At 40.2% G+C, this 121,764-nt stretch overlaps 4 protein-coding genes, 4 long non-coding RNA genes and 2 pseudogenes across 27 annotated transcripts; 4 read left to right on the top strand and 6 right to left on the bottom strand.

Moving 5' to 3' along the window:
* Nucleotides 1-7,291: 7,291 nt before the first annotated feature.
* On the bottom strand, nucleotides 7,292-13,813 carry LOC110769971 (Pentatricopeptide repeat (PPR) superfamily protein). Its single transcript, XM_021974036.2, has 6 exons — nucleotides 13,650-13,813; nucleotides 11,599-11,691; nucleotides 11,272-11,388; nucleotides 8,197-10,392; nucleotides 7,724-8,030; nucleotides 7,292-7,609 (listed from the first exon to the last, which is right to left on the bottom strand). The coding sequence occupies exon 4, from the start codon at nucleotides 10,337-10,339 to the stop codon at nucleotides 8,435-8,437; it is 1,905 nt and encodes a 634-aa protein (XP_021829728.1). The 5' UTR covers nucleotides 10,340-10,392; nucleotides 11,272-11,388; nucleotides 11,599-11,691; nucleotides 13,650-13,813; the 3' UTR covers nucleotides 7,292-7,609; nucleotides 7,724-8,030; nucleotides 8,197-8,434.
* Nucleotides 13,814-18,616: 4,803 nt separating this feature from the next.
* Nucleotides 18,617-20,019, top strand: PSRP5 (plastid-specific 50S ribosomal protein 5). Its single transcript, XM_021974042.2, has 2 exons — nucleotides 18,617-18,794; nucleotides 19,464-20,019. The coding sequence occupies exons 1-2, from the start codon at nucleotides 18,689-18,691 to the stop codon at nucleotides 19,814-19,816; spliced, it is 459 nt and encodes a 152-aa protein (XP_021829734.2). The 5' UTR covers nucleotides 18,617-18,688; the 3' UTR covers nucleotides 19,817-20,019.
* Nucleotides 20,020-38,301: 18,282 nt separating this feature from the next.
* Nucleotides 38,302-40,694, bottom strand: LOC148296531 (uncharacterized). 2 transcript variants are annotated; one of them, XR_015833592.1, is made up of 2 exons: nucleotides 39,676-40,694; nucleotides 38,302-39,195 (listed from the first exon to the last, which is right to left on the bottom strand). It is a non-coding gene; the product is annotated as an uncharacterized LOC148296531 (long non-coding RNA). The 2 variants fall into 2 exon arrangements; XR_015833593.1 differs by having other exon boundaries at nucleotides 39,738-40,694.
* Nucleotides 40,695-49,800: 9,106 nt separating this feature from the next.
* On the bottom strand, nucleotides 49,801-50,353 carry LOC110754418 (SKP1-like protein 1A pseudogene; annotated as a pseudogene).
* Nucleotides 50,354-52,076: 1,723 nt separating this feature from the next.
* Nucleotides 52,077-60,432, bottom strand: LOC110754417 (uncharacterized). Of its 3 annotated transcripts, XM_021955474.2 has the most exons (12): nucleotides 60,015-60,432; nucleotides 58,708-58,967; nucleotides 57,518-57,722; nucleotides 57,162-57,252; nucleotides 56,881-57,026; nucleotides 55,973-56,216; nucleotides 55,056-55,160; nucleotides 54,735-54,917; nucleotides 54,206-54,416; nucleotides 53,030-53,522; nucleotides 52,515-52,594; nucleotides 52,077-52,387 (listed from the first exon to the last, which is right to left on the bottom strand). In XM_021955474.2, the coding sequence occupies exons 2-11, from the start codon at nucleotides 58,931-58,933 to the stop codon at nucleotides 52,522-52,524; spliced, it is 1,977 nt and encodes a 658-aa protein (XP_021811166.1). In that variant the 5' UTR covers nucleotides 58,934-58,967; nucleotides 60,015-60,432; the 3' UTR covers nucleotides 52,077-52,387; nucleotides 52,515-52,521. The 3 variants fall into 3 exon arrangements, with proteins under 3 accessions (XP_021811166.1, XP_088104583.1, XP_088104584.1); XM_088248457.1 differs by lacking the exon at nucleotides 60,015-60,432 and having other exon boundaries at nucleotides 58,708-59,038; XM_088248458.1 differs by lacking the exons at nucleotides 58,708-58,967; nucleotides 60,015-60,432 and having other exon boundaries at nucleotides 57,162-57,259; nucleotides 57,518-57,561.
* Nucleotides 60,433-64,202: 3,770 nt separating this feature from the next.
* LOC110754421 (uncharacterized) lies at nucleotides 64,203-66,704 on the top strand. Its single transcript, XM_021955478.2, has 2 exons — nucleotides 64,203-64,415; nucleotides 65,228-66,704. Exons 1-2 carry the CDS (start codon nucleotides 64,277-64,279, stop codon nucleotides 66,424-66,426), a joined length of 1,338 nt encoding a protein of 445 aa, XP_021811170.1. The 5' UTR covers nucleotides 64,203-64,276; the 3' UTR covers nucleotides 66,427-66,704.
* Nucleotides 65,202-67,681, bottom strand: LOC110754422 (uncharacterized). 9 transcript variants are annotated; one of them, XR_015834099.1, is made up of 3 exons: nucleotides 67,339-67,648; nucleotides 65,481-67,216; nucleotides 65,202-65,341 (listed from the first exon to the last, which is right to left on the bottom strand). It is a non-coding gene; the product is annotated as an uncharacterized LOC110754422 (long non-coding RNA). The 9 variants fall into 9 exon arrangements; XR_015834100.1 differs by lacking the exon at nucleotides 65,202-65,341 and having other exon boundaries at nucleotides 65,345-66,479; nucleotides 66,577-67,216; nucleotides 67,339-67,670; XR_015834103.1 differs by lacking the exon at nucleotides 65,202-65,341 and having other exon boundaries at nucleotides 65,345-66,479; nucleotides 66,577-66,667; nucleotides 67,339-67,661.
* A 15,019-nt stretch (nucleotides 67,682-82,700) lies between these two features.
* LOC110745418 (uncharacterized) lies at nucleotides 82,701-87,570 on the top strand. 2 transcript variants are annotated; one of them, XR_015834029.1, is made up of 5 exons: nucleotides 82,701-82,950; nucleotides 85,285-85,415; nucleotides 85,599-86,726; nucleotides 86,859-87,019; nucleotides 87,387-87,570. It is a non-coding gene; the product is annotated as an uncharacterized LOC110745418 (long non-coding RNA). The 2 variants fall into 2 exon arrangements; XR_015834028.1 differs by having other exon boundaries at nucleotides 82,701-85,415.
* Nucleotides 87,571-89,083: 1,513 nt separating this feature from the next.
* On the bottom strand, nucleotides 89,084-95,330 carry LOC148296530 (uncharacterized; annotated as a pseudogene).
* Nucleotides 91,437-94,235, top strand: LOC110754420 (uncharacterized). Of its 8 annotated transcripts, none has more exons than XR_015833949.1 (4): nucleotides 91,437-91,892; nucleotides 92,129-92,412; nucleotides 92,522-93,566; nucleotides 93,925-94,235. It is a non-coding gene; the product is annotated as an uncharacterized LOC110754420 (long non-coding RNA). The 8 variants fall into 8 exon arrangements; XR_002526292.2 differs by having other exon boundaries at nucleotides 91,437-91,980; XR_015833950.1 differs by having other exon boundaries at nucleotides 91,437-92,412; nucleotides 92,522-93,366; nucleotides 93,436-93,566.
* Nucleotides 95,331-121,764: the final 26,434 nt, after the last annotated feature.

Here is a 121,764-nt window from a genome sequence, read left to right as displayed (position 1 = left end):
AAGATTCTTCCACAGAGTGATTGCCCATGTGTGGCTTGTTCACAAGGAAAGTTGGTTATTAAACCATCAATGGTAAAAGTTGTTGGTGAATCTCCCATGTTTTTACATCGGATTCAAGGAGATATTTGTGGACCTATTCACCCACCATGTGGACCTTTTCGTTATTTTATGGTATTAATAGATGCATCTTCCAAATGGTCACATGTTTGCTTACTTTCTACAAGGTCTAATGCTTTTGCAAAACTACTTGCTCAAATAATTAAATTAAGGGCACATTTTCCTGATTATCCTATTAAAACTATTCGTCTTGATAATGCTGGTGAATTTACATCTCAAGCCTTTGATGATTATTGCATGTCAATTGGTATTAATGTTGAACACCCTGTTGCACACACTCATACTCAAAATGGTTTAGCAGAAAATTTTATCAAACGCCTTCAAATGATTGCTAGACCCCTAATTTTTAGATCACAATTACCCCCTTCGATCTGGGGACATGCTATATTACATGCTGCATCTTTAGTTCGCATTCGTCCAAGCTCTATTCATCAATACTTTCCATTGCAACTTGTTTTTGGACAACAACCTAATATTTCTCATTTAAAGATTTTTGGTTGTGCTGTTTATGTCCTAATTTCTCCACCACAACGAACTAAAATGGGTCACCAACGACGTCTTGGCATTTACATTGGATTTGATTCTCCATCCATCATTAGATATCTTGAACCCTCAACGGGTGACATGTTCTTGGCACGATTTGCAGATTGCCACTTTAATGAGACAGTTTTCCCGCCGTTGGGGGAGAAAAAGTACCGATTCCAGAAGAACGGCGTGAAATTACATGGAATGTACCATCACTATCTCATCTTGATCCACATACAAATCAAAGTGAACATGAAGTTCAAAGGATCATTCATTTGCAAAACATTGCAAATCAATTACCGGACGCATTTACTGATACAAAGAAAGTGATAAAGTCTTATATACCGGCCGTAAATACTCCCTCAAGGATTGATATCCCTGAAGGACAACATGATAACACATCAAAGGCACGCCTGAAGCGTGGGCGTCCTGTGGGTGCTAAAGATAAAAATCCCCGAAAGAGAAAGACACTAGTGCATATTCCAGAAGAATATAAAATCATAAAAGGTACTCCTGAAGAGACAATAACTGATCAGTTTAAGGTTGATAAAAACACTGCCCCTGTAGCGGCATATGCACCCGAAGATACACATGATGAGATTAGTTTAAATTACATGAGTACAGGAGAAAGCTGGAATAGAAAGGAAGTGATTATAGATAATATATTTGCTTACAAAGTTGCAATAGATATTGCAAAAGACAATGAGGATCCTGAACCAAAAACGGTTGATGAATGTCGACATAGAAAAGATTGGCCAAAATGGAAAGATGCTATACAAGCAGAGTTAGATTCATTGGAAAACCGTAAAGTATTTGGACCAGTAGTCCGAACACCTGAAGGCATAAAACCTGTTGGACACAAATGGGTGTTTGTACGAAAACGAAATGAGAAAAATGAGATTGTGAGATACAAAGCACGCCTTGTAGCACAAGGTTTCTCACAGAAACCCGGGGTTGATTATAATGAAACATATTCCCCCGTGATAGACGCAATTACATTGCGCTACTTGATTAGCCTGGTTGTCACAGGAAAGCTTGATATGCGACTTATGGATGTTGTTACAGCATATTTATACGGATCACTTGATACTGATATTTATATGACAATCCCCGAAGGTTTTAAAAATCCTGTAACAAATATTCCAAAGCAATGTGGTTTGTATTTGATCAAATTACAACGGTCCTTGTATGGACTAAAGCAATCAGGGAGAATATGGTACAACCACCTTAGCGAATACCTCTTACAAGAAGGGTATATAAACAATCCTATTTGTCCGTGTGTCCTTATCAAAAGGACGGAAAATGGATTTGCTATTATTGCAGTTTATGTGGATGATTTAAATCTTGTAGGGACCCCTGAAGAGCTTACAAAAACTGCTGCATATCTAACAAAAGAATTTGAAATGAAAAATCTTGGGAAGACGAAATTTTGCCTTGGCTTGCAAATAGAGCATTTGTCAAATGGAATATTTATCCATCAATCAACATATACAGAAAAATTGTTGAAACGATTCTACATGGAAAAGGCTCATCCATTGAGTAGCCCTATGGTTGTTCGATCACTTGATATAAAGAAAGATATTTTTCGCCCAAGAGAAGATAATGAAGAGCGTCTTGGTCCAGAGGTACCATACCTTAGTGCAATTGGAGCTTTAATGTATCTAGCAAATTGTACACGACCTGATATTGCCTTCTCAGTAAATCTGTTAGCAAGACATAGCTCTGCACCAACAAAAAGGCACTGGAAAGGTATCAAACATATATTGAGATACCTTCGTGGAACAACCGACATGGGTTTATATTATTCAGAGAAATCAAAACCACAAATAGTCGGTTATGCAGATGCTGGTTATCTTTCTGATCCACATCATGGCAAATCTCAAACTGGTTATGTATTCACTTGTGGTGGCGCTGCCATATCATGGAGATCCATAAAGCAAACTCTAGTCGCCACTTCTTCGAACCATTCCGAAATATTAGCACTACATGAAGCAAGTCGTGAATGCATATGGTTGAGGAATATGACTCAACATATACTAGAAACGTGTGGATTGTCTTCAAATAAAAATACTCCAACAACAATATATGAAGACAATGCAGCTTGTATTACACAAATCAAGAATGGTTACATCAAGGGTGACAGAACTAAACACATTTCACCAAAGTTCTTCCACACCCATGAGCTTCAGAAAAGTGGTGAAATACATATCCAACAAATACAATCAAGCGACAACTTTGCAGATTTGTTCACTAAAGCATTACCAACTACAAGGTTCAGAAAGATGGTTCACGATATTGGGATGCGTAAACTCGCAAATCTTTTGCCAGCATCAGGGGGAGCGTGTGAGTCATAAAGATATCCACACACTGTACTCTTTTTCCTTCGTCCAGGTTTTTATCCCACTGGGTTTTTCCTGGCAAGGTTTTAATGAGGCAGTGTCACACGTTCGTCTGTGTTATATGGAACATAACACAAAATTATATGTAACACATGATTATGTACTCTTTTTCCCTTCGACCAGTTTTTATCCCACTGGGTTTTGCTGGCAAGGTTTTTAACGAGGCATATTTCATGCATGGTGGACATCCAAGGGGGAGTGTTATAAACTATATGTAATGGATGCCCACCATGGATTAGTATACCTAATGTATGTCACATCGTATCCAACTATACCTACCATATGACTCACCCTCCCAATTACTCACTATATTATATTTGTAATAGTCTATTCTAGCTGCCTATAAATAGGCACTCAATGAAGATGAAAGATACGAGCTTAAGAAGAGAAATTCCATAGTTACTCTCTTCCTCTTCAATTCTCTCTTAACTCTCTTAGTTTTATATTACCTACCTAAAATTAAACATTTAGCTTTTTTTAATTTTAAATTGATTAAAATATGAATAAAATATTAAAAAACCAACTAAAAATTAAAACACATCATCTCTCTCTCTCTCCCTCTGGGTTCTACGGGTTGCGGATGGGGGGTGGGTTCTGGGTTCGTTTGGGGGGGGGGGGGGGGGGGGAGTCATGGGGGAATCGGGGGAGAAGAAATTGCCGAAGGGGGTGGGGCGCTGGTTTGGGTCAGTGGGAATCGCGGGAGAAGAAATCGCTGGGGTGGGAGAAGAAATCGGGGGAAGGGGGTCTGGATGGTTGCGGGCTGGGGTTCGGGGTTCGGGGTTCGGGGGGTGTTGTGGGTGAAAAACAGAAAGGAGGAGGGGTCTGCGGGGGTGGGGGATGGCGAAATCGTGGGGAGGTGAAATGGGTGGATGGCGGTTTGGGGGTTGGGGTGAGGGAATAATCAGGTTCAAAACCAAACTTGAACAACTTTGCCAAGACAGATAAGCTACCGCCCTTTTGGCCCAGATGACAAAAACAGTTAATCATAATGTTCATACAAACGTTAGGAATAATTGGCAACAAATCCATTTGTTTGCACAAAGAGATGGCATCACAATAATGTTTCAATTTCGCAATTTGACTCAATATTTGATTGAAACCCACAATTGAAGGCAGAGGACACGTTTGAGGCTGGAGGATCAAACCCCCAGAATCTGAAACTTGGATGGAGGGCGGAGCCACAGTGGGGTTGCACGATCTCTTGGAAGCCATAAAAATAGGCTTGGAGGTCCCTCGAGTAGCTGGTGCGACCTCTGTGCTCCACGAATTGGCTGAAGGAGAAGCCTGTGCGCGCAGCACAGCGCGCCTGCCTTTATTTTTTAAAAGCAACCTAGGCAAAACGACATCGTTTTGGGTCAAGGAAATTTTTTTAAATTACCTGGCCAAAACGACGTCGTTTTGGGCCAGGTCTAAAAAGAGAAAGGGTTATCTGCTGAATTGCCCCCTGAACTTGTACATAACTCTCAATTTACCCCATGACCTTTTTTTTTAGTGAATTAAGGAGTCGAATTAAATTTTATTATCAATGTTCCCCCCACCGTCAAAATTCGAACATTTCATCCATTAATCCGTCCATTTGACTCACGTTGACTCTTTTTTTAGGGTTTTTTAGGGGTTTTTTTTTCAGCGCCTTTTTTTTTGGAAAACAATTGAAGAAAAAAAGGAAAATTGAAAAAAAAGAAAGAAAAAAAGAAAAAAGATCCTGAGAGCCCAGCCCCCACCCCTCGATTTCTTTCTCCCCTCAATTCTCCCATGACCACCCCTTGCCCCTACCACCCCTCCCCCACAAACCCAGAAATCCAAGCCAGCAACCACAAACCCAGCAATGTCAAACCCAACCCCACCTCCGATTCTTCCAGGCTCAACCTCATCTACAACCACCGCAATCTCTGACTGCTCTGCCTAATCCCAAGCTTCGATCGCCACCCCAACCTCCAGCGCCTTCCTCAACCACATCTTGGAAAATCTCCACAACGGCCTCTCTGAGCGCCGCTCCTGGTTGGAGCTCTTTCGCCAAGCCCCGATCACCAAGATGAGTTTGCTGATGAGAATATTAATTCAAACATAAACATATTTCACAAACCAGATGGGGCTTCCTCAGCATAAAAGTATAAAGCAAGTGGAGATGGTGGGTCCTAACTTGCTTGGTCCCCATATGATCTTCCCATGTTTTGTTTTGTTGATGGCGAGTGAGTGGTTTGTGGTTTGTTGTTTGCAGAATTCTTATAGTGCAGAATACTATATAGGATGTTAATTTGTCAACTACCAGGTATTCTTGTTGTTGGCGCGGGGGGAGGGGGGTGTGAAAAAACAGAACGGATTTGTGGTTTGTGGTTGCTAGTTGGGATTTCTGGGTTTGTGGGGGAGAGGTGAAAAACCAGATTTGGGTTTCTGGTTGCTGGCTGGGGTTTTTAGGTTTGTGAGGGAGGGGTGAAAAACCAAAAGGGGTTTCTGGGTTTGTGGTTACTGGCTAGGATTTTTGGGTTTGTAAGGGAGGAGTGGTAGAGGTAAGGGGTGGTCATGGGAGAATTGAGGGGAGAAAGAAATCGAGAGGTGAGGGGTGGGTTGCTGGGTTCTCAGGATTTTTTTCTTTAGTGTCTTTTTCTTTTTTTCTTCAATTTTCCTCTTTTTCTTCAACTTTTTTTCCAAAAAAAAGGCGCTAAATGACCAAAATAACCCTCAAAAGAGAGTCAACATAAGTCAAATGGACGGATTAATGGATGAAATGTTCGAATTTTGACGGTGGGGGAACATTGATAATAAAATTTCATTCGAGCCCTTAATTCGCTAAAAAAAAAGGTCAGGGTGTAAATTGAGAGTTATGTACAAGTTCAGGGGTTAATTCAACAGATTACCCAAAGAGAAAACAACTCGTTTTGGCCAGGTCTAAAAAACACAAAACAACAAATGCCCATCTTATCCTTCTATCTTATCCAACACCAATACTTCCATCTAAAACCCCCCCAATTTGTTTTTTGTTATACTTTTGTTGTTGTTAATTGATATTGTTATATTTTTGTTGTTGATAAATAATGTGTTGATAAATATTTTTTTAATTGATATTGTTATATTTTTCTTTGTTCGTTCTTTTCGTTCTTCTTTTTTAAAAATAAATAAATAAATAAATAACTGGGTCGAGGTGGAAAGCCAAAAAACATGGGTGCTGGAAACAAGGGATGAGATCTCAACATGCTTTCGTTATTCAAGGACGCTATCTGATGCTTTCTTTACCATTTAAACCAGGATATCCTTCAATCTGAAAACAAAAGCAAATTAGAGAGAAAACATAAGCAGAAATCAATCAAAAATGGAGTTCCCTTTGATTCCTTAAGCCTCAACATATTTGAATTCATCCCTTGCTCCTTCTTCAAACCAAGAAACAACACATGAAAATGTTGTGTTTCCACACCCCAATTTTCAGACCGGTTCTACCTCTGTGCAAGCTGCAAATATGCACAATGAAATCCCAGCAAATATGCATAAAGTCTTCAAAAACCCTTCTTCGTTCGGGTATAGAGGGTTTTTAGGGTAGGTTGGGGTTGATGCTAGAGTATTAGTGTGGGTGTTTGTCTGTAATTTTTTTGACAAAAATTTATTATTAGTTTTACATTAGTTTTAAATAATTAGATAGGAAACGATTCATTTGTCCTAAAAAATGCACAGTTTATCTTTAAAAAAATTCGATATTTTTACACTATGACCTTGTGACCCGAGAGTTCTGGATCTGCCAGGTGGGGTTTTTATTTTATTTATTTATAGTTTTATAAATGTTTAATTTTATGTAGGTGATGTTTTTATTTTTTTGTATAAAATTATAAATTTACCCTTAATTTGGATTGGAATTTGAAAAAATTAACGGTAAGCTCTCAATTGGCGATTTTTAAACAATTAAATTCCTTAATTTACCGAAATTTTTTATTAAGAAGCTAAATTGACAATATGGACATAATTCAAGAGGCAAAACCGCAGAAAACCCGAAATTTCAGAATAGTTAAAAAGACTCATGCGGTAGTGGACCTCAAAAACGATAAAATAATCTCCGACAAGTGTTAATTACATTCTGCATCCTGAAGTATGTACCAAATTTCATAATACACCCTAGTATATAAAATATTACAATGCTAACTTAAAGTTTGTAATTAATTTCAAATACGGCCCGAATGTTAACTCATTCGTTCATTTTGATAAAGTGGTGCACGAGGGCAAAGTTTGTGTATGGCAAATAAAAAATAATGAAAACAAAAAATTGGAAAAGAAAAGAATAGTTTTTTTTCTTTCTATTTTTTCATTCGAGGGAATATATATGCATTGCATTACCACTTCTGTCTGTTGCATGTCACACCCTCTAAGTTGTTCAACGCATCTTCTAATGCATGTGTTTGAAAATACAATTAGAACACATTAGTCAGAAGAAATGAATCATAATCAGTCATGCTATTCAAAAACATCAACAAAAAATTAATGTCAGTTCCTTGTCTCTCCTGTTTCTTCCTACTAACCTTTGTGCGCCTTGCTAGGTGTGGCAAATTCCACTCTGCTCAATACATTTCATAGGATTCATTTCCAACCTGCATTCAACCGAAAGAAACTTCCTCAGTCGGAGAAATGTTTGATATGGATGATAACTTCAAAAAAACTTATTCAGTCAATTTTAAGAGCAATTGGGTTTAAAGATCCCCGACCTGTGTAACGTAAACTGTCAAGCAAAAATGCACTACAAAGCCCAAATTGTACGCTTAACAGAAGCAAGAGCTGAACATGATCAAAGCAATTCTGGTGTATGATGTTCCAGAATCTATTTGAGGACTCATAATCCCACCAGCTCAAAAAGCTTCAAAACTATCACAAGTGTCTGCCGACTGGTTTGAAAGTAGGAGATGCTTTTTTGCATTTTCTGGCATTCCTACTTTGTATATTTGTTCCCTTACATCAGCACTGATTCCAGTGACCTCCATGGTAACCACCTCTTTTTCCCCACTCCCCATTACCCTGCAGCCAAAAAAGAAACAATGATAAATTATTTCAAATTCATTGATTTCCTTAAGCTACTTTTGCCATCGTGACAAACATATAAATCCACCAAATTACCTTTAGAAACCCATGAAATGATAACAGAGAAAGATATCCACAGGCATTATATCTTATGAGTCATTACCTAGTTCTTTTCTCAGTTTTGGAGCCCATCAAGTTTAGCACGTGCCAAATGCAAGTTTGGAACAGCCATCAGATAAATCAGCAATCTTGTCATTGGCCAATCCCAGTTTTCTTTCAAAATAAGCAAGCAGGAATTTCCAGATCTTGATAAAGGCAAGCCACTGTTAAGCTACCACTAAGTTAAGAATTGTGGCTTTAAACATTAATTTCAACAAAGTGCCATCAACCCTGGCATGTATTTAATTCTCGATAATACAGTGTACCAAGTTATTTACATCCAATATACTTTTGCCCTTCAACCATACAGTCTCTTGACTTAAACAAAAAAGCAACGAGTTCCATGTAAAATAATCTGGAATGATACCCTTCTCTACCATTTGCAAAACAAGTCTCAAAGCTTTCTGAAAATCCCCCATATGGCAAAGAGCGGCCACCAAAGGACTATAACTTCTAGCATCGGGTGAACAACCTCTCCCAACCATGTCTTCCAGGAGCTTCAGTGCACTACCAACTTTTCCTTGCTCGCAAAACCCACTTATCAGAGAATTAAATGTCAACGCAAGAGGAAAGTAACCATGAGCAATCATCTCACTCAATAGCTCAAAGGCTTCACGAATACACCCTTCTTGGCAATATCTATGGATTAGACAGTCATAAATAAAAACACTTGGAACTCCCCTTTCCATAATTATCTGATTATAAACCCTCTTGGCATTCTCTGTGGCGCCCTCCTCACAGAAACCTAAAATTCTCAAGCTTCTTTCAACAGCTCTAGGAAATAGTTTCCCCATATTGGTTAGAAACTCAAGTGCTTCGTCCAAACGATGTTCCTTATACAGGCCATATAACACACTATTATAAGGAGAAATTTGGCCTAGGGAACCACCTTTTCTTTCATTCATTAATTCCAAAATTTCAAACCCTTCTTTCGTCCTTCCTCCTGAACACAAATATCTAATTAATGTATCATACGTAACAAAATTCCAGTTGATGCCATCTGTTTTCATATCATTAAACAGATCAAGCGCCATATCCAACATCCCAGACTCACAAAAACCAGAGATCAATACATTGTAAGTATCAACATTTGGAAGGCATCCCTTTCTCTCCATCTCCTTCACAATGCGAAGACCGAGTTTCGCTTTCCCTAATCTACAGAAACCCTTAATTAAGGTGTTATAAGCTACAACATCCACCAATCCTCCCTTGCTCTCCACTCTCTCTATAACCTTGACAGCCTCCATTACACGGCCATCACTGCAAAGAATTTCCAACACCTTAGTTACAGTGACAACATCAGGCACAAACCCCAAACCAAAGCACTTCTCTAGCAAAACAAGAGCTTGCACTAAATTCTCTTCTCCACAATAACCAGATATCAAAACATTAAAAGTCACATCATTGGGCGCTTCCATCTCATTCATCAAGCTTCTCGCTCTCCCAACTTTCTTGTTCTTGCAAAGTGCATGAAGCAACGTGTTATAGACCACAGTATTTGGGGTAATTCCCCGAGACTTCATTGCTTGCAAAAGCTTAAAACCATCACCAATTCGATTCGTCAAGCAAAGTCCTTTCATCAAGATACCGAAAGTATAGTCATCGCCTTGAACGCCACTTTCCATCATCTTCTTCCTATAAAACTCCCTAGCTATATCTATATCTTCCTTCACAAGAACATCAAGTATGGAATTGAATACCTTCAAAGAAGGCATTTTTTCATACTTGTAAATCAAGTCAAGCACGTTGATCACTTGTTTTACCATGTGGGCACGGCCGAGACCTCGAATGATGGTGACAAAGATGTCTTCATCTGGGGGTTGCCCAATTGAGGTTGGCATTTCGTCGAGCAATTGGTGAACAGTGTCAAAGCAGTGGAATGTGCACAGCTTGTGGATGAGAGCACGGTAAGTGGAGGGAGAGTGGATGAAGTTGGGGAGTTTGGAGGCCCATTTGAAGGTTTGGAGGGCTTGGGATGCTGATTTTTGGTCTAATAGAAGATGGGCTATGTGCTTATGGGATGGAGTTGCAATGGATGATGATGATGCCGACGATGACGACAATGAAGAAGATGTCGATGACATGGTTCTAAGAAAACGTCTGAAACACAAAATTGGAAGCTTCAAAGGATTATAAATTGCTGGCATTGGACATCCACTTGTGTTGCTTTTGAAGGAGTTTGTTACCCTTGCTCTGTTTTCTGCACATCAAACAATACACAATAGCCTAAACTCAATTAAAACAACTCTGGGTTGAAATGTGACAATTAACAGAAGATTAGGAGAATCCTAAATATTATTGTGGAATGTGAATTCCACAAACACTTTGAGATATCTCTTTTGACCCAAAACAGAAAAAGAGTTCTCCAGGACTCAGGCCAAAACTGTTTCTTTTTTTTTTTTTCTTTTTTTTTTTGTTGTTGTTGTGAAGAAGCACAAATTTATCAAGAAGAAGAAAATTACAAAGGTTGGGGGTGGGCCAGAAGTGATACTGAAAATAACTGTTAAACTACAAAACAACACTGCAATGAAACACAGCTGCCCTCCCATCTAAATAAATATCAGAAAAAAAAAAGATCCTTGAATTCTGCCATCCACTCCAGGTGCCATATAATCTTCGAGGCATATATTTTGTGTGTGTACATATTTACATATACATACACACAATTGATCACCGAACATGAACCTGGCATTATGGCTGTGTGTGTACAAAGGGCCCCAATAACGAGAAATAGAAAGAAAAAAAAATTACAAATTTTAAAAGTAACAACAAAAACCCTATGGAAAACTTAAACTCCAATTTCCATCTTTTCTACCTTTTTGTTCAGCTACCAAACAGAGCATATCACATAATCTTCAACAAAAACAAAGAGAGACAAAATTAAGCGCATAAAGACTACTTTCCAAGTAGTACTTTGTAACTAAATGTCTCTAATTCTCCAATTTGGGCAATATTTCCCTTGGAAAGAGAATGTAGCAAGTAAAACTGCATCGAAGCACTCCACAACAACATATAGGACCTGTTCAACAAAATTACTGACAGACACAGAGAAAGAAGCAAGAAATGATTAGAGCTGTACCTGGAGAGGTTGAGAGAGCAACAGAGAATCAGCAGGAGAGGTTGCAGGTGAAGAAGGGACGGGTGAGGCAAAGGCTGCGGCGGCTTCGGAAGGAGACTAGCACAAATTATTTGAAATCTGCTTAGAATCCAAAACATGAAAGAGTCCAAATTATTTTAATATATATTTACAACAGAAGAACAAAAATAAATAAAAGAAATGGAGTGAAAGATCAATTCTAAATTTCCAATGTCCATCCTCCAAAACAAAATCAAGAGTAAGCAACAAGCATACTCCTTGAGCTTCTCAGCAAAGAACATCCAAATATAGGAGATTTTATTACTTTACCATTCAGAAATCTTCCCAAATTTCACCACCAAGGGCATCCACTTCGTGTACAAGTTGCGATTTTGCCGGTCCACCTACTGCTGTGTTGCAAGGCTGCATTGAACACTTTTCATTAAGAAGGGCTTTAAATTATCTGGGTCATGACTCTAAAGACCTAAGCCATTTTGCATAAAGTAATGAGATCACACCTCTATTTGTTACGGTGCGTATAAGAGAGAGACAGAGAGACAGAGAGACAGAGACAGAGACAGAGACACAGGTACATATAATATCAAATCTAAAGCTGAAGAGTTGCATAATAAATAAGTTGGAATGCTACCTCACAATTTGTGTGATAGACAAAAGTATTCTAAATATTTCAACTCATTAGGTGAACTTTCTATCACACCCAGGAAAAAAATTGGTGAACTTTCTAGCTGTAAATGATAAAATTGTACTGATGTTCCTTTTAGCAGAATTATGAGTTAAGAATCCAAAATGAAAATTGGTTATTACATATCTAATTTTGAGAAATACAATAAAAGTACTAAATAAAACAGCAAAATTAAGAGGTTATCAAGAAAAAGCCAGAGTTAAACCTGCCATGCAATCCTATAAATCTTCAGTGTCAGTATAAGAGTTTTTGCCCCTAAACGAGCAGATGCTATTAGTTTGTAGCTTAATGAAAGATATGTTATCCTGATTCATTGAGATACAATAGCTCGCAATATATAAATATTCCGATTCATTGAAAGATAAAATAGCTCATAATATATAAATAGTTAGAAGTTAGATCAGATGAAGATAGATAAGAAAGGTTGGTAGATTGGAAAGGAAAAAAATAAAGACAACAAGATACTAGGTAATAATATGATCAACTCTCCTTTCAATTTTATTATGGAAAAGCATATGTTCAATTACTTCAAAAAGTCCAGAACAAATAAATAGAGGCATAACAAAGACTGCTCACACACATAAAAATTCCTGAAAACCATATGTTCCCAAACCACTTCATGCTGTTTGTTTAAAACATCCTACTGCTTATTTGTTGAACTTAATGGGAAGGCTTACTGGTACTGCACTGAGGCTTAAGGAGAAAAGTTAGCAAAATTTCAAATTGGCTCAAATGATAACCAGAATCCTTCCTCTAATTTTCATCACATCACTCTTCCTGTTTTCAACAAATTTGTTACGGTCCACACTATAATCCTTCCATCGCAACGAAGGAAGTTCCTGATTCGTGGTCTGCAGCAGGATTGTGATGACATCACCAACTTGTCTGGATTATGCAGTCCAAGCTGCCCCAAATTAACACACTACAAAGAAACAATACAGATTATCCTAACTGCAATTAACACACAGCTGCCCTCCCATCTAAATAAATATCAGAAAAGGAAAGATCCATGAATTCTGCCATAACTGAAGCACAAAGAGCTGCCCCAAATTTCATAAATGTATGTGTATTTACATCTCTACAACGTAATGGAGGTCTCGTCGTACACATTCCACTGTGCAATTGATCACTGAATATGAACCCGGCATTATAGTCCTGTCTGTACCCTTACATATAATCCAAGAAAACATCAACACTAGAGGAAAGATCCAAACTTATATAAGCAGCACATCATTCCAGTCCAGCAGACCGAGGACTTGAAAGCTATAGTAGTGCTATCTGGATAACCTATAAGAATAAGATTCAAGGCGTTCATGACAAGTAAGCATATTTTTCTGCTTTACAAAGGTCCCCAATAACGAGAAATAGAAAAAATATACAAATTTAAAAATAATAATAATAAGAACCCTTTGGAGAACTTAAACTCCACTTTCCACTCTTTCCTACCTTTTTGTTCAGCAACCAAACAGAGCATATCACACAATCTTCAACGAAACCAAATTCATGAAGGCGCTATACTTTGCAACTGCATGTCACTAATTCTACAACTTGGACAATATTCCCATTGGAAAGAGAATGTAGCATGTAAAAGAAAACACTCCACAACAACACATATGACCTGTTCGACAAAATTCCTGACAGACATTGAGAAAGAAGCGATAAATGATTAGAGCTGTACCTGGAGAGGTTGAGGCGGCAACGGAGAATCGGCGGGAGAGGTAGATGCAGAAAATCTAGAAAAGCAAATATGAGAAGGATTGAGGTGTGGGTAAGAGCCATGGACGGATTCTTTCTGTTACTGCCGTTATGAATTCTCAAATCTTTGCCAATAAAGCCCATAAAGCCAATAAATTTATATTTTTTTTGGGGTTTTAGTTATAAAGTTGCCCGAATTTTGACCCGATTCGTATTTTGATCTTTCAATTTCTAAAATCGTTCCTGTGGTCCTTCAACTTCACTTTCGTTAGGACAAATGGTCCTACCGTCAATTTTGTTATCTTTTCTGTTAAATAGAGGGGCAAAATAGTATTTTTCATATATATTTTTTAAATTTTCACCTTTTAAATATTCCCCTCACCCAACAAATAAAAATAAAAAACTAAAAACTGAAAAACCTTCTTCCTATCCTCACCACATTAGCCATTACTCCTCTTTCGGCCATGTTGTTTGACTGAAGATAGGAAGAAAGTTTTTAAGTTTTTAGTTTTTTATTTTTATTTTTTAGCTGCAAAGAATATTCATAAGGTGAAAATTTAAAAAAAAAAATACATTTAACAGAAAAAAAAAGTTAACAAAATTGATGGCATGACCATTTGTCCTAATGAAACAGAAGTTGAAGGACCACGTGAAAGATTTTGGAAATTAAGGGACCAAAATGCGAATTAGGTCAAAGTTCAGGGACCATTAGACTTAAAAATTCTCAAAAAGCTTAGGGTACTTTTGGTATCCTACTTGGATCCAATTTTATAAAACTCAAAACCAGAGTCTAAGTCTAAAGCCACAAAAGCCCATTTGCTTGGCCCATTTTTCAAAACATAAACTCAAAAGTAAGATTTTACAGTTTTTTTTTTCTCTCTCTCTCTCTTGTATGGCACCTGATCCGTTTGTCTTCAAGTTCAAGCAACATCGTTATATGGATGTGTCGAAGATTTGGGCAATCTTCAGGCTAGGTGTTGTTGGTGCCGTGTTCGAAGCCAGTTGATGATTCTAGGTCAACGTCGTCAACTCCGTCAAGTTTTCCTTCGTCCGTTACCTCCCTATCCCGACTTGACCCGGCCCAAAATTGATTAATCTTTTTTCATGTTTTCAGTTTCTAGGGTTTCTGCCTCATAAAATTTTCCTTTTCCTTTGTTAATTTAAATTTCAGAATCTAGGGTTTCTGATTTTTTTTTTTTTCGATTTTTTTAAATATTAAAAATAATTTGGAGTTTAATACGAAATAAGTTTTTAGATCTTAAAATCATTATTTGATGTTTTTTTTTTTTTAATCATAGTTTTTAGTAGGGTACCAAACATGGCCCTTAGAGCACCTCCACCTCAAAAGGCAAGGCAAGGTTGGACACTATTCACATGAATAGTGGCAGCCTTGCCTTTTTTGGTTCCACCCTAAAGGGCAAGGGCAAGGGCAAACACTATTCACTTTACTTTATTTTCTATTTTTTTTTTTTATACTTAACCATTAATTTTGATAAGCTTTTCATATAATATTTTCGATTCCCACGTGTCACTATTTATTATAAAATTCTCACCTAAAATTTCAGATAACATTTTTGGATAAAATTTTCAAATTAAATTTTCGGATAAGAGTTTTGGTTGCTACGTGTCCATCAAATTTCAAATAAGATTTTCGGATGAGATTCTCGGTTGCCACGTGTCTTATTTCAGATCAGATTTTCGAATATTTATTAAAAAAAATTATAATCTCATATTTCAGATAAGATTTTCACCATCTAAAATTGCACCACGCGTCCCATGTCAGATAAGATTTTTAGATATTTATTAAAAAATTATAATCTCAAATTTCAGAAGTATGATATTTGCGAATGGGATTTGTAATTACGACATATACTTCGTTCATAAGTATGATGTCGTTGGGGTTTTGGGTCTTCTTCCTGAGCAAAAACTTACAGCTGCCTTGCGGATGCTTGCTTATGGGGCATCTGTAGAGCAGGTGGATGAGATTGCGCGGATGGGAAAATCAACTATCCTAGAGTGCTTGGTGAGATTTTGTGATGCAGTAGAAAATCTTTACAAGAATGAGTACCTTCGCAAACCTACGGCTAAGGACCTCCGAAGGCTTGTACAAAAAGATGAGGCTCGAGGTGTCCCAGGAATGATTGGAAGCATCGATTACATACACTGACAGTGGAAGAATTGCCCAATTACTTGGGAAGGAGATTATGGGAATCGAAATGGCCAAAAAAGTATAATTCTGGAGGTCGTAGCTTCATTCGACACTTGGGTTTGGCATGCCTTCTTCGGAGTTGCCGGATCTCATAATAACCTCAATGTGCTTGGTCAATCCTCGATGTTCAACAATATATTGCTAGGTCATTCCCCCCATATCACGTACCGAATCAACAATACCGTATAGTCGGGTGCATACAACCTCTCTGACGGAATTTATCCTAGGTGGATGACATTCGTGAAAACAATTCTGAATCCCCAATCTGAGAAGGAAAAAAGTTTTGCTGTCTTTCAAGAAGGTTATAGGAAAGGTGTGGAAAGGTGTTTCGGTATCTTGCAAGCTCATTGAGCAATTATTAAGGGTGCTGCTTGGATGCTTGATGAGGAGGTGTTGCGAAGCATTATAATGACTTGCATCATCCTCCATAACATGATTGTGGAGGATGAGTATGATTATGATGCTCCAGAGGTGTTCGAACCCAATCCCATGAACACGGCGTTGACAAGAATTTATGAAAGGCCGATGGGACCAAATGGACAACCAATGGAGCATGAACTGTTAATTCAGGATGGTCGATACAACAACCCCATGATTGATCGTTATCAAGAAATGCAATCTTCATATGTTCATGAGAGATGTCAAGTTGACTTGATCGAGCACTTGTGGGAGATGAAAGGCAATCACAGTGGATGAAGTCAAGATTAATGCTTTGTTTTGAATTATGCTTTGTTTTTAATTATGTTTTATGTTTTGTGTGGTGTGTTTGGAATTATGCTTTGTTTTTAATTATGCTTTGTTTTGTGTGTTGTTTGCAATAAATTAAGGTTTTTTTTACTTAAACTTTGTTTCGATGAGCAAATGTTTTTAATAAATAGTCATATTATTTAATGCTTTCTTTATTGAATAAAAGGGAAATAATACAACAAATTAATATATATGGCAAATCTTTCAATACAACCTAATAATTTTGATCATTTAACCAATCCGTATTGCTAAGTTCATCGTCATGGAAAAGTTTTCTTCTCATCAGATCCCTTCATTTTAGCTTCAAATAGGACTTTGTTTCAGGAGAAATATGGCTCGTATCCATGGCCATGATTTTCATCTCTCCGTCCTCCATGTCTTGTTCTTGTGCATGCTGCCTTTGAATTACAAATGCTTCATGTCGTGCCTTGTCCAGTTCTTCTCTTTTCAAGTCTCTCTCAATTCTCAGTGCGTTGTTCTTAGCAATTTGCTCCAAAAATTGTGCACATTAATTGTTCGAAGTGCTCCCTCTCTTGGCCTTTGCCGCCTTTCTCCCAATAGGTCTCGTCGCACGTGGGAGTGTTGAGTCTTGATCCATTAGGGAGTCCAATGGCGAATCGTGGAGCGGCGTCTCATTTAACACAACCGTCGGACCAGTGGAAATAATTTTGAATCTCGAACAATTCTTCACAACTTCCCAACATTGGTGACTCATGAAACTTTTTTTGCCTTGCCCCATGGCACTGAACCACATTTGTGCTTGTATGATCTATGAAAAACAAGTTGGAAATGTAAGAAAATGTAAACAAATTGGAAATGCAAGAAAAAAAAATTGAATATGCAAGAAAATATAAACATGCAAGAAAAAAAAAGAGAATATGCCAGAAAATATAAACATATTGGAAATGCAAGAAAAAGAAATTGAATACGCAAGGAAAAAAAAAGTTACATTAAATTGAATAAAATCACATTTCTAAATATTTTACCTCATCAACAAGATTTGACCACTTCGAATGTTGTCCCTCGCTTTTGCTAATGCATTTCTCCATTTCCCTAACTCTTTATTCAAAATTTTCCACCTACTAGCCAAGGCCATTTCCGTCTGAGGCGAACCCGATCTTTCACAAAATTCTCCATAAATTTTTCTCCACATATGAGAGAACTTAATCTCATTGCCCGTTACAGGGCAATGACTAACTTTCACCAAACACTCACACAACACAATATCTTCCTAAGTTGTCCACGCACCTCCGGCTTCGACAGAAGTGGCCATTTGTTTTTTTGATACAAATGGAAAGTAGTAGAAAAATGCGAGTGGAAAGTAAAAAATATTATAAGGAGAAGAGTTTGTATGAAGATTTGGTGTGGAAAGTGAATCAAATTATTAGGTATTTATAGGGAAAAAATCCAGAATTTTTTGGTAGTTTTTTTTTTAAAAATTTGAATTTGTTTGCAAAATTTTTAGCCAAAAAAATCAAGGCTGTCGGATTTCTAGAAAAAATTCAATCGGAGCGTTTAGGAAGCGCCAAATGACGTATTTCCGTTAGGCCCTGTTAGAGGAGAGAGACTTACCTGCACCGGGGATAGGGCTACAGTCCTATCCCCCTCCAATCGCAGCCCGCCACTTGTCTATTTTCTGACAAAATTGGACACGTGGCGGGCTGCGATTGGAGGGGGATAGGACTGTAGCCCTATCCCCGGTGCAGGCAAGTTTTTTTCCTGTTAGAGATGACGTCACACTGACGTCAGAGAGCGGAAGTCAAAATTTGGGCTCTTGGGGGCCTATTGCCAGGGCAGGGCCCTAGCCCTGCACATGCTCTTACTTCCCTCCCTAACTTTTTATTTTTTGAAAAAAGTTCATTGCCCACTAGCAATTTGAGAACCTAATGAATCCGAAGTACGGGTCAGATGGGCCTTATTTTGAAATCTAATCCTAACCGTTAGTTTAAAACCAACGGCCAGGATTATAAGCTTCATCGGCTTATCCAAAAGGCCAAAACCCGAACATTTAACCAACCAAAACTCTCAGTCTTGAGAGACTACGAAGAGAGAGAGAGAGCACGAAAATGGGTCTTCTTCTCTACTCCAATCCTCTGCCTCTCACCACCGCTTCCTCTCGTTCTTCTTCTCCATTTCCAACATCATCATCTTCAACAGCTGCAACTGCAATCTGTAAGCTCTGTCTCTCTTCTCTCTCTCTCTCTCTCTCTCTCTCTCTCTCTCTCTCTCCCAAATTGTTTTCTCCATTTACTTTTAAGACATTGTTGGTTCAATTGTTGGAAGGTCTATATATACCAAGTGTAATTTGAAAACAGTAAGAATGCAATTGAACATAAGAACTTTGTTGGGTTATGTGTATTTTGGGTAGAAGAACAAACCTTCATTGCATAGGAGGCTTGGGACTTGATGCTCTTCTTTAGTATCTGTGGCTTTGCATTTTTCAGTTGTGTATTATTATCTTTACTTCAAAATTTTCCTTTAACTTCCCCAAATGACAAAACTTAATTGGCTGTTTTTGGTTGGTTTCTATGTTTCTTGGTGTGCCTTATCTACTACTTACTCAACACTCGTTCAGGTTTTCCCTCAAACACTTGGCATGCGCCCATTCTTCTTCCTATGCTTTTCTAATCTTATTTCCTGTCCCTTTCGCCTTCTACACTTCAACTTTCCTCTGCATTTGGGTTTTGCTAATCTTATTTTCTTTCTTCTTATTTGTAAACTATTCTATTATGTAAATGTGCTCGCTCCCTTGTTGCTCCTGTTTCGTAATTTGCCAATGTTGCATCTCATTCAGCTCATATTCATATGATAATTGTATTTTTTTTTTCCTTTGGTCTTCAGTTTCCAGGTTGCACTTGAAACCCACTGATGCACATCCAAAATCTTTCAGTGGAGTTCACCTTCGTATGCCCGCTGTCAAAAGGTTTGCATCAGTAGTTGTTAAGGCTTCCTCTGACATTGATGGCACCGGTCCAACAGAAAGTAGTGAGTCAGTTTCAGATACCAAGAAAGAGGTAGTACCTGTTGACAAGCTTCCCTCGGAGTCAAAGCTGCAAGAGAGGCTAGAGCAGAAGGCAAAGATGCAACTGGCGAAGAAAATAAGACTTCGGAGGAAAAGACTTGTTCGTAAGCGGAAGCTGAGGAAGAAAGGCCGATGGCCTCCTTCAAAGATGAAGAAGTTAAAGAATGTCTGACCTTTACCTCAAGCTTTCTTGCAGGTTTAGTTCTGACACTTTTTGCTTCTCAGGTCATTTCATTTCGTTATTGTAAGATCAAATGTATCATCATATGGTGTATTTTGTTTGTTTGAATCTTGATGATTTCAATGAGAACACCATTGTCCAATTGATCTGAATTAGAATTATAGATGGCAAAAGTGCGTACCTTTTTAGATTCACATATGCGAGCAATTTAGTTGATTTATGCAATCACTTCATCTGGTATTCTTGTGGTTTTAGATTTTTGTTTCCAACATGTAAGCTATGTTAGATGAATAATAAATAGTGATAGTTCAAGATCATCTGCTGTCATAAACTCTTCCAAGGTTGGATGAACCCGGAAAAGCCAGTAAGGCAGGATTAACTGTAGTCTGTTGTTAACCCTTCTTGTTACATTAGTGAGGAACTAGTCTGTAAGTTTGTTACAAGTAATTAATTAGTTCGTCGAAAGAGTTGGTCAGCTAACAGATGAGCAGTTTTATAACTGATTTATCATTATGTCAATGAGGAAAATTCAGTTCAGTTTAGAAAATTTCTTTTGTCAATTCAATAGCAATCTCGCAGTTGAGTAATTTTGTGTCCAAGCCACTGCCTCAAGCCAAGCTTCAATAGGTACACAGTTCAAGCAGTCTTGTGTTTTCTTACATTTTCATGAAGATTCCTGTGTTTTCTTGAGGAAAATTCATAATATGCATTCGAGCATGGTAGAGTAGCATTCTAGCTTTAATGACGCCTGTGAATCAACTAAAATGGTGAGCACCATGAAATTTCAGCTTGTCGGAAATCGGATTCTGATCAAACTCACAGGAAAACTGGAAACCACTTCCACAGGATATGTGGTGTAATTCGTAGCACCAGAAAGACATGCATTCATTGGGCTAATGCTTAAACTCGGTTCAACATGGATAAATAAATTTATTGACCAGCGCCAATAAAAATAAATTTAGATAAATTCATTTGCATACTTCCTCATTCCCTCATTCCCTCATTCCCACATTCTCATTGCATTGTTTTGACTCACGACTCCCCGGTGCATTTCTATCTAATTTGTGTTTTCATAGTCTATAAATTATAGGCCATCTTCCTTTTAAACTTAATATGAGAAAATTATCAACTCTTACATAGATTCCTTCCTTTATCTCTCTATAGAAATTTATCTATGTATGATCTTTTTGATAGTGTATCTATTTTTTAAAACTTTAGTCTCTTTTGGCAGTTATAATTTGCAGTCCTCAAGATTTATGCTCGTGTCTAGGTATTCTTTCTTCTTAATTTCAAAAACAGCTAAAGGTTTTAAAGAGCTTTTAGATTTAGGGTTTATGTCATGAATGTTCCTGAACTTTCAAAAGGTCATCATTTGAGTTCACAAACTTTCAAAGCAATCACTGTGATCCTTAATTATTTGGTCCACACATCAGTTTGTCCCTTTCGTTTGCATTCAGTCAAAATCTTCGTTCAAATTGGTCACATGATAGCACGTGACCAACTTTGAAAGAGAATAATTAGTACAACATGGATTGGTTTCTTTAATTAGGGATGCAATGATATAGGTTTTTACATAGATAGGAGCTCAAACTTTCCTTGTGTTTCTTTTCAAATTTTGTTTCCTCTCAAAAAAGTTTTTATTGGCACATGAGATGATTGTTGTGTAGATACAGCTGCACCAAAATGGATTCAGTTGCATCCTCAACTTGTGATACTCGCAAGTGCACGAGCCGTTCGGTAGTATAGCGTATGTAAGTGCGAGGTCAATCCCACGAGGATTGGTGATTGAATGATTCAATTCATTTTCCCTACACAAAACAGAAATGAAAAAGAAAGGAAATAAATAAAACAAGGAAGAAAGAAATAACTAACTCAAGCAAATAAGTTCCCAAGTTCAATTAGATTAATGGATTGGTTCTAGCTAAAGTATGATTAAGCCATGGTGTGTGGTCATAACCTTGTGTTCCTAATTCCCTAATTTGATCATTTGTTGTCTAACCTAAAATTAAGCATTAGGAACCCATTAAGCATAGAAGAACAATTTAAACAACCAAGCATGTATCTAATCCCTGTTGTCGAATGTCCATACATACTCTTCCTATTCATAGTTCAATTCGAATTAAAGCATGGTGTATACTCTTAATTCAAACCAAGATAGCTAACATGCAAGCCTAAATGGTGATCAATCATTCAAACTAGCATATTAACTTATAAGCATAATGAATAAGAACATGAACCATAATTGAAACTTGGAAACTAATCAAACTTGAAACTAAAGAAAAGAATTTACACAGTGAAAAATAAATTACAACTAAGAAGCAAAAGAAAAGCTAGAATTGAGAACTAGAAAGCAAAATTAAGAGAATTTGAGGGAGAGAAGGGAAGGGAGCTCTAGAGAAGTGTTTGAGAGCTCCCCCCCTTGGGGTGTGTTTACAAGCTTAGAGAACATCCCTATTTATAGGCCTAGGGGAAGTGAAAATCTGAATTTGATATGGCTAATGCATACAACACTTGTATTAGAAAATATGAATTGGTTGATGCACTTGTATTAGAAAATCTGAATTGGTTGATGCACTTCACCAATAAATCCCACCAGCAGCCCTATCTCATCTTCATGTCGCCATGACCAAGCTTCCAACTAGCTACAATAGCTCATGCCTAGCTCACCATGACCAAGCTTCCAACCAGAAACAATAGCTCATCCTGAGGTCAGCATGACCAGCAACTTCAAGGGCTTACAAATTGGGCTTCACTTAAGCAAATGACGACTTTAAGATGTCCATTGTGAAGTTCAGAATGTGTCTGATCCAACCACACAAGTATTGGCCCATTCCAAGCTCGGATGAAGAAGTTAAGGCCAAAACAAATTGTTAACTCGTTTTGCTCGCTGACAAAAATCCATCCTGAGCATGGGTCTGTGTTTGCTAGGTAACGGACTCCAGATTTATCCAATGAGGCTGATATTTGTATATGTAATAGTACACACCCATTGGAACAACTTTCATGAAGGATGCTGCCTCATCCGAGCTGTGTAGGTTGCTGAAACAAAGCTTGCAATATGACCTACGGAACTGGACTGGCAGGGGGCTGTAGCCAAAAATGAGTTTGTCTTTAAGCTCTTCTTCCCTTCATCCAAATTAGGCCTTAACATGCTTGAATTGCATGAATTATGCTCTCATGCTCCTTTGGCCTACAAAACACACAAAGGGAGGCAAATAACTCAAAATTATAGGAAACTAAGCAAAAGAAGTAAGTAAATTTGGGCATGTATATGTATGAAATTATGAGCTTAACAGCTTGGTCAAATACTCTTTGATGGAATCAAATGCCTTTTGGTGAACTTCTTCCCATCGAAATTTCTCCTCATCCTTGAGTTTTAGCAAAGATGAAAAAGCCTCAACTTTCCCGGTGGAATTAGCTATAAACCTCCGGAGGAAGTTTACTTGGCCTAAGACAACGATGAGAAAAAGGAGCAAGTAGTGTACTACCTAAGCCGAATTTTAACGGACACCGAGAGAAAGTATTGGGGGTGGTGAGAATTCACCAAACCCGGGTGCCTTTTGGAAATAGAGAATTGGTTGGGTGTAAAGAATAGAAGTCGGCCGGGGTGAGAGGCTTGAGATGCGGCCCAGGGTGTGGAAAAAATACGGCCGATTTTCTACTTGGTTGGGAGAGCACGGCCGGGACTATTGTGAAATGCGGCCGGGTGTTGTTAGGATATGGCTGAAGGCTAAAAGGTGGCTGGGCTTTTGAAAGTTGGTGGCTGAGACTTGGGGTTTGGAGGGTCCAAATTTTGGTCTGTTTGCGGCCGAGATTTTAGAGTTGATGCTTCTGCAAGTGTGTGGCTGGAGGGTTTTTGTTTAAACCCTCCTTGTCCTATTTTATTATATATTATAAGCATATATAAATAAATGAATATGCATGAGTGGTGGCTGGAAAGTTTTAAGCCCTCCATGTCATGTTTCATGATAATATATTTATTTATATATATAAATGGGTGGGTGTATGCATGAATACGGCCAAAGCTTGGAGTTCTTTGGAATTGATGTGGCCAAAAGGTTTTTGTAAAGCAAATTGCAAAGGTGCGGTGGGGCACAGTTGGAATTACTAGGATATCTCGGCGGGATTTTGTAGAAGTTGGGCGGGATTTTGTAGAAGTTGCGGCCGGATTTTTTGGTTTGGAGCAAACACAGTTTTGGAGAATGGCGGCCGGGGTATTTGGTTCCTTTGCAAACCGGGCTGAAAGGGTTTTGAGTTGGGAATTAATTGACTTATTTTATGTATATATATATAAAGTGAATGAACGTGTGGAGGTGGGATAATTCACCCAGGCACCTTGGAGAAATCGGCCGGGCTAGGAGCTGAAAAAATGCGGCCGGGTTCTTGGGCAAATGTGTGGCGGCCGAGTCTTTTAGTTTGGAATATTAGAATTGTTGTGGCTGGAGGGTTTTTGCTTGAGCCCTCCCTATCCTACTTCATGATAGTATAATATGTATATGAATATAAATAAGGGAATGAAGACATGCGGCCAGATTGGAAAGCTTGAGCCTTCCTCATCCTTATGCTATTATATATATATAATGAATAGTGAAAGCATTCAAAGTTGGATGTTTGGCCGAAAGTTTCTTTGTCTTTGTCTTGCTTTTATATATATATATATACATATATATATATATATATCAGTTATTCTCTTATCCGGATGTCCGCACGTTATTATCGTGCGGATCCTATTGTAAACAGGCAAGAAAACAGAGAGAGGTAGTACAAAATACACTGCGTCCGAACGATAATAATGTGCGGACATCCGGATAAGAGAATAACTGTATATATATATATATATATGTATGTATGTAATGGAGGAACTTGCTTTCCAGGATTTGACAAACAAATGGCTATAGAATAATAGTAATATATTACTTTGATAATATAATTATTCATGTGGGAGGCATCCACTCATCGTTTGGGCGGAAATTAGTAAGACTACTGTCCATCATGCGGCCGACAAGTTTCACCCATTTGTAATCCTTGTCCTAAGATTTTCTGATTAGTCTCTCTTTTTAAGAGGATCTAAAGTTTCTGATTTTTGTGATCTCTTAATTCACTTTTATTTTTATTTTTTGGTACAAAAAGAGAATTCCTTTGCCAACAGGTTCTCAACCAAGGTTAGAATTTCCAAATATTTGGAGAATTCATCATGCGGCCGATATCAAATATTTGGAGTTCACATGCCACTTAATGTTCCAAAGCTCAGCCTACGAAACTAAGTTCAGAAGTTCCAGCAGATGTTTTCCAGCAGATGTTTTTAGCAGATGTTTTCTAGCAGATGTTTTCTAGTAGATGTTTTCAGCAGATGTTTTCCTACAAGTGGCGGAGTTTAAAGACAGGAAAGCATTAACATTGGGAGGATTTCCAAGACATCGGGTAGTTCGTGCCTAGAGCTCCGGAAAGCATTAATATTGGGAAGATTTCCAAGACATCGGGTAGTTCGCGCCTAGAGCTCCGGAAGGCACTAACATCGGGAGGATTTTCAAGACAGAGTTAGTTGTATGGCCAAACCCATGAGCTGAGGAAAGCTCTATAAATAGGTCATCAGAAGAAGAGAGAAGGACCTCCGACTCAACACACAAAATCTATCTTTTTATCCTGTACTTTTCAATTCATAGTCTAGGATTTTATCTTTCAAGCTTTTCAGATTATCCAAGTTCTTCGTTTTCCTAGTGTAAGCTTACTTTCTTGCAATTTAATTTCAATTGTCTTTACATTCGAATTTAATTCAAGTCTTTATCGCTTTAATCTATTTTATCGCATTTACATTTCTGTCATTTCGTTTATCGCACTTACATTTCTGTCATTTCTTTTATTGCATTTACGTTCATTACGCTTATCACAAAAATCCTAAAAATAGTCATACAAAGTTCAATCATCCTTGACCTCAAGGAAGAAAAAGAACCTAGGCCAAGAGGAGGTTCCTTGCTTGGCCGATCAATCGTTTGATTAAAAGTCAGAAGCGCAAACACACTCACACGATCTTTCCATCCAAGGCTTGGTGGTGGCACGCCTACGCATCTCAAGAGAAGAAGGACCAAAAAACTCCTTCAATCGGCCTACACGGCCGAAAAAAGGGAAACATAATTTGGCACGCCCAGTGGGACTACACTATATGAGCGACCGAAAGGAATGGCAACATTCCTACCAGCCGATGAACTACAACGGCTATGATTCTTATGGCTCGAGTAACCAATCCATCGGCCAACATGGTGACCACAACCACTCTGGCCAATATAATTTTACCCATCAAGGTGGGCTTAACAATCAATATGACTCAAGTAGTCAATTTGGTAGCCAATATGATAGGCACAACTATGTTGGCGGATTTTGTGGCCAATATGGTGGGCACAACTATATTGGCGGATATGATCTTATGAGCCAAAATGGTTCGAATAATCAAAATGGCTTTGGTGGCCAAACTAATCAAGTGGCATGGGAGCAATACACTTACCCAGATGGCCAAAATAATCCGGACAATATCTATGATCAACTTAATTATTATTCCCACCAAGCAAATCATCCAATTGACTTTGGTGGCCAACATAATCTTAAGATGAGTGAGATGCCATCTAGTGGCCATACCCACATGGTGGAAGAATATATAAATGAGATGACATCTAATATGGAAGTTGTATTAAAAGAGTTTGTACAAACTTCCAACGAACTTCTCGTCCAAGGTTTACATAGGATTTCATCTCAACTTAGCCAACGAGCCGAGGGGCAAACCCTCAACCCTAACCTTATTTCTCAATCACAGGAGGAAAATCCTGATATGGTTGCAATTAGGCCACCCGTTCCACCTACTCCTCTATGGAAAAATGAGGTTTGTAGAGAACGTGAGGGTGAGAAAGAGGTGGGCGAGATGACTTTAAAATCAAATATTCAAGGCGACCTTCCTATTGAGAATCTGACATTGGTTGAGGAAAATGAGTCCACCCAAGGGGATGAGACCCAAAAGGTGGTCACCAATGATATGTGCAATATGGTCCAACCCAAGGCAACCATCTTAGGATGTAATGGCCTACGATCTAGTGAAGAAGAAGGTCGGAGCACGACTCAAGATGCAAAAATAATAGACATGATTGTAGGAGAAAAACTCAACATTGTGATACCACAATTGCAAGTGGTCAAGTTTATTGAGCCCCAGCCAAAGGCCAAGATTGGCCGACCAAATGGACTTGGGGGGCATGACAGGTCAGCCAAAGTGATGGCCAGAAGTCATCCGGGTAGTTCTAGTCATCCTAGTATTTCAACCCATTGCCAACAAAATGGCACGATCCAAGTCAAGAACAAGATGGGCTCCAAGTTTGGAGTAAAACATGGTTGGCCACCGCCATGGTATCCGGAGCATTTTGATCAAGAGGAATTTCCGCGAGGATTCAAAGTTCTGGATTTTGCATTATTTTCAGGAGATGGACTCCAGTCGACCGTGGAGCATATTGGTCGATTCACTGCCCAATGTGCCGAAATCGGACATCGCGAGGTCTTGAAATTAAGGCTATTCCCGAGCACCCTCACGGGGGCTGCTTTTTCATGGTATGTCAAACTTCCTCAGAACTCTGTTCCAAATTGGCAGATCATGGAGCAAATCTTTCTCGAACAATTTTATCGGCCGAAGCCAGATGTGTCAACGACCGACTTGGCCAAGATGCGCCAAGAACCAAATGAGTCAGTCCAAGAACACTTGGGGAAATTCAGAGAAGCAAGGGCTAGATGTACGGTCAACATGCCTGACCATGAATTTGCAAAGTTGGCTCAAGGTGGGTTATTGCTCGATCTTCGGAAGAAGTTCGAGGGTATTGAATTTCACGATATTTATGATCTCCTACTTCGGGTGGATCGATATGAAGCTCTTTTAAAGGTGGAACAACAAAAGAATCGGCCGACAAATCGACCGACTTTCTATAGAGATCTACCAAAACCTTCCACACCTAGAACCATGGCTGTCCATGCGGTGGATGTCGAAGATGTGGATTCAAAGGAGGCAGAGGAGGAAATCTTCCTAGAAGAAGAAGAAGAATCGACCGGGGTAAACTTGGCTGAAATTGTTGCCAGTGAACCACGCGTATGCAAGGCTTTGTCCAAAGCCTCCAAGGATCAGAGGCCGACAACGGTCCAGATTTGTAAGTTTAGCAGAACTTCTCAAAAGGGAGTCGAAACCAAGTCCTATACCTTTGACATTTCGAAAGCCGAACTAATCTTCGACCAACTTTTAAAAGAAAAGATGATAAAATTACCAAATGGTCATGATATTCCATCGGCTAATGAACTTAGAAACAAGACTTTTTGCAAATGGCATAATGTATGGTCTCATGCGACTAACAATTGCCTTGTTTTTCGGAATGTCGTGCAGGATCTCATTGATCGAAAGATCTTGAAATTTCCAGAGAAAGCTACAATTGGTGTTGATCAGAATCCATTCCCAAATGCTCAGGCCAACATGGTGAATGCCAACTTCCCAAGGCCAGATCAACCTCGACCAAGATTAGTCTTGGGTGGCTCCAGAAAAGCAGCAGCTGAGAGAAGAGCAAGGGAGAACCAGATGGATCCTAAGGCGAAGGGTAAGGCCAAAATGTACCTAGAAGTGACAAAGGCTCTAGATGAGAAAATTCCAATTATGGAAGAACCTCCCAAGAGTATTGTGTTATGCAGCCGATGTCAATGTGAGGTCTCATTGGAGGTAGTTCTACCAAAACCTAAGGAGCCAGCCAGGGAACCGACTAAGGAGACAATCAAGGATCAAACCCAGATAGGTATACCAAAAAGTGCTGGGAAAAATATGATCAAAAGTTCGGCCAGGAATTACGACCCGTATAGCCCAAGGGCCACGATAGAGATGAGACCGAATAAACGACCATTACATGAGTACCAAGATAGGTACGAGAGGCTGCGGTATCAGCCCAAGAGAAGAAATCATCAGATGCCACTAAAGTATAAAGATGTTGATCCACTGAACCCAAGCCAAGATAAAAATAGAAGCATGTGGGTTTCGGCGGGAGAAGGAAAGAGTCGAGATGTGGCCTATGTGTCAAGACCTCGCCCATCTAATGGTAGTGGTGTCCCAACTTTCAAGATGCCAAACACCAAGCCAGGACAATGGTATAGGAGTAGAGGTTCGAAGTTGCCTCTGATACCCTTGAGCAAAACTCAGACAAGAAGGGCTCAGAGACAATACGCTGCCACTTTTAATGCGGAGTTTAAGTGGGCGGACGAGAGGCAAGCCCAACTTAACCGATTGGTCGACCTTCAAGAGAAGCTTCGACAGGAAGAGTTGGAGTTCGCCAAAGCTGATGTTGTGGCTTCATTAGAGGCAGCAGCGGCCAAGGAGGTTAAAATACACCGACAATGGGTGAATGGTCAAGTTGTAGTGACGACCTTAGATGAGCCAATCTTGGAGTTGGAGGCTCATTTGACCAGAGCTTTTGAAGAAAACAATCTCAAGGCCGAATCTAGCAGGCCAATGAAGGTGTTGGGCGATGGGCCATCAAGAGTTGAGAAATTTAAAAAGATTCAGCCCAAGGCCAATCCCTCGACCTCCAGGAGGCAAATACCAATTAAAGTGGTGTCACCACCCGAGGTCGAGGAGGAAAAAGAGAACAACCGTGAAATGGTTGAGGATGTCAGAGGAAAACCCCAGACGACAGAAGATAAGCTGACGGTGGAGGAGGACCAAGTCATGGTCGATGTCCAAACATCCGTAGTGGAAAAAGAGGCCGAACTAACAGCCGACGTAGAGACCGAAGAGACTTAAGAAAACCTAGGAGGCGCCTTTGCCTATAATGAAGAACTTTATGGGGAGAATGAAGAGTATGGTGATGATGAGTATTTTGAAGACCTCCCAGAGGCTGTGGAGCAACTAGCTAATGAATGTAGGGAAGAGATTACCAAGTTGGAGAGTGAATTGAAGACAAGTAAGACCAAGGTGAAGTTTGGGGACTTCGACGAGGTCGATGCTATGGTGGTCACACCTCCACTATTTTTCGAAGCTCAGCCAGGTCAACCAAACTCCATGGATGGAGATGTTTTTGACGAAGTCGAGTCCATGGTTCAGATGGGAGAACCAAAGGAAATTGAGGTAATTCGGGAAATTCCGAAGGCAGAGGTAGCTCAACCTCAAATTGTGATACCGAGTGCGGAGAAGAAAATGCCAGAGAAAGTGTGCTTTGAAATGCCCACCAAGAAGATGTCTTCCCACCTTAAACCTTTATACGTAAATGCTCACTTTGATGGGGTTCCGGTGAGCAAAGTTCTAGTTGATACGGGAGCCACGGTAAATATCCTCCCAGCCTCGGTGATGAGGAAATTGAAGAAAAGTTCGGAAGAGCTAATTCCAACTAAGACAACGGTCAATGGCTTTGTGGGAGACACCACAATATCAAAAGGAATCATCCCACTCCAAGTTATAGTAAGAGAAAAGGTCAGGGCGACAGCTTTGTTTGTGGTGGAAACAACTGCTCATTTTACCGCGTTGTTAGGTCGAGATTGAATCCACGGAAATATGTGTGTCCCTTCCTCGCTCCATCAGACTCTACAGTTCTGGCACGAGGATGGGAGCGTGGAATTGGTTTAGGCCGACTCACGGCCTTTCATGGCTTCAGCTAACGCGGTGGAGGCCAGGTTTTACGAGGATGATCTTGGTCCTCTTTATTTTACAGGGTCAGATATGAACGGCCGACCTACGGGAGTCTCGGCCAAGAAGTTGATAGACTTGGGGGCACATGATGCCCAAGCAGATGGGGAGCGCCCACGATGTCTGATTTTTTCTCTCTCAATGAGTGATACAACCACGAAGGAAGAGAAAAGAGCCGCGGTGGAAGACACTTTGAGATGGCTATATGGTTTTTGGGCCGAGAGAGCGGCCGAGCACGGGTCCACCGCTCATTTGGTGGAATTCCTCCACAAAGGCCCTGAAGATGATGCACTTGAAATTGAGGAAGTGGAGTTGGCACCAACTTAGATGGATGATTCAAAGGCGGAAGTCCAAGATCCATTGTTGGAAATCAACTTGGGGACGGAAGACAACCATTGGCCAATCTACATCAGTGGTCTGATGGAGCCAAAACTTCGGGCCAAGATGGAAGAGCTTTTAAAAGAGTTCAAAGATTGCTTTGCTTGGGATTACACTGAGATGCCTGGACTAAGTCGTGATTTAGTCGAGCACCGTTTGCCAACAACAGAGGATTTCAAGCCCTTTAAGTAGCCACCTCGCCGAATGTCGGCGGAGGTAGAATTACAGGTCAAGGAAGAAATTGTAAGGCTTGTTAAAGCCAAATTTATTAGGCCAGCAAGATATGTGGAGTGGCTTTCTAATATTGTACCTGTAAAGAAGAAAACGGGAGCAATAAGAATTTGTGTTGATTTTCGTAACCTTAATCTTGCAACTCCCAAAGATGAATATCCCATGCCTATGGCGGACCTCTTAGTTGATGGGGCGGCCAAGCATGAAATTTTATCCTTCATGGATGGACACTCTGGTTATAACCAAATTTTCATAGCCGAAGAAGATATTCACAAGACAGCCTTTAGATGTCCTGGTTCCATTGGAACCTTTGAGTATGTTGTGATGCCTTTCGGCCTAAAGAATGTCGGGGCCACATATCAACGGGCAATGAATGCCATCTTCCATGACATGATCGGTCGAAACTTAGAAGTTTATATCGACGATGTGGTTGTGAAGTTAGAATCGAGACCAGGTCATTTGGATGACCTTCGGTTAGCCTTCGAGAGAATGCGAAAGCATCAAATGAAGATGAATCCAAAGAAATGTGCCTTTGGGGTTTCTGTCGGAAATTTCCTAGGATTTTTGGTACATCAAAGGGAGATCGAAATTGATAAAAATAAGGCTAAGGCCATCATTGAGGCGCCGCCCCCGAAAAATAAGAAAGGATTGCAAAGTTTGCTAGGCCAAATAAACTTCCTCCGGAGGTTTATAGCTAATTCCGCCGGGAAAGTTGAGCCTTTTTCATCTTTGCTAAAACTCAAGAATGAGGAGAAATTTCGATGAGAAGAAGTTCACCAAAAGGCATTTGATTCCATCAAAGAGTATTTGACCAAGCCACCGGTGCTAATCCCGCCGAAGCGAGGCCGATCTTTGAAGTTATATATTTCGGCCGCAAAAAATTCCATCGGAAGTCTTTTGGCCCAAGACAACGATGAGAAAAAGGAGCAAGCAGTGTACTACCTAAGCCGAATTTTAACGGACACCGAGAGAAAGTATTCGCCGGTGGAGAAACTTTGTTTAGCCTTATACTTCACCGCAACCAAGTTAAGGCACTATATGTTGCCTTCTGTGGTGCATATAATCGCCAACACTGATTTGATCAAGTACATGCTCACTCGGCCAATCATTAGAGGGCGGATTGGAAAATGAACGATGGCATTAGCAGAATTCACCTTCCGATACGTACCTCAGCAGGCCGTCAAGGGGCAAGCCTTGGCTGATTTCTTAGCCTCTCACCCTTGTGTTGAAATAGAAGATATGGACTTCTTCAAAGTCGACATAATAAGTTTATTCCCATGGCGTCTCTATTTCGACGGATCTCGAACATCAAATATGGGAGGGGGGGGGCAGGTGTCATCATTGAATCGCCCCAAGGATTCCGAACTCGTTATTCATTTCAATTAGACTTTGATTGTACCAACAATCAGGCCGAATATGAGGCTTTGATCATTGGGTTGGAGATTTTGAGAGAGCTTGGAATAAATAATGTGTCAATCATGGGGGATTCGATGTTGGCTCTGAAACAACTATCCGGCGACTATAAGGTAACCAGCCAAGCATTGCTCGGCTATCATGCCTTGGCCAGCCAACTAATAGAAGGTTTTGATGAAGTGAGACTCGCTCACTTACCAAGGGAGCACAACTCACAGGCCAATGCAATGTTCCAATTGGCCTCTGAAGTTTAGATCTCTGAAGGGCTTTCTGAAGAGCTATTCAAAGTTGAAAAACGATCATTGCCCTCAGTTTTTGAAAGAGGAATACCAATGGAGGTGATGGCATTGACTGTAACTCCAGATGACTGGAGACACGACATCGTGGAGTATCTGAAATGTCCAAGTGGTTCGCATTGCCGGCAGGTTCGGCAAAGGGCCATAAGCTATGTGCTCAGGGACGAAGAGCTTTTTCGTATTGGCTCTGACGACTTACTCATGAAATGTCTGGGAAAGATTGATCAGATGGTGGTTATGACTGAGGTTCATGAAGGAATATGCAGAGCTCATCAAGCAGGCATCAAGATGAGATGGTTGCTAAGGAGGCATGGGTATTATTGGCCAACCATCCTGAAGGATTGCATTGATTATGCCAAAGGATGCCAAGGATGTCAAAGGCATGGCCCAGTTCAGCATGTTCCAGCCGGGCCCATGAATCGTATTGTGAAGGCTTGGCCTTTCAAGGGTTGGGCGATGGACGTGATTGGCCAGATCCACCCGAAATCGTCCAAGGTTCACAAATTCATTTTAGTGGCCACAGACTTCTTTACAAAATGGGTAGAGGCCGTACCACTCAAGCAAGTTACCCAAGCTGAGGTGATAGAGTTTATTGAGAAAACTATCATCCACCGATTCGGATTACCAGAGTCTATCATGACTGACCGAGGAACGGCTTTTGTGGGAGAGGCTATCAAAGCAGCCGCAAAAAATTGGGGAGTTAGGATGGTTCAGTCCACCCCATACAATCCTCAATCAAATGGTCAAGCTGAGGCCAGCAACAAAGTGATAAAAGGTATTTTGGAAAAAATGATTGAGAAAAATCCTAAAGAATGGCATTCTCTCCTCTCCAATACCCTCTGGGCATACAGGACCTCTAAAAGTCTGGCACGGGGACGACGCCATTCGCACTCACATACGGCCATGACGCCGTCTTACCCCTCGAGATTTCGGAGAAATCTTTAAGGGTGGCTTGTCACGTTGAATGGAGTAAGGATGAGTATATCCAAGCGATGGCTCAAGAGCTAGATGATCTTGACGAAGTCCGACTTGAGGCTTTGGATAAATTAAAGGCCCAAAAAGAAAAGGTGGCCAGGGCGTATGATAAGAGGGCTAGAGCCAAGAGTTTCGGAGTTGGAGATTTAGTATGGAAGACTATTCTCCCATTAGGAATGAAAGATCGTAGTTTTGGTAAATGGTCTCCAACCTGGGAGGGACCTTTACTCTTCAACCAAGTTTTAGGAAAAGGAGCATATAGGTTGAGTTATGAAAGTGGTCATCTTCATGATTCACCTATTAATGGACGATTTTTGAAGAAGTATTACCCTACGGCTTGGGAGATGATGGAGAAGTAATCTACTAGAACATCCGGAGAAAGCTAAAAGTCGTAAGAATTTTGATTCACTTACCCTTTCACCAATTAAAGGCCAAGGAATCAAGGGGGCAATGTTTGGATGTGGTCTCCAAATCCAAGCTAAGTCAAGTGGTCTCCAAGTCCATACTTCAGAAAAATGAAGGCATGGGGCACTACCACGGTTGGATGATCTTCAATTTTGGATATGTTATAAACAAAACGATTTCAAGCAAATTCCGTGAAGCAATCACAACCATCCGAGAATCACATATTAAAATCAAATGCAGAAACCGAGTCTGCAGAAACCCACCAGCCATGGCTGAACATAAAATCTGCAAACCTGTTTTGAGGCATCAGGAAAATTCAGAAAAATCTACAAATTTCACAGACTTTAGTTCTCAGGTAGACGAACAACTTTCATGAAGGAAGTTTTCTGATCGGAGCTTCCGAAATATGACTTCTGGATTTCTGAACAGTACCCTCGGTTTTGGGTCTTGAGGAAGAGTGAAGAAGCAGCAAATCACATGGGAAAGCTTGGAATGTTGGTATGGAATAGCAAGTGGAGCAAATTAAGGAGGAAATGCTAAAATGTTTGATTCAAATATGCTTTGGGTGGTTTTGGAATTATTTTATGGGAAGAGTCTAATTGGTTTGTGACATGTGTACCATAATATGTGTGAAAGAACTTTGGGTTCTTTCTTTAGCCGTTGGTGTTGTCCATTTTGAGAAAGAAACCTTTCTTTCTTTTTATTTGTTTATGTTTCAAGTGGATAGGTGCATGTCGACAACAAATGACTTCCAATGCAAATTGTTGGCTGCAAAGGTGGCCAAATAGTGGCTGCAAATTGGGCAAGTAGTGGCTGCAAAGTTGGCCAAATAGTGGCTGCAAAGATGGCCAAATTGCTGACTGCAAAGGTGCTGGCTGCAAATTGTTGGCTGCAAATTGTTGGCTGCGAAAATGGCCAAAAAGTGGCTGCAAAGTTGTCCAAATAGTTGGCTGCAAAGTGTTGGCTGCAAAGAGTTGGCTGGAGGCATTAAAAAGAAAGTGTAAGGACAAGGTGCGGCCAAGGTTGGATGTTTTTGAGAAGATGGGCCAAAAAGTTATTGTGTCCTATTATATATGTATAATAGGTGGATGACTGAGAAAAGCTTGGCTGGAGCATTTGGATGGTCTGCCAATTTGGCTGGAAAGCTCTTTGTCTTAATATATATATGTATGTGAATGAGTGGATGCATGCAAGTTACGGCCAAAGCTTGGAGTTTTTGGAATTAAATGGGCTAAAAAGTTTTTTGTCTTAATATATATATTAAAGGAAGGGAATTGGCCAAAGAGTTAGCCAAAGTATCGGCTAGAGAAAATTGGCCAAAGTGTTGGCTGCAAATTGGCCAAATAGTGGCTACAAAGAGTTGGCAAGATCCAAGTCAAGGTCTTGGCTTCTCATGTCAGTCAGTTGGCTAGAAAATGGAAGTCTTGGTTGAAGAGATGGTTTGGGCATGACCACGTGGGTTTACTTTGGTATTCTCAAACTTGGTTCAAATTGGCATGGGTATTAAAGGGCTGGAATCCAATTGTCTTGTTATATATATAAAATTAATCAAAGCCTAATGCCATATGATACCGACGCCAGACCAACATACCAAGATGGCTTCATGCGATATCAAACAAAAGCTAAGATGTCTGGTTGAGTGAGGAACCCACGCGGCCGACATCCAAATATTTGGAGTTCACATGTCACTTAACGTTGGTGGGAGTCTTAACCAAGTCAGAAGATCCAAGTTCACAACTTCTCACCAAATGTCAAATCAAGTCCAAAGCTCAGCCTACGAAACTAAGTTAAGAAGTTCCAGCAGATGTTTTCCAGCAGATGTTTTCAGCAGAAGTTTTCCAGCAGATGTTTTCAGCAGATGATTTCTAGCATATGTTTTCCAGCAGATGTTTTCAGCAGATATTTTCCTACAAGTGGCGGAGTTTAAAGACAGGAAAGCATTAACATTGGGAGGATTTCCAAGACATCGGGTAGTTCGTGCCTAGAGCTCCGGAAAGCATTAATATTGGGAAGATTTCCAAGACATCGGGTAGTTCGCACCTAGAGCTCCGGAAGGCACTAACATCGGGAGGATTTTCAAGACAGAGTTAGTTGTATGGCCAAACCCATGAGCTGAGGAAAGCTCTATAAATAGGTCATCAGAAGAAGAGAGAAGGACCTCCGACTCAACACACAAAATCTATCTTTTTATCCTGTACTTTTCAATTCATAGTCTAGAATTTTATCTTTCAAGCTTTTCATATTATCCAAGTTCTTCGTTTTCCTAGTGTAAGCTTACTTTCTTGCAATTTAATTTCAATTGTCTTTACATTCGAATTTAATTCAAGTCTTTATCGCTTTAATCTATTTTATTGCATTTACATTTCTGTCATTTCGTTTATCGCACTTACATTTCTGTCATTTCTTTTATTGCATTTACGTTCATTACACTTATCACAAAAATCCTAAAAATAGTCATACAAAGCTCAATCATCCTTGACCTCAAGGAAGAAAAAGAACCTAGGCCAAGAGGAGGTTCCTTGCTTAGCCGATCAATCGTTTGATTAAAAGTCAGAAGCGCAAACACACTCACACGATCTTTCCATCCAAGCCACTGGCACGCCTACGCATCTCAAGAGAAGAAGGACCAAAAAACTCCTTCAATCGGCCTACACGACCGAAAAGAGGGAAACATAATTTGGCACGCCCAGTGGGACTACACTATATGAGCGACCGAAAGGAATGGCAACATTTCTGCCAATTTGCAGCCAACACTTTGGCCAATTTTCTCTAGCCGATACTTTGGCCAACTCTTTGGCCAATTCCCTTCCTTTAATATATATATTAAGACAAAGAACTTTTTAGCCCATTTAATTCCAAAAACTCCAAGCTTTGGCCGTAACTTGCATGCATCCACTCATTCACATACATATATATATTAAGACAAAGAGCTTTCCAGCCAAATTGGTAGACCATCCAAATGCTCCAGCCAAGCTTTTCTCAGTCATCCACCTATTATACATATATAATAGGACACAATAACTTTTTGGCCCATCTTCTCAAAAACATCCAACCTTGGCCGCACCTTGTCCTTATACTTTCTTTGTAATGCCTCCAGCCAACTCTTTGCAGCCAACACTTTGCAGCCAACTATTTGGACAACTTTACAGCCACTATTTGGCCATCTTCGCAGCCAACAATTTGCAGCCAACACTTCGCAGCCAACAATTTGCAGCCAGCACCTTTGCAGCCTGCAATTTGGCCATCTTTGCAGCCACTATTTGGCCAACTTTGCAGCCACTACTTGGCCAATTTGCAGCCACTATTTGGCCACCTTTGCAGCCAACAATTTGCATTGGAAGTCATTTGTTGTCGACATGCACCTATCCACTTGAAACATAAACAAATAAAAAGAAAGAAAGGTTTCTTTCTCAAAATGGACAACACCAACGGCTAAAGAAAGAACCCAAAGTTCTTTCACACATATTATGGTACACATGTCACAAACCAATTAGACTCTTCCCATAAAATAATTCCAAAACCACCCAAAGCATATTTGAATCAAACATTTTAGCATTTCCTCCTTAATTTGCTCCACTTGCTATTCCATACCAACATTCCAAGCTTTCCCATGTGATTTGCTGCTTCTTCACTCTTCCTCAAGACCCAAAACCGAGGGTACTGTTCAGAAATCCAGAAGTCATATTTCGGAAGCTCCGATCAGAAAACTTCCTTCATGAAAGTTGTTCGTCTACCTGAGAACTAAAGTCTGTGAAATTTGTAGAGTTTTCTGAATTTTCCTGATGCCTCAAAACAGGTTTGCAGATTTTATGTTCAGCCATGGCTGGTGGGTTTCTGCAGACTCGGTTTCTGCATTTGATTTTAATATGTGATTCTCGGATGGTTGTGATTGCTTCACGGAATTTGCTCGAAATCGTTTTGTTTATAACATATCCAAAATTGAAGATCATCCAACCGTGGTAGTGCCTCATGCCTTCATTTTTCTGAAGTATGGACTTGGAGACCACTTGACTTAGCTTGGATTTGGAGACCACATCCAAACAGAGAATAAATGACAAAATGAAGAGATCACCATTACTACTATAAATGCAACAATGCCCTGTTAATCAACCATTTTCTTTTGTGCTTTTCTTTGTCTAGACTAATAAATCCACATGGAACAGCAGATATGGCAACAAGACAAAAAACAAAAAACAAATACATGCTTAATTGAGTCAGGGGAGGGAGGGACCACATTATAACTTACTAAGCATATCATAGTAATAGACTAATTCAAACAAAGGTTTCAAAGGATGCAAAGAAAACACTTTTCTGCTAGAATAGATATAAGAAACTTTTCTGCTAGAAGTAAACTTGCAAAGGATGCAAAGAAAAAACAAAAAAAAGCAGCCATGAATGCCTTTCAAAGTTGACCAGTTGCTTCCTCTCATTCAGTGCACTGAAAAGTATGTGAAAATGCGCATGTGATATTGAACAATCTAGGCAACATAGCAGTTGATTTTGAGCTTGGGACCAGCAGGGCACTTTAGAAGTCTTGTGTAGAAAGTGTACAAGTTGGATTGCAGCTTCAAAATACATGTACTCTCATCTCAAGCATTCTACAAGTCGCATGATTATGCTTACATGAGTTTAGTCTGTTTCATTTCAATATCAATATATCATTAAACCAGCAAAAGCCACCCATCAACTTCAACTCTATGCATTCTCAAAAGATTATAGTAATTAAACGCTTAATTCTCTGATGCATGTTTGTCAAGTTGATGCATAGTAAGCTAGAATTTTTTAGTTCTTCCCTATCTGCAACAACAAAGTCCCGTAAGTGAAGTAAGTAACCAATGAACTCTGTTGCTTCGATTCAGCTGCACCAAAATGGTTTCAACTGCATCCTCAACTTGTGATACTCGCAAGTGCACGAGCCGTTTGGTAGTATAGCATATGTAAGTGTGAGGTCGATCCCACGAGGATTGGTGATTGAATGATCCAATTTGTTTCCCCTACACAAAATAGAAATGAAAAATGAAAATAAATAAAACAAGAAAGAATGAAATAACTCAAGCAAATAAGTTCCCAAGTTCAATTAGATTAACGGATTGATTCTAGCTAAAGTATGATTAAGCCATGGTGTTTGGTCATAACCTTGTGTTCCTAATTCCCTAATTTGATCATTTGTTGTCTAACCTAAAACTAAGCATTAGGAACCCATTAAGCATAGAAGAACAATTTAAACAACCAAGCATGTATCTAATCCCTGTTGTCGAATGTCCATACATACTCTTCCTATTCATAGTTCAATTCGAATTAAAGCATGGTGTCTACTCTTAATTCAAACCAAGATAGCTAACATGCAAGCCTAAATGGTGATCAATCATTCAAACTAGCATATTAACTTATAAGCATAATGAATAAGAACAAAAATCATAATTGAAACTTGGAAACTAATTAAACTTGAATACTTAAGAAAGAATGTACATTACAAATAAAAGTAAAGTAGAACTTGAAAAACTTAAGGAGAATTTCAGCACAAATATTTCATTACAACAATTGAAAACTAGAAAGGAAACTAAGAGAATTTGAGGGAGAGAAGGGAAGGGAGCTCTAGAGAAGTGTTTTAGAGCTCCCCCCCTTGGGGTGTGTTTTGAAGCTTGAAGGCTTCTCTATTTATAGGGCTAAGAGGGAGGAACATCATGATGAACTCCCACACCATCCTTCATCTTTTGCTGCACCTCAAGCATCTTCACATGGGTTCAAAGGTGATCAGTTGTGGCTGCCTTTGCTGCCAACCCATGTGGTTGCCTTTTGGTTGCCAACCCATGTGGTTGCCTTTTGGTTGCTGAAAAACGAGTTTTCTGAACCAGTCTTGGTGTAGGAAGGCCAGAGGTTTCAAAACGTATCCAATGGTGCTCAAATTTGGATATGTTATACTAGACACCCATTGGAACAACTTCTATGAAGAAAGTATTCCCATCGGAGCAGTAGAAGTGTGCGTTTTGGGCCTTGCAAGTTGGCAGCCGAACAGAGACTGGAATTGACTTCATTTCATTTCTTTGCTTTACATGCATGCACATGCTTTCTCTATAATAGCTCCAGCATGTACCAACTTGCTCCTTTAGAATTTCATAGCTGGAATGCCTCCCCACTTCACTCATTATGTTGGATCCAAAGTCAGTTGCAGCATGGGTGAGGCACATGGCTTAAAGGAGGAGACAAGGCTCAAAGCTGGCAGCTGCAAATCCTCCTGAGCATGGTTCAGTGTTGGACGGGCTAAGGACTCCACATATGTTCAATTGGGCTGAATTTTGGATATGTTATACTAGACACCCAATTGAACAACTTCTATGAAGAATGTCTCCTCATCCGAGTTGTGCAGATTTCTGAAATGAGACCTGCAAGGTGACTTACGAAACTGGACTGACAAGAAGTGTGGCCCAACTTTGGTTTTGTCTTTAAGCTCTTGCTCTTTGCCAATCAGCCCTTAACATGCATGGATTGCATCAAATGTGATCTCTTGCTATCTTAACCTACAAAACACACAAATAGAGGTAAGTGACTCAAAATAAAGAGAAACTAAGCAAAATCACTAAGTAAAGAAGGCAAGCAAGTGTATGAAATTATGGACTTATCAAAACAGAAAATGGATCAAAAGCACAAGTTTAACTCAATAACATAACCAAATCATAAGCTAGAAGGGTACAAAATGATATACAATTATGAACCGATCAAACTCTCTTGCAGATGCAGTATTAAAAGTCTAAAAGGTGTTAAAAGATGTGGTTGCAAACTTTTCAGGACTAAATTATAAGTGTAAAGTTTATGTGACATAGCTAGTCAGAATTAATTATTGATGGATTTGGCTAAATGATGACAGATTTACAAAACCACCCATTAATTAAAAGAAAAAGTGGAAGATTCGAAATTTTCTCTCTATGCCAATTTTGTTTGTGTGTGGAACTTGGAAGATATAGAGACAAGAATGAAATAAACAATAGAGTTAAAACTGAAAACGGAGGGTACAAACAGGCATAAAAAAATATTCCTGGCAGTGACAGGATGAGAAATGAAGCCAATAATTTTAGAGAATAATATATGTGAGAGTGAGTGAAGTTACGAGGATTGTCGTCCACAGCACTAACTTTAATTGGAATTGGGAGCTCAAGTGGAGGGAGGGAGGGAGGGACAATTCTCTTTAGCTTTTCTTGCAGAAACGGATCCAAGTTTATGTTGACAGACTAATACTCAGATACTTAGCCCAATATTTCAAATCATAAAATTGGATATCATGAGCTTAAAAATTCAGGAAATATTCCAAGATGGTTTTGTGGCAATGACAATACATGGCATCTGAATTTTGAATCGAACCGTTATAAGAAAATGAAGTTGTAATTTTTAAATTTTTTTATTTTAAAACAAGGGGGGATGGGGAAGAAATAAAAGGATTGATTTGAGCATGCCTGCAGCACCAGTAACCAATACAGTCACAGGCTCCTTCTCCATGCTCAAGAAGCTCCACATGTATTTTATAAGCTTCCAAAAGAAGGCAATAGTGAACAGAACAACCAAGATTTTCTAAAAAACAACAATATTCTCCATTTTCTCAAAAACAGAAAGATGCAACAAACAATTCCTGTTAAAATCAAGACAATCCAATCCTATGTTTTTATATAGGTGTAAGAGTACCATGATTGAAACAAAGAGTCTACAGGGCACTTCCAGAACAAGGCAATCAGATGCCAAAACAAAGTCCACAAGATACTTAGAAATACAGAACATATCAAATTATTCCAAAGAACATAACCAAACCCTCTGTTTGGTCTCCTCCTAAACCAAGGAACACAAAAAATTAATAAAAATGACAATCTCAAATCCATGCTTGTTGAAGAATTCATCTCAACATAACAACAATTTTATTGATCTCATAACAACAACAAAAAAACTTGAAATTCTTCTCTTCATCCACATTTTCATTCAAGCCAACCAAACAGTGAAAATAATACTGAAAAGGAAGTAAATTTTGAAAGAATGACCATACCAGCAGCACCAGTGACAAGAACTCGAACTGGGTCTTTTGCCATTGCTGCAGAGTGTGGTTTTGGATAGAGAAAATCATCACAAAGGTGAAAACCAGTCAATAATTTCCACAAATTACAGAAGAAAATAAATAAATAATTGGAGCAAATTAATAAGAAAAGTAGAAATACCCTCTGTCACATCTCCAAAAGGAGAAAACAGTCTCTTAGGTTGTTCATTATTAGTGAACGATGATAATCCTAAGCAACAAACCCAAGAATCAAAACAAGCGTTTTAAACAAAAAAAACCCTAGGCATCTATGATTATGAGTGATGATGCTAAAAATGGAATCAAAGGCATCGTCATAAAAAACCAAATATTCGTACTAATGTCTTTGTATTTGTTTAGCATCTTTATTTACAAAATTGATGCCTAATGTACTAATAGCAACGATTTTTAGTTTTACCGATGCCTATGTAGTGTTTCTAAAAGTGAAATTTGGCATAGTGGGAGGAGTGTTGACGTGAGTCTCCTAATTAATCAAGGAGATTTATTTCCTCGATTAATTAAGGGATTTACTTTCCTATTTTATATAGTTATCAGATCATTGTATAATTAGGAGATACTATCTAACTGATTACTGTATCTACTTTCTTGTAAAGAACTCATGTAAACTCTTATATATACCTCCTTATGGAGAATAATAAAAACTAACCTAAAGTATTCAAACCATATTAATATTTTAGCAACGTTTGGTAGAGGTATCGCGTTGTCGGCACATTCATCCTCCACCATGTGCTTGATGGTTTGAAACTGCATGGCCACAGTCTCCTCCACCTCAGAGCTCTCGTCGTCGGAGCTCTTTAGGATTATCGTCTTCTTCTTGTCAGAGGCCATTGTTGCTCTTTCCAATATTAACTAATTAGTCTGAGAACTTGGGAGAGTTTTTTTTTTTTATCTGGCTTTGGAAGGTGGAGGGTTGAGTGATTTGAGTTGCAAAGGTTGAGAAACTTGGGGTGATTTTATAGTCTACTGCTAGCAACCTTGTCCGTATAAGTAATATTCTCCTGTTAGGAAAAGGAAAGTTGACTGATGGCCTCTAACAAAAAGGAAAGAAAGGTTTGTTTTTTTTTGTATTCCTCCTTCTTTGCTATTTATTGTCGTATATCCTTTGATGAAGGTGAATTTGCAAGTGGGTTTATTTGTTGAGTTGATATTTCTAGTCTTACTTCAGTAGATTCTTATAATTAGTAAGATACTGACAAAAAAATAAATTAGTACAAGATAATAAAGAGTTTAGACTTAAACCAAAAAAAGAAATAGGCAGCGAGAGAATTTTAGAGACTCGAGCTTGTTCCTTTGATTACATTTTCCCTCTGTTAATTGTTGCCAAATAATAATATTGTGGCAAAACATTCCCCTCGAATTTTCTCCATGTAAATATTTCCAGCGTAATACATGAAGGCCTACAAAAACCCCCGACTTCTTGGGCAAATTTTGAGCCAGGATAGTACATGAACTCTTTACCTATCATAATCCTCACATATTTTTCCCTACCCTTTCTCACCAAATGACTTGGTTGTTTCTTGTTTGGCTGGCTTTCCATCTGCGAATAAGAAGGGCTTGTCCAATATAGGTCCCTACAATTTCTATTTCCTAGACATATATCCATCATTCTATAAATCTATGTGTAAAACCCAATTTCAAACTTAAATGACCAATAAGATATAAGAGGTTGTAGTATTCCTATGTTTTTACATCATTGCCATCATATTTCATATTTTATTTATAATTAATTCCAAGCATTTCATTAACTGCTACAATTGTAATTAAAACTCCCTATTAATAGCATATCAATCACCCCATTTCTTTTGGTTGCCATTCCCTCTAACATATCGCCCCCTAAAATTGCAAACCAAAAATATATATATATATGTAAATTACATGTCTAATAATGTACATATGAAAAATATAAATATAAATATATAGGTATATTATTTACCAAATTTTTTTAAAAAAAATAGGTCAGTTACTTTGTAATTGATATTTCCGTACATTTTTCATAAATTAAAAATAGATACACAATAATTTATAGAAAATAGGTGCGTTGTATAATTGAAATTTATACACATTTTTTTATAAATTAAAAATAGGTACATTATACTAGGTAAATTGTTTTACTAGGTAGTTGCGTTGTATAATTGAAATTTATGCACATTTTTTATAAATTAAAAATAGGTACATTATTTAGAAGAAAAAAAATAAGTTCATTATATACTAGGTAAATTGTTTTACTAGGTATACATTATTAGAGAAAAAAAAAAAGGTACATTATTTAGAGAAAAAAAAAGGTACATTATTTAGAGAAAAAAATAGATACAAAATTTAGCGAAAAAATAGGTTCTATATACTAGGTAAATTGTTTTACTAGGTACATTATTAGAGAAAAAAAAAATAGATACATTATTTGGAGAGAAAAAATAGGTTCATTTTTAAAAAACAATATTGTTATCATAAAACAAACAATAAAAAGATGATCAAATTATTTTTCATAAAACAAGTAATAGGTGCTTTATTTAGAGAAAAAAAGAGTACATTATTTAGAGAAAAAATAGGTTCATTTAAAAAAAATGTTTTTCAAAAAACAAACAATAAATAGATTATCAAATTATTTTTCAACATAATTAAAATGTACACTATTATTCATAAAACTATAATAAAATGGATTACTAGTCGTATAATTCATAAAAGGAAAACAACATTAATTTCTAAATTCAACATTGAATTTAAATTACTAATACGTTAAATAGATTACTAGTTGTAATTCATAAAAGGAAAACAACATTAATTCAAAAATAGATTACTAGTCGTAAAATACATTACTAATATGTTAAATAGATTACTAGTCATAATTCATAAAAGGAAAACAACATTAATTCAAAAATAGATTACTAGTGGTAAAATACATTACTAATACGTTAATGTTGAATTTAATATTTAATTTCAAATAAGTTTCCAAATTAATTCCTACATCCATTACAACCATTTGGTGATCTTTCCAAATTCAACATGTCATTAATTACACCCCCAATAACACATTAAGTCATAAATATGGGTAGTTTTGGAATCCGAAAAATACAATAAATCAGATTTTTAGTTATATTAGGTAACTTGCTTAGTTGGATCCTAGTCATCGGGTATTATTTGAAAAAATTGGGTATTTTAAATAGAAAACTAAAGGAAAGGGTTGTAGGTGATTTAAAATGAATTTTATGGGTCTAAGCTCAATTTACTAAAATAAATAAGATGGTTTTGGACTAAGGTTAGTTCAAAACTAATTCCATGCTGTCAATGGGTTCCCATCACAGTGGTGGCGGATTCCCCCTCCCCTCTATGGCACCCAGGATCGAACCGCAGTGGGGTTTTCTTTCCTTCAATATAACAAAAAAAGAACTAATTCCATGCTAAAACTGTTACAGTTTGTTTGACAAACTACAATCAAATGTAAGATTTATACAATTTCAATTACTGTAACCAAGCAATAGTTGGAAAATAAATAAGAAACTCCACCGAGTTACATTCAGTTACTGTTTATCAATGCCAACTTTCTGTTTCACAATGTACCCCACTACTCAGTAAAATCAGTGTGAATTTTGATTAATTATGTGACATGTTTTACTAATTCTTTTACCAGCAAACAAAATATAGGAATAAACATAGCACATCTTTTAAATTAGAAATCCACTAACCAAAATTAAAACTAAAAGTTAGTACTTCCTTTTTCTTTCTTTTTTCGGTCGAAAGGTAGGAAGACGGAGGGAGGATTTACTCACAAACACTGATGTCTAAAGATCTCAAACCTAAGACCATTAATCTTAGGCCAAACATACTTTTCCACTATAATAGTATATTGGCGTCAAAACTTCCATCTTAATATTGAAATAGCAACAACACATTTCATTTATATCAGGATAATATACAAAAAGTTTGCTTTTTTCTTACTGAAAATTCATAATATTATAGCATCCTGATTATGGTAGCGTATTAATTAATATAATTATTAAATACGTTAAAGAAGATAGTCACTTGTTGTCTCATTTAGTAAGCTCCCAATCATTAAAACATGAGCCCTAATGCCAACCTCAGTTGTATAAATTCCACTAAATGCAAGAGAAGACTGGAAAATTAAGTCTGACTTTTATCAAACCTGTTGTTCTTCTTTCTTTTTCCAGATGAGGAGAAATTGATGGCTTCATATGAGCTTACTTTTATTTTAGTACAAGTGATAGTCTAAATTATAGGGGAGGGGGGTTTCTCATATATACACACAACTAAAATGTCATGGAAGTTCGAACATGAGATCTTTGGTCTGCAAGCCATTTTCCATTGGGCTGGACCCCATTGGCTTATATATGAACTTACTTTACAAGTAATATTTTCAACTAACATATTTAATAAATGAACCCTTAAGACAATCTGCCGGATCAATATCATAGACAAGCTCATAACAAGTCAGAGAAAAGCATCGCAAACCATAATTCTCTTTTGCTATGAAACAGGACTTGGATTGCCAACCCTACATCCGCTATTCCCACTACTAAAAAAAACCCCTTGCGCGACCATTCTTTGCGTGACGAAACAAAATTCTTCGCGCAAAGTCACTTTGCGCGACAAATATTAATCATCGTCGCTCAAAGTCTTACGCGACTCAATTTTGCGCAACGAAAAATAAATCGTCGCACAAAGTCACTTTGCGCGACAAAACTTTGCGCGACGAATACTAGAGTTCGGTGCACAGAGTTTTGCGCGACGAATAATGATTAGTCTCGCAAAGTATTTACAAAAATAAATAAATAAAAAATTATTTTTAAAAATTTTTGGATGCCTTTGCGCGACGAAATAATAATCTTCGTCTCGCAAAGTCTTCACTAAAATTTTTATAAACAAATTAAAAAAAATTTGGATGACTTTACGCGACGAAATAATAATCTTCGTCTCGTAAAGTCTATACAAAAATAAAAAAAATAAAAAAATTATTTTGCTAGAAAAATATATTATTGTAGTTCGGATTGGGTTTTTGTTAGAAAATATATATTTTAAATTGACGATCGAATTGGTTCATTGTATTCATATAGGGTCAAGGAATGTAGCTGTAAAAAATCATCAAAATCGAAATTGAAATAACCGTTAAATCGTGATTTTTTGTTTATAACCGTCGAAAAGTTTTGTCCTATTACTTGATCTCTGAATGTTTATTTTTTTCGATTTTTGGCGTATATGATCTCGAAGTATAAACAAACAAGTTTGACGGTTGGATCGTTAAATTTTAATTTTTTTTTCATTAATATGTGTTTTTGGAGTTAGTTTTGAGTTTATGCCAATTATTTGTCATTATTTTATGTTATTGTTTTGTTATTTGACAATATTTTTTTTTTTTTTTTGTAGGGAATTGTTGAGGCTAAAGTTGAGGATTTGATATAAGATGCTTGTAGATTTTATTATTGTACTTTGTTAATTTAAGTGTACATTTTGAATATTATGTATATTGGATAATTTGACCACTATTTTTCTTATGTAATTTTATTTTGAATATGTCAATTTAAATTAAAGTAATTAAGAAAAATAAAATCATACAAATAAATAAAATTTAAAAAATTAATATAATGAAATTGATATAAGAGTAATAATAATAAAAAATGTCAAAAACCTTGCGCGACAAAATATTTCGTCACGCAAACTATTAAATTAGTTTATTTTAGTTTAAAATTTTCAAAAAATAAAAAAAATGAATATTTCGTCGCGCAAACCTTTGAGCGACGTTAACATTCGTCGCGGAAAGTATATTTGCGTGACATTAGCTTTCGTCGCGCAAAGTAGATAATATTCGTCGCGTAAAGTAATTAATATTCCTCTCACAAAGTTGTTATTGTCCGTCGCGCAAAGTTGTTATTTTCGTCGCGCAAAGTCGTCATGATTCGTCGCGCAAGTTGTTATCCTTCGTCGCGCAAAGTGGCTTTGTGCGACGAAGAATTTTCGCCGTTGCGCAAACCCTTTCTTTACGAGTTTTGCGCGACCAAAATTTCGTTGCGCAAAGTTTGCGCGACGAAATTTTCCTTTGCGCGACCAAAAATCATTCGTCGCGCAAAGTGTTTTTTGTAGTAATGTCCTGTAATGAAATGACAAAAAGGAGCAATAATAGCACTTAACATTTTCAAATGAAATAATCTACGTGCCAATCCATTATCACATTCACATGCATGATGCATCTATTAAATCAACAAGTTCTATATGCATTAAAAAAAAATTATTATTCTTGTTTTTCTTTGAGTATCTGAGTAATCTTGAAATTTATCATTCGACACAAGAATAGCTCAACTTGTTAATACTCAGAGAGAGAGAGAGAATGTATTATTCCAACTTGGAAAAATAAAAAAGCAAGGCTTAAGTTTATAAAATTTTCAAATAAAATCTAGCGCGGGTAAACTTGTGAGAAATAAATTTGCTTGAAAATGTCTCAGTATAGCGGATAAACTTATTAGAAATTTAATACTTAATTACTAAGGGTTTTGAGAATAGTCTCCAAATTTGTGCCCGATTCGCATTTTGATCGTTAAATTACTAAGGATTTGCATCCTCTCAATTACTTTTTGATCATTTTTGCTCCTTAATGTACAAACAGTGAACTTTTTGGATCCTTTATTTTAATTCTTCATCATATTTTCTCTCCTTTTAAGTTTGTGTTCAAATGAATCTAATCCAGTAGTCAACTGTCACTTAATTTTCCTTTTTATGTTTGATTTCCACCACATTTATATCTCTTTTGGGGTCGGGGTTTCAAGGAGGGGTGTTTGGGTAGCTCGGCATCGAATTTCACTATATTTATGCTCACATGCATCGAATTTCATCCAAGAACAAACTCTCTCTCTCTCTCTCTCTCTCTCTCTCTGTCTCTGTCTGTGATAATGGTGGGACCGTTGGTACGAGAGGAATTGTAGTAAACTATCAGAGTGAATATTCGAGTTTTTGAGGACTATAATGTAAATCGATGGATCAGTATATGTATGGACCATTGGTCAGAAGTAAAAATTACCTAATAAATTGACCATTTTGCTCCAATAATTGACAGAAAATGTAATAGAGATTATGATGGTAGGACCAACGATGCTAACGAATGCGAAGTTAAGTGACTACAACATTCATTTTTCGAATTCAATTACCAAAACGAATATTGCTCTTTAAGATTTATTAAATTTTATATATGAATGAGAATTATTTCGTGAGTCCAGTTTGTAAAGTGTAATAATAATATGATTAATTTCCAAGAGATGTAAATTGTTGAAAATTTATCCATAATAAAGAAGCTTCTAATCAACAAACAATAAGGGAGACATAAACTCTTGTATCATTAAAGTTTTATTTGTATTCTTTTAAACTAACAAACTCTTTTCATATTTGACAAAAGCGAGATTTGCAAAAATCTTTGGTTAGACCTAAGCACTTACCTAAGCAAAAACAAAAACCAATTGAATTAAAGTAGAAGCAATATCCATAAGGACTCTCTAACTATATGACATATAACATTAATTCCAATATATCACTCAAATGCCCATTGGTTCTCCTTACGGATCTCTTCTTCTTCCTCAGGAGTGAAATCATTCATGATGTTGAAGGTCTTACGGATCTCTTCCGGTGTCTTTCCCTTGATCATGTCTGCCGCAACCTGGCAGGTCAAATCCAGCAAGCTCTTAATGTTGAGATAGTTTGCAGCCAAGATTAGGGCAAACAGAATACTTTGGTCCACCTTCATGAACTTAGCGTCCCAGTTCTTCAGAATCTCCTCTCTGTTCTCACCATTGGCAGCAGCCTCTTCTTCATGGTACTTCTTGCAGTACTCTTCTTCATGGTGCTTCTTGCAGTACTCGATCACCTTCGCTAGGGTGCTGCTGGTAACGTTTGGCAGAGGTATTGCGTTGTTGGCGCAGTTGTCCTCCACCATGTGCTTGATGGTCTGCGACTGCACAGCCACAGCCTCCTCCACCTCGAAGATCTCATCATCGGAGCTCTTTAGGGTTATCTTCTTCTTCTCGTCAAAGGCCATTGTTTTGCTCTTTTTAATAGTAAGTAATTAGTCTTTGAGAACTCGGGAGAGTTTTTTATCTGGCTTTGAAAAGTGGAGGGTTGAGTGGTTTCAGTTGCAAAGATTGAAAGACTTGGGGTGATTTTATAGCCTACCACTAGCAACCTTGTCCGTGTAGGAAAAGGAGAGAAATTGTTTCTTTTACCTTGTCCGTATCAGAAATTTTCTCCCATTAGGAAAAGGAAAGGGACAATTCTGTTTTTCTTATGGGTTTATTTATCCTCTCTTTCTTTTTGCTATCTACTGTCGTATATCTTTTTTCAAGCAGCCTGATTTTATGCAATCATATTAATTGGGCAAGATTTTGGTAGGAGTGCATGGTAATCAAATAAACATATTTTTGTTATTTAAATCAAATAAACTTATTGACAATAGGACTGCATGATATTCGAACACACGGCTTCATTCCTTGAGAAAGAAGAAACGGGGTAGGATAAATAAGGAATGTGAACCACATCAACAACCCACTCCTAGTTGATATGATTTCTAGTTGACTAAGGATTTTAAGGTGAGAAAATGTCATTGGTTAATGCAAATATGAGAATTGAAAGTATTAATTAAATGATGATACAATGGCGGAACTAGGAATTTTTCGATGGGTGGGCTAGCTAAATTTTTTAGCTTCAACTCTAATGATCTTTTTTTAATTCCATTGACTAATTTTCAATAAACTTTATAAGACAAATACACATTACATATTTAGTTTTTCTAGCTTAAACTGTAATGATCTTTTCTTTTTTCTTTTTTTCATTGACTAATTTTCAATAAACTTTATAAGACATACATATTAAATATAACCAAAAAATACACATTATTATGCAGAGGTATCCCCATTATTAATTTCGAGCTCTGCATAATAAATTATTATTGCATATTGATATTGCTTCCAAAACAAGGTTATATATTTTATGAAAGAAGCAGCAAAAGGAAAACTAATCGTGACTTGGTCATTGCCATGGAACCAATTATTACACGAGGATGTGTAGAAGTTGTACATCTTTGAATTTTAAGTTCTTGGTTGTAGTTTTATTGATCAATTTCTGAAACATATTTGACAAATGATCAATCGGCTCAATCTCTTTTGTTTTTTAGTAATACTTTTTTCTGGATTGGGATATGGAATCTCAACCTTAACTATCAAAAAGAAAAAGAAGTTAGTAGAAAAAGCCCCATCTTCTAACGACAAAGAAGTTGATTTGGGGAAGAAAGAACTTGATTTGGTGAAGCAATCCCCAATTAAGTACAGAATAATTATTTCCTAATTTAAGCCTTTTTTCTTTGCATATGCGGTTTTAATTTTAAGCCGTTAAATGATATCTAAATGATGTGGCATGCGAATTTTTGAGGTCAAGCAGATCACGGTAGGGAAAATCAAAGTAGAGGATCCGAATCCATTTTTTTGGAACACAACTACCTATTTTATCTTTCTTAATTCTAAAATTAAAAAAAAAATGAAAAACAGAAAACCAATTGGCACACTGTCCCAAGGGGCCAGGCTAGTGATTCCTTATGTGTAATGCTAGCGGCAGCCCCTATTCAAATGAGAAATCTGTACCTTTCAGAGGAGGACTTGAGCATAAAGGCTCAATATAAAGTATGAGGACTAAACCTGATTCTTCATATTTAGCATATATGATCAGCAATGTCCATAACCTTAACATTCTCAAATTAATACTTTAGTCATGGAGTTTGAGTTGAGTCAATAACAATGAATTCGCTGATCAGAAGCCCCATTCCAAAGTAGTATGTGATTTATTCTCCATGAAATTATGCGAGCAAAGATAAATTACTTTGCAGGTCATTACAATCAAAATAAATCTTTTGCAAGGCAGATTGTGAATCCGACGGCAATGGCTCGACATTGAATGATTTGGGGGGCATAATATAAGCAACTGAGAGTACTGACAAGAACATGAACATGAGGCAATTGCTGCTGTCAACGCACCAGAGGTTAATAATATCTAGTACTTTGGCTGCGCTCATTCTACCAAATCCAATGCTGTGGAAAAATACTAAAAACCTTCCTGAAATACTAAAATCCTTCCTGAAATATAAGAGCCAACAAACAGCTTATGAGCAAAAGAAAATGCATACACAAATGCTAAGGTGCAGCAGAGAATTATGCAGTTGTGAAAAAAGAGAACCCAATTATTGTTCAGGTAAAACTATACCTCTAAACTATAAGCTGAGAATTAGAGCAAGCACAAGGATAAGTACGCATGGCCTTCCAATGACACCAGCTGACGTCGACCTACAGACATTATCAAACTGTAATGAGTATCATTACAGCCAACCAAAGTATTTTCATTTCATTTAAACTGGCGTGCATAAATGCTATAAAACATAGGTGGTAATGAAGAATGAACCTAAAGCCACAAGTGCCTCATACAAATTTCATTTCCTTTTCTTTATCAGTGAAGTTTTAACGTACGAGCTCATTAGAGACTGATCACAAACCAACGTGAAAATTGCAAAAGATAAAGTTAATCAGAAATATAATTGAAAGTTAATGGCCTAAATTTGTCATTAAAGTTTCCCATGGTCCAGGTTTCATTCAAATGCAAGAAAGAGCAAGATGGACTGAAAGCAAACACCATGATGGAAGAAATGCATCAAACAGTAGTGAAAAGAAAAAAGAGGGTAACAAGATTATATAGATGAGGTCATGATATAAATGAAAAATTACCTTGTTACAAGCTCCTTGATTGACTCAGTTTCAATTCCAAAACCTAAAGGGAAAAGTGGATCATAGTGTGGATCCCCAAAATTCATTGGGAGTTGATCTACAGTTCTGAACCATGTTCTTGAAAGCTTTCCACTGAACCCATGATCCCCAAAAAGGACATCGGTAATACCTTGGCCTTCAGTGCCTGGCAACCATGCTGCCACCAGGGCATCAATTGAGGAAATATATGGTTCAATTACAATAGGTCTGCCAGAAATTACGATAACAATGCACTTGACACTTTCACACACATTGCTGATGACACTTGGGCCAGGTTCTGCCATCGTTAGGTTCATGCTGTCTCCTGAAGTCTCAGCATAAGGGTGCTCGCCAACAACAACAATGGCGTATGCAAAGTTGTTGGACTTGACAAAATTTCCATCAGGATTCTCACGGTAGATAATTTCTGTGCTCGAATCAACTGTTGATTTTATGGCACTGAGGATTGTGGTTCCTACTCATGAAAAATACTTTCGTCACTGTTATTGCTAAAGTAGTTTCCTGGAATTCAAAATTCTTAAAGAAAAATGTGCTTGAAGGGTATTTGCACATATTCTAAAGAACTTTAGACTAAATCTCATTGCACAAGATAATATTCGAAGAGAAGTTCAGGAAATTGAAATAACATTTTACTTTAGTAGCTTAGAGCATCCACAGTGGGGGGGTGTAAATTCGGGGGTGTAAAGCCACTTTTACATCCCCTTTACACCTCCGGGGGGTGTAAATATGTTTTTTGCTCCAGTGGGGGGTGTAAATTCGGGGGTGTAGCCGTGGGTCCCAGCCTTTTATGTTGACTTTTCTTCATTTTTCTTCTCTTTTCTCGGGTGGGTCCCGCCTGCAAGGGATGTAAAAATGGATGTAAATATACATTTTATTTTACATCCCCATGGTGGTGATGTATATTTACATCCATTTACATCTCACCATTGGAGACCATTCCGGTGACTCGGGGTGTATATTTAACATACACCCCCATATACATCCCCCCACTGTGGATGCTCTTATAATCTTCTTAGTAAGTACTCAATGCTCCATTTTTCATATAGCAATTTCTGTCATTCATTGTGGAACACAAAAGTACTGCATATAGACAGAAAGTTAAATATTAATAAATATAACCATGAAAGAAGACCCTACCTCTTGTATAGTTGTTGCCACTGAATCCTTGCCATTCCATTGTCCATCCACCACATTGGTAACCTAGATTATCAGCATGACTGCCAGCAACTAGGATTTTGGACACCTTCTTGGGAAGAGGTATGACTGGATTTGGATTGGTTCCGTTTTTTCCGTTCTTCAGAAGCACAAGTGATTTTCTGACTGCTTCCCTTGCCAAGTCTCTATGAGCCTAGGAAAGTTAAAATAAGAAATAAATAAGCAACCCATTGATTCAGGGTAGTTATTACAAAGTATGAAACTTACTAAGCTTTTTAATAACATTGACAATTGACAAGGAAAGACCATGGAACTTGGAAGGAAATTTCTGGCCACTGAACGTACAAACAATTGTAATAGGAACCACTCTGTCATTTTTTATTTTATAATAATCTCCACTCCATTTTTATCCAACTAGAGAGCAAGCCAATATATGTAAATAAATAAATAAAACACACACACAATATGAAAGTCGCAAATCCTGATATTTGATAATCTCTGATAAACTGACCTGGCTTCCAAGCTCATTGACTAGGCTGAGATCAGCCAAAGGGTTCTCAAAAAGACCCATGGTGAACTTGACTAGCAGAATCCTTCCCACAGCATCATCAATTCGATCCATTGGGACAACATTGTTTTTGACCAGGGAGATGAGATCATCAATGAACTCTATATACTTGAAAGGGATCATGATCTTCAAATCACAGATAACCATGTTCAGAGTTTTATAATCATATACTTCAGTTTCTCATTGTTGCACTGATTACAGTGTAGGAAAGACTTATCTTCTTTCATTTCTATGAGATGTTTGTTTATAAAATAAGCCACTAACCATATCAAGTCCAGCTAGAATTGAAGCTTGGACGGAGTAGGAGTAGTTTGCATGTGGTGGGGAGGTAATCCTGTCAACACCCTCCCAGTCTGATATAACAAAACCCTGAATGTTCAACCAAAACACCATGTGCTGTTAGCATAAAATAGTTAATACTGCAGAACACAGGGAAGGGTACAATACAGTCGCCAAAGACAACAGTTTGTAATGGTAAAATTGTTCGGAAGTCAACAAACAAGTTCAAAAGACGCAATAAAATTAAGTTGAGAAAATATGTAAATGCAATGAATCCATCAACAGACGCTAAGTGGCAGCATTGGAAAGTAAGTAAAGAATCATGCAGACTACTTTGCAATATGCAAGAAAACCTGACCACATTAATGTGCAAGTAATTTGAATTTAATTGGACATACTGAAGGCATTAAAACGCAACATGTGGAAAATATGCATGTTGAGAAAAATGACAAAAACAGATCAGACCGACAAGCATTTGAAAAAGGAAACACTCAAATGCAGATAGATTGAGGGAAAAACAGTTATGATCAGTCAACTAGTCACGAATAAGAGTTTGAGATGTCACAGAAGGGAATACCCCACAATTAAAATTACCGATAATTTTACAATATGCAAAGACACTTTTCTACCAGATAAGACTGAAGGCTTTAAAACTCAACATGTGGTAAATACATAATGTTGAGAGAAACCTTTCACATAACTCATGGTAGAATGTTAACATTGAGCAAGTTAGTTATGTGCTAACATCAAATATTGGTACATACATAATAACACAATTCAAATTGAAATCTTTCTGCGCATGTCATCTTATTTGCATTGTAGATAGTTACCAGAAAAACTGTAATAACCTTGGATACTACATAAAAATAAAAATAAAAGGAAAAAGAAAAGGAAATTGTAACCTTAAACTTAAGGGTGCCCTTGAGGAAGCCAGTAACTAGGTCGCGGTTTGCATGCATCTTTTCCCCATTCCAACTGGAGTAGGAAATCATCACTGTTGCGACACCCTTGATGATTGAATCAGAATAGGCAGGCATGTGGATGCGAAGCAACTCGTGCCGGTCAACCACAGTGTTGTTCTCATTAATGCCCCTGGTTGTCCCTCCATCACCCACAAAGTGCTTTGCACAAGCTGCAACCTTTTTACTAAAATATAATAAAACAATAAATACATCAGGAATGACTGAAACGTTGAAATATTAGTAGTAATAAACATTTAGATATGAGTTTGTGCACATGCATACATTCATTCAAAAAACCAGGACAAACTTTTTTTGTTTCCTCTTCCCTCCTACTGGGCTGAATACAGATAAGTATAGAATTTCAGCAGTTGAAACAGAGTTTCACCAATTAACAAAAGTCCAAGAAAAATAAGGAGAAATGTTTTAGTAACAATGCCTTGATACACTACTGATATATTGTGCGAGGCAAACCATGAGATCAGGGAAGGTAGCTTTATCGTTGTGTTGGTTTAAGCTTATCATATAGTTTTAAATAATAAAAAATTACATATATAGCTTATTTATCAGGACTCACTACCAGCCAAAAATTTTGAAAGAAAAAGGAATCACTGAATTCATTTGATAAATTGAATCTATAACTACTAATGCACGACACATATTACGTTTACCAGATTATCTTTCTTAAAGTCACAAAATAAGCAAATTAGCATCACTGACGATACTAGCTACTAGCCAACAATGACTGTATGTCTTCTAAGATCAAATGAAGGAAAGTGAAAGAGAGAATGAAAAGACAAAAAAAAAAAAAAAAAAGATTCAAAGTATTTTATTTTACATAAAATTCATACTTTCCACCAACATATGGAACTCCTTTCCGAGAATTTGCAGGAATATCTCCCTGTAAACCTGGAATAATCACCGTCATTTCTTGCACAATTTTGTGGTCCTCACTGTAGCTTTCATAACACCGACCCCATCTTGGATCTCTACAGACCTATATAGGAAGTTCCAGGTTAAGCAGAGAAGTCACCCAATCGAGAAAATAGTAAAGCACTCATATGACATCATCATCCATACAAACGAAGAAAATGTTGAAAACTTATAATTTCTTTTGCAACGTATTGTTTACCGCAATGCAGGGAGCAAATACATAAGGAATCCCCGTAGCTCGGGCTTCAAGAGCAGTTGCAGAACCAATTCTTTGTACCAATTCAGGATCCCTGTATACTGGAATTATTAAATAGAAAGCAGACACATTTAATAAAACATAAAACGCCCATCATCTCAAGAGATTATGACATGCGTGGTATGTTATTTTAATGCTTGCTGGAGTATGACCCTAATGGCTCTTGTTGAAGTTAGACAGTTAAGTAGTTTTGCATTGAAAAGACAGTGAAGCAGTAGATCTCATCCTTTGTGTAATAATTGTACAATGCACTATCATGTTTTAAATATGATGCAATAGAATCTGAAATTTTTACTTGCCTGGTAGCTCCAAGCCCAACATTATGCGGAAATATTGTAGCATTATAGACATTGTTGTGTCCATGCACAGCATCGATACCATAGATCATTGGAATGCCCAAACGACTAGCAAGAGCTCCCTTCTGAAATTCATTAATCATGTTAACCCAGTCCTCAGCGCTAGCTTCTGGAAGTGGTGCACTGCCACCACCACTCAATACACTGCCTGCACAAATCAAAACATATCATCACTCCATTTTGTCTTATCATATCATTGCATTCAATGTTATTTCTCTTTCTGCAATTCTGGTTGCTGTAAATCATGACTAATGATTTGATTTATGTTATCTGGTTGAATTGATGCATTCCTTAAATTAAGGTCATCACAGAATTAAACAATAAAAAGAGCAGAGGGGAGAGAGAGAGAGAGAGAGAGAGAGAGAGAGAGAGAGAGAGAGAGCACATGGAACCAAAGAATGGGCCATAAAAAGAATCAGTCACAACAAACTAAAGCAGAAAACCCAACATCATAACAGAAAGTCTCTTACTCCCCAGCAAGGCAGCAAAGAATGTGAAGGAAAATGAAAGGAATAAGGGAGAAAAAACTAGAGCCTGCTTAACTGCATAAAGAAGACCCAACCTCATATGAGGACAGGCTCTTACGCCTTTCAGAGTCAAAGTCATATTTTCCACTTTTGTTTCCTTGGTTTTGTACAAAGCTAGAAATTCAACAAAAAGAAGAAGTGTGTGGCTTTTAGTGCCATCATATCTCTTTTTCTTTTTTTTAATACAAGTGATATTGAGGGAGGGGGAAATCAAACCTAGGACCTTGAGTGTAGGGGTACATGCTCTTAACCACTTGAGCTACAAGCCCTTTGCAGTGCCATCATAGCTTGTATATCTATACATATGATAGTGAAAAGTTCCTGATCAAGTACAAAATACTAATATTGACACCTCAACTCCTCTGTAAAGGCATCTATAAGCCCACAAGAAGATGAAACACAATTCAGTTGTGCCATGAAATGGTTACTGATATGTCACATAATGGCTTGATTTGGAGCTAAAGCAGGAATCAAATGCATGATAACATATGAGAAAGACTACGCCAGACAAAAGGCACTTATTTCATAAATTACACGGACACTACAAATTGGAGAACTTAAGTTGATATGTATATATATGTATGTATGTATATATATACACATTACCAATGAAGTAAGTTCTCATAGTATCAACATTGGCAACGCTGCGATCAATCTGCACCATCTGACCAATTTTCTCTTCAAGCGTCATTCTGCTAAGAAGGTCTCCAACTCGAGCAGCAACTGGTTGATTAGCATCTTTGTACTTGATGTAATCTGCATTCACTGCACTGAAACCCACCCACCACCAAACCAACAACATACCCACGACTGGTAATGAAACCCAAGCCATTCTAACTCGTCCGGATCCAAGCTCCTCTTTTACTCTGATAAACCAACAAAATAGAGAAATTACACAATGCTTATCATTTGTTCTAGCCATTCTCTGTTTGGTCGCTGAGAAAATGCAAGAAAAGAGAAGTATAGAAATATTTTAAGCTTATTGTCCTTGTTCAGGAACTACAGCTAGACACATGAGGGGGTCCTGCGCCCCCCAGATTATGTAAAACCCATTAATATATACTAAGAGCTAACAATTATCACCAAGGAAATTCATATAATAAGCTCAATGGCCCCCCACGAACAAATTTTTAAATCCTGGTTCTGCTTAGTTATTGTATTCTCTTTTTGATCATGTGGAACTCTATCACCATGTATTTTCAACTTATTTCACATTGCACAAAGATTCAAACAAGCCCACATAAAAACACGAAAAAAAACAAAACAAAACAAAACAAGACTTCAAATAAAAAGAATCAGTCAAATCGTTGTCCTGCCATACCTTCTCTCAAATCTCAGAAAAACAAAGGAGGATAAGGGGGTTATGGGTTCGGTCAGAATGGACCACTACAGAGGCTAGCCTCCCTAATTCAAACAAAAAGGCACGAAATGCCATTTGCACTGCCATACCTTCTAGTCAGTTCTCAGAAAAATAAAAGAAGAATGGAAGCCTACAAAGGAGGATAAGGGGTTCATGGGTTCAGTCACAATGAACCACTACAGAGGCTAGTCTCTCTGAATCAAACAAAAAGGCACGAAATGCCATTTTCACTGCCATACCTTCTAGTCAATTCTCAGAAAAATAAAAGAAGAATGGAAGCCTACAACAAAGGAGGATAAGGGGTTCATGGGTTCAGTCAGAATGGACCACTGCAGAGGCTAGTCTCTCTGAATCAAACAAAAAGGCACGAACTGCCATTTTCACTGCCATACCTTCTAGTCAGTTAAATTATTGTCCTGCTCCTAGCTTCCTCGGAAAAATAACAGAAGAAAACAGAAACCCAATCCAACATCGACCATGTTCTCACAGAAGAACAGCATTGTGTGTGTGTGAGAGAGAGAGAGAGAGAGAAGAGAGAGAAAGAGAGACTTACAGAGAGTAGCAGAAAGAAAATTGGCTGCTTTAGCTGTGGATCAGTGAATGCGACTCAAAAGATAAAAAGGGTAAATGAAAAGGGCAGAGCTTGAAAGGAAGTGAAAATGTGTTCTGTCTTGAGAGATCCCTCAATGGGTTTTGTAGGCAGGAAACAGGTAATGGGTATAGTGGGGGAGAGAAAGAGTGTGTATACACAGTCCGGCGGTTTCTATTTTCCCCCTTTTGGGTTTTTGGATCCTTTTTTCTTTTTTCTTCTTTCTTTTGAAGAACGTGGTTGAGGGTTTTTGGATTAGTGCAGTTGTGACGTGTTTGTGAGAGTGACGTGCGAATGTTGAGATGCCTCGTTTCAAGTTTCGTATTGGCCGGACTTTTGCATATGGTGGCTCCTTTTGGTATGATCATCATCTTTCTCACCCCGACCTACTCATGACTTTAGCAAAAGTACAACAACATCTAGAATAAAAATCTGATCGACATTAAAGAGATTTTCTACCATAATGGGAATCTAGCTTTATTAACATCACTCCTCCTTATTTACTCAATTCATATGTTGTTATATGATTGAGTAATGAATTTTCTAGTAAACTTTACTTTTTGACTAACTCTGATTTGAAAATAACATGTGTTCTCATCTGAATTGTTTGCAAAGAACTTTTTTTATAAGCCTAAAATTAATCCATCAATTTCTTAAAAATTACATCTTTAATTAGAAAGATATTTTGATCAAAATGATAGAAAAAGTTGCTTTTGTTAAAATAAAAAAGTCAAATTAAATATTGAAAAGATCCAACTGAAATTTTGTTGAAAGATTTAAAGGCACTAGATTTTATTACACTAATGTCATGTTTATTAAAATAAGGAGCTGAATTCTAGTTACAGATTACTCTAGTGTTCTTTTAAATATAAACGATAATTTAAACTACAAGAAGAGTGAGGGTTTCACACACACATTACTAAGATCTCATGGGGATTCAAACTTGAGACAACTAGTTTGCGAGTCAATACCATTTTCCATTGCATTCTAATTATTACTTCTGTGTAGGGGTGGGCATTTGAACTAATGAACTAGTAAACCGAGCCGAATCGAGTCAAACAAAACCCCAAAAAAACCGTGTTGACAAAAAAAGTCAACCTAGGCTCAAAAAACCAAACTGGCCCACTTTGGATTGGCTCCCATCTTGATTCTTATCTTGAAAAACGGGTATAAATCAAACCAGACCGGATGTGTTAAGTTTACTTATTCATTTATATCCAAAATCATTAGTAAGCTTAATTAATATCTAATACCATTAGTAACTCCAAGTAATATTTAGATATTTTAGCCCAATTAATACCCAAATGTCTTAGTTCCAATTTATACCAAAGTAAATAATTACTCTAGCCTAATATCTTTTTATTTTCGGTTAACCATTTCCATTCTTGTTGCGATTTCGTCTTTCTCTCTTTCCCACCTATTTCTTTCTATTTCTCTTCCTCTTTATTCTTGTACCTCCTTCTCTCTTATTTTATCCATTGTACATATTTTTCTTTTCTGCCTATTTTTCTATAAATCATATTTCTCTCTTCTTCACATCTTTATATTTTTATCTTTCCAAACTAGAAATCGAGCTAAACTGAACCGGAATGGCATAGGTTTGATAGAGTTCTGTTCTTCTAGACACTTTCTATTAAAACCGAACCAAACCAAATTGTGTGTAAGTTCCGATTTTGGTTTTAATAAGAGGAGAAAACCGGACCGTGCCCACCCTCACTCCTGTGTTTGCTTCACATAAAAAGGATTGAAATGCAAAATCCATAATTTTTTTACAAGCCTAAATGAATCCATCAATTTCTAAAAGCATACTGTATTACATCTTACATTAAAAAATGTTTTATCTTTTTTTTTTTTTTTTTTTTTGGTGTCAAAGTTAGAAAGGGGAGAGAGTTTTCTCATACACACACACACAATTAAGGTATCATGGAGTTTCGAATATGAGATCACTGATATGTAAACCAATACCATTTTCCATTGGACTAGACCTCGTTGGCAAAAATATTGCGCTACCTCGTTTCATATTTCGTATTGATTGTGTGTGTGAGGCTGGACTTTTGCATATGTGGCTTTTTCTAGTTTTATTATTATTATTATTATTTTAATAACAAAAGTACCTTAAAAGTTAAATTCCCTAGGGATCTTAAAATCATACAAGTCAAAGCACACTCCAGTAATAATATCTAAAGGAAAATTACTAAACCAAATACATGAATGATTGTAGTATTGTTCCTTTTTTGCTAAAAGATCAGCTAACATGTTGGCTTCTCTGTAAATGTGAGTAAATTGAGACTTGTGAGAACTTTCCCAATACTTGCCAAATATCTTTTGCTATTGAATGTCAACTACATGGTGCCTTTTTCTGGTTTAAACATCTTTCTCATAATTACATATTTATGTACCAACAATGAGGATATTTTAGTAATTAGTACCACTCATGTCTCAATTCCATATGTTTAGTAAACAATTTCAATAGGGATCCTCAATCCATATGGTTTAGTAAACACTTCAATGGAAAACCGGAATCTAATTTTCTTCAATCCAACTCCTCCTCAATTTAATTCATCTTCAATTCAATTCCTCCTAATTTAATTTATGAATTAGTAAACATGCCATTAAAGGAAATTTTACCATCTACTTTCATTAATTATGCTCCACCTAAAAAATATTATTTGACAATGAAATGTCGTCACGTGATATAATCAAGTAATATCAGTGAGCAACAATTTTTCTAGTAAACTTTATTTTCTGCCCAATTTTTATTTGAAAATAACATTTTTATCATCTGAATCATTTGCGAAGAATTTTTTTTATAAGCCTAAAATTAATCCATCAATTTCTAAAAGCATATAACATTACATCTTACATTATTATTATTTTTTTAATGTAAATCATAGAAAAACTTACTTTTGTTAAAATAAACAAGTCTCTTTGAATCAAGAAAAAAAAAAACAAATTAATATTTAGAAGGTCAAATTGAAATTTTGTGAAAATATTTAATTACACTAAGATTGATGGTTTCTAACTTTTGTTTAAGATTTAATTTTATAATTAGCATTTGACTCATTTTTTAGGTGAGCAAAGGGTTTTATTTTAAATCAATTTTAGAGTTTTTGATTTCTTGTTGTCTAGGGCTTTCGCTTTTTGTTTTTGGCAAGTGGTGATGATATAGATCAGCGAAAAGGCGTATGCATAAAAGTATTTGCCAAAGGAGGAATCCTAGAATTTCTTATAAAGATATATTTTCTCTAAATGGTGAGGGTAATAATGTCATTTTCTTGCTTGGACAGAAGTGAAAAAAAAGGCGGGAGTGCCAATCATAATTAGTGAAACCTAGAGGGTAGAGGTGTAAAAATGGTATGAAACCTCAAATCCATAGAGCCCAAAGTAAAATCTTCCGTTCCCCAAAAAAACTAAAAATAAAAGCCCAAAGTAAATCTTAATCTGAAGTCGGCTTGAACTCAGTAAACTCCAAAGTTCATTCCAACATGAAGTATTTTTTGGTGTTTTGTTTTTCGTACAAGCAATCTCCTAGGAGATGGAAAAATCGAACACATAACCTCATATTTGTGGGTAACTAACCACTTGAACTACTAACTCCTTTATTTGAAGGATTTTAGGTTGACATCACATCTAAGAATTTTTCAATAAACCCGACCCAAAAGTCTGGGTTTGAGCCACCGTAACTCGTCCTATTGAAATGAAGTTCATACCTCATAAAGTTAACATGCGCATGAACTTCACCCTCCATTGAAGCAAACAAGATGCTATTACTGAAGAAAGTAGTGAGGACAAACAATTGAATGAGGGAGAGAGAAAGGGTTTATTGTTTTTAATTAAAACAAACAATTAAAGAAATGAGGATAAAATATAGAAGAAACATGACTAAAATTTTATGGTTGTGAAATGTACAACATAGTTTTTCAGAATAAACTAGAGAATCCCTATTTGGTGGGTAACCAACCCAACTTTATATTTGTTTGCATGAGACGTTATACCTTGTACATGACCAGGGGACACTTAAAATTGTAAAACACCAAAAAACCAAAGCAACTAAAAAGGAATAATTTCATTAATAAGAAAACCCAAACAAACAATCAACACACTTGTCTCAAAAATTGTTGCATATATAAAATGTGACACATAGCCAACATTTTTCTACAATCCAAAGGCAATCATAACGTATACAAGAAAATCAAATCAACAAAAGGCAAGAGAGAGAGAGAGAGATGGCAATGAGGCAACGTTTTGGTGGAATCTCTAGTACCCGTCCAAGACTATCGTCTCGTTCAATTTATGAAGATTTCAAGCCCCAATTTGAATTGAAGGAAGAGCAGGAAGCTCACGTTATACATGTTCATCTGCCTGGTCTGTACTTTACCCAATTTTATCACTCATTTTGTAAATAAGAATACACAATGTTCATGGGTAGGTATGAGTTAGGTTAGTTGGGCAAGGTAGTGTTCCCGCCCCCTAAACCAAGTTAAATCCCCTTCCCAGTACATTAAAGTAGTTTAGAATATCGCTCTGTGTGAAAAAAGAAAAGAAAAAAAGAACAGGTTTTTGTCAAAACTAGCAAAAGTTCAAAAAGTTAAGGGGGCGTTTGGTATCCTATTCAAATAAGGGAACTCAAAAACTTTAATTTTTCTTAAAAACAAGGAATGCTTAAATCTATTTTTAAGATTCAAAGACTTGTTTGGCATGCAACTTGAAAACTGTTTTCAAATCTTAAAAAATTGAGAACTTGTGGGTTGTTAAAAAAAACTGAAACAACAGATTTTTTTGTTTTTAATAATTGGGGTGTTTTTTTGGTTGTTCTTGAGTATGAGTTTTTTAAAATAGGGCTACCAAATAGGTTTTCTTTGTTTTGGACTCAAATTCTGTTTTTGAGTTTAAAAAGTTGGATTCAAGTTGAATACCAAACATGCCCTAAGTTTCCAAAAGCTAATATCGAAAAATGTTTCAATGCTTTTGTGTGGGCTTTGTTAAGTTGGAAAACTTGTTTGATTCATATTGATTCAGATACTTTCATAAAGAAGAATTTTGATGCACCCATAAAATGTAAGATTATAGGAGAATTTTGTATTTTAAAGAGCAACTTATAATTTTGCAAAGCTACTAGCATAAAATTCCTATACATGTTACGTTATATGTCACTTTCAATTTGTTTGTGTTTTCAGGTTTTGTGAAGGAGCAAGTAAGGATTACATTTGCGGCTGCCCCTGGTGTGATTAAGGTTGATGGACAACGGCCTCTTGGGAATAACAAATGGAGCCGTTTCAACCAAACCTTCCCTATTCAAGAAAATTGCGACGTGAGTAAAATTCATGGCAAATTCAACAATCAAATTCTTATCATTACAATACCAAAGCTAGGCATCACTAAAGTAGGCCCTAAAGAAGCAGCCAAACCAAGCCAACAAGCACCACCTACCGCTTCAAAAACTCCAACTGCTTCTGCTTCTGCTTCTGCTGCTGAGGCAAAGCCACAGAAACTACAAGAGGACCTAATTCCGTCAAAACCCAGTTTGACAGCAACTGCAGGCCCTCAGAAAAGTAGCTCTTCTGAGCCAAAGGCACAAAAGGGTCAGGAAGTCATTTCACAAGCAGCTACTTCTGCTGCTCAAGATGAACAGCAAAGGGATAAGAGAAGTGCTCCTCCAGCTGCAGGCCCTCAGGGAGCTGCTGCTGAGCCAAAGGCACAAAACTCTACTTTTAGTGCCAGAGATGAAAAAGAAAGGGATGACAAGAATGGTGGTCATCCATTAGGCCTTCCGAAAATCGTTGCTGAGACAGAAGTACACAAGGATAAGGATGAGGCCCTTCCAAAAGCAAATCCAGCAATCCAGAATGAGAAACAGAGAGATGAGAAGAGGGTGATAACTTTGACTAGTCCTGAAAGAGGCATAAGTGAACCTAAGTCTCAAAAGGGTAAGGATGAAATTCCTCCAAAAAGAATTGACGAAAAGATGGTGGAGTTTACTGCTGAGCATGTTGATCGAAAGGATCAGAGTGAAGCAAAAGGGAAGCCAACAGAACCAAAGAATGCTGAGAGAGTTGCTGAAACCAGTCTGCAGAAGGAAAGAGAGGCCAATGAGAGAAGCAAAGAAGCAGGGGCTGTCCCAAAGATTTTAGAAAAGGCAAAGAGAAAGAGCAAGAGTTCTGGGAGCGCTGTTGACCGAGAGAAGCGTACAGAGGAGGATTCCATTGCTGCAAATGTGATGGCTGCTGCAAAGGAGGGCATGAGAAATCTAGGAAAGGGGGTGAACAATGAAGAGACGCAGATGTTGATCAATATGGGAGCAGCAGTTCTTGTTCTTCTGGCACTTGGGGCTTCTGTTTCCTACAGCTTATGGTCCTCTGGAAAAGCCATGAACTAAGCCCGGCCAATATCTTTTTCTCATTTGATTACAGATATTGACCTCCACAGCACCTGAAAAATTAGTACAAAGTTTCCTTCGATAACACGAAACATTGTCCATAAAAAAGAATTTAGAAATGCTTAACGAGAAATTGGCCATAGCACCTACCTATCTCCGGGAGAAATCTGTGTAAATGGGGTTTCGTTTATATCCTTGGCTAGCAAGATGATTAATAAGAAATGCCTGTAGTTTATGTGTTCTTCAATAAAAGTGTAAAGGACAAATTAAAGAATCAATCAGTTAAAAGTAACCTGAGGCTCATGCAGGGTATTAACGCAGAGACCTAACTGAAAACGAAACCGTAAAAAAATTCCAACTAATTGACCAATTCTTTAATTTTTCTGGAATAGCTAGCAATTCCACTTCTTTACAAATTGTGGATTCAACTCCTTATATATTAGTTTCAAAAGTACAAATTGTGGAAGAAGAACAAGTGAGTGCTGTATAAACTGGCAATGGTGTTTCTATACCTCAATGTGCAAACAAATTTACAGCCTTCCTTTTAATTTTTGAATAAGCAATTTATTCAGCAAAAAGGACCCTAGAAACAGCAGGACAAAACTAAAAGAAATACAAACAGAAAATCACAACTTTCGAAATACCCACATTGCCACATTGCCCAAAGCACTTAATTTCTAATGAAAAAAAGAAGTTTCAAAAAAACATCTTATGGGGATGGCAATGCATTTCATAACCCCAAGTTCCAAATACTCCTCTATCACTTCTGGGAAATCTCCTTGCAATGGGTCTTCACCAAATACAATTTATAATTAATGAATTGCACACTTAATTTAATTTTGTTCCAAAACCCAAGAAAAGCAAATTCTTCAATTCGAAGTGAACTATCAAGAGCGAGAAAGAGAGGCTTACCCATTATCGGTGCGTTCATCACCTTTATGAGTTTAGAAAACCAAGGCTTGTGTGTTTACAGTGATTTAGAGAGAAGCTTTGCAAACGGATGCGTTTTGATGCTTGAACTGGCAACGCAGAAGAGGCAACATGAAGAGGAGGAGGAGAAGAAGTACCCAAAACCCTTCAGCGCCCTCAACAAGACAACGCTCTCTCTCTGGTTAGTGGTAGTTGATGGCCTACCAAACATGGCCTTGCAGTTTCAACTGTATTTGTAGACTTGTACAATACAAGGTTACCTGTAAACCAACTATAACCTTGTGGGTTGGGTTGGTAAATGCATTTTAGTCCTAGTATTGGCCTGTGTTTTACCTCTCTTATTGGCCAATTTAGTCCTAGTATTGGCCAATTTGGCCAATTTGATTCTTATATTTGTTAATCATTACAATTTAATTAATTGATTTTAAAAAAATTCTTTCAATTTTAACGGAATTTGGATGGAAAGATCACATTAACTAACGGATAAATATTGTTCAATCTCAATATTTCATCATAAAGTGTCTAGATCGGAGTTTGTGTTTGTGTCTGGTTTTTATATCATCATATCATATATATATAGAGTGCTACTAAACGAACCCTAAAATTAACTGAGTACACCATACAATCTAAGTACACCCTAATGTTTAAATTAAAATGTAAAATTAACTAAGTACACCCTATTTAACTACCAAAAATACCCATGGTACACCCTCTTTAATTTTTAATCTTTTAAAGTATTTAAAATAAACAAATAAAGTAAAATAATAATAAAATAATATTTTAACAAAACTCTCTCTCTCTCTCTCTCTCTCTCTCTCTCTCTCTCTCTCTCTCTCTCTCTCTCTCTCTCCTTCCTCTTCTTCTTCTTCTTCTTTTATCTCTCTCTCTTGTTCGACCACCACCACCTGGTTTGTGTTATTGATTGTTTAAGTTTTATGCATACAAAAATCAACTGGGATCAATACACTTCTCCTGGATTCCGAGTTGTATGTTAAAAATTAAGTCAATTTGTTTGAAGGCATGGGTTCAAAAGCTCAAGTAGTAAAATAAAGATTTTAATTCTTAATTAAATATATTGTCTTCAATCTTTCGAGAGAGGTGTGGGTTTTCAATCTAATTTAGGGAGATTTGGTAGATTGGGAATTTGGGGACAACATATCTCAACTCGTCTCAGAGTGGGGTGGGTCGGGAAGGAGAGAGAGCTTTTTTTCTCTTTTTAAAATTTTATTTTATTTTTTGGTTTTAAATACTTTAAAATATTAAAATTAAAGAGTTGACCATAGTTATAACAATGGACATGCGTCAAGTCTTAAGGATGGTGTACATATTGGGGTACACAATTCAATATATCCTTTTTGGTCATTTTATATTAGGGTAAATTAGTAATTCAATAAATAGTTTGATAGTAGGGTGTACTCAATTAATTTTAGGGTTCGTTTAGCAGCACTCTATATATATATATATATATATATTATTCAATCTCAATATTAGCCGGTCAATGAAAAACACTTAGGGCCAGTTTGGCATTGCTGTGCTGTGAAAATAATCTCTGTCAGATTTGCTGTGAGAAAAATCAGCTGTAAGAGAAAGCAGTTTGGCGTTTGGTAAAATTTTTGTTGAAAGTGTTGTTGGTATTACTTTCCGCAAAATCAGAAAATGATTGCCGCATAATCATTAAACCCAACGCCTCTTCAAAACTGATTCCTGCATAATCAGAAAATGAAAGCACCTCATTAGCTGCTTTCTCTTATAGCTTTCTCTCACAGCAATTTTTAAAAATAAGTGATTTTCTCACAGTTTACCAAACAGGTTGGGCTTCCCAAATTTTTTAAAAAATCACTTATCACCCCAAATAAGCAATGCCAAACGGGCACTTAGAATACCCTCAAGTGATCCCAATCGCTCAATGACTACGTCAATATTATCTTCTTCCTTCTCAATCAACCACCATGCCCAACACAAGAAGACCACCTCCGGGATCCACTAGCTCACTCTAGCGTCTATTGTCGACTTGGATTGACCAACGCCCAGACAAAGCAGAGCGCAAGTCATGTTGGGACAATCGAGTTCGAGGGTGGTCTAGGTGCGAACGACATCGAGGACTCGAGACGGCTAAGGAATTTGCACTGTACGTGGTGCTGGCGTGAATGTCCCAAATTTTTGCCCCAGAGTGGTTGTGGTTTGTTGGAAATTTAATATGATAATATTTATTAGATATTTTAAATTTTAATTTTTAATGTGTGAATGAAAATAATTGTTTTGTTTAAGTATGAAAGGTTGCATCCGATACAATTGAACTAAGTGCAGTTGCATCTTTCCTTTGCATAAGTGGCGTCATTTAGTGAACAATGTTTATGTTTGTTGGAAATTTGGCTCACATTAAGGTTGCAAATGAAGGAGGCAGCGACCGGTCGCAAGGTTTGGGCGACCGGTCGTTTTTGGACAGAGTCGAAGTCTGAAAAATTCGCAGGAAGCGACCGATCGCAAGGTATCTGCGACCGGTCGCTAGGTATCCAAATGGTCGTGACGACCGGTCGCAAGGTATCCGCGACCGGTCGCTTCTGTGCTGTGCTGATGTTTTCCTTACGTGTTTTCAACTACTTTTTCGGTGGCTATCGCTTTCCACAAGATTGCAGGTGCTTAATGGGTCACTTCTGAGGTAAAAGAAGGTGGACTACTTGCTGGATAGTTGGGAGAGCACTCATTGCCAATTGTTTGTCTTGCTTTGAAGGATTCACTCTCCATTTTCTGGTTTAGTGGAAGGTGGCTGAAGTGGGAGTTGTTTACTTGCATGATCTGATCTTTAGTCTAAGTGGGAGACTAAAGGAAGGAACGTGGAGGACAAAGATTATGCCTTATCTCTTGTCCATTGGTTTGTGTAGGTAATGGAGATAAAGCAAGACATTATAAGATGAGAAAGCAAGTTGAAGTTAGGTGTGGTTAATCTCAAGGTGGTCAAGTAGCTGGGTGCTATTGTGTTCAAAGGAGGTTAACTCACCAAGGGAGAACGTGAGGGAGTGTAATCAGTTCAAGTTAGGAGCTGAGTTGGGGTCTTGAGAGTCTAGACACCAAGGGTTGTGAGAGTGTTCACAAGTGCATCAAAGTGTTGAGCAAGGGGTGTGAGAGGAAAGAGAGCTTGGGGAGAGAATAGAGTTCTAAGGGGGTTTTCTGTTGTAAAACCAAAGTTGTAACTTATTCTTTCATGAAGTGAATTTCTCAAGGGGATCACCAAGAGGATGTAGGCATTTGCTGAACCTCTATAAATGCTTGTGTCACTTTGTGCTTGGTTGTTGTCTCAAGTGTGTGTGTGATTCATCCATCATTGTGTGTGTCACAAAGTCCATCAACAACAAGATCATTAGGGGAGTGAGTGAAAGTGTTTGTCCATTTTTCTCAACAATTGGTATCAGAGCTATGTGTTGGAGCAGCAAGTTGCTAGTGTGTTGAAGATGGAAAGTGAGAAGGAAGCTGAAGGTGGAAGTAGCTCTATGCATCAGAGGCTACCACAATCTGTCAGCATGAAGGTGGAGTTGAAGCCTTTCACAGGGAAGGAAAACTTCACACTTTGGCAAAGGAGGATGAAGTCAGCCCTTACACAACAAAATCTCAGTGTTGTCTTGGGAGGCAAAGAGAAGAAGCCGGTTACCATGACAGATGCGGAGTGGGGTGTGCTAGATGAGTTGGCTAGAGGAGCCATCGAGAACTTCACCTCCGATGAGGTGCTCATCAACGTGATGAAGGACACAGCGCAGCAAACATGGGAGAAGCTCGAAGAGATGTTTGCAGGGAAGTCGCTGTCCAACAAGCTCTTCCTCAAGGAGGAACTCCTAAATCTTCGGATGGCGGAGGAAGGAAATCTAATGGAGCATTTGAGCAGCTTCAATAGATGTGTTGCTAACTTGCAAAGAATGGATGTGTTGTATAATACGGAGGATAAGGCACTCATGTTTCTAACATCCTTGCCTCCGTCTTATAAGCATTTCCGAACTACACTTATGTTCGGAAAGAGTACCTTGAATTTTGAAGAGGTGGTGCAAGATGTGATGACGCATCACAGGATGTCTTAACGTTCGGAGGAGAACTCTCAAGATGCTGGTTTGTTCGCAGGGAGGCGTTCAAGCAAGCAAGAAGGCAAGGGCAGCAAAAGGAATACTAAGTCCAAGGACAATGAAGGGTGCTTTGAGTGTGGATCTATGGATCATTGGAGACGAGATTGTCCGGTATGGAAGGAGAAGCTGAACAAGATGAAGAAAGCTGAAAGTTCAGTCCACGTGTGTGATGAGGACACATGTGATGAACTCTTGACGGTTACGGAGAAGAGTAACGGGGAAGTCATGGCAAGTTCTTCGTGTAAGAATTCTTCTTCAAGTTGGATTTTAGATTCCGGGTGCTCATATCATGTGTGTGCAAATAAGTTGATGTTTGACACATATGAGGATAAGGATGCATGCAAGATTATGTTGGGAGACAAAACTACATGTGAAGTTTTGGGCATAGGGACTGTGAAGATCAAGTTGCAAGGTGGTGAAGTGTGGACTCTTAGTGAGGTAAGGTTTGTACCTGCACTAAGAACGAATCTAGTCTCTCTTGGTTCTTTGGATAGAGAAGGTTGCTCTTACAAGGCCAAAGGAGGGAAGCTCATGGTCACACAAGGTTCTGTGGTGGTTATGAGGGGGGAGATTCAACCAAACAACACATACAAGCTTTTGGGTGGTGCAGAGATTTGTACCAAGGAAGAGCAAGCAACAAGTCTTAAAGTCAAGGAGCTGGTCCAACATAATGCAGCTGCAAGTATGCTCAAGAGAAGTTGGGCAAGGAAGGTTAGTCAAGGTTGTATGACTAACAATTCATCATCAAAGGTGCTTGATTTCAAAGCAGCAGAAAGTGAAGTCAAGACAAGGAATGATGGGGAGGATGTTGTTGAAGAGAAGCTTCTTGCCAAGGTGGTCATGGAAGGGACTCCATTTGAGGTGGAGCTTGACACAAGGGCTGAAGAAGGAGGGCAACAACAACAAACTCACAAAGGGGTTCTACTTGAGGTGGAGCCATCATCAATTGCAAGGTCCGGGCCCAAGGAATCCATCAAACCTTCCCTAGGTTTTGGATGGATGGACCAAGAAGTTCCAGCCACGTTTCGGAGTGCTATAGGGAGCATGAAGCGGGAAAGTTGGAGAGGTGCATTGATGAAAAGAAATGTGTTCTTAAATCCAAGAGCAAGAAGTGCTAAATGGGGATTTAGTGAACAAAGGTTTGGTATGTGGTTTGCATATCAAGGGAAGTCCAAGGTTCAAGGTTCCAAGGAGGCAAGGAGCAACGAATTTGGCAAGGGGGAACTCTTTTCTGCACAAGAGGTCCATGTTACTGAAGTTTAGGCTTGGGTGAAGCACCTTCCACCAAAGGTGCATTGAGGCAAGAGGTTTATTGCCATGGTGGAGCTCTTGGAAATTACTAGAACGATTTCTAAGAGGTTGAAGAGGTTCTAGAGGTCAACAATGGTTCACGGGGTGATTAATGGTTCGCCAAGGTGGAGATTGTTGGAAATTTGGCTCACATTAAGGTTGCAAGTGAAGGAGGCAGCGACCGGTCGCAAGGTTTGGGCGACCGGTCGTTTTTGGACAGAGTCGAAGTCTGAAAAATTCGCAGGAAGCGACCAGTAGCAAGGTATCTGCGACCGGTCGCTAGGTATCCAAATGGTCGTGACGACCGGTCGCAAGGTATCCGCGACCGGTCGCTTCTGTGCTGTGCTGATGTTTTCCTTACGTGTTTTCAACTACTTTTTCGGTGGCTATCGCTTTCCACAAGATTGCAGGTGCTTAATGGGTCACTTCTGAGGTAAAAGAAGGTGGACTACCTGCTGGATAGTTGGGAGAGCACTCATTGCCAATTGTTTGTCTTGCTTTGAAGGATTCACTCTCCATTTTCTGGTTTAGTGGAAGGTGGCTGAAGTAGGAGTTGTTTACTTGCATGATCTGATCTTTAGTCTAAGTGGGAGACTAAAGGAAGGAACGTGGAGGACAAAGATTATGCCTTATCTCTTGTCCATTGGTTTGTGTAGGTAATGGAGATAAAGCAAGACATTATAAGATGAGAAAGCAAGTTGAAGTTAGGTGTGGTTAATCTCAAGGTGGTCAAGTAGCTGGGTGCTATTGTGTTCAAAGGAGGTTAACTCACCAAGGGAGAACGTGAGGGAGAGTAATCAGTTCAAGTTAGGAGCTGAGTTGGGGTCTTGAGAGTCTAGACACCAAGGAGGGAAACACCAAGGGTTGTGAGAGTGTTCACAAGTGCATCAAAGTGTTGAGCAAGGGGTGTGAGAGGAAAGAGAGCTTGGGGAGAGAATAGAGTTCTAAGGGGGTTTTCTGTTGTAAAACCAAAGTTGTAACTTATTCTTTCATGAAGTGAATTTCTCAAGGGGATCACCAAGAGGATGTAGGCATTTGCTGAACCTCTATAAATGCTTGTGTCACTTTGTGCTTGGTTGTTGTCTCAAGTGTGTGTGTGTGTGATTCATCCATCATTGTGTGTGTCACAAAGTCCATCAACAACAAGATCATTAGGGGAGTGAGTGAAAGTGTTTGTCCATTTTTCTCAACAATGTTGGCTCACTTAAAGATGCGGAAGGAGTGAAAGAAACAGATGGTCAAAAGAGCTGCATTAGTTTTGACTAGGCCTTGTTGTTCTAGCATAAACTACAGACGCTCGAGCGGCAGAGCGGCAGAGCGGTACTTTTGGCCTAGATCTAGGCGCTCGAGCGGCATAGCTCAGACTAGAGCAGACACATGCGCTCGAGCGGGACAAGCTAATCCAGCGCGTATCCCTAGTGAATATGGACATATTTTCTCCTAGTTTTGGAGTCCTTTAAGTTTCATATTCCTTCTATAATTGTACTAAAGCCCTGTGACATATAAATAAGCATTTTAGTGCTAGGTTATTGTAACGTGAGAAAGTTAAGGCATCAAATTGGGTTTAAGCCAAGGGTGAGAGAAAAGAGAGCTAGGGTTTGTGAGAGATCAAATGGGGTTCTTCATTGTAACTAAAATGGTTCTTTCATTCTAGTGAATTTCTTGGGGATCACCAAGAGGACGTATGCACAACGTTGAACCTATATAAATTCTTGTGTTCTTTGTGTGCGTGTTTACTTTGTGGTTTCGTGTGTGCTTTATCTTTGCATGACTTGTGTGTAATAGTTGCGTAGTCCATCAACGACAAGGTCTTGGACTATTTTCGCACAACAAGTGGTATCAGAGCCGCGGTTGCGGCTTACAACTTTAAGAGCGGCGGTGTGTTAACGATGGCAAGAGACAAGGATGAAGAAAGTTCCAGTACTAAATCACCATGTGTATCAAGTATGAAGGTTGAGTTAAAGCCGTGCACTGGCAAGGAGAACTTCACGCTTTGGCAAAGAAGGATGAAGCATGTCTTTAAGCGGCAAGGTCTAAGCAAAGACTTGGGAGGTGTAGGGGCCTTTTTCTCCCGGCAGCAAGTGGGCTGGGCTGCTGTGAAGAGCAATCTGATGCAAGTGTCCCCTTTGTGTCTGAGTTCGAAGATTAAGCCCCAAAGATGTCTCGAAAGTGTGATGATGCCTTAGGAAACTCTTTGGTTACCTTCACCAATGAAAACAACAACAAATTACAGATAAATCTTCTAGCTTTGCATGAGAAGATTATGGCATGGGAGCAAAATTATCATGGGTTTAGCACTTGAGGAGAGAGAGCTGTGAGTTCTTGTGAGAGACAGAGGTTCTAAGGGAAAGAGAAAGTGATTCTAAGGAGGTTTGATGAAGGGGGAGAAGGATGGTGAAGAATTGTGGGTAATCTTAGCAGTTTCCGGCAGCTTGACGGTGACTCTGTCAAAGCTATGCCAATCTGCCAGAACAAGGGAAATAAGGGAAATGGGTAAGGATATCACGAAAATTACTGGGTTTGCATGTGAGAGAGGAAGCTTGCTCTCTGAAGGTTGTGGGTTGTGTTAATTTGTTGGGTAGAAGAGGCCCAATTTATAGCTGCTGGAATTTGTTCTTCTCCAAGAAACCCTAATGGTTTCTTCCTCATTTAGCTAAGCTTTCCTCTCCCTTTCTTCTCCTCCTTCTTGACTTACCTCATGGTGGCAAAGTCAGTTATGCCCAATCCCACAAAATCAGAGATTTTTGGGGGCTCGATGCTTCTTCCCGCGGCTGCCTCAAAGGAGAGCTTCCATTTTCACCCATCTTCTTTCTCCTCTTTCTTCCTCTTTCCATGGCCAAATCTGATGAAGGAAAGAGAATGGGTGCGCCTGCTGGTTTAAGGGATGGCATCCTTCCCTGCGTGCCACAATCCCTTGGTCTCTTGGATGCCTTCACTTGGAACTTGTTCCTTAGCCTCCCAACAGCCCTTCACATGTGGATTCCCCAAACCCCTGCTGATAAGTTCATAATTTCACACATTTACATGCCTTCATTACTTAGTAATTTTGTTTAGTTTCTCTTTATTTCAAGTCACTTACCTATGTTTGTGTGTTCTATAGGTTGAAGGCAGCAAGAGATCACTTTTGAAGCAAAATGGTGCAAAATGTGCAAAAACTGGAGACTGAGTTAGATGTTCATTTCAGACTTATCTTCTTCATCCGAGCTTGGATTGGGCCAATGTTTGTGTGGTTGGATCAGAGACATTCTGAACTTCAAAATAGACATCTTAAAGTCATCTTTTGATTCAGCCAAACCCAATTCGTGAGCCCATGAAAATACACATCATGCTGACATGAGGATGAGCTGATGGATGCTTGGTCATGGTGAGCTAGGCATGAGCTATTGGTTTCTGGATGGATGCTTGATCATGCTGACATGAAGATGACCTATGGCTGCTGGTGGGATTTATTAGTGCAACAACAAATTCTGATTTTCTAAATACAAGTGTTGTATGCATTAGTCATATTCAATTCTGAATTCCCCTTTCCTTCTCCCTATAAATACCACTTCCATTCCACATCCCAGACACAATTCACTTCATCCATTACTTCCATACACACATTCAGATTCACCACAAAGAGAGAAGAGAGCTAGTTGCAAAGGAGGGAGAGCTGGGAGCTGTCCTGGAAACTACCTTGCTGCCACCAGCTAGTTCTTCTATTCTCTTTATTCTATCTATGTATTTCTTATCTTCTGTATTCATAATTATGTTTAACTAATCCATTTTGTTAGGGCTTAGGATGAAGCCCTAGTCATGAATATTCAATGTTATGGATGATTTCATAGTTAATTGATTTCCTTGCTTTCATTATCAAGTTGTTAATCTCCAGCTTATTATGTGCTTGATGTATGTTTTCTTGGAGTAGCTAACTAGGATTTTATGCATCTAGCACAGGTTGGGAAGGGGTTTAGATTCACCAATTCTACTCTCCTTTCACAAGCAACACATGAATGGCCTAAGAATCATTCAAGGGGTTAATAACCATAGGTTGACTAGGACAGATACCATGTTCTAGGACTTGTGTGATTATCATATTCTCAAGGAACTTAATGACTCTTATATGCTTTATTCTAAGTAGATACCATGCTTAGGTTGCATATTAGAGATCACGTGTTGTGTAGATACCATGCACAATTACATGCCTTAGGAGAATCATGCATCCTGCACCTAGATACCATAGGCTTGTATGCGATAATCTATTTTTAATGAAGCTTGAGTCAATTTCTATGCATTCATAACTTGGATAGGAAGACTAGTGGTAGATTCCAAGGCTCTAACACTTCTCAATCATTGTTTCACAACTTGTTCATTGCTGCCATTGTTTACCTTCCAGCACTTCCATTTCATTCTCTTATTTTCATTTAAACAACAAAAACCCCCATTCGAGTGCGTGTGTGGTGCTAGGATTCTGTCCTAGACCTTGCCAATTGTTAGTTAGTTAGTTTCTTTGTTTTCAGTTTTTTCCATCATTCTAAGTAGTTTAACTTGCAACCAAGTTACCATTCTCCGTGGGATCGACCTCGTATTTCATAAGCTATACTATAAATGGTTCGTGCACTTGCGAGAATTGAAGTTGCTATTTTTAATAACTCATTTTAGTTGTTAGGAATAGGTTTAACACCTGCGTGATTTTGTCTTTCAGCCGAATGCCAAGGCTGGTGGTGCTTTTTTTATTCTAATTATATGGGCTTTTTAAGACAACCACATGATCTATCTAATGGATGAGATGGCTTTATCAAATGTTGGGCTTTTTGGTTGGCTTATTCTAATTGGAGCAATGGGCTATTTTGGTTGGGCTACTCTAGTTGAAGCAATGGGCTATTTTGGTTGGGCTACTCTAGTTGAAGCAATGGGCTATTTTCTCTCTTGTGCTTACCCATGTTTGGGCCTAAGAAAATGGGCTTGAGTCCCGAGGCCCCCAAGCGGCCCGGGACTTCCATTTCTTGACCCATCGACGGACCCCATGACAATTTGTTACCATCCATACCACAACCCACTCAAGCAAGCCACGGGCATTTGAGTGGCTTGGGCCCACTTAAGCTTGTAGTGCGATTGGGTGCGAAATAATAATTTCCTACTTGGCATGGCATGTCGCTTGGCATGGCATATCGCTTGATAGGATAATTGGCATGGATTTGTAGAGCTAAATACATCTTTATGATTTTAATCTCAATTTCTAGCGTGACAGATTTTTATTCGGCATGACATGCAGGGTATGGCTTGTGCATGGTAGACTTTTGTGTACTCCAAACCGGGTCTTTTTTCAATAATATATTGTTTTGGGCTAGAAATTTATTCGGGCCCAACCATGGATTTTTTGGGCCTCAACAGGAGGCAAGGAAAAGAAGCCGGCAACCATGACTGATGCGGATTGGGAAGACCTAGACGAGCTTGCTAGAGGATCCATTGAACAACATCTAATTGATGAGGTGTTGTGTAATGCGATGGAAGACACTGCGAAACAAACATGGGAGAAATCCAAAGAGATGTTTTTAGCCAAATCGTCATCCAACAAGCTCTTCTTGAAAGATGAGCTTCACTCTCTAAAGATGGAGGAAGGTGCAAGCATGATGGAGCACATGAGAGCTTTTAATAGGTGTATTGCTGATTTGCAGAGGATGGATGAGGTTTATAAGTCGGAAGACAATGCTGTGATGTTAGTGACATCCCTACCATTGTCTTATAAACACTTTCGCACGACGCTTATGTTCAGGCAAGACATCGTGAAACATGACAGAATGGTTCAACATTTTAGAGTTGTCTCTTAAGGTGAAGGGCTTGTAGAGTCAGGAGAGAGAGGTCGATCGAGAAAGCGTGATGGCATGAAGAACAATAAGGGAAGATCAAAATCCAAGGCTAAAGATGGTTGTTTTGAATGTGGGTCAAAGGATCATTGGAAGAAGAATTGTCCTGCATAGAGAGAGAAGAGAAACAGAGGGAAGAAGCCGGATGAAGCCGGAGTCACGGAAGATAACGACGGTGAGCTTTTATTTATTGATAGCATTGTCAATACTGATACACTTGCTATCTCTTCTAAGGTTTCATCTTCTGATCGAATTTTGGATTCCGGGTGCTCATATAATATGTGTTCAAACAAATCTTGGTTTGATACGTATGAGGTAGACTACGGCAGTGAAGTTATGATGGGGGACAACTCGGTTTGTAGAGTCGAATGAACGGGTACAATCAAGTTGAAGATTCATGATGGCGTGGTTAAGACATTGGGTATGGTTAGGTACATACCAAAGTTGAAGAAGAATCTCATCTCCCTCAGTATTTTTGACAAGAATGGCTATTCCTACAAAGCCAAGGGAGGGAAACTCATAATCTCAAAGGGTTCACTTGTGGTTATGAAGGGAGAGATTCAACCTAACTGCCTGTATCGACTATGTGGTACAACGGTGACTGGTGGAGCAGCTATATCTACTAAGAATGACTCAGAGGATACTCAGCTTTGGCACTTGAGGTTAGGGCACATGAGTGCGCGAGCAAGCCATGCAAGAGTTGCACAAAATGGAGGCTTCTGAAAGGAGTGCACAGTTGTAAGCTTGAGTTCTGAAAATTCTCAAGCAGCAAGACAAAGAGAATAGGAGCATAGGAGCATAGGGGTGCTCGATTATATTCACTCGAATGTGCCGCGCCGGTCAAGTTATTGGGTGGAGCTCGCTACTACGTCATATTCTTGGATGATTTTTCTAGGAAGGTTCGGGTCTATTTCATGAAGTAGAAATTTGAGGTCTTCACCAAATTCAAGGAGTGGAAGGCGGAAGTAGAGAACCTTATAGGAAGGAAGATCAAGATCTTAAGAAGTGACAATGGAGGAGAATATAAAGATAGCAAATTTCTGGAGTTTTGCAAGAGTGAGGGTGTCAAGAGGCATTTTACTATGAAGAAGACGCTCCAACAAAATGGAGTCGCAGAGAGAATGAATAGAACTCTATGGAGTGTGAGAGTGCATGAGATTCATGCTGGCTTGCTAGAGGAATTTTGGGCGGAGGCGGTTAACCACGCTTCCTATTTGGTTAACCGGTCGTCATCGAAGTATCTCGATTTCAAGTGTGCGAAAGAGATATGGTCTAATAAATTTATTGAGTATCTTTCTGATTATTGCTTTGCTTGTGGGCAGCTGGGCCATTCCACTCAAGTGTGTCTTAAGAAATTTGAAACCATTAATGGATCTCTCACTCCGAGTTTGCATGATCAGTTGACCTATGCTTTTGCTCATTTGGAAGGTGTTAATAATTTATGGGGTAAACCCATTGGTTATCTGGCTTGCTGATCCTCTGCTTTTCCCTTCCTTTCAGGGGCACCGGTAATTTTTCACAGAATGGTCCAGGTGATGAGGGTAGTCCTGATGATCAATCTTGGCTTTCTCACTCCCGTAGTTAGGATGAGTATGTAGATTCTACCTCTCATCCCACTTATCACTCTGTCATCGGCATTTGGAGGCTATTGATTCTCTTCGTCGACAAGCAGTTCTCAGTGCTGATGAAGTCCACTCCCCGGTATCACCTATACCAGCTCTGCCTCGGCCGACATTGGGTCTTCTTCCCATGGATATTCCCCCTAAGGAGGTACTTTCCCAGGCGGACCCTGCAATTTTGTGGGATTTGTATATTGTACAGGCTATAGGTGCACCTTATGGATTTGTTGTATCCCCTGGTTCTAGGGCTCCTTCTCGGACTTTTTAAGTCCATATCTCTCTGGCTCTTTTTCTATCATGCCTATCATCTAGCTCTTTGAGGTTTTCATGAAGAAGAAGGGTCGTGGTAGACCTAGAAAAGGGGAGGGGGTTCACGGAGTGCATCGGGTAAACCTAGTGTGAAACACAAGCACTCAGAGGTGGTGGGTTTAGGTGATGATTTATTGGTGCCTACAAAGGATTGCGTTGCTCCTAAATGTTTATGTAGTGGCGATCATTCTGATATGGCCAAGGGGACTGCTCTAGTGGGATCTCTTGGGATCCACCTTAGTGTGCAGCTAAAGTGTTCGTGGGCTTGGCGTAAGGCAGATACTTTTGCCCTGAAGTCCTCTTTTTTTTCTTCAGTTTAAGTGGCCAATGTAGGTTTTTTGATTATGTGGTGATTTTCTTCTGAGGAGCTTCTTCGTTTTTGCTATCCTTTTCCTTTGTTTTTTGCTCCTTTACATCTCGTCTTTGCTCTGAACCGCCGGAAGAATTTTGAAGTTTATTAGGATTTGAGTTGAGTTGGGGTGTTTTTCGGGGGCTTTGTTTTTTCGTGTTTGTGATCTCCCTCTGTGTTTCTCTTGGGGTTTTTCCATTGGTGTGTTTTTTGCAGTTTGTTGGCGGTCGAAGGACTATGAGTTTCTCATAGAAGGCTTCTTTTGACATTTGGGTTGTGGTGCAGTTCTCTTTGTAGGTCTACTGTGTTGGTGATTAGTTAGGTTTTCTGCTCTTGTTTTGGTCTTTTGTGGTCTGGGTTGGAGTCTCTTGTTAGTCCTTGATATGTGTGGTACTCTTTCCTAACATGGGATTTGTCCCACGTGGTTTTCTTAGGAAGGTTTTAATGAGGTTACTATATTCATGTGAGTCTTTGTATGCCGTTTTTGCTTATGAATGCGATTCTCTTCTTAAAAAAGGGTAATAGTGTCGTTTTAGATAAAAGTTTTATTAATGGTTAAGTTTTCTAAACGACAAGTCCATGGGCTATGAGACAAGGAAAGTGATCTAAAGAAGTTAGATCCATAAGATCCTTCCTCTCAAGCTCATACCCTAAAGTATTCCTAGTCATAGGATCGTACAATTGGGCATTGACGATCCATAAAGACCGGCATACCCTATATCTATTGAATTGGGAGTGTGACTGGTCTCAATTCATTTGTGTACGGGCACTAAGATAAGTGTATAGGTGCTCATTAGAAAATGAGTACACTGAATGCGATCAATCGAGAAATCTTGTATAGAAGTTTTATCCACATGTCAAACAAGATTTCTATAGTTGTAATAATGCAAAGTTAGTCCTTAGACTCGAGGCACCATGCTTGTCTTATAAAAGAGTCTTGGATCTCTAATCATATTGAATAGTCAATTTCTTTCAAGGGCATGACTCCAAGGTGTGGTCGGGGCTCTCGATTAATTCATAGAAGCATGTGGGTGTACACCAAGGAATCTCGACTTCTACTAAAGGGAGGGAATACTCTAGGATATGATCCGAGAATCTTTGCCTAGAGTATGAGACTTGATTGAGAAAGGAAGTTTCTAATCATGCCCAGTTGAATCGTGGAAGAAGAGAGAGTTCACATTAATGGTTTGACATGAATTATGTGTCCTACTAATTTGAACAAGAATATTGTAAAAGAGAAGGACCGTATTGCATTGTAATTCCAATTGAATGGGTTCTTCGACACATTGTATTTTGGCGAGGGTGATCATGGCACGTGGTTTTCTAGCTCGTTAACCATGATTTTGTGGAAGCCCTGAGGATATTCCGTAATTGGATCCTCACATAAGGGAGAATAAAAAAAGAGTTTTGATTCATAGTCCATAAAGAAGAGTTCACGTATCGCCCACTGCCTCGCCATTTAGAACCAAATATTGCACACCGAGTAAACCGCTCTTTGGATAAGTAATTAGGATGATGATTAAATCAACGACTAAGTGGGTTAGTTGATTGGATCAAGATTAATTAAAAAGTTAATTAATCACATTGATTTAATGAGATGTGAAATGAGCTTAAAATAGAAACCGAGTTCCAAGGCCTATTGGGCTTCCAAAGTTAAGTTGTATGAGACAACTTAAAAGGAGAAGCCCAAGTGGCCCAACACATAGAGGTGCCAATCCATTGCATGTGGGCATTGGATCTTGACCCAATTCAAGCCAAATAGGTCATAAGATGACCCATCACCTTAAGTCCCTAGGCTATTTAAGCCGAAGTATGACTTAGGGTTACTTAGGGTTCATCTTTGTAAGAGGCGAAAGGTAGAGAGAAGAATAAAACTCTCTCTTTGCACAAAGAGGCTGACCACACTAGAGAGAGGCTCCTAGCACACACTCCTATCTCTTGTGTTATCATCCATCAAAGGAGATCTTTGGTATGGTGAAGTTGGAGGTTGCATCCTTTGTGCAATTTGGTGAGAGCTCATCCAAAGGAAGATTTGGAACTCAAGCATCCTAGGCTTAAGATTGGTCTTCAAGGTTATGAAAATCTTTCCTCTCGTTATTACATTTTTGAAATATAGTCTTGAGCATACCAACACTTTGAATCAAAAGATCCATGGAAGAGGTTTAGGTTTAAGCTATAAAATGAATCCTTTGCATTTGTTGCTTCTCTTAAAATTTTGTGTGTGTTAGTGGCTTAACCAACCTTAGAAAATCTAAATCATCCTTCACACTATACTACCATATGTCTTATCCTCCTAGAGAGATTATAAGGGATGCTTAATGAACCAGATTTTTTTACAACCTTTCATGCCTTCAGATCAGAGGAATCATGGTCATGAGTATATTTATGCTTCTGAATCATTGAGTGCCATTTTGTATGGATTTGAACAACTAATTTTTATTATGTTATTAGTACTATGCTTTATATTTAGACCTGTACTATTTGAGATGAATTTGGTTTTCTCATTTAAGATGGAATTAGAATTTTGTTGATGAGTACTTATATATGATATTTGATTTTTTGCTTTAATATTTGTATTTTAATTCATTATAATAGTAATGAAGTACATCAAATATATATATATATATATATATATATATATATATATTAGTTTTATATTTTAAATGTTTATTAAGGGCATTTGTAAAATAATTATAGAAATCAATAGAGGCGTAAATTACAACCCCTACATTTAATATATATATATTTATTTACTAATAATCAGGGAGAAGCAAAATGAAGTGCCCCTACAGATTTCAAAATCATTTGGGGCGAAAAACAATAAGCCTCTATTATTTTTTCCTAGTTCAGCATGCTTACGTGTCAGCATGTTTATTAGAGGTGGATCTACAAATACAAACACCCAATGTCTTTTTAGAGGTGCAACTTTTTGGGGCTCATCATAAATTTGCTCTTCATGTGCTTAGAGGCAGAATTTGTCTTACATTTGCCCCTAATAGAGTATTTAGAGGCCTATATTATACGCCCCTGCAACTCATATTTTTGGTAGTGACAATTTGTTAGAACAGAAAAAAAAACTCTTATGTACGAACTAAAGTGGGCACCATAATTATCTAAACCGCAACAAACCTAATGTTACCAAATCTCCTTTTTTTTATATTTTTATATATATATTTTTTATATATAATTGGGAAACAACCTCAAAGTAGGAATTCCTACTTTTTAGTTTTCTACTTCCTCGACAAAATAGTGAGCATTCTAAGTACAACTATCACTTTAGTCTTATTATTTGATGGAGTTATTTTCGTTTGTGTGAACATAATTCTCTGAAGTCCTACTTCACAATATTAATTATTTTTCTTTTGAGAACTTTGTGAGGGTTTTGTAGGTTTTGATCACCATGGCTTTTACCCGAGCCTGAAAAGTTGTTTGTAGCTAGACTACCAAAAACGATAAATGAAACCAACATGAAAGAACACTTCAACAAATATGGGGAAGTAAAAGGATTGTGTGGTTATTGTGGACATAATTACTCGTAATCGAAGAAGGTTTTCGCTTTGTTACCTTCACTAACCCATTCGTGATTAAGAAAGTATTATAAGCACAACACTACATCTTCGGTACGAAGGTTGGTTTTAATTTGCATCTCTTTTTTTTTTTTGGTATTTAATTTATACACCATAGGTGTTGTTTGAATTTTTTTGAGTCATTGACACTAAAAAAAGTTTACATCGAACTTATTATAAAATTTTGATTAATTTTGACTCGTAATAGGGATGCATTGAACGGAAGGTTTTACATGTCTTTGTTTGTTGATATTATTGAAGAATTTTATTATAATTGTTTTTTTTAATAATCAACTAGTTTTCTTAAACTTACATTAATTTTTGTGTTCATTTAAAATTCTTGGTTTGACTTATTTTTAATTTGGGTAGGGTATTCCAAAGTATGGTTATGAGGTATATGTGAAATTTGCTTTACCAAACGGAAAGAAACCCCAAAGCCAAGAGGACAAACATGTTGAAGCTGAAGCATATTTCAAGACCAAGAAAATTTTGTGAGAGGTTTACCACATAATCTGACACAAGAAGAATTCAAGAGATAATTGGAGAAGTTGGGCACAATCTCATATAGGGTTATAATATATAGAAATTTAGTGAAATACCCATTCCTAGACATAAAACTATAAAAATACCCTATACTATTTAATGTATATAAACACACCCAAAATAAACCCAAAAATCGACAGCTGTATATTTTTTAATTTAATTATTAAGATGAAATACTTTTATTACCCTTTTAACATAAAATTGGAGTTCTAATCAACACCAGATCAGAACTCATTTCACGACCTCCAGTCTCTCATCTTCATCTTCAACCCCAATTTTCAATTTTTGTTCATCCAGCTCAGTTTTTGTTCAACCTCATCATTCTAAGCTTCGTCGGAGGGCTCGCTTGGACCACCGACAATGATGCGCTGGAGAGGGCCTTTTCTCCGTTTGGTGAGATCATCGAATTGAAGGGCCGTTTGACGCAGGTTCTCTCTCTGCGACTTGATCTTCTGTTTCTCTATGTTACTTGATCTTTCTCTCCCAAAGATTGAAGATCGATCGATTCCTTTTCATTTTTGTTTATTATTGTGTATTTGTTTGATTATACTCCGGCGTTTTGGTTTTGATGGACGGATCTGATTAGATTTGGTTTCTTTTTGTGTTTCCAGATCATCAACGACCGTGAGACCGGGAGATCCAGGGCCTTCAGCTTCGGCTTCGTCACCTTCAGCAACGAGAAGGCCATGAGGGACGCGATCGAAGGCATGAACGACCAGAACCTCGACGGTCGTAACATCACCATCAACGAGGCCCAGTCTTGTGGAAGCAGCGGTGGTGGTAACGGAGGTTACAGCTTGTGTTTTTTCTTTTTCTCTATCTCTGGTTTAAATGTGGAAAATGGATATATAAAAAAATAATTTGTAGGTGTTTTCTGAATTTTAGTTTGCTATCTGGTGTTGGTTGATTTTGAATTGGTCATATGTGTTGGTAGAAAATTCATGCATTGTTGTCTCTCATCTGTAGTTGTTGTTCAGTTTAATCCTTGAAGGAGCTTGTACCCAAGTGTGTGAGGCTAGCTCACTTGTTTCATGTTTGATGTAGTAGAACTAGTCATTTTGATTTGGCTGTAAGATTTAGCTATAAGGAATTGTTTTTTGCGTTTTGAAACCAAAACAATTTCTCATTTGAAGCAATAAGCTAGAATCTGTTATACACATGAACTTATTTGATGACTGCAAAGACCTATATTAATTTCTTGGATGATCAAATTGACTATTTTCGGTATGATATCCTGGAAGTTTGAATTTTACATATATATATATATATATATATTCCACTAGAGGGCTTTCATATTGTCTGACTTGTTCTCTCAATGTACTTACAAACACAATATTACCTTTCCGTTTGTGGTGCCTTGTATGTGATGGCTTGAACCTTACTATTCCTAATTTTCTAACTGGTTGAGGATATGTTTGCTCTGCTTGATTATCTCCATATTTCACACATATGCTAGTTTCATATTTTATAGTCTTCCATTTCTACAACAAACGTTTGTCATAAATGCGAAGCTGACACAGCAATGATGTAATTTGCATTATCATATAAGCGTACTTTCTCCGTCTCTTTCTCCATCGATATATATTCCCCTTATTTAAGTCATCATATATTATATCTGACCATAGTGTCTTAAATCTTTGGTGGTCATTTGTGTTTTTGGGGTTTTGATGAGTATATGAATTTGGTTCTGGATGAGGCCAAAGAAGTTAGCATCAAGAAAAAAACCAGAAAGTCATTGGGTGAGTCTCCTTGCCTTTCGCTCTTCTGCTAACCTATGCTTGTGCAATCTCTAAATTGTTTTTTATTGTTATCTGTGTTGTTCCAATTCATCTATTATGCTTAATTATTTTGTTCTTATTTCTTATTGTTAGATTTGGTGAACAACCTTGGGACCATTGCAAGGGTGGCACCAAGGAATTAATGGAAGCCTTGGCTGCTGGTGCTTATCTTGTTGCAGATAAGGTCATTGTTACAACCAAGCACAATGATCATGAGAAGTATGTGTGGGAGCCACTCCGATTCAATGTTTATGGTATGTGGAGTGATGAATGATCAATCAATTATGCAAATGAAATGATGTAGTTGATTTTGAGTGGTATGAAGTTGTAAACTTTTATTGTACCTATTATGCAAATGAAATGATGTAGTTGTTAACTTCCAGTAAGTGGTATGAACAGTTGTTATACTGTTCATACATTGCAACTGAATTGATTTCTATGACATAGTATTAACAGTGTACTTCTATAAGATAGTATTAACAGATTTTCAGTAACAAAGCATGCTTTATATTTTTCTCTATATATAGCTGTGCACTTGAAGTTTATGATATGCAGGATGTGATTTTTACTAGGAATATAGTTCTATGACACAGTATTAACAGTGTACTTTTTTTCTTGTAGATGTATTTCCTTTTGCCTTTGCGATTGTACCTGGTGAAACTTTAAACAATTGGAGGTGGTTTCTGCAACGGATATCAGATGTCTTGCTGGGCTTTTTTGGGTTTTTTATATGAAATGTTATTAACAATATTTTTTGTATGAAATGATATTAACAATGTTTTTATGTATGAAATGGTATTAACAATGTTTTTTTTGTATGAAATGGTATTAACAATGTTTTTTCTTTTTGTATGAAATGGTATTAACAATGTACCTGTATGACATGGTATTAACAATGTACTTCTATGACATGGTATTAACAATGTACGTCTACGACATGGTTCGCAAAGATTTGGTGGAAAAGGAAGGGTCGTGGAGACATGCCCTTGGTTTTCGTGTTTTTCTTAATACTTAAGTTTGGGTTATTAAAAAAAAATCTGGGTTGGGCTTGTTTTGGGTTTTTTTTTGTGTTTTTTGTATTGGGCTTCTTTTAAGTTAGTTAGTGGCAGTCATGTAATTTATAGGAAATTCAACACTCATTTTGTATGTAGTAAATGGTTTTTGGGTATGTTTCTAAAGTGCATTTCAGGTATTGTTTTTTTATAATTTCAGCACCTATTTTGGGTATATTACTAAAGCTCCCAACTAATATATGTTGATCTAGGTCAGGACATGTGTCCTAGATATATTCAAACCTCTAGGAACTTCCAGATCTAAATTTTGAGGTCGTCGACCCCACGGGGTCCTAGGTTGACTTTTGGGATTTTATTATTTTTGAGTCCCGAGTCACATTCTAAACCTTGGAAAAGCTATTGTGGGCATATGAATTTCCTTTAAGTTAATGCACGCACTTTTAGGAGCCGGGGTCAGGATTTTAATTTAATATTATATTATTGAGCAGATTTCTTAATAAAATATTATGATAGTTATTCAAGCATCCGAGCACAAACTGACCTGCAGGAGGGACCTTCGAAAGGTCTAGCTAGCACGGACCAGCAGTGAGTGGACTTTTTTTTTTATAAATGATTTACGCCATTTAATTTCATTATTTGATCTTGAATAAGTTTTATTCAATAATCAATGTTTTCATAGTTCGATTTATTGCTTTTAAATGTTCTGTTTCATATGCTGCCGAGTTGGATATCCTTGAAGGATATAGAAAAGAAAATCTATTTAAATATCATATTAAATGGCAGTAGAGTTTTAAGTTGAAAGGAAATGCGTTATTCATTAAATCCTTCATAACCTTATATTTTCTTAGAAGCCACCATAGTATCACGGGATGACTTTTTCGAAGTCTTCCTTCCGTGCGGCCTTAGACTTGATCGCCTCTCGAACAAGCTAAGTCAGCCTTCTTTCCCACAATCTAAGATCGAATCAAGCAAGACATGAAGCAAGAATAAGAACGATAAGAACACTCAAGAACGCTCAAGAGAGTTTGGGAGAATGTATGCTTGTATTGCTACTCAAATGCTTTACAAGTTGTGAAGTGAGGATACACAATGTGACGTCCTCCTTATATACTATTCCTATCCCACCTACCACCACAATAAATGGCTAAGATACAATGTCACCAACCGAGACTCTACCTACCACTCTCACCAATCGACGTCTACCTACTACTGTACATTGAATCTGGATATGTGGGCTAAGAGGTCTAGCATGATCAATCCGACGGGCTGGGCCTTGAACATGTGGGCCATGACATTCTCCCCCACCTAATCCGGTGACATCCTCGTCGCCAAGGTAGTTCCTTCTCGATCGAATGCTTTGATCTTGTCTTTGTACTGCCACAAGGACTCTTCTTTCTCCCAATTGCCTTTAGACTTTGGCAGGCCCTTCCATTTGACTAAGTACTCAAAGTATCTCGGTACACCTTTGCGCCGCACCTCGCGCTTGGCCATGATGCACTCGACCTCCCTGTCAAATGAAGTCACCATCAAAGGTGGAGCTCGCTGAGACTCCCCACGACTTGGCTCCTCGGGGTCAGCATGGTAGGGCTTGAGATTGCTCACGTGAAACACCGGATGAATCTTCAATCGTGGCGGTAGTTCCACATGGTAAGCAGCTCTTCCCATGATTCGGAGGATAGGAAATGGGCCCTCATATCTCCCTAACAACGCCTTGTGCACCTTTCTAGTGGACTTGTGTTGAGAGGGGTTGAGTTTCACGAAGACCATGTCACTTGGTTGGAATACAACATCTCGCCGATGCTTGTCCGCCCATTTCTTCATCTTCCGAGTTGCCTTCTCCAATTGAGCCCGAGCTAGCTCATTCGTCACCTGCCAATCCTAGGCTGTCTTGTATGCAGCTGGGCTACTCCCCGTGTAGCCCGACACCACTGTGTTCGGTGTCATAGGTTGTTATCCAGTTGCCAACTCAAAAGGATTTGACCCTGTCGACTCCGATTGCTGCAAGTTGTATGAGAACTGAGCAACATATAGCAACTTTGCCCAATCTCGTCTGGTTGGAACAGGAAGTGGCTCTAGCAACCCCCTCGGCTGCTTCTGCAAGGTCTTTTCTTGTTGGCATACAAGATAAGTCCGCACGAACGAGTCTACATCTTCCCTCTCTTGAACAGTATGCCTCCGCTCGGTGTCATTGAGCTTTCGACTCTTGAAAGCCAATGGGTGTCCATCCTGCATGAGTACACCACCAATAGCAAAATCTAATGCATCAGTGTGTACCTCAAAAGGTTTGTCAAGATTAGGAGGTCTTTGCACTGGTTCCTCCTCAATGGCGTGATCCACCTCTCTCCTAGGTGGTAAGGTGTTGGGCAGCTCCTTGAGCATGTTATCTGCAAACTCCTTAAGGACTGCTTCTACCACTTTTGGGACTGGTTGGACTTCCTTCTCAACTAAATCCCTCTTCATAGTTGCAAGGAACGTCGGTTTGCCCTTCTCCCAAGACTTGGAAATTTGCATAGCTGACAAGAGTTTTGACTTGCCTTGTTGCCTCACCACTGGCACCATGCATGGCATTGCTCCACCCTGTGCAATGCACATGGTATTGTAAAATGGAATGGGAAATGCCTTTATCTCGTCCATGAACTCTATTCCTAGCACGACATCGTAGTCATCCATCGAGATCATGGAGAAGTCAGCTACTCCCTTCCAAGTACCAATGTGTAGCTCCACACCTCGAGCTACTCCATCAATCGGTTTGGCAGTTGAATTCACCATCTTCATACTGCCTTCTTCCTTCGAGACTCGACACCCAAGTCTCTTTGCTTCCTGCATAGACATAAAGTTGTACGAGGCACCCATATCCACCAGACAACGGTTGTCTTGCCATCCACCATGGCATCGACAAACATCACCCCTTTTGCTTGAACCTGTGGTTGAGCGACTTTGGCCTGTAGGGCATTGAAGCGGTGAATGGCCCCCATTCTTGCTTCCCTTTCGGCCTCCTCTTCCTTCTCCTGGTTCATGGCATTCAAGGCTTTCTTTTACGGACAATCCCGCATCATATGCGGTCCATCGCACAAGTAGCAAGCTAGCTTCGACTTGTCTTTCCCCTTGTCACCTTTGTCATTCTTCTTCCCAGATGACTTGTGACTGTCAAACTTGTCTCCAGCCTTGCTACCCTCTTCGTGGTCTCCCCCACCGGATCCACTGCTACCTTTCTTTCCTTTGAACTTGGAGTCGCCTTGATCATTCCTCTTGAACTCCACAAGAGACTCGGCTGCAGCAATTGCCTCTGACAAGGTTTGGACATGCCTCTTTTGTAACTCCAACTTGGCCCAATTCTGTAGGCCACTCATGAAGTACATGAGCTTGTCTTCATCTGTCATGCTAGGCACCTCGAACAACAGGTTGGTGAACGTGCACTATGCCAAAATTTGGCTTTAGCAACACTACATTGGCATCAGAAAATTGAAAATCGATGCTTTAAGTACATTTGGCATCGCTTTTATAAATTAAGATGCTAAAAGGTAAAAAGACTTCAGCACAAATATTTTGTTTTCGTTACCGATGCCTGGATGTCAATTTAGCATCGCCTGTTCTAATGACTGATGCCTAAAGTGTTTCTGTTTTTTTTTTGTAAAGTGGGGGCCTTTTTTTTTGGGAAGCACTGATGCTGAAAGTATAGTCAACGCTCCAGCAAAAAAATTTCACGCTCCCTCTCCTTTTTTCAGACTCCCTCGCAACCTTGGCTCCTCTCCCTCGCATTTTTTTCAATCCCTCCCAAACTCGCTCGACATTTTTCAGCTTCTACCTCCTGAAAAAAAATAAAACTCACAATTTTTTTGGATCTCCTCCATCTTCTTCTTCTCTTTCCTCCATCTAAACACTCGAAGTTTGGCCACAGCAAAAATAACCTAAGACCTTAGAAGAAAGGGAGAGCCATAGACATCCTTCCTCCTCGTCTAGAGAGAGCCATGGAAGTCCCTTCCTTAGGGTTTTAACCTTCGGCGTCGGCATCCTCTTTTGTGGCATCCTCTTTCTCATCGGCGTCGTCGTGTGAGATTATTTAAGTCAGGGTTTCAATGTTTTGGGAAATTTCAATTAGGGTTTCAATTATTGAGTAATTTCTCTAATCTTACTGTGTTTTTCTCTCTTCGGCTGGCTCATTGTCTTTTGGATCTCACTGCCTCTCTGGGCTTTAATCTAATGTATGAAAATCTCTAAGCTTTCGGTGTTTTGGTGTTTCTGATTTGGTGTTAATGTTTCTGGATTGTTTTCATCTTTCTTCAATCTCTTACCTTTTTCATTTTATTTATGTATTAATGTTTCTGGATCTCATGCTTTCTTTTAATGCAGGTATCGGGAGGTGACAGATCTACGATTTTCTCTTTCTCAATAAGTTTTTTTTTTTTTTTTTTCTGGTATCTGTTCAGGTTTGAAGTCCATCAATGTGGATCGTCCTTTTGCTGAGAAACACTATGAGGACTTTTCTGCAAAGCCCTTTTTCAGTGGATTGGTTGATTATATTATTTCTGGTCCCGTTGTTGCTATGATTTGGGAGGTTAAGAATGTTATCCTAACTGGCCAAAAGATTATTGGTGCCACTAACCCAGCAGAATCTGCCCCTGGAACCATCCGTGGTGATTATGCAATTGAGATTGTCAGCTAACCTAATTTACCATGTTTTCCTGTCTCTTTTGCATTTATAACTTTTTTAATTATTATGTTTTAATTTTTTGGTCTGTGCAGTTTGACCAGCCTGAACTAGGGGTTGAATATATCATGGTAATTAGTTTCCCTCACTGAATTTTATGACATAATTACGTATTTTAATTAAGGAGAATATTTCATTTTGTTGAAACCTTCATGGGAATGTAACTTCATAGGAGAATATTGTATATATATGCAAGTAGAATATCTGTCAGTTGGCCTAGATTTGAATTATAAATGTTCGAGTTCACCCTCTTCATTAAGATGGACTTTTCTAGTACTAGTCCAATTTAGTTGAATCCAATTTTTAGAAAGGTCAACTCATTTGAATGTAACTTCATAGGAAATCAGTTATTGTTATTGTGCTTATGCAATATGGTCGTTATTATTTTGAAATATATTCTGTGTTTGCTTTTCCATTACTTCTTAAGACTTTATCTCTATTCCTTTGGTTCTGCAAAGAGACTATTTTTACTTGTTTGTTCCTTTGTCTCTATTTTGTTTGTTCTTCTTATTCTTCTGTTGTTTACTCAATCTGCGTAGTTTCATGTAAAATATTGATAAGTTGTATATGTGATAAATGGGAGGTTCACTGCTCAGGTCTAGTAGATTTGCAAAGCTTCGAAAGATTCAATGCCAAATAGCAGGCAGGAATCTGTACATCAGGCTTGCTTGCAGCACTATTTCTGTGTTGTTCTTTGCATCTGCTACCTAGCTAGCCACTTTTCATTAGTACCAACGATAGCATAAAACTATTTGTGTTGCAGATCTAGATGATACCCTTTGTCCTATGAGGTACTAAGACTTGACCATGTCCTAAGGACTCTGCTGCTGAGCCTGCCGAATCGAAAACTCATAAGCTACAAGTTACATATAAGTTGATGGTAACTAAAAAAATTTGCTTCAAGATTTAATTTCTCTGATGATGTTTTGGCTTAACAATATGAAAACAGATTTTCTCAAATGGGGACAAGGTCCATGTGGCAAAAACTCTTAGCAAGCTTGGATTGAAGGAGTTATATGTTTTGAGACTCTGAATCCCATCAGTGATAATGAAGACTCAAAGTCCACAAGCTGCAGAAAGGTTTTTCACCATTCTTGTTTATTTTGATCCTGCCAGGATTCTACTTTTTCTGCTTTGCCAGTCCAATTAACAATTATAATTCAAAATTATGCATGTAATTAACACTAATAATATTGTTTAATTTTGATTATTTATTTAAAGTCGCGGTGGATTTTGTAGGCTATTTCTTGTTGGTTCTTTTTTTAGAGTCATCAGAACATGTCAAGGAAGACAATTTCAATATTGTGCTTTTGCAATATGGTCGTTATTATTTTGAAATATATTCTGTGTTTGCTTTTCCATTACTTCTTAAGACTTTGTCTCTATTCCTTTTGTTCTGCAAAGAGACTATTTTTTACTTGTTTATATATTGACACAGGTGTGATGGAGATATCATTGTTCAAAGCACTTCGTAATAACATAGAGCTAGATGAAACGACACGTACACCCAAATGGAATTGGATGAGGTGCGAGAAGAATTGGCAACTCATGTCCTACAATGGCTTTTTGATTGAACTAAACATTCCTCCATTTTTCATGTGTTTCTAGCTAGTATTTTGCGTTATAGACGAGTACGGATAATTTGTGGTGTGAGGTTGGAAAAATTATGATTTGGATGTGATAAGTATGGATCTTTCAAGTATTTTGCTTATATATATAGACAAGTATGAATATATTTAAATTACTATTTATATATGTTATTTAAATTACTATTGATGCCTAAAACTAGAAGTAGCATCAGTGTTTACATAACAATCAGCGTTATTGGATGCTTTTCACGTCCACAAAATAGAAAAAGCGATGACGTATAACATAATTCGCAACAACATTATTTGTTTTGCGATGTTGTAATTGATAATATGCATCAGCATAGGAGATATCATTGATTCTGTAATATCTCTTTAGCCTCCTCTCTTTTAAAACCACTGATGCTGTTTTAGGTTTAGGCATCAGAAGTCAACGTTTTTTTGGCACACGGAAATAATTTACGCATCGGATTTTAACAAATATCTGATGCTGTAACTCTAAAAAGGCCACGGATAATATCCGTTGCCTATTACATAGGAATAGGCAACAGTCACCAATACCACGGTATTTATGTGTAATAGGCAACGGATTTTATCCGTTGCTAAAGCCCTTTTTTGGCATAGTGGTGGCGACATAATCCTTCACACTCCCTGTTTGCTTTAGCCATCTCAGCTTCTCCTTTGCCTCATACATGGCATTCTCTGGATAGAAATGCAACATAATATCTTTCTTAAACTCATCTCAAGTCTCAAGTGTAAACGTTCCTTGGTCAATCTCCATAGATCGATGTCGCCACCACATAAGAGCATTGTTGGTGAGAAACAACGTTGCTGTAGTAATCTTCGGCTCATCATCCTCGAGCTTGAGATACTTGAAATACCTTTCGATATTCCACAAAAATGTGTCCAGCTCCTTTGCCTCCCTCTTCCCATCATAGGATTTGGACTTGAAAGAATCTAGCACCTTCGGTTCCTTTGGAGTTCGGGTCTTGTTCAAGACAGCTTCCTTGCACAATGCCCAATCTCCCTTCACATCCTTCACCTCATCGCGAAGCGCAGTAAGCTCTGCTAAGAAGTGATCCAACTTGGTTTGGACATCTAGCCTGATGCTGTCCAATGCGGAGTTGAGGGCTCCTTGGAATTGGCCTTGAAGCTCTTCCACCACAGCTCTGAAGCCCTCCTTCGTAAGGACATCCTCCTCGAGTCGCTGATCGAACTCGATTACGGCATTCTCCATCTTAGAAAGCCGCTTCTCCATCGTTGCTACAACATCTCTAGTGTTTGTGCCTGATAAATCACGGCCATAAGCTGGCCGAAGGAGCCCCTTCTCTCGGCCCTGGCACTTGTTCGTAAAAACTGAAACGCAGCGTTTTGCCAGGGTACTTCGCCTTCCTAAAGACAAAAGAAGAAATGCTAAGGCATGATCATCTCGGCCTCAAGCGCAGGCCGAGGCCGAGGCCGAACAAAATCGCGGTCGGAAATATTAAAGTCAGATCATCACGTGATAGCAGGGACCCAGTCTTCATTTAATGAAGTAGTGCCTGTTTAATGCAGCAAACCCACTGGCCACAAAGAAGCATTTAATGCATGAGGGAAGGTGGGAAGTGACTGAAGTCAGGATTTGGTGATGAGGATCAGAGTGATTAGACGTGGACATTCTCACAAGAATTCTGACAGCCTGAGATATTGGTTCACCAGCTATCTAGGCCATAAATGCGTCTCCACGGCCAAAAGCTCAGAACCCACGATCAAGAGCGGCGACCGAGATTCACCGGGATTTCTGGGGTCACACCACCATACTTCACGATCCCAAATGTCGATTGGACTGCCCACTTCCTCCAATCCAGCTCCACCATGCAGATTTTTAGCCTCGATTACTCCTCCAGAGACTCTTCCTATAAATACAAGACTCGAGCTACATTCAAAGGGTTCAACACCAAAACAAAGCCTCCCACGGAGCAACTTATTTTTTCCTGTAATGCACTTTCAATATCTTTACTTGCTTTCTTAGGAGTAGTGTTAGATTGTAAGGAAAATCCATTCATCAATATATCATACGACCCTTGATTTTCAAGGCGCCGGAGCACCATCCTTGTTGTTCGTTCACTCACCCCATATATCACACGACCGTCGCTCCCTGAGCAGCGCGCCGGAGCACCGCCCAAAACCCACCACCAACACCATCACTTAACGGCCTTGTAGTTCAGGCTGTGAACCTAACAGCCGAGACCAGTTCCTCTCTCCGCTACAATCGTTTGATTAGGAAGACAGTTCAAACAGGCGCACCACTTATCCATCGAACACTCATCAACACATCGACGCCCGGTAGACTGTGCTGGCACGCCTGCGCACAACCGCACCGCACCCAAAAGCAGGAAACCGCATGTTAACGCACATCCCCTCGGCCCGGAACTCCAGGCCATGAGATTTGCGCAGCAGACACTTTTGGCAAACCCAGTGGGACACTTGTCAAAAATTTATGGTGGAAACTAGGGCACAGGAAAAGCTAAAAAACAAAGCAGTCGAAATGACTTCTGAGACTCCTGAGTCCGCCTCACCAATCACAACTACCGAGACCGAACGTACGGTCGGGATCTCGGCCGACGTTCCAGTAACGACGGATCGCACGGCCGAATCCATGCAAGAACAGGCTGTGGTGGAGGAACTGATGTCCAAGCAGGCCTACAGGATAGAAACATCCTTCATGGCCTCGATGGACAGGTTCTCCTCAGAACTGCGAACGCTCTTTCAGGAGAGGATGCCGGTGGCCTCGCCCGCGACACCTCCCAGAGCCGGACCAAGGGGCCAAGAGCGCGACAGAATCGAGCCTTACGGCGAAAGCAGCAGCCTCGGCGTCTCGGCCCACACCCAAGCATCAGGCTACGGCCAGCATTCTTTGCCACTGACAAACAGCTGGGGGCAATCCCAGCCCACGTGGACGAATTCTGGACCAACCTACTCGGCGGAGACAGCGCGCGGACCGCTCCATGCTTTGGCTGTATCACTAGGGCACGGCAGCTTCACGCATCCTGCAATCCACCCACTCGGCTCAGTTCATACTGCCGCCGTCCACACCCATCCTGGCCCAAGCAACGCGTCCGCTGTATCATCACAACAGTACGGTCAGGGCAGTCCGACCGTCTCACCACCTTTGCAGGCGTCGTCGTGTCCGTTGGGCTCTCACCATCACTATGGGTCGGCCGTTCCAGCAACAACGCATACGCACCTTGGCCAAACCCACGGTGCTCATCTGGCATCAACCAGCTCGGTCATCCCGGCCGAGCCCTTTGTTCAAATGGCCCAGCAGGCAAGGCCTCAGAACGAGGTGCTACAGGCCACGCGGCCGTATGCAGCCCAACAGGAGGCACCACCTCAAGGGATCTGGCTCGAAGACGTCCGGCGGATGATCGAAGACGGCCTAGCTCAGAGGCGGCCGGACATGCCAAGATATACGAGGCCGTACCCGCCAGAAATTGACCGGATCCCCCTCCCCCGGAACTATCGATTGCCAGAGTTCATGCTTTTTTCTGGGGATGGGCAGACCTCCTCCATTGAACACGTCGGTCGTTTCACGGCCCAGTGTGGAGAGGTCGATTCGGACGCTCAGAGACTCCGACTATTTGTTCATTCTTTGACCGGCACGGCGTTCTCATGGTTCATAAACCTTCCACCGAACTCAATAAGGGATTCGTCTGACATGGAAAGGGTGTTCCACGAACATTTCTATCAGACCAACCGAGAAATAACGATCGCCGAGTTGGCAAGAATGAGCCAAGCATCGGACGAATCACCTCGCGATTACCTACAACGGTTCAAAACATGTAGGAATTGGTGCCGCACGAACCTACCAGAGAGGGAGTTCGTCAAGATGGCCGAGGAAGGATTGGAATTCGAATACCGGAAGAAATTCCAGGGGATCGAATTTCGGGACATGCATGACTTGACCAACAAGGTGGACAGATATGCGTCCTTGTTGAAAGAGGAGATGCAGAAGAAGACGGCCTCAAAAGGGACCTACTACAGGAATCCCATCGTCAGCTACGCCGAAGCAGACGGCTCTGCAGAGGCCGAGGGCGATGAGGTCGAGATGAGTTCGGCCGAAGTCAGCATAGACAATCCCTTCGTTTGTAGAGGGCTTGTTAAAACTGACAATAGCCGCACAAAGGTCCCCGACGCCAAGTTCGCAACGCGGGAAACGAAGGCCTACACTTTTGATTTAACAAGGGCCGAGGCTATCTTCGACCTGCTGGTGGCCGAGAAGAAGGTAAAATTGTCCTTCGGCCATAAGACTCCGAAGCCCGAAGAACTCAAAGGGAAAACGTTTTGCAAGTACCACAGTTCTTGGTCTCATAACACCAACAACTGTGTTGTCTTGCGAGATGTTATCCAGAAATTGATAGACGAGAAGAAGCTCCAGTTTCCGGAGAAGGCGGCCATGCAGGTCGACTCCAAGCTGTTCCCTCCACCTATCGTTAACATGGTCGACGCCCAACTCCCGGCCGAGGATAGAGGAGTTCGCGGTTCGGCGAAAGGAAAGGAGCCTTTGGCCGAACTTGAGCCGGCCCTTTGCGAACGATGCAAGTGTAAGATCGGTCAGCCCAGGCCGCAGGAGAACAAGAGGAAGGCCGCCGAGCCATCTCGAACGACCGTGAAAAGATTCAGTGGTCAGTACGGTCGACGGCCGACCAGCAGAGCTGTTTTCAGCCGACTAGGGCCACAAAACCCAAGCGCCTCGGCCAGCCACGAAGAAGAGGCCACCCCAAGGTCGATAAAAACTTTCAAACCACCAGTCATAAAGGATGACCGTTGGTACCATGCCCGGCCTGGGGGCAGGGCCGAACCACTGACGAAAACCCAGCTGAGAAGAATGCAGAGGACCGAGGTCGAGGATGCAGACAACCGAGGTCGAGGACTTCAAACGCCAAAAGAAAGTGGCAGCCAGCACCAAGCCTCTGAGGGCGTGGCGCCCTAGGCAAGACGAAAGTCCCCGTGGTTCGTCGGCCAATTCAGCTCAGCCAAAGGCCGCGGTCATGGAAAGAACAGACGAATGTGTCGTCGACATCTACCACGGGAGGGATCCCCCTTTTTCGACCAGCGGTCTGTCCTTCCTCAGAGAATTCCATAAGGACCATTCGGCCACGAATCTGTACGGCATGACCCCTGAGAGCCGAGAAATCGTAGAATTGGCCCTCAAGAACACAAAGGCAGAAGCCCTCCTCATCACCAGCGGTTCTGACTCGGCCATTAAGGCCGTATACCAGGCGAACAGTGAGTCCAGAGCAAGAGGCCTGCCAAGTTACCAGCCCAACCTGGGCGGATTAGAGGCTAAAATCCCCTTCAGCAGGGGCGATTTGGAATATCTCCGCCGGTACTTTGCTGTGACGCCGGCAGACACATTCTTTGGTTTGACGACCGAGGAAGAGGGCCGAGTAAGCCGCCTAGACGATTACCTAGAAGCCAAGGACGCATTGGTAGAGGCTAGACGGGCCCTCAAAGAGGAGGTCGAAACCTCAGAACCCCCTGAGGTCAAAGCGTCCACAACTGATAGTTCGAGGGTCGTGAGGCTTATGGACGAGGGTTTCGGAGATCCTCTCTTCGGGCATGAGGCCGAGGACGACCCCACAATAGGAATCTCCAATGAAGAATATGAGGGAATCCTCGGGATGGTCGAGGAAACGGCTCTCGCCAAAGACGGCTCTGAGACCGAAGAAGAAGCCAGTAGGGGAAACCCGCAGGAGCCGGAGGAAGTCGGCATCAACATGGTCTTGGTGCTGCCATTCGAGTTTTCAGCCCCAGGAGGACAGACCAGCGGCTTAGAGGATGACGTGCCCGAGGAGCAATTTGATCAGAGACCAAAAACTAAGGAGGAATTGCTGGCCGTAGCGTTTAACGAAGTAATACCAAGAGACGAGCCGAACAAATACCCGCACTTGAAGTCGTTGTATATCTCGGCTCACATAGAGGGTGTGCCCATATCCAAGGTTTTCGTTGACTGTGGGGCGACGGTCAACATCCTTCCCTATTCCTTGATGAGAAAGCTGGACAAGTCGAAGGAGGACCTCATCCCCAGCGACGTGGTCATGAGTAGTTTTGTCGGCGATAAGTCAAAAACGATTGGCGTATTGCCCTTAAAGATTACCGTGGCCGATCAGACGAGGGTCGCGGCCTTCTACGTGGTTGAATCAAGCGTCGACTACAACGTATTACTCGGCCGTGATTGGATCCATCAATCTGGGTGTATACCGTCTTCCCTTTTCCAATTGTTATTCTTCTGGGATGGCCAAAAGGTGTCTATACACCCGGCCGACGAAAAACCTTTCGAGGCCAACGCCATGCAAGCTCGGATTTACGACGACGATGTTGGATGGGTTGTCCTCACTGGCCACGATGCAAACGGCCGACCAACCAGAACGACGGCCCAGAAAGTCCTGGAGTTAGGCGCCGAGAATATCTGACAGGATTCGGCGCGCGAAGTGTTGATCGACCTCATCAGTCTTTAAATGACAGACAAGGCCACTAAAGAAGATGGGGCAGCGGCCGTGAGGGATTTGGTAGAGCGACTGCTGGAACACTGGGCGGCGGAATCCTTACGGCCAAATTCACCAATCAACCTGATCAAATTCCTCCACGAAGCGGACGAAACGGACGCATTGACTTTGGACGACCTAGAAACGGCGCCCGCCGAAATGGAGGATGACTACCCTGAAGTCCAGGACCCTTTGTTAGAAATTAATGTAGGGTCCGAGGCCGAACCACGGCCTCTTTTTGTAAGCCATCTGTTGGATCCTAAGTTAGCGGCCGAGGTTATCGGCTTGCTCCATGAATATAAGGATTGTTTTGCTTGGGATTATCATGAGATGCTTGGGTTGCCAAGAAGTTTGGTCGAGCACGAATTAAGAATCAAGGAGGGGTTCAAGCCTTTCCAACAGCCGCCAAGGCGTTTCTCGATCGAGGTACAGCTTAGGGTTAAGGGGGAGATTAAACGGCTCCTTAAAGCCGGCTTCATACGAACGGCCCGGTACGTTGAATGGCTGGCCAACATTGTACCAGTTTTGAAGAGGTCTGGGGCTTTGAGGGTTTGCACCGATTACTGAAATCTGAACCTCGCGACCCCCAAAGACGAATATCCCATGCCTATGTCAGATCTCCTGGTGGAAAGAGCCGCAAAGCACGAACTCCTGTCTTTCATGGACGGCCATGCGGGTTACAACCAGATTTTTGTGGCCGAGGAAGATGTTCACAAAACGGCGTTCAGATGTCCAGGAGCAATCGGAACCTATGAGTGGGTGGTCATGCCGTTCGGCCTGAAAAATGCCGGCGCGACATACCAGAGAGCCATGAACCTTATTTTTCACGACCTTATAGGCCGAACCGTTGAAGTCTACATCGACGATGTGGTTGTAAAGTCCTCGTCCAGAGCCGACCACGTAGGACATCTTCGACAGGCTTTTGACCGGATGCGAGCGCACGGCCTAAAAAAGAACCCGAAGAAATGTGCTTTTGGTGTCATCGCCGGGAATTTCCTCGGTTTCTTGGTTCACCAACGAGGAATCGAGGTAGATAAAAATAAGGCTACGGCCATTATGGCGGCCCCTCCGCCGAGGACTAAGAAGGAGCTCCAGTCCTTCCTCGGTAAGGTGAACTTTTTACGGCGTTTCATATCCAATATGGAGGGAAAAATTCGGCCGTTGTCTCCCTTGCTCAAACTCAAAGACACGAAGCGGTTCGTATGGGGGGCAGAGCATCAGGCGGCCCTCGACGACATCAAGAAATATTTGTCCCAACCGCCGGTCCTTATGCCGCCGAAAAGGGGGAAACCATTGAGGCTTTACATTTCGGCTTCAGAGGGCTCTATCGGCTGTCTGTTGGCTCAGAACAACGAGTCTGGGCGCGAATAAGCAGTGCACTATCTAAGCCGTACCCTCAACATGGCCGAATTGAACTATTCGCCGATCGAAAAATTATGCCTAGCGCTTTATTTCGCGGCCACCAAGTTGCGGCATTATATGCTTCATTCGGTTGTTCAAATCATCCCTAAGACCGATCTCATCAAATATATGCTTACCCGGCCGATCATACGCGGCCGAATTGGGAAGTGGACGATGGCATTGTCCGAATTTACCTTTCAATACGTGGCTCAGAAATCGGTCAAGGGTTAGGCTTTGGCCGATTTTCTAGCTCATCACCTGGCCCAGATACAAGAAGAGGAGTTGGAGGTCGAGATCGGTATGGCCCGCATGGAAAAGAATTTTTGGACCATGTACTTTGACGGCTCCAGCACCGAGGCCAGGTCAGGAGCCGAAGTTGTGATTGAATCTCCTCAAGGGCAGAAGTGGCAGTTCGCTTTCCAACTTGATTTCAAATGCACTAATAATCAGGCTGAGTACGAAGTGCTCATCATTGGTCTCGAGATTTTGAAAGAAATGAAGGCAACCCGTGTTTTGGTCTACGGCGACTCTCAGCTGGTGATTAACCAGTTAACTGGGGAATACCAATGCACGAGCGAGAATTTGGCCGTGTATTATGTGACGGCCCTCAACACGGCCGATGGATTTTCTAGAATTTCCTTTGTTCATATACCGCGCACCGAAAACGGCGAGGCCAATGAGATGGCCCAGGTAGCGTCTGGCGTAAACATCCCAAGCACCGACCATGATCGCGTGATAAGAATCGAGAGGCGTACCTTGCCAGCCTTGGCTGAACGAGGAATGACAGCGCAAGTGTTTTCGGCCGATATCATCAACGAGATCTGTTTGTGCCTGATAAACCACGGCCATGAGCTGGCCGAAGGAGCCCTTTCTCTCGGCCCTGGCACTTGTTCGCAGAAGCTGAAACGCAGCGTTTTGTCAGGGTACTTCGCCTTCCCAAAGATAAAAGAAGAAATGCTAAGGCATTATCATCTCGGCCTTGAGAGTAGGCCGAGGCCGAGGCCGAACAAAATTGCGGCCAGGGCATTAAAGGCAAATCATCACGTGACAGCAGGGTCCCAGGATTCATTTAATGAAGTAGTGCCTGTTTAATGCAGCGAACCCATTGGCCACAAGGGGGCATTTAATGCATGAGGAAAGGTGGGAAGTGACTGAAGTCAGGATTTGGTGATTGAGATCAGAGTGATTAGACGTGGACATTCTCACAAGGATTCTGACAGCCTAAGATGTTGGTTCACCAGCTATCCAGGCCATAAATGCGTCTCCACGGCCAGAGGTTCAGAACCCACGATCAAGAGCGGCGGCCGAGATTCACCGGGATTTCTGGGGTCACACCACCATACTTCACGATCCCAAATGTCGATTGGACTGCCCACTTGCGCTAATCAGACTCCACTATGCGTAAATTCAGCCTCGATTACTCATCCAGGGACTCTTCCTATAAATACAAGACTCGAGCTACATTCAAAGGGTTCAAACACCAAACAAGCCTCCCACGGAGCAACTTATTTTTTCCTGTAATGCACTTTCAATATCTTTACTTGCTTTCCTAGGAGTAGTGGTAGATTGTAAACCAAATCCATTCATCAATATATCATACGACCCTTGATTTTCAAGGCGCCGGAGCACCATCTGTCTGCCGCGCAAATCTCACGGCCTGGAGTTCCGGGCCGAGGGGATGTTGTTGTGTAGATACAGCTGCACCAAAATGGATTCAGTTGCATCCTCAACTTGTGATACTCGCAAGTGCACGAGCCGTTCGGTAGTATAGCGTATGTAAGTGCGAGGTCGATCCCACGAGGATTGGTGATTGAATGATTCAATTCATTTTCCCTACACAAAACAGAAATGAAAAAGAAGGGAAATAAATAAAACAAGGAAGAAAGAAAATAACTAACTCAAGCAGATAAGTTCCCAAGTTCAATTAGATTAACGGATTGATTCTAGCTAATGTATGATTAAGCCATGGTGTGTGGTCATAACCTTGTGTTCCTAATTCCCTAATTTGATCATTTGTTGTCTAACCTAAAATTAAGCATTAGGAACCCATTAAGCATAGAAGAACAATTTAAACAACCAAGCATGTATCTAATCCCTGTTGTCAAATGTCCATACATACTCTTCCTATTCATAGTTCAATTCGAATTAAAGCATGGTGTATACTCTTAATTCAAACCAAGATAGCTAACATGCAAGCCTAAATGGTGATCAATCATTCAAACTAGCATATTAACTTATAAGCATAATGAATAAGAACATGAACCATAATTGAAACTTGGAAACTAATCAAACTTGAAACTAAAGAAAAGAATTTACATAATGAAAAATAAATTACAACTAAGAAGCAAAAGGAAAGCTAGAATTGAGAACTAGAAAGCAAAATTAAGAGAATTTGAGGGAGAGAAGGGAAGGGAGCTCTAGAGAAGTGTTTGAGAGCTCCCCCCCTTGGGGTGTGTTTACAAGCTTAGAGAACATCCCTATTTATAGGCCTAAGGGAAGAGAAAATCTGAATTCAATATGGCTAATGCATACAACACTTGTATTATAAAATCTTGAATTGGTTGATGCACTTGTATTAGAAAATTTGAATTGGTTGATGCACTTCACCAATAAATCCCACCAGCAGCCCTAGCTCATCTTCATGTCACCATGACCAAGCTTCCAACAAGCTCAATAGCTCATGCCTAGCTCACCATGACCAAGCTTCCAACCAGAAACAATAGCTCATCCTGAGGTCAGCATGACCAGCAACTTCAAGGGCTTACGAATTGGGCTTCCCTTAAGCAAATTAAGACTTTAAGCACTCAAACTTGAAGTTCAGAATGTTTTCTTTCCAGCCATATATCATTTGGGCCAATCCAAGGTCGGAGGAGGAAGTTAAGGCCAAAACAAATTGCTAACTCATTTTGCGCGCTGATAAAATCCATCCTGAGCATGGCTCTGTATTTGCTAGGTAACAGACTCCATATTTATCCAATGGGGCTGAAGTTTGGATATGTTATAGTACACACCCATTGGAACAACTTTCATGAAGAATGCTGCCTCATCCGAGCTGTGTAGGTTGCTGAAACAAAGCTTGTAATATGACCAACGGAACTGGACTGGCAGGGGGCTGTAGCCAAAATGAGTTTGTCTTTTAAGCTCTTCATCCATTCATCCAAATTAGGCCTTAACATGCTTGAATTGCATGAATTATGCTCTCTTGCTCTTTTTGCCTACAAAACACACAAAGAGAGGCAAATAACATAGAAATCTAGGAAACTAAGCAAAAGAAGTAAGTAAATTTGGGCATGTATATGTATGAAATTATGAGCTTAACACACCCCCAAACTTAGATTTTGCTAGTCCTCGAGCAAAACAAAAGAAAAAAATAAAAATAAAAACAAAACAAGAAGTTAACTAGACCACTTTCGTAGGTAACTCGATTGCATTGAGCGTATGCAACAAGCCTTTAAACCTCTAGGCATCTCTAGTAGGAGGAGTTGTGTCTCCTGAGGGTTTAACAGATACGATACCCACAAACGTTTTTCTAACTCTACAAAACAAAGTGGTTAGAAAACTTAATAGATTTGTTAGTCCTTAAGAAAAACAAAAAAAAAAAAAAAAAAAAAAACGTTAACCTTCCAACCAGACAGAAATTTTAAACTTCATAGACATGGCTCAACAAGGAACAAAACAAGCACTAAGGAAGTTCTAAACATTATTTAAGTGCTACCACAATCTCACAAAAATCATGCTCAAGGTGTGTGTGTGTGAAGTAGCCATGAAGATACAACTCATGCTTCTCAAACAACGATATGAATTCTTGCAAGAATGAACACAAGTTTGCCAAGCTAAACCAAAATCAATAGGACTTTACTCATGGATGTAATGTAATGGTTAGAAAAGGAATGGATATTGAAATACAAAGTCTAAGGAACAAAGTAGAGCATGTCATATAAACAAGATCATTGACATTTGAAATGTAAGGCACATAAATTGAAAAGCTCACAACACCAGATTTTGCAATTGAATCACTTCAAAATTTGAATTTGACATTTACACACGTTGTATAATATTTGGCCCAATTTTGCGGCTCTTTACCCTAGATCACCTTGATTTCTCCTTATATCACCCCAGGGTCGTGACTACATTGGCCACACTTCTTTTCTCTTTTTCTTTTGATTTTTATAGCTCATTTATTGCCTTGAATACATTACAATCTCAAATACAATCATACTCTACATGTCCCCTAGATGGTAGGATATTTAATAGATGATAAGGTGATAGAAAGAAATGGCTAAGTGTTTGGGCACAAAAGGGTTTACAATGGAATATGTATTGTATGGGTTGATGGAGGAAAAAGAAAGAGGCTTAACAAAGATGGCCTAAATCATATCTTAGTTATAAACTTGACATTCCAGTGAATCACACAAGCAAAAATGCATACAATTGGGTAAGACAAGAGTTGTATAATCATGGCTAAAGTGTATAGAAAGCTCAAGCATAATTATGTGAGACTTAGCTAGCAAAAGAATAAGATTCAGACCTAACACAATGCTTATCAATTTCCTAAGAGCCATATTAGAAGTTAGACACAAGATTTATCATTGGTGTGGGAAGGAAAACTGAAAATGACTCAAAGAAAAAAGAAACAGAAAAGAAAAACGTGAGGTTTCAAATTGCTGTTTTGCTCAATTTCAACATATAATCTGTTTTGACATGTAACTTTCAAACCACTTGGTCAAATTTAACGTTCTTTATGTCGTTGGATTCAGCATGAAAAAATGAAGAACACAACGTGGACCAAACTTTCAAAACAGTAGCAGAAAAAAAATTTGTAGCAATGAAGAAGCCTACGTTTTCAAACACAAACACAAAAACTAAAAAAAACTTTCCAGCAACTAAAAAAAAAAAACTTTCCAGCACCCCCAAACTTAAATGAAGGATTGTCCTCAATGTTTGAATCCATGTAAAGCATACAATGCACATGAAATCAAGGGTAAAGGAATGAAATGAAAGAAATAAAAGAAAGAGAGTTTAGAACTTCCCCTTGAAGACAATGAGAGGGTAATGCACATAGTATGGCAGCACATGTTCTTCTTTGAGTATTTGGGTCAGCTGCTCATCATGTTTCTCCCACATCAAGGAAAAGAAAACCCTAACAAAAACAAAATAGAAAATGAGAAACAACTAAGTATGAGTAGCAGTTATTATACAAATGAAAGAGATATGATCAGAATACTCCCTTTGAAGTGATTAGCTGGAGAGTGGTTGGCCATAGCAGCTGGAGGTCGACTTCTCCGCTACTCCATACTCCATGTCTCTATGGATTGGGTTGTCTCCTCTCTCTCCCTCTTTCTTATTGAGCTACTTCAGAAATGCTTAAAGAAAGACAAGGAAACTTGAAACAGATTTTTAGATTTATTGGATTAGGAAACCATAACATAAATGAAAAGGATAAACTAAACTAAAACATCAAGATTAGGGATTTCATGGGACCATTCCCATCTTCCTTTGGTTATACTTACATACTTGTTGCTGTTGATTATGTGTCTAAATGGGTGGAAGCCATAGCCACCAAAACCAATGATTATAAGGTGGTGCTGAAGTTCTTGAAGGATAATATTTTCACAAGGTTTGGTACTCCAAGGGCTGTCATTAGTGATGGAGGCAGCCACTTCTGTAACAAGCCATTCGAAGCACTCATGAAAAAGTACAACATCACCCATCGAGTCTCTACACCATATCATCCGCAAACTTCTGGTCAAGTGGAAATAAGCAATAGAGAAATTAAGCACATCCTGGAGAAGGTGGTGAACAATACAAGGAAAGATTGGGCAGCCAAGCTCAATGATGCATTATGGGCTTATAGGACTGCATATAAGACTCCCATTGGAATGAGCCCTTATCGTCTTGTGTTTGGGAAAGCTTGTCACCTGCCAATGGAGCTTGAACACAATGCTTTTTGGGCCATCAAGAAGTTGAATTTTGATCTAGACAAGGCAGGCCATGCAAGAAAGTTTCAGCTCAATGAATTGGAAGAAATTAGACATGAGTCTTATGAGAATGCAAAGCTTTACAAAGAACGAACCAAGAGTTACCATGACAGAAACATTCAACGGAAAGAGTTCTCCAAAGGTATGTCAGTTCTTTTGTTTAACTCACGTTTGCGTTTCTTTCCAGGAAAATTGAAGTCTAGATGGCAAGGCCCATTCACCGTGGTCAATGTTTCTCCCTATGGAGCTGTGGAGATTCAAAACCCTAAAGATGGCTCGACTTTCAAAGTAAATGGACAACGTTTAAAGCCATTCTATGAGGGAGTTTCAGCTGGCATCCAAACTGGCCATGTGGTAGATCAACTTCCCTTCGTACCATCAACTTAGCTGATTGCACAATGTCTTGCCAAGACAGTAACTAAGGCGCTTCTTGGGAGGCAACCCATGTGTTCAAGAAGAAGGTGCTTGGTAGCAATCGACCTAATTGCATCAAGGGGAAGCATTTCAATCCTTTCTCTTTACTTGTTTTGTTTTTATTTTAGTCATTTTAAGTTTCTGTTTCTTTTTATAAATAAATAAATTTAAAAAAAAAAAAAACAAATTTTTTTTTTTTTTTTTTTCATATAAGCTAACTTTTGGTAACCCCAGTGAGCACCTCCGTCAATACAGTGTCTAGGAGTTCTTTAGGCGTCACCTTCGGTGTCTAAGAAGTTTGGGTTTTAAGCGGGACCATTGTGACCCCTCCAACCTTCCTGGATCCCCTGGCTGTGTTTTCTGAGGCCCTTAACTGATCATCCGTGAGTTGCTTATATATTCATTTTTTTTATTTTTTATTTTTCCTAAACCTTCTTCTAAACTTTTCCCTTTATCATTTGTTTGTTCTCAATCATCTTTTGTATGCTTTCACATTGAGGACAATGTTCAATTCAGGTCTGGGGGAAAGGTTTTCAATTTTCTTATCCATTTGTGTTTTCAATTTTCGTTCTCTTGTCACTTTTTTTTATTTTTTATTTTTTTTAAGAATGTCATACAATCAATGCTATGGAGCTGCTATTTGAGGTTTTCATATCAGAATTTTGCACTTCACAAAGCTTTTGCTCTTAGAATTCTGGTGGCTAAAGTACCATGCTCAAATTCTTGAAGGAAAATAGTGGAGACTACCCTAGTGAGCTATATTGAGCCTAATTGCTTTCTTGAGAGGGTTTAAAGTGTTCTATTTCTCATCCATACTTATTTTCTTCATTTCACTCTAATTGATCTCATCATTTCATTTTGATTGAATACTAAGGATGATTCTCTTTTGCAGATATCATGTGCTTGCTCTCATTCATGAATGAACTCATTGAAGTGATGCTAGGCTATGTGTGTATAACTATTCTATGTGCTTTCTTTTCACCCTACCCATATGTGTGTTCCATTAGCCCTCTTGAAGCCAAACACTTAAAGCCTTTTTCTTCTATCACCCTCATCATTTCCCTACCTTTGTATCCCAATCTGAGATACTTGACCTATTGTAGCCATACCCTATAGCTTAGAAATATACTAAGGTGTGCCAAGATAAAGTTTGAAGCAAGGAAGTTGCTGCCATGTGCCTAAATGAAAGATGATGTGAATCTGTGCAATGAAGTTAAAGAAGAAGCAGATCAAATAAGCAAATAAGAAAGATAAAGAGAAAGTGTGTCGATTTGATCTAAGTGTGAAATATAAGGTCTATGCCAGGTGGTACCATGAAGTTTGCAGCCATGCCATTATAAATCAATGATACCTTGCAGATCAATGAAGAATACAACCTTGGTATGTTCTTAAGTTACTTGTTTTTCCTTCCAATTCTTCCATTTCCCCTAACCTTAGCCTTTCATTACAACCTTGTGAAAGACCTAGCTGATCTTTGAGGATGTATTCATGGGTGCTGGTAAGTATGTGTGTATCTCTATTCATAGTATTTAATTCCTTTCATGAGATCTAACCAAATTTGTGCTTCTATTTCATACACTCACTTATGCTTTCTTGAGAGAATTAAACCTTAGGTTCTGAATGATTGAGTGTTATCTGTGAGAATTAGAGTCGAAGCATGTTCTCTATTCAAGGTTTGAGTGTGCTTGCTTTGAAACCGTGTGCCTTTGAGCTATAGCTTCCACTTGTACACACTGATTGATCACATATCTTGGCAACTCTATGGTGTTGGAGGTATGACTAAAGTTTTCTTTCATTTTCATTAGTTGATTTCAAAGTTTTTTTTTTCTAACCACTTTGTTTTGTAGACTCAGTAAAGCGTTTGTGGGTATCGTATCTGTTAAACCCTCAGGAGACACAACTCCTCCTACTAGGGATGCCTAGAGGTTTAAAGGCTTGTTGCATACGCTCAATGCAATCGAGTTACCTACGAAAGTGGTCTAGTTAACTTCTTGTTTTGTTTTTACCTTTGTTTTTCTTTTGTTTTGCTCGAGGACTAGCAAAATCTAGGTTTGGGGGTGTGTTAAGCTCATAATTTCATACATATACATGCCCAATTTACTTACTTCTTTTGCTTAGTTTCCTATAATTCTGAGTTATTTGCCTCTATTTGTGTGTTTTGTAGGCCAATAGAGTAAGAGAGCATAATTCATGCAATTCAAGCATGTTTAGGCCTGATTTGGATGAATGGAAGAAGAGCTTAAAGACAAACTCATTTTGGCTACAGCCCCCTACCAGTCCAGTTCCGTAGGTCATATTGCAAGCTTTGTTTCAGCAACCTACACAGCTCGGATGAGGCAGCATTCTTCATGAAAGTTGTTCCAATGGGTGTGTACTATAACATATCCAAAATTCATCTCCATTGGATAAATCTGGAGTCCGTTACTTAGCAAACACAGAACCATGCTCAGGATGGATTTTGTCTGCGAGCAAAACGAGTTAGCAATTTGTTTTGGCCTTAACTTCTTCATCCGAGCTTGGATTGGGCCAATACTTGTGTGGTTGGATCAAACACATTCTGAACTTCACAATAGATATCTTAAAGTCATCATTTGATTCAGCCTAGCCCAATTCATAAGCCCAAGAAGTTGCTGGTCATGCTGACTTGAGGATGAGCTGGTTGGAAGCTTGGTCATGGTGAGCTAGGCATGAGCTATTGTAGCTGGTTGGAAGCTTGGTCATGGTGACATGAAGATGAGCTAGGGCTGCTGGTGGGATTTATTGGTGAAGTGCATCAACCAATTCAGATTTTATAATGCAAGTGTTGTATGCATTAGTGAAGTGCATCAACCAATTCATCTTTTATAATGCAAGTGTTGTATGCATTAGCCATATTGAATTCAGATTTATCACTCCCCTCTCCCTATAAATACCACATCCATTCCACATTCAAGACACAACAAATCATGGGATTCACAACCCCACAATTCACTCCAGCCATCCTCAAACACTCCAACAATCACCAAAATAACTCCAGCAAACCTCTCTTCCATTTCCCTACGAATTTCATCTTCCTTAGCCATCACCACTCACTCAAACTCATCCCAAATCACCTCCATATCCTTCATACATCTTTCTAGAAGTGGGGAAGCTCTTGGAGAAGCATTAGAAGTGGAGAAGCACTTGGAGAAGCCTTGGACACCACAAGAACTTCAGAAAAAGGGTTTTTCTACTCTTATTGCATTCATTATGTTTTCTCATTTATGTTCAAGTCTCTTTTCCATTATGAGTAGCTAAATCCATAACTAGGTCTTCGATGTAACCTAACATGAATATTCTGGGTTTATAAGTTTGGGGTTTCAAGTTTGATTCATGATTCTTCTATGCTTAATGGGTTCCTAATGCTTAATTTTAGGTTAGACAACAAATGATCAAATTAGGGAATTAGGAACACAAGGTTAGGACCAAACACCATGGCCTAATCATACTTTAGCTAGAATCAATCTTTGAATCTGAATTAGACTTTTACTTGAATCTTTATAACCCATAATTGAATTGTTATGGTGATTCGAATGCCCTAGTCTCAAAATCTATTTTCCAACTCTTAAAACCACTCTTTGTTACATTTGTTTACTTGTTTTTGTTTGCAATTTCATTTTGCTTCTTTTGTTCAACAATCACAACCACTCTTGTTTTAAATTCTGTTTTAGACATAACCTCCTACTTTCTTGAATTTGGTAATCTAAGTACATAACTAGTTTTAACTTCTCAGTCTTCGTGGGTACGACCTCGTACTTGTCTTGCTATACTACTAATTGCCCCGTACAATTGCGAGTTAACATAATATTAACAACAGGGGGCCCAAAGCAGACAATATCGTGCTACGGCAGAGCCGATCCGGGATGTGACAATTTGGTATCAGAGCCACTCTGCCGTGTGGTGCGAGTGTGCCGACGAGGACGTCGGGCCCTTAAGGGGGGTGGATTGTGAGATCCCACATCGACCAACGGAGAGTGGGTGATGTGCCTTATATGTACACACCCGCATCCATATAGCACGAGGCCTTTTGGGAGCTCACTGGCTTCGGAGTTGTAGGAACTCCGAAGTTAAGCGAGTTGGGGGCGAGAGCAATCCCAGGATGGGTGACCCACTGGGAAGTTGGTCGTGAGCTCCTAGAAACAAAACCGTGAGGGCCAGAGAGGGGGGGCCCAAAGCGGACAATATCGTGCTATGGCAGAGCCGATCCGGGATGTGACACTTTAGATGACAGACAAGGCCACTAAAGAGGAGGGGGCAGCGGCCGTGAAGGATTTGGTAGAAAGACTGCTGGAACATTGGGCGGAGGAATCCTTACGGCCAAATTCACCAATCAACCTGATCGAATTCCTCCACGAATCGGACGATACAGACGCTTTGACTTTGGACGACCTAGAAACGGCGCCTGCCGAGATGGAGGATGACTACCCTGAAGTCCAGGACCCTTCGTTAGAAATAAATGTAGGGTCGGAGGCCGAACCACGACCTCTTTTTGTAAGCGATCTTTTGGATCCTAAGTTAACGGCCGAGGTTATCGGCCTGCTCCATGAATATAAGGATTGTTTTGCTTGGGATTATCACGAGATGCCTGGGCTGCCGAGAAGTTTGGTCGAACACGAATTGAGAATCAAGGATGGGTTCAAGCCTTTCCAGCAGCCGCCAAGGCGTTTCTCAACCGAGGTACAACTTAGGGTCAAGGAGGAAATTGAACGGCTCCTTAAGGCCGGCTTCATCCGAACAGCCCGGTACGTTGAGTGGCTAGCCAACATTGTACCAGTTTTGAAAAGGACTGGGGCTTTGAGGGTTTGCACCGATTACCGAAATCTGAACCTCGCAACCGCCAAGGACGAATACCCCATGCCAGTGTCAGATCTCCTGGTGGACGGGGCCGCCAAGCACGAACTCTTGTCTTTCATGGACGGCCATGCGGGTTACAACCAGATTTTCGTAGCCGAGGAGGATGTCCACAAAACGGCGTTTAGGTGTCCAGGAGCAATCGGGACCTATGAGTGGGTAGTCATGCCTTTCGGCCTAAAGAATGCCGGCGCAACATATCAGCGAGCTATGAACCTAATTTTCCACGACCTCATAGGCCGGACCGTTGAAGTCTACATCGACGACGTGGTTGTAAAGTCCCCATCCAAAGCCGACCACGTAGAACATCTCCGGCAAGCTTTTGACCGAATGCGGGCGCATGGCCTAAAGATGAACCCAAAGAAATGTGCTTTCTGCGTCACCGCTGGGAATTTCCTCGGTTTCTTGGTTCACCAACGAGGAATCGAGGTAGATAAAAATAAAGCTACGGCCATTATGGCGGCTCCTCCGCCAAGAACCAAGAAGGAGCTCCAGTCCTTCCTCGGTAAGGTGAACTTTTTACGGCGTTTCATATCCAATCTGGCAGGGAAAATACGGCCGTTGTCTCCCTTGCTCAAACTGAAAGACACGGAAAGGTTCGTATGGGGGACAGAGCATCAGGCGGCCCTCGACGACATCAAGAAATATTTGTCCCAACCGCCGGTCCTTATGCCGCCAAAAAGAGGGAAACCATTGAGGCTTTACATTTCGGCTTCGGAGGGCTCTATCGGCTGTCTGCTGGCTCAGAACAATGAGTCTGGGGGCGACCACGGCCGGGGCACTTGACTGAGGCGGCCCAGCTGATACCTTCTTCATTTTGCTGCCCTTGGGAGTGAGAGGGTCCCAATCTGCATTCGTCAGGGCTGCCCTCGCGGCCTCTTCAACAGGCCGAATAAATCTGGCCGAGATGCACTCCTCATACCAGACCCTTCCATCCTCGTCATACGCATTGCGGCGCGACCAAGGGGTCAGAGTCAGGAAGGTCATTCCCTTCTGGAGCTGGAAGGTGATCTCAGCCACGCCGTGCTGCTGAGAGACGTCGGCCCTCCAGGACGATAGTCGGTTGGTTGACAGAGGAAGGAGTGGGGCCGTCTGGATTAGGCCAAACTGCAGGGCCACGAGGTTCGGCAGATACACCTCGGCCCCGGCTTTGGACAGGCCGCAATGGAGGTCGCGCGAAACCAGGAAGGAGCCCCAGATCTCCTTCAGATCGTTCTCCATCTCAACATCAGGAACGACGGAGAGGTCGTGGGTCAGGAACAGAGGGAACGGCCGAGCAAGGCAGACTCGGAACTGCGTACCAGTTCTCTCGGCCAAGCTGTAGAAAAATTTGTAGCAGAAGGCCGTGGCATTATGCTTCTTGGGGGCGCGAGCAAATGCGTTGGCCAGCGGCTCGTTGTCTTGGGGGGCGGCCACCCCCCTCAGCTCTGGGAAGTAGGCCTGCAACCAGAACTGGAAGGCCCACAGTGGACCACCGTGCTTCGGCTTCATCCCATTGGTGACGATGTCGTGAAGCGTGCGGTAGATGTGGCCGAGTAGGAACGGGCCGAGCGCTAACCTACCGCCCTGCACTAGGTAATTGGCCAGGTGGGCGAACTCCAGGGTGACCTTGTTCGCCTGGGTGCAAAACACGAACTTGCACAACCAGTACAGCAAGAACGCGACGTGTTCAACCTCGCCGAGAGGGGCAACGACGTCGTCTTCATCACTGTCTTCTACGCTGAAGTTGCTGTAGAAGCTGGAGTAGTTGAGCATGTTCTTCGCCTTGCTCCCAGCGACTCTCGCAAGAGTAGGCCACGTAACCTTAAAGCTCCCTTCCACCTCGGGAGCAACCAGGGCGGCGTTTACTTCCACGCCGAGTGGGGACAAGCCGAATAGGGCGGCCATGTCTAGGACGGTCGGCGTCATCATGCCGAACCGAAAGTTCATGGTGTTGGTGGCCGACGACCAGAAGCACAGGGCCGCGGCCAAGAGCGACCGATCCATGACGAGCGGCCGATCGAATAGCTTGATCAAGTGGTAGATGCCTTGATCCTTCCATTGTTGACCGAAGAAATGCTCCATCCTCGGCAGCCATTTTTCCCAGTCTGGGGTCACGGTTGGCCACTGTTGCTGCGGCCTGAGGACGTTCCAGTCCTGGAAGTCTCCCCCGTCAAAGGCCGAGTGATCCACCAGGTTGTTCTTTAGATGGGCCACAAGCCTCTCTGGCATTCCGCCATTAATGGAGGGGCCGAGAACACAGGAATCAGTGGGGGCGCCATCGTCGTCGGCCCAGGGCGCGATGATGTCAGGGAGGATTGAGCCCTGAATATCTCGGCAAATAGCCTCGAATTCAGTTTGGAAGGTTTGGGATCGAACCTCAACAGATGTGGGGGTATTGGAGGCCATTGGAGCAGGTTCAAGATGAGTGTTTGAAGGGGGAAATAGGGTATGTAGTTTCTAAAAAATCGCGAGCTCACGAGGGGTTCTCTGGTAACCTTGGAGGTGCGAAGGTTTTGATGGGTTTTGAGTTTGGAGAAATGGGTCTTTGACAAAGCTTGGGCGTCTGAGGATTTTGAAAGCGTAAAGAGAAAGCAAGGAAGTCTGGGTTTTTATATTGGCGCTAGAATTCGAAACGAAAGGGTATGTCTCTCTCGAGAGACGTAACGTTCTGTCAGCACGCTCAACAGGCGCAACGACGTGTCAAAAGCCCAGAGGCCGTCGCTTCCTCTGACAAAGCGAAGCGACGCCCTGGGCAAGGATGGCCTGCGCGACGTGCTTGAGGCATTAAATGTGCGGAATGCGCCGACTGGCCTGCGCATTTAATGCCCCAGTTGTCAATCACTTCAGAAAGGAATGCAAAGGGTCCATCCCTTGGAATCCATTCGGCCCCTACCCATGCTGAGGCCGAAGAATCCAGGGATGTGGGGGCAATGTTTGTGCCTAATAAACCACGGCCATGAGCTGGCCGAAGGAGCCCTTTCTCTTGGCCCTGGAACTTGTTCGCAGAAGCTGAAACGCAGCGTTTTGCCAGGGTACTTCGCCTTCCCAAAGATAAAAGAAGAAATGCTAAGGCATTATCATCTCAGCCTCGAGCGCAGGCCGAGGCCGAGGCCGAACAAAATTGCGGCCAGGGCACTAAAGGCAAATCATCACGTGACAGCAGGGTCCCAGGCTTCATTTAATGAAGTAGTGCCTGTTTAATGCAGCGAACCCATTGGCCACAAGGGGGCATTTAATGCATGAGGAAAGGTGGGAAGTGACTGAAGTCAGGATTTGGTGATTGAGATCAGAGTGATTAGACGTGGACATTCTCACAAGGATTCTGACAGCCTGAGATGTTGGTTCACCAGCTATCCAGGCCATAAATGCGTCTCCACGGCCAGAGGTTCATAACCCACGATCAAGAGTGGCGGCCGAGATTCACCGGGATTTCTAGGGTCACACCACCATACTTCACGATCCCAAATGTCGATTGGACTGCCCACTTGCGCTAATCAGACTCCACTGTGCGTAAATTCAGCCTCGATTACTCATCCAGGGACTCTTCCTATAAATACAAGACTCGAGCTACATTCAAAGGGTTCAAACACCAAACAAGCCTCCCACGGAGCAACTTATTTTTTCCTGTAATGCACTTTCAATATCTTTACTTGCTTTCCTAGGAGTAGTGGTAGATTGTAAACCAAATCCATTCATCAATATATCATACGACCCTTGATTTTCAAGGCGCCGGAGCACCATCTGTCTGTCGCGCAAATCTCACGGCCTTGAGTTCCGGGCCGAGGGGATGTGCGTTAACACGGGGTTTCCTGCTTTTCGGTGCGGTGCGGTTGTGCGCGGGCGTGCCAGCATGATTTACCGTGCGTTGATGTCTCGATGAGTGTTGGATGGATGAATGGTGCGCCTGTTTGATCTGTCTTCCTAGTCAAACGATTGTAGCCGAGAGAGGAACTGGTCTCGGCTGTTAGGTTCACGGCCTGAACTACAAGGCCGTCGAGTGATGGTGTTGGTGGTGGATTTTGGGCGGTGCTCCGGCGCGCTGCTCAGGGAGCGACGGTCGTGTGATATATGGGGTGAGTGAACGAACAACAAGGATGGTGCTCCTGCGCCTTGAAAATCAAGGGTCGTATGATATATTGATGAATGGATTCTGCTTACAATCTAACACTACTCCTAGGAAAGCAAGATCGACACGGCCGAAGCCGACTGGCGCTACCCCATAGTGAAGTATCTGCATAACCCTTCTGGCAGCCATGAAAGGACTACACGGTTCCAAGCTCGGTGTTATTTGATTGATCAGAATGAGCTGTACCGAAAAGGATCAGATGGTTTATTACTCTTATGTCCCAGCACCGAGGACATCAAGGTCATCATGAATGAATCTCACGAGGGGATTTGTGGTGCTCACCAGTCTGGGGTCAAGATGAGGTGGTTGGTTCGGAGGCACGGCTATTACTGGCCGACCATTTTGAAAGATTGCATAGAGTATGCGAAGGGATGTATCAAGTGTCAAATCTACGGCCCCATACAAAGGGTACCGGCCGAAGCCTTTCACCCGGTTACCAAACCATGGCCATTCAGAGGGTGGGCCGTGGATATCATCGGCAAAGTCCATCCGGCCACATCCAACCAACACGCTTGGATTTTGGTGGCGACCGACTATTTCACCAGATGGGTCGAGGCCGAGTCTTATCGGTCGATATCCAGCGCACAGGTGGTCAAATTCTTTGACAATCACATCGTTCATCGGTTCGGTATTCCAGAAACTATCACGGCCGACAACGGCCCGGTATTCGCATCGGCCGAGACACGGGAGTACACCAAAAAAATAGGGATCAAATTGATCCACTCAACACCTTACTACCCTCAATCTAACGGACAGGCCGAGGCAAGTAACAAAGTAATCAAGGGCATCCTAGAGAAGATGATTGAGGAAAAACCTAGGGCGTGACACGACTTGCTCCCCGAAGCTCTTTGGGCTTACCAAACCTCAAAGCGGTCGGCCACGGGCACATCTCCTTACGCCTTAACCTACGGTCACGACGCCATCGTCTCGATGGAGTTAAAGGTTCGGTCTCTCCGTGTGGCCGAGCAGCCTGAGCGTGAAGGGGGGGGGGGGGGGGTTTATGCACAAGCCATGGCTCAGGAGTTGGAAGATTTGGAGCAATCCAGACTCGATGCCTATAACCTGATGCAGGCACAAAAGCAAATCGCGGCGAGGGCTTACAACAAAAGGGTTAAGCAAAAGGCTTTCGCCGAAGGCGACCTAGTATGGCGAGCCGTGCTTCCTATTGGGACAAAGGACCCTCGGTTCGGCAAATTTTCGCCCAACTGGGAAGGACCGTTCATTATCGAACGAATTCTTGGCCGAGGTGCATTTCAGTTAAAAGATAGAGATGGGGAATGACACAACTTGCCGATCAACGGCCAATATTTGAAGAGATATATCCCGTCATTGTGGGAGACGGCCGCAGAAAGGTTATGAGATTTGCAAGTATCAAAGTGGAGTATGCAACATAACAAAGACAAACTAAAGGAAATCATACTTCATTTTATTCATTTGGGTTGAAAAAAGGGGGGGGGGGGGGGGCGTTTACAAGGAGACGGCCAGGTCCTGGCCGAGTACAAACACACATAAGAAAAATTACATCCTAAATTTACGCGCTTCGGCTCCTTGGTCTTCTTGCAAGACAATCAGACGCCTTCCCCCGAGGCAGGACCTTCGCCGCCTATATCGTCATCAGCCACGGCCAACCTAAAGCCAGGGCTTCACTCCAGGCCGTGGAAAGCGCAAGGACCGTCACTCCGGACACGGAATGCCACTGCCACTCCAGCCGTGGTAAGCAGTCGCCTTTCCGGCAGTGGCAACGGCCGTCGTTCAGGCCGTGGTAGCGGCCATCACTCTGGACATGGTAAGCGGTCATCATTCCGGTTATGGTAGGAGCCATCACTCCAGCCTTGGTGAAGGCCGCCACTCCGGCCATGGATGTGACCCGAGTATTCAGCCGCATAAATTCGACCACGTCGAGGTCATCATCCCAGATCTTCTCGCCCTCATCAAACTGCCAAGTCATCTGGACCAGGCCAAAATGCCAAGTCATGCGACTCAGCAGGTTTGGCTCCATGGTTTTGAGGAAGCTGCAATAAGGATCATTAGGGCAGTTGGAAATAAGGGAGGGCGAAGCCCAGGAATCAAAGAAGGGTTCCAGAGCGATTAAAGCAAGAAGGAAGTTCGCTGGATAATAATTTTAAGTTTGAGGAACGAGGGTTAAGAAAACTGGGGAAGGACAGTATGAACCTTCGAAGAAAATGAACTCAGAGATCTTGGGAGTGTGAAGGAAAATGTGAAGGAGTTTGGGTTTTATACTGGCGCTGGAGTTCAAAACAGAGGTATGATCTCGAAAGATGAAACGGCCTGACAGCGCACTCAGAGCACGCGAAATTATGACAGAGACATGGTGGCCGACGTTTCGATTGGTAGGGCAAAATGATGACTCGTGCGAATTAAGAGCGCGATGACACGTCGAAAATCTAGAGACCGTCGTTTCATTTGACGAAGCGAAGCGACGCCCTGGGCAATGATGGCCTACACGACGTGCTTGAAGCATTAAATGCGACGACTGGCCTGCGCATTTAATGCCCCAGTTGTCAATCAATTCAGAAAGGAATGCAAAGGGCCCATCCCTTGGAATCCATTCGGCCCCTACCCATGCCGAGGCCGAAGAATCCAGGGATGTGGGGGCAATGTTTGTGCCTGATAAATCACGGCCATAAGCTGGCCGAAGGAGCCCCTTCTCTCGGCCCTGGCACTTGTTCATAAAAACTGAAACGCAGCGTTTCGCCAGGGTACTTCGCCTTCATAAAGACAAAAGAAGAAATGCTAAGGCATGATCATCTCGGCCTCAAGCGCAGGCCGAGGCCGAGGCTGAACAAAATTGCGGCCGGAAATATTAAAGTCAGATCATCACGTGATAGCAGGGACCCAGTCTTCATTTAATGAAGTAGTGCCTGTTTAATGCAGCAAACCCACTGGCCACAAAGAAGCATTTAATGCATGAGGGAAGGTGGGAAGTGACTGAAGTCAGGATTTGGTGATGAGGATCAGAGTGATTAGACGTGGACATTCTCACAAGAATTCTGACAGCCTGAGATATTGGTTCACCAGCTATCTAGGCCATAAATGCGTCTCTACGGCCAGAAGTTCAGAACCCACAATCAAGAGCGGCGGCCGAGATTCACCGGGATTTCTGGGGTCACACCACCATACTTCACGATCCCAAATGTCGATTGGACTGCCCACTTCCTCCAATCCAGCTCCACCATGCAGATTTTTAGCCTCGATTACTCCTCCAGAGACTCTTCCTATAAATACAAGACTCGAGCTACATTCAAAGGGTTCAACACCAAAACAAAGCCTCCCACGGAGCAACTTATTTTATCCTGTAATGCACTTTCAATATCTTTACTTGCTTTCCTAGGAGTAGTGTTAGATTGTAAGGAAAATCCATTCATCAATATATCATACGACCCTTGATTTTCAAGGCGCCAGAGCACCATCCTTGTTGTTCGTTCACTCACCCCATATATCACACGACCGTCGCTCCCTGAGCAGCGCGCCGGAGCATCGCCCAAAACCCACCACCAACACCATCACTCAACGGCCTTGTAGTTCAGGCCGTGAACCTAACAGCCAAGACCAGTTCCTCTCTCGGCTACAATCGTTTGATTAGGAAGACAGTTCAAATAGGCGCACCACTTATCCATCCAACACTCATCAACACATCGACGCACGGTAGACCGTGCTGGCAAGCCCGCGCACAACCGCACCGCACCCAAAAGCAGGAAACCGCGTGTTAACGCACATCCCCTCGGCCCGGAACTCTAGGTCGTGAGATTTACGCGGCAGACATATATATGACTCCAAGGTCGGCGTTGTTTGCAGGATTGCTTTGAACAGATTTGGCTTCACTCATTTGTGCCTTTGAAACTTCAATGTCCTTGCTTTGACCTTTTCACAATTAGCCTCCTTAGTTTGAGATTTCGAAACCATGTTTAGAGAGAAATACAAACTGTAACAAAAACGACGGTTAGGTAAAAAAAATGACGTAACATGAAAGTTTAGACGTCGGCAAAAAAATGAAACCGTCGTGCTAATCTATAGAAACGTGGATGTGCAAAATATTCGTGGTAAGATAATTAAAACGACGCGAATTTTTAAAAATCGTCATCTTATTATAAGTTCATACATTAAAAAAACCGCCCAAATTTCTCTCTCCCACGTTCATTTCAAATGAGACGACGGTTTTATCTTTAGAACGTCATATTTATTAACACACCACGTCGGTTACTAAGAACAGCCGTGCTATTGAAATAGAACGATTTTAATTAGCTTCGTGGTGTGTTAATAAAAACTTCAAATACAAGACAAACCCATCGTCCTCACATGACTTGAGAGTGGGACCAGTGAAAGATTTCGTCCTTTTCAACCCTGGGTCTTGTTTCAAACATCAGTGGGACTCGT

The sequence above is a fragment of the Prunus avium genome, chromosome 2 (genome assembly GCF_965620075.1).
Source record: "Prunus avium chromosome 2, drPruAviu1.hap1.1, whole genome shotgun sequence".
Lineage (NCBI taxonomy): Eukaryota > Viridiplantae > Streptophyta > Magnoliopsida > Rosales > Rosaceae > Prunus > Prunus avium.
This window is presented reverse-complemented; position numbering and strand designations above follow the sequence as displayed.

Bases quoted from the DNA above. Each gene is read 5' to 3' on its own strand.
- LOC110754421 (XM_021955478.2), top strand. From the start codon at position 64,277: ATGGCAATGAGGCAACGTTTTGGTGGAATCTCTAGTACCCGTCCAAGA. The intron at 64,416-65,227 runs GTCTGTACTTTA...TTGTGTTTTCAG, and splicing joins TATACATGTTCATCTGCCTG to GTTTTGTGAAGGAGCAAGTA.
- LOC110769971 (XM_021974036.2), bottom strand. From the start codon at position 10,339: ATGCCAGCAATTTATAATCCTTTGAAGCTTCCAATTTTGTGTTTCAGA.
- PSRP5 (XM_021974042.2), top strand. From the start codon at position 18,689: ATGGGTCTTCTTCTCTACTCCAATCCTCTGCCTCTCACCACCGCTTCC. The intron at 18,795-19,463 runs GTAAGCTCTGTC...TTTGGTCTTCAG, and splicing joins AACAGCTGCAACTGCAATCT to TTTCCAGGTTGCACTTGAAA.
- LOC110754417 (XM_088248457.1), bottom strand. From the start codon at position 59,023: ATGGCTAGAACAAATGATAAGCATTGTGTAATTTCTCTATTTTGTTGG. The intron at 54,918-55,055 runs GTTAGTGGCTTA...TGTGATTTGAAG, and splicing joins TTCTAGCTGGACTTGATATG to ATCATGATCCCTTTCAAGTA. The intron at 53,523-54,205 runs GTAGGGTCTTCT...TTTCATGAGTAG, and splicing joins TGGCAACAACTATACAAGAG to GAACCACAATCCTCAGTGCC.